Genomic DNA, 127,374 nt, shown 5'->3' with positions numbered 1-127,374 from the left:
TCATAGTAATTATATTCTTTTACATAGAGAGTAGTATTATAGTAGCTATATTTCTTCACGTAGGGGCAATTTTAAAGTAGTAGTAGGAGGGGGTCCGCTCAGATATAGCGTCAATTAGAGAGGAAGTGGGCAAATTAAAGGATAGATACAAAAAACATGAGACACTAGAAAAAGAAGTAAAACAGATTAAAAGTGAGTCAAGGGAAATTAAAAAAGAAAATACCCAACTGAAGGATAAGCTAAATGACTTGGAGAATCGTTCAAGAAGAGCAAATATTAGGATCATAGGCTTCCTTGAAGGAGATGAAGCTGGAGATATTTCCAGCAAAGTTCAGGATTGGTTGATAGATGTATGTGACAAGGAGAAGCTTTCCCCTTTCTATAAGATAGAGAGGGCACATAGGGTACCTTTCAAAAAACCTCCTCCAGGTGCATCCCCAAGAGCCATATTATTCCCTGACTTTTCTAGAGAGACGCAAAAAATAAGAGCAAGCTTTAAGGAAGTAAAGAGGCGATTAAGAGAAGCGGATCTCCCATATTCTATTCTCTTTCCATCCAGGCTTAGGATTATTTACAAGGAGAGAACTTATTTTTTTGACAATTCAGAAGAAGCCTCGGCCTGGCTGGAGAGGAAGGGAATTAAATAGGGGGACCCACAAATGATTTTTAGGGCGAAATATGTAATGTAATGTAAAATATAATTGAGCTGGAGAGGAGAAAAGGCCGAGGGGGAAGGCGTTGAGAGAATAAGAGGCCTACGTATGGAGAGAAGGGTAGGCCAGAGTCGAGGGGGGGGGGGGACCTCCACTGTGGATTCAAAAACTTTAAGTGATAAAGTTAAAAGATGTGCCATTTTTAACTTGATAAATAGACATCTTCCAGCTATCATCTGTCTGTTAGAAACCCATTTAACAAAAGAAACTCTAAGTAGAGTTAAGAGACGATGGGTCGGAGAAGAGTATCACTCTTGTGGGAGTTTATACTCCAGAGGAGTTTCAGTTTTGATACATAGAGCGATAAACTACTCCGCAATTAGCCATAAAGTAGATCAGGAAGGCCGATTTGTGTTCCTGTTTGGCAAACTAGACAGGGATTTGGTAGTGTTAGCATTTATATATAACCCGCCACCCTTTTCTTCAGCAATTATTGGGCAATTACTGTCTTTTCTAAAAAACAAAGATCACTGTCCTATTCTAGTAATGGGAGATTTTAATAGTACTATGGAGCCAGGGATGGACAGAATGAGTCTGGAAGGCAAGAAGTATGGGAATACTTGTAGGACAACATTGGCTGAACTTAGTAAGGAAATGGAGTGGTTAGATGTATGGAGAGTGAAATATGGAAATAGAAGGGTGTACTCTTGTATGAGTCTAACATATAAACCCCTGTCTAGGATAGACTTATGTTTTTCTAATTTAGCTATGCTACCCAGAATCCTAAAAATGACCTATGAACCGATAGTTCTGTCTGATCATGCACCGGTGGTAGTCACTATAGGAGTCAGAGAAAAGATTAAAAGACCATTTAGGCTTAATCCACACTGGTTGGCTATCCTTGAACCAACATTGAATATGAAAAAAGAAATTGAGTCTTATTGGCTAGCGAATAAGAACACAGCTAGTCCTCTGGTAGTTTGGGATTCCCTGAAGAGTCACATTAGAGGAGTATTGTACAAAGCTATACAAAATGCCAAATCTAAGTATTTCAAACGTGAAGATTATCTTAAGGAGAAATTAGCAGAGACGGAACGTTGCCTAAGTAGGAATCCGACTGAGGAAATAAGGACACTAGCAGTGGAGGCCCAAAAAGAGTATAAAGAGTTCCTGGAGACAAAAAACCAACATAAGACATTTTTCCAGGGGTACCGTTCTTTTGCGGAAGGCGGTAGTATAGGGAAAAACTTAGCTCATAAGATTCAGAACCAACAAAAGAATAGCTATATTGCAGCAATTAGAGGTAAGGATGGACAGGTTAAAAAGGAACAAGCACAGATGGAACAACAATTTGCAACCTTCTATGAGGAACTATATAGATCTTCAATGAAGGGGTCGGATTCAGATCTGTGGGAATATCTTTCAAAGATCCACTTCCCTAAACTTAAAATAGATCAGATAGAGTAACTTGAAAGTCCCATCCTGATAGAAGAGTTAAAAGAGACGATACTTGCCTGCAATAAAAATACTTCCCCAGGCCCGGATGGCCTACCATTTGCCTTTTATAGGGAGAATCTAGAGGCAATCCTTCCTTATATGAATGAAACAATTAATGAAATCTTTATGTTAGGCAAAGTATCTGACTCTATGGCAGAGGCCAATATTAGCCTCATCCTTAAAAAGGACAAGGACCCAATGGATATGGGTTCATATAGGCCCATCTCTCTTTTAAATGCCGATATTAAAATTTTGGCAAAATTACTAGTTAACCGCTTGCAAAGAGTAATATTAGATATAATACATACAGACCAAAATGGTTTTTTACCAGGAAGGAAAGCAAGTGACTATGCAGCGTTTGTACGCAGCAATAGATATGGGTGAAGGAGGGCTCCGCTCCATCCTGTCATTGGATGCTGTTAAGGCGTTCGACAGGGTAGAGTGGAGTTTCCTCTGGGGAACATTGAGGAGATTTGGCTTTGGTCCACGGTTTATACATTTTGTACAATGCCTATATAGTGCTCCTAAGGCAAGGGTCATAGTCAATAACCGGGTATCTACACAGTTTGATCTCTTTAGAGGGACTAGGCAGGGCTGTCCGCTGTCTCCATTGCTCTTCGCACTATTTATCGACCCAAGAATTGAGGGATGTGGGTGTGGAGGTATAGGAGACAAACTTTGCCTATACGCAGACGATATGATCCTTTATTTACGGGAAACACCGAGGTCAGTGCGTGGGGTGATGGAGACAGTGGAGAGATTCGGCCATTGGTCAGGATTAAGCATTAATTGGTGTAAATCTCAGCTTCTGCCTCTAGAAACGGCAACTGACTGGGACTTGGGGGGGGGTAATATAGACATTTGTAAAACTCAATTTAAATACTTAGGGATCTTGGTATCGGCCAGAACTGAAGATTATATTAATCTAAATCTAACCCCATTAATTACCAGGATAAGACATAAGACGAGAAATTGGTGCAAGCTACCGTTGACTCGATCAGACAGGATCGGATTGGTGAAAATGGTTCTACTACCGCAATTATTGTTTGTTTTGTTAGCTTGCCCTATGTGGATTCCTGATTCATTTTTTAAACTAATAGAGGCAATAATGAACGATCTTATATGGGGTCGAAAAAAGTAAGGATGAAAATCTCACACATGTATAAAAAGACTGGAGAAGGAGGGTTGGGACTACCATTTTTTTTTGGCTACTTTGTTACCTCACAAGTTAGTAGATTAATAATGTGGAAGCGTAATATAGTTTTAAGCACATTAGTAGGATATATACGAATATGAATACAATTTTTGCGTGTTTGGAAGGGGGAGTTTTTTTGGGAAATAGATTCAAGTGGATGGTAGTGTGTGAAGCTATCCACATGGCATGGTGGAAGTTGAAACAATTATTGCACATAGGAGGGATGTTATATGATACCCCACTTTGGGATAATCTTTGCCTCCCAGAGCTTCTGTCCATCCCTGACGTCCCCTTTTGGCGGGGCCGTGGTATAGAGTATGTGTCACAAGTTCTAGAGGAAGGTAAAATGTTAAGTTTTGATGCAATGAAAAGTACACATGGATTAAGAGCGGGAGATTTTTTAAGATATCTGCAACTTTCACATGTGATTAAAATTAGTAAAAAGAAGAATAATTTTTCAATAAGTTCACATGAATGTATCGAGTTTCTACACAACTGCACAAACACAGTTAAAGTAATAGCAAAAGTGTATAAGTTTGTGTTGGCCGGTCACGTGGCCAACTGGAAACACGGGTCACGAATGAAATGGGAAAATGAGGTTGGGACAATTTCGGATCACACATGGTTACGGGGATATAAAAATATAAAAAATTGTTCCTTTAATTGGAACCATTTACTTTTGAAACCATTTACTTTTACTCTCAATATTTGGGTTGACGGAGGATCAATGTCTGGACCCAAAATATGACATCCTGCTTATTAAGATTATGCATCTAGCTTGCGTCTGTATTTCCCGAAAATGGGGAGACAGAACTGCACCCTCGATGCACGAATGGCAAAATCTAGTGAAAAGCGTATGAAGATTTGAAAGGATCAGGACGGTAGGAACTAAGAGTTTACAAAAATGGGTTAAAACCTGGGGACTATGGCAACAAACAGAGTAAGAATTGGCGGGAATATGGCAATATTATTTATTTAATATTAGATGAGGAACTGATTATTGTACAGTATATGTAATTATTATAACAGACATTATTAACATGTCTCTAAAAAATTTTTACTGTCTTAAGTGAAATTTGATGGTTGTGAAACTGTTTCACCAAAGAATTATTTTAATGTAAATTTGAAGATACAAAATAAAGAGATTTTGGTTAAAAAAAATACATGGGGTATTATTAGTTTTGTTCCTGTACATAGGGCGTGGTATTACAGAAGTAACATTCTTGTACATAGGCTGTATTATTAGAGTAGTTATATAATTATTATGACAATTATTTGTACATAGAAGAGAATATTATACCGTAGTAGTTATATTCATGTTCACTGGAGCGGCACTTTAGTACTCACATTCTTGCACACTGCTGCATTACTATGGAAATTCTATTTTTCTTTATAGGGAGCAGTGTTATGTTAGATGTTTTTTGTACATAGTAGGCAACAATTGTGTTTATATCAGTAATGAAGGGAGTTGCTCTTTAAGGTCTGTGACAGTAGACCGCGTGTTGTTACTTTATCCTCCCTCCCACACAAATGCTTATAATTAGGGAATCCCCCAGGTTGTCGTATTCCACCCTCTATATCATTAGAATTGTATGTGTGGAAACATATGACAAAACATACCCTTGCTCTGCTTTTCTGTCTGCTCTCGTTCTACACTCCGGGTTAATTACCGACTAGTTTCCCTCCTGGAGACAACGTCTAATTGTTGTGTATCATTTGAATATATGGAAGGTGTATTTGTAGTTGGTGCTTCTTATCACAGAGAAATACTGTAACCCCTTAAAGGATCATGTTTTGAAATACTGTAGCTATAAAATTGTAAAAATATAGTTTTTTTCAAGGGGAGTCAACTTACAGCATCATATAATATTACAAATTCTAAGAATTTTATAGAAATTCAAATTTTATAAGAAATCTCATCTCATATGAGCAAAGGTTGGGAATAACATTTAACTTTGAGAGCATGAATACTCTATTTTGGCAATAGGGTCTGATTTCATTCTTTTATTGGGATGGACTGTGAGTGTGATGACTCTACATATGTGTTTATGGTTTCATAGACCATTAGATACCTTTTACTAGAATTATATAGTGGGGGGAAAAGCTGCTCTACATAAATTCCATTCCAGCCTCAGTTGACGTTTAGAGACGTTATCTGAAAATTGTTATTTGTTCTCCCCTTTATCAGGTTTTGGCTGCCGCACCTTCTCCATGGAGCTAACTGGTACTAAGCACATCTGATTCCAGTTAAACATTAATTTCACAGAAACTATGTGAGCGTCCAATGGACTGAATGCAACATTGTGTGTACAATGTAACAACAACTTTCACCTACAGTGACGCCTCCTGTATAGTTTAAAGCCATACAGTAATTTACACGTATGATCTATCACTAGAATCGGTTCTATTGTGATCAAACTAATTAATAAGCAACCATTTGAGGCCAATCACCAGGTAGCTGAGAGATCCTACATGTCCCACTAACACTTGCGCACACGGGAAATACAATGTTTGATAGGATAGGCCCAGGGCCGATTCTAGCTTTTTTGCTGCCTAATGAGAAAATTTAAATGCTCCTTCCCCAACATCATAGGTAAGAACTCCAAGTAGCCTTGTACTAACGCTCAGTGACCAAGAAGTTCAACCGTGCAGCAAAGGATAGGATGGGTCCTATTGTGGTGGGGCCACCCAGCTCCCTATTGAGCTTCTCCACCCACCCAAAAATGGGCCACAATCTAATCATGAGCATGAGGCCTAAAGAGGGGAGTCCTTACACACTTCCATTTCCTCATTAACCCTGTAGCCGGCACAAAGCCACATGAAAGGAATATTCTCCTCATATTTCTACCATGTGGCTTTCTGTAAGGCCTGTGTGCCAACACCCCACGCGCTCTGCAATCTACCGCCTGAGGTGTGATTTTTAGCCCTCCTCATGACAGCACCTAAACCTACAGAGTGCACTGGACTCAATATAATAATGGGTTCAGTACAGTACTAAGTACACATTAACACTGTATAACACTATACAATCTACAATATAAGTCTGAATACGATCTAATACTGGGTAGAATGTAGCGCTTAACTCAATATAATACTTGTGTAGTACAATACTAGATACATTGGGGCACATTTACTTACCCGGCCCATTCGCGATCCAGCGGCGCGTTCTCTGCACAGGATTCGGGTCCGGCTGGGATTTAAGATGGTAGTTCCTCCGCCGTCCACCAGGTGGCGCTGCAGCGCCGAAAATAATCTTAACGCCCCGGAATGCACCATCCCATAGAAGGTGAAGGTGAGCGCTCCCCAAGCGACACATTTTCGTTTTTTAAATGCGGCGGTTTTTCCGAATACGTCGGGTTTTCGTTCGGCCACGCCCCCCCCGATTTCTGTCGCGCGCATGCCGGCCCCGATGCGCCACAATCCGATCGCGTGCGCCAAAAACCCGGGGCAATTCATGTACAAGCGGCGCAAATCGGAAATATTCGGGTAACACGTCGGGAAAACGCGAATCGGGCCCTTAGTAAATGACCCCCATTGTAATAATATATTTTGCACCAGATGCAATATAGCACTGAATGCAATATAATACAGACTATAGTATAACACTCTCACTTGTTTTAGCATATATTATCATGGAAAGAGCTGAAATGCATCTAATTATAACGGGAAACATATTTATGACAGCTTGCTATAGGGTTTAGTTTTTTTTGCAACAGTAGAGTCCCCAGATAATCAGGAATTAAAGACGGCAAGGATCCCACACAAGATATTTATATCCGAGAATTCATCTTTTACAAACCACATATGATATATGGATGATGGTTATATAACTAGAGCAGATCTGCTAAAAATGTATTTCTGAATATTCCTTGCAGGCAATGGCATATACAGTAGTTCTCTTTACAACTCGTGGATTTTTTATTTTAATATAATGGGTAGACTTTTATTTCTGTACATTAGATGCTTTGAGTATACACACATATATATTGTCCAAGTCTAGTGTTCTGCCTGGGTGACAATTTTTTGTTGTTTTGTCATTCTATTTGTAAATCAGGAATCTTAGAATGAGTAAAACTATTGATTTTGTACAAACAAAATTAATATATAAGATTGCAAAGTGTCTGTGGCTATTAGCTATGTAAAATATTACTGCAGTCTTTTCCAGACCACGAAATAACCCTAATGTGACAGAGGAGTCTATTCTAAACAGCATCTCATACTCTCATTCTTTAGGAGGTACAATCTCACTTAGTATTCTTAAGGGGCCACAATCACTTCTGAACTAACCTTGTATATTACATGGCTTACTGACAACATTATTATGAGGTAGTCTTGGACTTTGTGTTGCCATCAGCAGCGGAGGAATATCCGGCTGCACACACTGTTCACATCTCCTCTGTATCTTTATGCAGTGGGTTTGGTGATTTATTATTTTGGGCCGTGGATATTATTTTTTGCCGCCCCCACACCATCTGATCTTGCAATCCTTCCAGTACAGATAATTATTTATTTACTTGCTTTATATTTTTTTCAACACAATATTTTTACTAAATGGAAATTTCATTGAGGCAAACAAATGTATATGTAATGTAGGTCTCTGAGCTTTCCATATAAATTGACCACAATTGAGCTGGAACAGTCTGGAGGGTTAGGTTGTGTTTACTCAATTTTTCAAGACTATTTTAATGCATAAACAATCATATTAAGGCCCCATGCACATGAACGTATGCCTGACGCGCCGTTCCAAGGATGGAAGGGGTCGGCAGCCTGCCAAACTTGACACTCCTTAATTATGCAATGTGCAGGATCTTTATGGGAATATAATGTATAGCAATTGTCAGGATCAGCGGTACTGGACCCACTGTACCACTGTGAGTTTTGACATAAACCAATACCTAGGACTTAAGTCTAATGGCACCCGGTGTTCACCAGAGCCCGCCGCAAAAGAGGTTGGACTTGCTGCTGTGGCATACCACCAGGTCACTCCAAAGGTGTGACTTTGCTTGCGTGGTGGCCAAGGCAAGGTACAGACGGAAATGTGGACAGGCTGGAGGTTAGGACAGGAGGCACAGGATCGGAGTCATGAACGAAGCAGAAGGTCAAGGCTGGCAGCAGAGGAGTGTAGTCAAGAACGGAATCAGAGTCACAACGGGAAATCCCTATAAATGCGCAGGGAGACAGGAGACAAGCTTTCTTTAAGGCACAAGGCACGACGATCTGGCAGGAAACACAGGAAAGGGATGGCAATTTATCAGGGCAGGGGGTCGGCCAGCACCAATCATCAGCTCATTGGGCCTTTATATCTCACAGAGCCAGCACACGCACTAGGAGGTGGGGAAGCGCGCACCAGAGTACGGGAACCGCTGCTGGAGCGAGGGAAGATAAGTGAGACTGCAGAGAGGATCCAGGGACGCAGGTAGGCACACGGGTGCACCTGTGATCAGGGACATGGGTCGCAGGAGCACCCGTGACAGTACCCCCCCCCCTTCGGCCTTCCCCTCTTCTTGGACTGAAGAAACCTCTGTAGAAGACCATGGTCCAGGATGTTGTCCTCGGGCTCCCAAGATCTCTTCTCTGGCCCGAACCCCTTCCAGTCAACAAGAAAGAGCTCTTCCCTTTGACGACTTCATATCCTGGACCTCTTTTACCTAATAGATATAAGTGGAATGCGCCACAGGAGATAGTACTTGCCAGTAGAAGTGATTCAGGATGACAGGTTTCAGAAGGAAGATGTGGAAGGAGTTTGGGGTACGTATGGTGGGAGGAAGACGAAGCTTATAGGCAACGGGGTTGATGTGTTTCAGCACGTCAAATGGACCCAGGGAACGAGGAACGAATTTGTAGCAGGAAATCTTCAGCTGGATATACCTGGAGGACAGCCACACTTTATCTCCTGGAGAGAAGATCGGAGGAAGCCTGTGTTTTTTGTCGGTCTGAGTCTTGGTCGGAGCAGACACCTGAAGTAGGGAAAGACAAGTCTGCTCCCAGATGAAATTCAGATCCTGAACCAACTCCTCCACGGCAGGAACATCAGAAGGCACAGAAAGAGGAAGAGGTGGGCGTGGGTGTTGTCTATAGACAATGAAGAATACACCAAAAAACCTCACACCTTTCAGTATGATTTCTATTTAAATCAGTATGATCTCTTTTAAGATCCACAATCTTCAGGGTACTGTTAACATAAATCTCACCAAGGGGTAGCAATTCTCTGTAGCCTTCTTTAACTGCTAGACAAATCAAATATACGGGTGCACCCACGGCCCAGGACATGGGTTGCAGGAGCATCCGTGACAGTACCCCCCCCCCCCACCCCCCTTCGGCCTACCCTTCTTGTAGAAGACCACGTTCCGGGATATTGTCCTCAGGCTCCCAAGACCTCTCCTCCGCCCCGAACCCCTTTCAGTCGACAAGAAAGAACCGCTTCTATCTGACCAACTTCATATCCAGAACCTCTTTTACCTCACGGATATTGGTAGAATCTGCCGCAGTAGATGGTACTTGCCGGGAGAAGCAAATCAGAATGGCAGGTTTCAGAAGGGAGACGTGGAAGGAGTTCAGGTTGCGCAAGGTGGGAGCAAGATGAAGTTTATAGGCCACGGAGTTGATGTGTTTCAGCATCTCAAATGTACACAGTTTGTAGCTGGGAGTCTTCAGCCAGACATACCTGGAGGACAGCCACATGAGTCTTGGTCTGAGCAGACCCATGAAGATCCTGAATCAACTCTTCCATGGCAGAAACATCAGATGGAACAGAAAGAGGAAGAGGTGGGCGTGGGTGTTGTCCATAGACAATGGGTGGTCCAGGATGGACCAGTTGTCCTATTGGGCGAAGACAAAATGGTAGAGATAGCAGCCCAGAGTCTTATTAACTCTCTCCACTTGTCCATTAGACTGCGGATGGTATGTGTCAGAACTCGCAAATTGTTCTGATGGGATCAGGTTTTAGGCTTCTTGCTGAAAAACCACACCCAGTGCTGCTTGTGATTGACAGCTCCATTTCTGATCTTGGGAAAGCTGGGTGTGTCTTTTTACTCATTTTGTCTGCAACTGCAGTTTGAGTGATGGACGGCTGAGCCAGTCAGTGCTGGAGGTAGTGTCCATTACTGCTTTATATTCTGCCCAGCCCTTCATCGGCTGCTGGTTATTTTGTCCAATCTGTGCATCTAGTGCTCTTGCTTTTGTTGTTCTTGCTATGCGGTGTATTGACTTCTGCTTTACCTACTGACCATTCTATTTGCTATACGATTCTGTACCATTGCCGCCATCCTGGTTTTGACCCGGTTTGTTTGACTCAGCTGTCTGCCTGTATCTGTTTTCTGTCCCTCAGTATCTCCTAGTATGACCCCACCTGCCTGTCTCAGTCTTGTGTTGATTTCTGTGTACCAGTGTGTAAAAGACAACACTTGTAGGGTTGCGCAGGGACCGTCAGTTTGGTTCCTGATAGTGGGTGCACCCTTACCAGGGCGGTTTATCTGCTTTTGGCAAGGCCTTAGCCCATAGGGACGTCTAAGGTTCAGTTCACCACCACTTACCTAGTCTGACAGCTAGCGCCATGCCTGATTGTGGTTACACGGTTGCTGGGCAGGTACTGACAGTATGCAGAGGAGAAATCTAACTTTACTTGAAGTTGTTTGCACAGGGAACACCAGAACTGGGAAACAAACTGGACCCCTTGGTTGGAGACACCCAGATGAGGGTATTACCAGAAGATGGCAGAAGATCCTTAACAAAGTCCATGGCTATGTGAGTCCATGGGCAACTGGGTATCAGCAATGGCAGAAGAAGACCTGCTGGCTTGAGACGTGACGACTTGTTATGGGCACAGGAAGTGCATCATGACCAGATATGGCCACCAGCAGAAGAGCTGTATTGTACATAGGTCTTGCTAGGAGGTAGCTGCTATAGAACCACAGGAGCGGCAACACCAGGGGTTCAGGTGGAACAATATGTTGAGGAGCTGGTTCTTCTCCAATGACATTTGAGGCACGAGAGATGGTATCAGCCTTGACATTCTTCTCTGCTGGGCAGAAATGTATCAGGAAGTTTAAGAGGATTAGAGAATTAGAGGAACCAAACAAGCCTGCCATGGATTCATACGCTGAGCAGTGTGGAGATATAGGAGATTTTTGTGATCTGTGTAGATACTGACTGGATAACGAGCTCCTTCCAGAATATAACACCACTTTTCCAATGCAAGCTTTATGGCCAGAAGTTCCTGATCGCTTATGGAGTAATACCTCTCTGTGTCTGAAAAGGTTTTTGAGAAAAAGCTGCAACTAAGAGTTTGGCCTTTAGGCCTATCAACCTCTAACAGAAACAGTTTCTCAGTATCTGGCTGGGTGAGTATGAGAGCAGAGGCAAAGGCATCCTTCAGCTTGGAGAAAGCTTCTTCAGCCACCAGAGCTTGGGGTGTTCTTCTTGGTCAGCACCAGAATGAGGGACACGCGGGAGGACAAATGCGGTATGAACTGCCAGTAGTAATTATCAAAGCCCAGGAATCTCTGGATAGCACAAAGTCCTACTGGGCGTACCTTGTAGTACTGTAGGTCCATGTCAGAGATGATGACACTTCTCGAGCTTGACATTTATGGACGATTGGCCTTTAGGCGCCTGAGAACTTGTCGTACTTTGCCCTGATGGGATTCAAGGTCTGTAGAGAACACCAGGATATTGTACAAGTTGACCACGACACAGATATAAAGTAAGTCTCTAAAATATCATTAACAAAATCTTGAAACACGGCAGGTGCAAATACTTGAAGTTTCCATCACGAGTATTGAAGGCGGTCTACCATTCATCGCCTTCACAGATGCGGATGAGATTATATGCCCCTCGTAGGTCTGATTTAGTGAAAACCTTGGCACAACGGAGAGTTCCTTGATCAGTGGTAGTGTGTAGTGGTTCTTCACCATAGCTTAATTAAGACCACGATACTCTATGCATGGGCCGAGAGAGCCATCCTTCTTGACCATAAAGAAAAATCCAGCAGTGGCAGGGGAGGAGGACTTGGGTACGAACCCCTTCTGTAGATTCTCCCTCACATTTCAGGCACAGACAGTGGATACACCTGCTGCTTCTGCGCTTGCTTCTCCGAGAAGACATCTGCAAAGTCCATGTATGAATCAGGGAGACCCACCAGAGGTTTGGTAGAGAATGGAGAAGCCGTGGTGGATACGGAATGAGGTGCCACCAAACAGCAGCACTGACATTCCGATCCCCAGCGCAGAACCTGCACAGGAGAATGACGTTGCAACCACGGGAGACCCAGAAGGACAGAAGACGTGGACCGGGGTAGCAAATAGAACGAAAGTCTCTCTTTGTGCAATCCTCTAATTTGCAGGCACAGGGGCTCTGCGTGGTACCGTATTGCAAAGGATCTGCCCACTGATGAATTAAATAACCAGTGGCTTCTCTAGACGAACGAAAGTAAGGTGGTGCTGGGAGACAAGGGCAGCATCCACAAAGTTTCCTGCAGAGCGGGAATCCAAGAAGGCTGAAGCTTGAAACTAGCCACTTCTCCTAAAAACCCAGGTGAGTGTATTTCCCGAATGCTGTGGAAGGAGTGGACAAGTTCCAGAGAAGTGCTCCAGGCTGGTACAATAGAGGCAAAGGATCTCCTGACAACGTCTGGAGCATTCTTGGGAAAACAGGCATGCATTATCCACCTGCATGGCCTCCTCTGGAGCAGACAAAGAAGACGGCTGTGGTGGCCTTTGAAAAACAGGTGCTAGGCAGGGCAGTTGACGGGTCCTGATCTTCGCCTGTTCGAGACGCTGTTCCTTCAAGCGCTCTGAGAACCGGATGTCCATCTGAGTAGCCAGGGAGATGAGACCATGCAGACAAGACGGCAGCGCCCTGAGAACCGGATGTCCTTCCGAGTAGCCAGGGAGATGAGACCATGCAGAGAAGACGGCAAGTCTCATGCAGACAGGGTGTATTTAATTTGTCTAGAAAATCCTTTTTTAAATGTGGCGACCAAGTCCACTTCATTCCATGCAACCTCAGAAGCAAGTGTGTGGAATTTAACCTCGTAGTCACCAACAGACAAGTCCCCTTGGCACAAGTTCAGCAGGGCGGTTTCAGCAAATGATGCCTGGGCTGGTTCCTCAAAGATGGACCGGAATTCAGAGAGGGGTGGCCCATGCCTGGACTTTAGTGGAAAGGAGACTGATCATGAAAGCCACCTTAGACTGTTCTGCGGTGAACTGTGAAAGCATCAATTCAATGTGCAAGGAGCACTGCATGATGAAATCCTGTCACAATATGGCGTCTCTGTCATACTTGGATGGCATGGAGAATCACAGCCTGGGTTCTGCAGTAGGTAGGGTTGCTGCAGTATCAGGAGGTGACGCAGGAACCGGTATGGCTGCTGAGTAGGCAACGATTGCTGCAAGACGGTGGTGAGCTGTCCTAGTTGCTGGCCCTGCACGGCAATTTGCAGGGACTGCTGGGCTGCTATGGACGTGAGATCAGCCAGTTCAGGTAGCGGAGTGAGATCAGCCAGTTCAGGTAGCGGAACCTGGATGGGATCCATGGCCGGATCTTATTGTCAGGATCAGGGGTAGTGGACCCACTGTACCAATGCAAACGATGACGTAAGCCTACCCAGTTTCATCAGAGCCTGCCGCAAAGCAGGTTGGACTTGCTGTGGCGGGATACCACCAAGTCGCTTCGTAGGTGCGACTTTGATCGCGGTGGTGACCAAGGCGAGGTACAGAATCATAAGGCTGAGACGGAGTCGTGGACAGGCTGGAGGTCAGGATAGGCGGCACAGGATCGGAGTCAGGAACAAAGCAGAAGATCTGGCCTGATAGCATAGGAGTGTAGTTAAGAACTGACTATAAATGTGCAAGGAGACAGGAGACAAGCTTTATCTAAGGCACAAGGCGCGAAGGTCCGGCAGGCAACACAGGAAGAGGCTGGCAATTTATCAGGGTAGGCAGTTGGCCAGCGCCAATTATCGGACGCGCACGCCAAAGCAAGAGGACTGGCTCTGGAGCGAGGGAAGGTAAGTGAAGCTGCAGAGAGGATCCAGGGGCACAGGGAGGCACATAGGTGTGTCAGCGACCCATGACAGCAATCCTAATGGTGCAAAGAGTGCAACGTTTCAGTCTCATAAAGACCTTCCTTAGGCAAAGATTGCAGAAGGCACTCTGAATATGTAATGAACGGTCAAAGAAAGCTGTGAGTTCAGAGAGGTAGAGAATAGGTTAAGGGGTGCCCAGTGGACTTTATTTACACCACTGGTGTTATACATAAAATAATAAGAAGAATTGTCAGCTCTTATGGGGGACAAGGGAGGAATTCAAAGAGGTATACAGATGAGCAGATCATCCAGGTCGAATCATGGGTTCCCTAAATCACCCAAGGTACAGGTGGTGACCCTATTGATTTATTATTGATGTGTAATCAGCTGATTTGCTACTTAGGGCCCAGTGTGACAATTCCTATAGGCCTTACAACAGCTATGTTGTACAGATATAACAAATATGATTGATAAATATTCTGTAGAAATTCTAAGGATTTTATAGGAGGGAGTGATATTGAGCAGCTAAGGTTAGTTTTCTGCATTTAGCCACACAGTTGTGTCTGCCACCTTTTTCCTGACCGTGACTCCTGCAGCTGTATGTGATTGTCAGTAAGATTGTAACAGTTTCTTGTATCACGGCTTGTGCCATCTCCTTATTTCCTCTCCATTAGGGGCTGTTTGTTCTGGCAAGCAGCGTTCAGCCTGGGCAGTGGGTGTACGTGTTGACAGATCGCTCTCCATCCGCTCATCATTGCGCGCAGGACATCAGCATTGTTCAGTGTCTGCGCTCTCTCTTCCGCTATGAAGTATTTATATGAAATCATCTTAATAATGATTAGCTCTTCAACACCCAGTAAGGAATTATGCTCAGTTCCAGCCTTGGCTCATTCAATCTGTCTCCATGGTGATGCAGAACCCACAGAAAAAAATGAAAGCCTAATAACAAAAGCATCTGAGACTGTCCGGGATAACAGTGTCGTTACACCGTGCAATGCTTGTTGTGTATTGCTATATCCTAGCATTCATTTATGACAATACATTAGGGCACATTTATCAAAAGCAACCAACTTATGATGTTGCCCACCCACCTGCTAGATTTGTCAGGAGGCTCCAGCCCCTGATAAATTGTACTAGTATCTGACACATCTCATCAGAGATGAGATGATGAGATCCATATTACACTAATTTACATTCTCAGCTCTGCTACATCTCAGCCACAACATAATGTCAGATCTTCTGTGCCTCCCTCCACCTCCCATGGATATAGACCTTATCTGCCTGTAGCTTGTAGGTTTACTCTCCTCGTGCTGCTGCTTGCCGGCAGTAAGTCAGTGTGTGTGAGCTTATCTTGGAATGCAAGGGTGCAAGGGTGGGGGTCACTGCAGAGAGCAGCCCATGCAGCATCAGACAGGAGAGCAATGGGGGTCATTTACTAAGGGCCCGATTCGCGGTTTCCCGACGTGTTACCTGTATATTTCCGATTTGCGACGATTTCCCCTGAATTGCCCCGGGATTTTGGCATATGTGATCGGATTGTGGCACATCGGCGCTGGCATGCGACAGAAATGGGGGGCGTGGCTGAACGGAAACCCGACGGGTTTGGAAAAACCGCCGCATTTAAAAAAAAAAGGTGTCACGGAACTTGCACTTAGCTTCACTAGGAATAGGCCGGTGAACTTGAGTGCATTTCAGGGAACTTCAGCGCAGCAGCGCCAACCTGGTGGACGTCGGAGGAACTACCTTAGTGAATCCCAACCTGACCCGAATCCACCGCAGAGAACGCGCCGCTGGTTCGAGAATGGACCGTGTAAGTAAATCTGCCCCAATATGTCTTCCAGGCCCTTAAGTCAGAAGATTAACAGTCAAATCCTGGGGCAACTGAAATTGTGTATACCAGGACTGATAGAGACAGTTTGGAATTATATCTTTGAAATGCTGTAATTTTGTTAATAACAGTGAATTAGAGAATGTGTTATTTTGTTATCCTGAGTATATTTAGGAATCTTGTCTTCGTGGGAATACCTCTTTAAAGAGTTTTGTTTACATTATGTATGTAGCTTACTGAGGTATAGCAGGCGTGATTGGATGGGAGCTCAGAACTGTCTAGATGCAAATTTATAAGTATAGGCTCTGTCTGGAGTTCTGGCTCCTTTGACTCTAGTCTTAGTATTTGGATTTATTTGGAGACACTTCTCTGCCAAGTCTGATTGCCATGCTGCTTATGCAGCAGAGCTTATGCTTATGCAGCAGAGCTTATGCTTATGCAGCAGAGCTTATGCTTATGCAGCAGAGCCAATGTAGCTCCCTGGAAGGTCTTTACCATCCTAGCTGACCACTGGTCCAGGCTGAGGTACTATTTGTTCCTGCTATAAAAGGACTATTATCCTGCTACAGCCAGCCAACTAACAGCGCTGCTAGCCTACAGAGAAAGGAGTTTGTTACCCATCTTTTATCTGCTGCTGTTGGAGTTCTCCTAATAAAGGAACTGTGAGTTTTACAGGATCTCCACTTGCTGTGTGTGTCGCTATCATCACGCCTTCCTCTTATCATCTTCCAGGGACTAGTCACTTACACTAGGAGTGCCCCAATGTCCTCCCACTCTCTTTGCTTCCCGCTGCCGGCCCTGACCAGTGTGGATGAGGTGGGGCATGGGGTAAGGTCATGACTACAATGAAACCTGCAGCCAAGCCGCCAGCAAGCCAGCCACTCCATCCTTAGTAACCTGCAGTTTCCATAACTGTGGGCCATCGGTAGGGATGCTACATTTCTCTATTTCTATAGCCCTCACTAATAATAACCCCTCCCTTTTTTCAGCCCAATATGTTACCCCAATATATGATTCTCACTTATTATTAATCCCCTAATTATTATACCCCTACTAGCCCACTTTTTTTAGTGAAAAGAAAATCTAATACTCCAGTCCCCTCATTCCCCTGTAGCAGCTCTGAAACCAGCAAGTGTGATTACTTCATCACATGAGGCACACTGGCAGAGCTCCTGGCTGCAGGCGCAAAATGGTGCATGGGGAGCGGATGACCCCTTGATTCACCTCTATTCTCAACTTTTGCCTACCTGCACACAAAATGGACCATTCTTTATGGGCCGACTGTCACCCACTAATTGAAAGACAATAGTATAAGCCTGGACAGGGTTGTGGTATCCATGGTCTTATGCATGAGTCCATAAAAGTAAATGGGGACGTGTGGTAGCTGCTAGTACACGTCCTCATTTCACATTCATGTGCCTTACTTTGGGGCAGACTCCAAAATGCAGCACTGTTATAGGACCTAATGCTATGTGCACAGGGGCAGAACTTGGACTAAGGACTTTATTATTAGGCTGCATTCACACCTTGCATTTATAACATGTTAACATTGTGTTAAAATTGCATTCATGGGATGTTCATTTAAAATAATGTAATATAAATATGTGAACACAGCCTTATGGCATGGTCCTATTGACTTAGGATTCCACAGCCCTGTGCAAAAGCCAAATGCCTGGACTGCCAAATATAGCGCAGGTCCTATTACTGCATGTATTGTGGCTCGTGCAGTCTATCATTATTGTCATCGTTGGGTCAGCACAGGGGACTGTTGATTGGTTCCCACAAAAAGGCATGTGCGCATGTAGCCTTAGACTGTCTTCAAGCATGCTGTTTTTGACACATTTCTGCTTCATTTTTATCGCATTTTCGTTGTGCTTATGCTGAATAATGAAACGCATTGCAAGCGCATTGGGAAAATGCATGTATTTTGGTAAAAACACATATGCTCTGAGACATATGCGCGGTCACACATGGTGCTTGTGTTGTGGAAACACATGCGATCAGTAACCAGCACCCGAGTATCTTGCATTTAAAGGGAACCTGTCATCAGAATTTGGCTTAATAAACCACTACCTGTCAGCACCTGTCCAGCAATCGCGCAACCACAACCAGGCTTGGCGCTAGCTGTCAGACTAGGTAGGTGGTGGCGAACTCACCCTGCGACGTCCCTGCGGACTAAGGCCCTGCCTAAAGCAGATAAACCGCCCTGGTAAGGGCGAACCCACTATCAGGAACTTAACTGACGGTCCCTGAGTGACCCTACAAGATGATAGGGAAAACCTACTTTGTCTGCCAGCTGCTGGATGGTGGAGCGGACAGGTAACTGAGATACTGATATAGGCCAGTGATCACACTGGTAACAGAAACCAACACTAGACAGACAGAAAAGTGGGGTCACACTAGGAGATAAACGATACTGAGGGACAAACAACAAATACAGACAGACAAGCGAAGTCAAACAAACCGGGTCAAAACCAAGATGGCGGCAAAGGTACAGATTCGTATAGCAAATAGAATGTTCAGTAGGCAAAGCAGAAGTCAGTACACAGAATAGCAGAAACACAATAGCAAGAGCACTAGATACACAGAAAGATTGCAATAACCAGCACCAAATGAAGGGGCTGAGCAGAATATAAGGCAGTAATGGACACTACCTCCAGCACTGACTGGCTCAGCCGTCCATCACTCAAACCGCAGCTGCAGGCAAAACGAGTTCAGAGACACACCCAGCTTTCCCAGGATCAGAAATGCAGCTGTCAATCACAGGCAGCTCTGGGTGTGGCTTTCCAGCAAGAAGCCTGAAACCTGATCTCATCAGTACAATTTGCGAGTCCTGACACTACCAGTATGTTGTCAAGTAGTTGAACAGATTCCAGATGATGTTTCTTTTATGAACCAGCTTGGTGGTATCATCCAGAAAATCAACTTTGAAATTAGATGTATAAAGTCAAGGAGGCGGAGAGTTTAACACTGAAGTCAAAGCTCTTGCTGACTTTGAACATCTCCTCCCATGTGATTGACATGCACCGGACTTCAGGAGATCTGATCAATGAGGTCCCTGGACATGGGGCCATCAATAACACTGAAGGGGGCATTTTAAGGCAGGGAAGCTTGACTTCAGTGTCTAACTTTCTTGACTTTACTTCATAAACCAATACTTCATAAACCTTGACTTCATAAAACCAATTTACATGCCACTTCAAAGTTGATTAGAGGATGCCACCACTAGGCCATGAAAAAACATCATCTATAAGCTGCTCAGCTGCTTGACAACATACTGCTAGTGGTTTATTAGGCCAATTTCTGATGACAGGTTCCCTTTAAACAATGGAAGCACATATGCGATCAAGCCAAGGCCCGACACTGTGTGCTTGCATTGCATTTTTTATTCCCAATACAAGTACCACATGGAACCGCTCCCTCATTTAAAGCGACTATAATTAGATTAGATTTGGTCTTTTAGAGGCATCTGTGCCCCCCACTGTTTTGAAAGTTCAGCTCAGAAGTCACAAGTTGGAGCACTCTGCCCTGTATTTTATACTTTCTATAGTATATATTTTATACTACCGGCAGAGGAGTGTGTCAAGGCTTTGAAGTACATATTTGTACATTTTGGAGCAGTGTGATCCTGCAAAGAACGTGACTACAATGTTAAAGTACAACTACTCACAAGCTGTCAGGGCGTGACACAATGATTATAGGGTTTCAGTCGTGCACTGTGGGAAGCAACCTCTGCACATTCTAAAATTGTAGACAAGCCCGACTGATATACAGAGCGTATTCAGCCATTTATATCACAGTCACAAGATATGAATGACCAGCATCAATTAATAGAAATGCAGCGAATACAAACATTCCTGTTCATATCCTGAGGATATAGATCAAATTATGATTGTATTATGGCTACGCAATCCTCTGATAAACTGGGACTACTGTCTTTATAGTTTGTTGCAACCTTCTTACACAGGACAGTAGCTACTGTAATAATGGCTCTTATAATGTAACAACACCCATTACAATGTCACCTGTATGCAACAAATGACCACTGTAACAATTCACCCCACCATATATAACACATAACTGTAAACTGTTACAATGTCACCTGCAGTTAGCTCATGGCTGACAACCATCACAATGTGCCCTCCAAGAAGCACATGACTGACAACCATCACAACGTGCCCTCCAAGAAGCACATGACCAACAACCATCAGAATATCCCCTCCAAGAAGCACATGACCGACTACCATCACAATGTGCCCTCCAAGAAGCACATGACCGACAGCCATCACAATGTGCCCTCCCAGAAGCACATGACCGACAACCATCACAATATCCCCTCCAAGAAACACATGACTGACAACCATCACAATGTGCCCTCCAAGAAGCACATGACTGACAACCATCACAATGTGCCCTCCAAGAAGCACATGACCGACTACCATCACAATGTGCCCTCCAAGAAGCACATGACCGACAACCATCACAATGTGCCCTCCAAGAAGCACATGACCGACTACCATCACAATATCCCCTCCAAGAAGCACATGACTGACAACCATCACAATGTGCCCTCCAAGAAGCACATGACCGACTACCATCACAATGTGCCCTCCAAGAAGCACATGACTGACAGCCATCACAATGTGCCCTCCAAGAAGCACATGACCGACAACCATCACAATATCCCCTCCAAGAAGCACATGACTGACAACCATCACAATATTCCCTCCAAGAAGCACATGACTGACTACCATCACAATGTGCCCTCCAAGAAGCACATGACTGACAACCATCACAATGTGCCCTCCAAGAAGCACATGACTGACAACGGTTACAATATAATTTGTATACAGCGTGTAACAAAAAGGTCTCGTCCTTGCGCTTCGGGTCCCTAATTATAACTTTCTTTTCCAGGTGATCCAAGACTAGCGACAGACAGCACCGTGATCAACATCAAGAGGAGTGCAGGTGAGTATTTTTAGATGTTTTTTTTTTACTTTTTTGAATGGTTGATTTACTTTAAGTCTCCTCCCCTCAAAGATGGAGATTTATGTTGTTGCTTACAAAGTTGTCAAATATTGAATGCTCTACATTAAGTGTTTGAATTTGCTAACATTGGATGGCTCATAGAAAAATATTGCACATATCTGTTTTTGCATTTGATACCGGTATGTATTTAGCAAAAAATCCCATTTTCTGAATTTTTTGCACACATTTCGATTTTTGCCGACACCAAAATTGAAAAAGACCTAGGTCAAATCAATGTCATTTTTCTGGGTAATCGGAATTTGTAATAATTCAGCTCACCAGTGTTTCGAGGCAATTTCTGTCACTTTATGTGCTGTGGATCCCTCCTTGGAGTAAGCAGTGCAGCAAAATGGCAGATTGACCCAGCACCAAAATGGCAGTTAATTTTGTCTTTCGACTCTATTTGAAAATATCAATCACTCCGTAAACCATATACAAGACTGGTACGAGCTCAAGCCATGGGCGTGGTTGTGCTGTAAACACGCCGGTGATATGATGTTACCTGTTCCGGGGCTGAATATGATCAATTGATATTTACAAATGTCTGAAGGCAAAATTGTTGAATAACTGGAGCCTCTACTGAAGCAGGACATGTAGGATTTATCCGTGGTCGTTCTTCTAAGTGCCTTTCCTGCCTTCCCTCCAAGTATTGCAAAGGGTTTCAGCTTTTATCATTACCCGAAATGCTCATTAAACCACTATCACATGTTGACAGGTGAATTCACAGATTCCACATGGTGTTTGTAACTACACTTGAATAGTTTTTTAGCGTTGTACCATTTTCCCATACTCTCCTTTCCCATATCCCAAAATAACTTTTTTACAGGACCATGGCAGTAGTGGATTATAATATAGGCAGTTTGGCCCATGGCCACTCAAACCTCCCACCAAATTTTATACATCATATCACCAACATGAAATTCTTGTACATGTATTTCTTTCTGCTCTCAATACACATACACACAAGAGCCATTTGAGGACCTTGGCTCTGCAGTGATATCTGTCCAGAAGCTGTGAGTGGCGTGGGCCTCTCTGGCCGCTCTGGACCCCGGCACTTGTCTGGTAATGCTGGGTGCTGGTACCAGTCCTGCTGTGTAGCATCAGAAAGAGGGCGGTATACAGTGCATAGATCACTATAAGGTTATTTTATAGTGTGATGGCCAGGTTGAGGGTCATTTTACAGTAGATTACACTAGGGTGCACTATTTGTGTGTTACTTATCAGGGGGATTCTGTATAGCACTTTTACAGTATTTGAGGAGACAGAGTTAGGCTACATTCACACTGCCGTATGGGGGATGTATATATGGCCGACATATATATAGCCCATATATACGTCCCCCATAGATGGCAATGGGCGCACGGCACCCTACAGTAGCGGTACGGTGAAGCACACGTGCGGCAACGTACTGCTCCGTAACCCGTGAAAAGATAGTACATGTCCTATCTCTTTATGGCATATGGCGCCGTGCGCCATATATCCCTATGGAGAGGGGCGCGTGCTAAAGTATGGCGGGCAACAGCAGTGTGAATCCAGCCTTATACAGTAGGTAGCAGCAGGATCATACTATTAGGGAATCAGGATGAAAGGAAGGAAAAGTGAGGAATAGATCATCTCCATATGGTAAGCTCCATACATACAACATGTACCTGGAAGAAGAGACATATGATACTGTATGTGGCACATGTATGTGTGAAGGGGATGGGGATTATGTAGGGAGGTGGCCACTACTGAGTGTCCAGATGTAAACTTCTATTATAATGAGGATCGCTTGTCACACTGTGCTAACAGAGCAGATGATTCTGAATTCAATGTATTCTGCCATCTGCTGGATGAACTAACAAACTACACTGTCCATAATACATGTAGCTTTATCACTAACATTCAAGAACAAGAGTTGTTTGTAGCACAAGGCAGTAGGGTAAAAACGACAGGGGCGCCTGCCTTTTGGAGCAGGTGTGGGTATGCAGTAATTCATTATGAGGGGTAATGTATGCAGAGATTCATTGTAGGGGTTCTATTAAAATAATAATTACAATAATAGTCTTCATTAGTATAGCGTCATCAAATTCTGTAACTCTTTACAGATTTTGGGGCTGCGTATACAAATAAAATAAGACATTACAGAGTAATATGAAGCAAAAGGAGTGAGGGCCCTGCTCGCAAGAGCTTACAGGATGGGGCGGTGACACAAGAGATATATGAGCTTCTATAATGGTCCAACCATTTTTATAGCTGGTCACTGGTGTATTGCAGTAGGGCAGGGGTGATGTAACATGCACAACTATACAGCTGGGTATCACTAGCATAAAGATGATAATGGAAACCAAATCTGCTGATGGTTTGTCCAATGGGGCAGTATAGAAGGAAAAGAGAAGAGGACCTAGGAGTGAGCTCTGAGGAACCCCAACCGTGATGAAGAGGAGAAGAGAAAGATCCAGAAAAGGAGACACTGAAAGTGTGGTCAGAGAGATAGGAAGAAAACCACAAGAGTGCAGTGTCCTTTAGACCAATGGAGCGAAGCATCCTGAGGAGGAGCTGGTGGTCCACAGTATCGAACGCTGCCGATAGATCCAGAAGAATAAGGAGAGAATAGTCACCTTTGGATTTATCAGTGAGGAGATCAGCAGTTTCAGTGGAATACAGCAGAAACCAGATTGTAGGGGGTCAAGGAGGGAGTTAGCTGAGAGATAGCGGTTAGTTGAGAATAGACCAGGCATTCCAGGAGTTTGGAGATAGAAGGGAGGTTAGAAACTGGTCTGTAGTTAGTAGCACTGGATGGGTCCAGTGAAGGTTTCTTTAGTAAAGGGGTGACACTAGCATGCTTGAAACAAGAGGGGACGACACCAGAAGAGATAGAGAGGTTGAAGATCTTAATGAGATGAGGAGTGACCACTGGGGAGAGGGACTGTACAAGATGTTGATGAGATGGGATGAGGTCACTGGTTTTCTAGATCCCTGCTTGCTGTCATTTTATAGCTTCTATGTTTACTTACAGTATACTGAGCTGTGCATAGTTCCCAACGTCCCGGATTTGGCAGGACGTCCCGGTCTTTCACCTCTGTCCCGCCGTCACAGGCAGCTGGGATATTGTCCTGGATATTCCCTCCAGGTCCCGGCTAGTATATACTTTCAAAGGCAGAACTTGCAGTTCTGAATTACTTTTACAGGCATCGGGCAGGGAATCCTTTTGAGAGATGTATCATATTAGTGGCAGAGCAGGGACCACGTCATCAGGGAGATATCACCATCTGTCCTGTCACGGGCACCCCCGCGATCCATACCACGGATCGCGGGTGCACCTGTGCCTCCGTTGCGGGCACCCCCGCGATCCATGTCGCGGATCGCGGGTGCACCCGTGCCTCTCTCCGCTGCCCCGGTCCCGCTCCTGTGCACTCACCTCTCCTGGCTCCCGCTCCCGTCCGGACTAGGTCTCGCGCGCGGCCCCGCTCCCTAGGGCGCGCGTGGCACTGTCTCAAGATTTAAAGGGCCAGCGCACAGGTGATTGGTACTGGTCATTTCCTGTCTTGTATTTAACCCTTTGTTTCCCATCATTCCCTGCCGGATCTTTGTGCCTCTTAGCCTTAGAGAAAGCTTCCAAGCGAGTATTCCTGTGTTCCTGCGTATTCCTGTGTGTTCCCGTTCCTGAGTCCTGTGTTGCCGTGTTACCTGAGTTCCTCCCTGTTGCTGTGTGCCTGTGTTCCCGTTCCCACCTGCCTGGACCTCCTGTTGCTGACCCCGGACTTGAACCTGACGTTGCATCTCTGCCGCCTGCCCTGACCCTGTGCCTGGACCTGACTACGAGATTGTCATCCGCTAAGGTACCTCGACCTCGGCTGCCACCGTGGGCTAGTCACACCTGGGAACGACCTAGTGGTATCCTGCCGCAGCAAGTCCAACCCGCTTTGCGCGGGGTGGTCCAGAGGATCCACTGATCCTAACAGTAAGATCCGGCCATGGATCCCGCCGAGGCTCCTTCTCCCAGTCAGCCTGATCTCGCCACCATCGTGATCCACCAGTCCCGGCAGATTGCAGCACAGCGGAATCAGCTAGAGCAAGTCACCACCATTCTACAACAACTACTTGCTACCCAACATCAGCAACAGTCTCCTGAAGCGGCCGCTGCGACCCCTGCTACCCCGGCTTTTCTTCCTGCTGCTGAACCCAGGCTACGCCTCTCTCTGCCCGGCAAGTATGATGGAGATCCAAAGATGTGCAGGGGCTTCCTAACCCAGTGCTCCTTGCACATAGAACTCATGCCGTCGCAATTTGCCACAGAGCGGTCCAAGGTGGCATTTGTCCTCAGCCTTCTTTCCGGGAAAGCCCTGGCCTGGGCTACTCCGCTTTGGGACAGAGATGACCCGGTTGTGTCTAGCCTCACTGTGTTTCTGTCAGAGTTCCGGTCAGTCTTCGAGGAACCTGCACGAGCCTACTCTGCGGAGTCTGCATTGTTGAACTTGCGTCAGGGCAACTCATCGGTGAGAGAGTACGCAGTTCAATTCCGCACCCTGGCTTCTGAACTTGCTTGGAACGATGCAGCCCTCATCGCTACATTTAAGAAAGGGCTTTCTGCGCAGGTCAAGGACGCACTGGCAGCTCGGGATCTTTCATCTACCCTGAGTGACCTCATCACCTTGGCCACTCGAATTGATGTTCGGTTTAAGGAGCGAGCTGAGGAACTGCGCTCTGAGTATCCCCAAGGCCGTGTTAGATGCATTCCTCGCCTGGCGCCAGTCTTCCAAAGGCCGCTCCAGGTCCCGCCTGAATCCTCTGCTGAGGAACCCATGCAGGTTGACCGAACCCGGCTCACTCTACAAGAGCGTTCAAGACGCCGACAGGAGAACCTCTGTCTGTACTGTGCCAGCCCAGAGCACTTCATCGGTTCCTGTCCTGTCCGTCCTCAACGTCCGGGAAACGCCAGCACCTAGGTTTCTTGGGAGAAGCGTCCCTAGGTGTAAGTACAGCTTCTCCACGTCTGACTCTTCCCGTGCTCCTCAGCGTTGGCACCGGTACCCAGATCCAGGTTACTGCCTTCCTGGACTCGGGCTCTACAGCGAACTTCGTGGATGCAGCCTTGGTCCCTCAGCATCACTTCCCGGTGGTTCGTCTCGAGAAGCCATTGTCTATTGCCTCGGTTAATGGTCAGATTCTCTCCGTGCCCATCTGGTTTCGCACGGAGCCCCTGCTTCTGCAAGTTGGTGCCCTACATCAAGAGAGACTTTCTTTTTTTGTGCTGCCCAGAGCACATCTGCTCTACTGCTGGGTCTCCCCTGGTTGCAGCTTCATGCCCCTGTGCTGGACTGGACCTCCGGGCAAATCCTCCGTTGGGGACCGAACTGTGCTTCACGTTGTATGCAGATTCCCCGTCCGCTACCTGTGAGGACTTCGACTCTGGCTCCCAAGTCTCTGGAGGGTCTGCCAGCTTGTTATTGGGACTTTTCGGATGTTTTCTCCAAGAAGCAGGCGGAGATTCTACCACCACATCGTCCCTATGATTGCCCTGTGGATCTTCTTCCTGGCTACTCTCCTCCAGAGGTTTCTTGGGACCAAGAAGAAGAGGGGGAGGCCGAAGGGGGGGGGGGTACTGTCACGGGCACCCCCGCGATCCATACCACGGATCGCGGGTGCACCCGTGCCTCCGTTGCAGGCACCCCCGCGATCCATATCGCGGATCGCGGGTGCACCCGTGCCTCTCTCCGCTGCGCGCGGCACTGTCTCAAGATTTAAAGGGCCAGCGCACAGGTGATTGGTACTGGTCATTTCCTGTCTTGTATTTAACCCTTTGTTTCCCATCATTCCCTGCCGGATCTTTGTGCCTCTTAGCCTTAGAGAAAGCTTCCAAGCGAGTATTCCTGTGTTCCTGCGTATTCCTGCGTTCCAGTGTATTCCTGTGTGTTCCCGTTCCTGAGTCCTGTGTTGCCGTGTTACCTGAGTTCCTCCCTGTTGCTGTGTGCCTGTGTTCCTGTTCCCACCTGCCTGGACCCTGTGCCTGGACCTGACTACGAGATTGTCATCCGCTAAGGTACCTCGACCTCGGCTGCCACCGTGGGCTAGTCACACCTGGGAACGACCTAGTGGTATCCTGCCGCAGCAAGTCCAACCCGCTTTGCGGCGGGCTCTGGTGAATACCAGGTGCCGCTAGGCTCCGGTTCCGGGTGTTGGCTAGTTACATCTCCCGCGGTGGTCCAGAGGATCCACTGATCCTAACATGTCCATATACAGGGGCAGATTTATTAAGCTGTCTAAAAGTCAGAATATTGTTAGTTGCCCATAGCAACCAATTACAGCTCAGTTTTCAATTTACCAGTGCTCATGAATATTTTAAAGGGGAGCTGTGATTGGTTGCCATGGGCAGCTATGAATATTTTTACTTTTAGACAGCTTGATAAATCTGCCCCATAGTGTCTACATCTCCAAGGCTTGGATTCTGAAATCTCTGTAAAAATACGGAAAACCGATATTCGATTTGTAAGCCACGTGACATCAAAATAAATTTTCCAGATATATCAAAGATTATGAAAATGTAAAGCAGAGACATGGGAAATGTTATTCAGCAACTAATTTAACTGGTAAATCTATCTGCCTGAAAACGAGATAATTAAAAATTTTGAAAATGGAAAATTTTTCAAAAATTCCAGCTTTTTTCATTTTTTTACACATAAACTCTAAACTCAGCCAAAATTTTTAACTAAAATGAAGTACAACATGTGACGATAAAACTATCTTAAAATCACTTTGATAAGTAAAAGTATTCAAAAGTTATAACCATATAAAAGGAATGTAAAGAATACAAAAAATGGGGCTGAACCCTAAGCTACAAACTGGCTACGTCCTGAAGGGGCTGTAGAAGGACAGCAAGCAGAGATCCAGAAAAGAAATTGATACAGAAATATTGGAAATTTGTATACCTTTTCATCACTCAAATATTTATTTTCTGAAATGGGAATACTCCTTTGATCTAATATATAAAGCTGAGTGTATGTGTGTGTGTATATATATATGTATGTCCGCTAATGGAATCTGCACCATTGTGTTTACACCAAATTTTGCCTGCTGCGGATGCTGTGGCAGTTAGAAGCTGAGCCGTAATTAGTTGCTGTTCTGCCACAGGTCATTAATATGAGCTCTGAGCTGTGATTGGTTACTATAGGCAATGAGTATAATACAGCTTATATGTGAGGTAATATGATAACCACCTATACAGGAGCCATTGTCTGCTGTGGCAATAAGCAACTAACATAGCTCAGCTTCTATTTTGCCTCAGGTCATTAATATGAGCTCTGAGATTTGATTGGTTATTATAGGCAATAAGTATAATACAGCCTATGTGTGAGGTAAGATGGATAGGGATAGAGACAGTCAGGTACAGAGAGACAGACGGTGAGAGTAAATGACAGAGAGACAGATGGGGAGAGTGAGTGACAGAGACTCAGTCAGTGAGAGTGACTGGATAGGGGTATTGATAATAGTATACAGAGGTAAATATTTAATTTATCATTGGTCTAGGACTAGGGGGATCTCCTTATCCTCCACGTATAAACATGATAAACATTCAAGAATGATTCAGAATGTAATATTGAAACATTGGGATATACTTCAATGTGATCCCAAATACGGAAAAATATTCAGAAATAAACCGCGTTTTGTCTATAGAAGAGGAAAATCATTAGCGAATTACTTAATCAGAGCAGACGTAGAAAAGAACCCTAATAAATTTAAAAAACAATCGTTCCTTAAAGCACAACAGAAAGGCACATTTGCATGTTTATCATGCCAAAACTGTAATTCCATTATAAAGGGTGATAAATTGCATCATCCTACCCAAGGTACACCTATTCCAGGCTGGTACTCTTGCAATAGTAAAAACGTCATATATATGTTGAAATGCCCATGTGGTAAAATATATATAGGGCAGACATCCAGAAACATTAGAATCAGGCTAAACGAACATAGGAGTGCCATAAGAACACATTTAAGAACAGGTGCTAAAGAGGATAAGAGTAGCAATAAAAAATATGGAGAAACGACAGTAGCAAGACATTTTCTAGAAAGAGGCCATCAAGTGTCAGATCTCAGGTGGATGATTATCGAAGAGGTGGAAGGCAGTGACAGTGAGCAAATTAAAATACAATTGCTTCGAAGAGAGGTCTATTGGATCAATCATTTGGAATCTTTAAGTCCTAAAGGTCTAAATGAGGATTGTAATTATAATGTATTTTTGTAATAACTTATGAAAGGGTAGTGCAATACAATAATATAGAAAAGACGATGTTTACATATTGAAAAGACGATGTTCACATATCCCATATTATGTCATCATTTAGACCGTAGATTAAATATTTAATAATCAGTCATAAATATATATATACATTTAGCTATTTCATGCATTTATAAAGTTTATATTATATACAACATAGTAACTTCCGGCCAACAGGGTTGAAATACCTTGGAGACGTGTATCGTATACGTCTGAGGAAGGGAGCGTGTCCCTCGAAACGTCACAACAGGTGGACGATATTCTGTCCAACAGTCAGAGATATGTCAGCCTCAGCCCTGCGGCCTCCGAACAAGTGAGTGTTGTGGAAGAATTTCCTGAACGCCAAATGAGGTGAACTTTTCTATTTACTATATGGTAGCACTCTCACAAGGTTATGTATTTGCTAGCCGAAAAAACTTTGTTGCATATAAGAAGATACATGAAAATGAATTGATGTAAATATGTGTACAGGCGGTCCCCTACTTAAGAACACTCGACTTACATACGACCCCTAGTTACAAACGGACCTCTGGATATTGGTAATTTATTGCACTTTAGTCCTAGGCTACAATAAACAGCTGTAACAGTTATCACAGGCGTCTGTAATGAAGATTTATTGTTAATCCTGGTTCTTATGACAACCCAACATTTTTAAAATCCTAATGTCACAGAGACCAAAAAAGTTCTGGCTGGGATTACAATGATAAAATATACAGTTCCGACTTGCATACAAATTCAACTTAAGAACAAACCTACAGACCCTATCTTGTATGTAACCCGGGGACTGCCTGTACATATTTAAAAGAAGTAAAAACTTGATAAAACACAAAAAACGGTTTCTAATGGTCGATTTATAGGACACTGTTCATTGATGAGTCAGTGAGAGTGAGACAGGCAGGTAGAGTGAGTGAGTGACAGAGAGACAGCCAGCGAGTGTGAGACAAATGGGGAGAGTGAGTGAGAGAGAGACAGACAGGGAGAGTGAGTGGCAGAGACAGACTGCGAGTGAGAGACAGACAGGGAGAGAAACTGAGAGACAGAGAGTCAGACAGGTAGAGTGCATGAGTAACAGAGAGACAGCCAGTGAGTGTGAGTGAGAGACAGACGGGGAGAGTAACTGAGAGACAGAAGGGGAGAGTAAGTGACATAGATAAACATGAGACATGAGGGACAGACAGGTAGTGTGAGTGACAGACACGGAGAGTAACTGAGAGACAGACAGGGAGAGATAGATGCATAGATAGATATATCATATTTTTTTTAAACAATTCTATTTTGTAATAGGTAAGTGCAGTTATTTGCTATCCCGGGCAACACCGGGATCTACAGCTAGTAAAACAATAAATGCAACCCTGAGGCTGCGTTCACATGTTGCGTTTTGTTTGCGTTAACGCATGCATTTTGTAAACACAATGTAAACGCTATGTGATCAGCCAAATTTCCTCTTCTCAGCTGTTCTTATGCATTTGAAAACCCATGCGTTACTGTCATGTGTGAACGCACTCTTATGTTTTTGCTCCCATTTTTTATGAGCTAAACTCAAACATCTAAAGCAAAAGGGTGCATTCTGAAGGTGCAGTCACACGTACTGCTAGCGGGGAAGCAGGGGTGGCATACTATTAGAAAGGGGACATTGGAAGGGGAAACTGTTACAGGAAAGTGGACTTTGGCTGGGGGGCAGCTACATGAAAGGGGACACTGGCAGGGGCTGCTACAGTAAAGGGGACATTGGAAGTAAGAGGGTAGCTACAGAAAAGGGGGCATTCTACATTAAAGAGGATTATAGAAATAGGTTGAGGGTTGCTGCAGGAGAGGGGACAAATAAGGAGGGCATGTTGCATTAAAGAGGGTAATGTAAGCGGGGCTCATGCTGCTGTAGGAGGATAAATGTAAAAAGAGGGGGCATGTTGTAGGAACGGGGTGATATAAGCAGGGAGAGTTCTGCTTCAGGAAATTAGACGATATAAGCTGGGCACAAAGGGAGTAACGGTGGGGCATGCAAATATAGATTTTTGGCTATGAAACAATGAAACCCTGTCCAAACCCTCAACACTCCCCAAAGCCCCCGCACCCCCTCACCACCACCACCTGGAGAAAATTTGTGCTCACAGCCGGTCCTTGACCAATAAAAAGGTTTGGGACCACAGATATAGGATGTCCTTGTAGAAATTATTGCAAAGGTTCTTTGATTAAGTAGAACAGACACAAATTACTATTCAGAAGAATATAGTTTGTTATCATTTTAATGAAAAATTTTATTTAAATATAACAGCTGAATAACTTGGCATCGCTGAGAGTGTTCACAGCGCGATCAAATAACAGCACAAATCATAAAAATAACAACCATTCAGCGGCTTTGGTTTTATATCTGTTCTGTACAGTTTCATCATAAAAATTCACAAAGTGACAAAGAACATAAATAATAAAGCAGAATAAAAGTCATGTGATTGCAGGTTTACTGCCGCAGCTGAGTACGAACAGTAGGATCCCGATCTGTGAGCAAATACTGCACTGACTGGTAATATAGGGAGATTTAAAGGGAAACAACTAATGCTCCCCAAGTAATAGACAGGTCATAAAGGTCATCTTACTAATTAAAACACAGGAACTGTTCATTTCCAGGGATGCAGCGCTGCAAGGCTTTGTGTTATTAAAGGTTAATGGTTCTGTTCAATTTCTGTCTACAGCTTGACTCGTCTGCACAAAGTGGTAAAACTAGGTACTGCAATTAACGGGCCAGGTCTATTAATGTGGCTGCACCATTTCTCTGTATCTTGCACTAGAAAGAACATAGACATGTATTTATAAAGTGTCTCCACCAGTTTTGTGTCGCGGCTTCTCTGTGCCTGACAAGACAGCGAAAATATCCACTTAAAGGAGTGTGTTAGTGCTTAGTCAGAGTTTGAGATACAATTATTATAGCGACTCGACAGGATTGTGTCGTGCGCTGCGTGTTAAAGGTGCACCAAAAAAAAGATGGTGAACACATACAGAGCAGTGCAGGGTGCGCCAGATAATTAAAGACTGTGTGCGCCAGTATTCAATAATCTGCTGCACCCTGCACATTTGTTAAGCAGACTACACTTTGATAAATTTTAGTCAGTGGCCCATATTAACAAAAACGGTGCAAACTGGACAAGGTGAATTATGGTGCCCGTTCTTCAAGAATCTGGCGCAGCCTGCACTGCTCCGACAGAGTTCACCAACTTTTTTTTGGTGCACCTTTAACATAGAGGGGCACATTTACTAAGAGCAATGCAAACTTCACTAAATGCAGTTTGCCAGTGTATAGTGTATTCAGGATTTCTGGCACACGTTCTTCATGAATCTGACGCCCCCTGCACTGCTCTGATAGAGTGCACCACTTTTTTTTGGTGCACCTTTAAAATAGGGCGTGCAATACATTTTTGTCAGACTTTGCATGTTAAATCTGGCACACAATCCAACTGAGCAGTAGAACGCCCCCTAATTTATGTTGCATGAAGACTAGTGCAGCTGCAACACAAAAGGGGCGCATGCAACACAAGTGTGGCGCAGACACTTCTTCAATACCTGTGCAAGAAGTTTGCACTAGAAATAGTGAGCAAAGTCCGATAGAAAGCTGGCGCAAGGCCCATAGTAAATGTGCCCCAAAATTCTGTCGGACACTGTATGATGCACGATCCAATTCTGCACCAGAACGCCCCTTTTTGTGCAGAATTTTGTGGAGCGTCAGGCATAGTGCAGCCACAACACATGTATCGCGGACACTTTATACATACACGTGCAAGCATTTTGCACTGAAAAGAACGTGCAACGTCTGACAGAAAACTGGCACTGGGGATTGAATAAATTTGAGCAAATGTCTCCAGCATTTAGCAACATTGAAAGGAAGAAGCCCTTATAAAACAGAAGAAAGACCCTACAGAAATGTAACATAAAAGTATAATGAGAGATCCATTCCCTTTAAACTGGTACCTGCTGGGCTTATTTTATGCAGGCACTGCAGAAATCCAGGGGTTATATGTGCATTCCACATATAAAAATGTCCGCACAATGTACTGATCGGGAATCCTGCCCCACTATGGATATGGCATGAGTTGCCCACTGTCAATGCTTTCCAAAACGTCAATTCATTCAAGACTTTCTGTTGTCATAGAAACCAACGTCTAGTTCACAAATCATACAATGTTAATGTAATTTTATATCATCTCCAAGTACAACGTTCTGCTGAACCATCCATCTTAGCCTTATGATGTGTGATGCTATCTAAGTCATGTATCTAAGCAGATCATTTATAATAAGACCTGGAAAGTCATGTATCTATGTGTGTGATAATGTGTGCTGGATTATGTATTATATGATTTACTGCTGAGTCATATGTGTAAGCTGATGATATGCATGATATTTTCTGTTAAGCCTGTTATCTTATTATGTGTGACACTGTCTGCTGTATCTAGGCTTTTAATGTGTGATAGTGTCAGCTAATCCATATATCTAACCCAATTATGTGTGACACTGTCTGCTGCATCTAGGATTGTAATGTGTGATAGTGTCTGCTAATTCATGTATCTAACCTTATCATGTGTGACACTGTCTGCTGCTACCAAGCTGATTACGTGTCATACTCTGGACACATAAATAGGATAATAATATCTAATTGGCCAATGAGCCATGTATTGTATGTAATCTGATAATTAGTGAGACTCTCTGGAAATCCATGTATCTATGCGGTTCATTTCTGCTGAGCTGTGTATCTAAGCTGATCATGTATGATACTGTGTGCTGAGCTATATTTGTAAGGTGATGTGGCACGATATTGTCCATTCAACCTGATATCTAAGCTTTTTAAAGGGGTTTTCCCATGAACACAAGTTAGGCCCGAAGCACAGGATAGGATCTAACTTGCCGATCACGAAAACGAGGGGTCCGATGGGGTCCCACGACCCCTCGTCGCGCCGTCAGAGTAATGGAACAGACTGCCGCGCATGACTGTTCTGCTCGGTAATCTCTATGGAGCTGATGGAAATTGCCGAGCGTGGTGCTTAGCGATCTCTATCAGCTCCATAGAGATTAGTGTAGCAGAATGGTCATGCACGGCTGTCTGCTCTATTACTCTGACGGTGTGACAAGGGGTCGGACGGAGGTACGTGGAACCCCATTGGACCCCTTGTTTGTGATCTGTGGGGGTCTCATCACTGAGACACCCACTGATCAGCAAGTTAGGCCCTATCCTGCGGATAGGGCCTAACTTGTGTTTGTGGGAAAACCCCTTTAAGTGTGATACTGTATGCTGCTTCCAAGTTGATTATGTGTCATACTGTAAGCGCCATATGAATCTAGGCCTTTGATGTGTGATGTTGTCTGCTTAGTCATGTATCTAAACCTTTTTGTGTAATACGTTCTAAGTAACCCACAGAGCACTACATTCCCTATTATAAATTAGTATGTTTAGAAGAAAAGGGAATTATGATAGAAAATAATAGTCACTGTATTGTCCAATGAATGTACTTGCAACCAATGGTTTACATCCTTTAGAATGTATACGTGAAGTTGATGTAAGTGCACACCCTGAAAAGGATTGATATGTTAACTGTGTCTCTTCAGCTTTAAGACTCTACACATTTGGAGAGACATAGGTACAGAGCACTGCAGTAAATGGCTAAAAAAGTACAATAGCATTGAGAACAAACCCCAACATGACTTTCCATGACCTGCATGGTACCAGGTATTGTCCTCTGGCAGATACACATATCATTATAATCATTATCATAATAACATTCTTTATAACCAATTTGTAAAACTGAGCTTGGGCAAATTTATGAAAGGGTTATTTACATAATATGCTAGCAAAGCTGCATCCCCTGGGTCCTTACAGCTTTTCCCCCTTTAAACACCTGGAAACAAGATTACTTTAGGACTCCACAAAGAGATTAGACTAATGCGGCAAGCTTTTCCTCAGCACTTCCAGAACAGCACCCTCTATCTTAGAGGTGCCATGTACTTAAGAACAATGCAAAAGAAAGAAGACAGTGTCCAGTTCCATGACTATTCTCAACTGTATTTGCTGGTGCCCCCCAGCTGAGCAGTGTTTATGATGTCCAAAATCAGAACATAAATGTCAAATGTAATTTTGAATAAAGTTCAAAGAAAAACTTTATAAAATCTCAAATTTTGGGAACTGATGGTATAATAAAAATGTTAGGGCATCAATACGTACACAACGTGGAATATGGCATTGATGAGACAAGTAACCTGGAGAATGTCCTGTGTCTCCTGGTCTGATGAGATGTTTACTGAGAGTATTCAGCTGACAAATAATATGGACGGATGGTAATTCTGAGTGTTTCATAACTCTTGGCAGCGGAGTCCTGTAAACATTCTGTTCTGCGTAATAATGGAGATGGTTAGTGTTACACCAGAGAGCCTGCCTGGCTCTGAGCGGGCACCATTACTGGCACAGCCCCCATCCGCACAAGATTGGATGAGGTGACCCCAGACGGGATGTTTATCTCTTTTCTGGGGGGCTGTGGATCCACCTCATTTGTTTTCTGCAGGGTGCCACGGTTTGTTGGCACTGCTGTGCTATAATAGTTCCCATTGGAAGGTGCCATGTAGGTAGGCAGTGATTGGCTGGACATGCTGGGTGTAGGCGTAGTAACTCTGCCATTGACATAAGGTGGTCTATAGCCTAAGTTGCTCCCCGTGGCTGTGTTCACAGACGTGGTATCAGATGGTGATTTGGGTGGGTATGGCTTGTGATCCCGATGACTGCTCATTGAAGACAAGGTGCCATTTTTATATGCAAGGCCGGAATCATTGCCCTTAGGCCATGGAAGAGTTTTTGGAGCTGGGGCATCTTCCCTGCAAGTAAAAAATGTATTAGTTTCATTAGACAGTAAATTCATATTTGATTTGTTTTGGTAGTACTATAGTATCACAGTCTATTGTATAAGTAATCTAATTATTTCACAGGTTTACTAAAAAAATACATTTTTATTGTGCCCCAAAATTCCTAGAGGTGGTTGCCAAACAACCTTCCCATAATCCAGAACAAGCAGCTCTGCCAAGCTCTGTTGAGGCTCATCCTGCGGTCATACTGGTGTGTTACTAGGTAGAATTGCTCTTCAGGACACTAGCAAAGCTGGGGGGCAATGCTTTCAGACAGTACAGCCTAATGCTATTGAAGAAAATAAAGGGATATATTTTATGATCTGAAATACCCTTTAGTATACTAAACAAACATCTGACCAGAAAAGCGTGTTACTCTTACTTGATGTCATTCTCGGTTTCGTCTTGTGAGGCTTTCTTTCCACGCCGGTACAGGTAGAACAGTACAGCCGCCAAAATTGCCAGACAGCAGAGTCCAGCAATTGACCCCACAACTGCACCCACAATTATTGCCGTCCTTGAAACTGCAGGATATAAGTAAAGATGAGTGTAATTACCTGAAATACCACAACTCTACAGGTAATTAATACTTTCCTTCAGCCAAACGCACCTGACTTCACCTCCACAGTGATGTTACAATCAGACACCCCTGCTATGTTTCGGGATGTGCACTGATACACTCCAGTGTTGTCTGCTGTCAGATTGGTCAAGGTTAAGGTCCCCTTCACAGCATCTGAAAATACAAGTGTACATATAAAATCTATCTGCAACATTATAAGAAAGATCACAGCAGCATAAAACATTTCAGCAGTGGTGTATAAGATAGTAGCCTCCAAAACAGGAGTGGACTATGCCACTGTTGATCCACAATACTGACCACTGTCCGTCTCACTGCAGCACTGATTTACATCAATTTATATGATTCCCCTGATGAAAGTTTCACTGTTTGTGGCAATGGAAACGCGTCAGGAACGCTATCAGAACTGGACCCATAGGGATAACTAGGGTTTTCCTAATATCAGGGACAACCTGGGACCGTCCTTGTTAGGATGGGAGCTATGTGCGGGGTATGAGGGTGAGCTGAGTTCAGGGCATACTAGGGGCAGTGCTTCCACCTTTCTCTTGACCTGGAAGTTCCTTGAGTCTGTCGACAACAACCCTCTTTATCGTAACTCGCAGGATGGGTGAGATCGGAACATTTTTTCATAGTGACACGACCTAAGATTACGTTCATACAATTGATGCTGTTTGTGTTTGCATATACTCTGTATAAGGACTCTGAAAATCACCATGTTTTATGGAGAGACTGACAATGGAGTGGTGGTCAGTTTGATGTGTTTATGTACATGGTGGTCTTTTGCTTTCCTTTTTATTTTGATTAAATTATTGATTAAAAGTTATGTTTCCTTTTTATTTTGATTAATTATTGATTAAAAGTTATGTTTTACCGTAAATGCCCTCACCTATGTATAAGTGTATTGAATTGGGTTGGTGACTCTAATTAGCTGTCTATAAGTGCCATTGGCAATATATGATTTCAGGCTATTAATCTATTTAGCCTCCAAAACAAGAGCTATGCAGAACTTCCAACCCCAACTCATCATCATGCCCAACCAACAGAGGCACAGAGTCACCAGAACTTATACTACTCCTATACTGTGGATTGGGCCTGAAGGCATAGGTCATCAGTATGTGACCAGTATGTGCAGCATACTGCATTGAGTGGCAGGGGTGTCCGAGTCCCTGTGGTATCATTGTCTCCTCTCTGCTCTGGTAACTCTATCCCCCTCCCTCCTCCCCCTAATTTTTAAAAATTAGTGGAAGCAGTATTGTAATTTAAAAGCTGATTTGCAAATAGTCAAAATGGCTATGCGAACCTGTCATTAGGTCATTAGGACCTGTCACCCGAATATTGGCTCTAGGAGCTGCTTACTGAAGTAAGCAGCTCCCTAGCACTACCCCAGGAAGCCTGAAGCCTGGCAGTCACCACCGGCATATAGTGTGGGAGGGGCCGTGCGGGAAGAAGCAGAGTGGAGTGCCTCGGACCGCCCCTTCATGAATACGCCAGACTGCTGTAAGCTTGGTCCAGCTTTTGGGCGGCTATGTAATGCAGTGTTTGCTAGTGTTCGTGAGCTCACACACAGTCTCTCACACTACCTACCAGCAAAGAGCAGCACAAGGAGAGAAAATCTACAAGCTATGGGCAGGATAAGATCTTTATATCAGAGGAAGGAGACACAGCAGTGCTGACTGTGTGTGTGATATAGCTGAGATGTAGCAGTGCTGGAGTGTCACTGTGTCATATCCATCACATGGATCTCATGGATATCTCATCTCTGATCTGTCTCATCTTTCTTTTTCTCTGTATCAGATACTAGTGAATATTCAGAAGCTAAATGAAGGTGTAGATATACCAGTACCCTGATAATGTAATCCAGATTTCAGCTCACAGCATATCACAGCACAGAGGAATCATGAAGTGCCTGCTTAGAGAGTCCCTGCTCACACGCAGGAATATTACACTGACCATCACTAGGTGATAGGGTCTTAACCAACAATAACACTGAGTACATTTGTAAAGTAAGTGGGTAAAAATTATGTTTATTGTGTAAGCATCACTTGGGAAATCTACCATCAAAATCATGCGTGAGAAACCAAGGACTGTGGTTATCTTCTTACATTTTTTTATCTATGGGCCTCCTTCCTTCTAAAATAAACTTTTAAAATCATGGTAATGAGCCTGAAGGGTTCAAGGCCCCTCCGTGCTTCAGATTACAGGCTGTTACAGTGTGCAGGGAGCACCCCCCCCCCCCCACAGTGGGCTGAAATTTCCTGTGCTGTATTGAGATTACATCAGGCAGAGGGAGGGTGATATTACTGAGGGAAAAGAGGGGGCGGGGGATATAGGCTGAGTAGCTACAGCACAGTGAGGCTTTGGTAAAATCCTCTGGAGCCTTTGAGGCTCATTAGCATAATTGTAAAAGTTGATTTTAGAAGGAAGTAGGCCATGGATAACACCTTGATTTACCCCAGTCACGGTGCCTGGATTTATGAGTAAGTGTCACTGTGTTATCATGCTTGACTTTGATGGTAGATTTCCTTTAATAATATAACCTACTTAACCAACAGTTTCATAGGCAGAGGAAAATTTATCTAGCATAACTACACTGCTTTGTGGGCTGTACATTAGCATCTCTCTATCTACGATGTGTGCGGTTTCTCAAGCCATGGACTGTCTATTTCTGTTTGTTTTGGCTAGTTTTTGTCTGTCTATTTTCCGTCTGCTTCTTTGGTAATTTATCAATACCATGTGTTAAATGTAATCTTTTTTCAAACTGTTGCAAAAATGTGGCACAAATGTCTTAAGTCACTTCTTTCCATTTATGTCCAAGTATGTTTTGTTTGCGCCAAAAAATGACACAAATTTGATACAATTTGAAATGATAAATGTAATTTGCGACATTAAGCACATCTGGAATACAGGCTTTATGTGTTTTTACTGAAGAAAAACAAATGTCCAGCGAACATTTCAAAAAGTCCCCAAAAAGGCGCAAAAATTGCAATGCGCTAAAAAAAAGTCTAAAAAAAAAGACAGAAAAAGCAGCAAGAAAAATAAAGATAAATGACCTCTATTGTCTTTTATGTGACAGCTAAAAAGATGGTGCATTGCAGAAATCTCATTTTGTATGGTTTTATGGGCTATATTGTAGGCATTGAGATCTGACAAAGTAAAATGTTGGATTTTTATTTTCTGTGGTGTGTACCCAGAGGGCATTACCAAATTGTTATAAGCAATGTAGTGTATATGCAGGGCCGGCTCCAGGTTTTAGTGGGCCCCTGGGCGACAGAGCCCTAGTGGGCCCCTTTATGGGCCGACCTCCAGTAGTCACACTGCCCCCCCCCCCATCCCCGTGTACACATTCCTCCCCTCCCCCTGTATACACACTGCCCCCCTTCCTGTATACACACTGACCCCCTCCTGTATACACACTGCCCCCCCTCCTGTATACACACTGCCCCCCCTCCTATATACACACTGTCCCCTCCTGTATACACACTGCCCCCTCCTGTATACACACTGTCCCCTCCTGTATACAAACTGCCCCCCCTCCTGTATACACACTGCCCCCCCCTCCTGTATACACACTGCCCCCCTCCTCCTCCTCCTGTATACACACTGCCCCTCCTCCTCCTGTATACACACTGACCCCCTCCTCCTCCTGTATACACACTGACCCCCTCTTGTATACACACTGCCCCCCCCCTCCTGTATACACACTGCCCCCCCTCCTGTATACACACTGCCCCCCCTCCTGTATACACACTGCCCCCCCTCCTATATACACACTGTCCCCTCCTGTATACACACTGCCCCCTCCTGTATACACACTGTCCCCTCCTGTATACAAACTGCCCCCCCTCCTGTATACACACTGCCCCCCCCTCCTGTATACACACTGCCCCCCTCCTCCTCCTCCTGTATACACACTGCCCCTCCTCCTCCTGTATACACACTGACCCCCTCCTCCTCCTGTATACACACTGACCCCCTCTTGTATACACACTGCCCCCCCCTCCTGTATACACACTGCCCCCCCTCCTGTATACACACTGCCCCCCCTCCTGTATACACACTGCCCCCCCTCCTGTATACACACTGCCCCCCCTCCTGTATACACACTGACCCCCCTCCCCCTGTATACACACTGCCCCCTCCTCCTCCTGTATACACACTGACCCCCTCTTGTATACACACTGCCCCCCCCTCCTGTATACACACTGCCCCCCCTCCTGTATACACACTGACCCCCTCCTGTATATACACTGTCCCCCTCCTGTATACACACTGCCCCTCCTCCTCCTGTATACACACTGCCCCCTCCTGTATACACACTGCCCCCCTCCTCTTGTATACACACTGCCCCCCTCCTGTATACACACTGCCCCCCCTCCTCCTGTATACACACTGCCCCCCCCTCCTGTATACACACTGCCCCCCCCTCCTGTATACACACTGACCCCCCTCCTCCTGTATACACACTGCCCCCCCTCATGTATACACACTGCCCCCCCTCCTGTATACACACTGCCCCCCTCCTGTATACACACTGCCCCCCTCCTCCTGTATACACACTGCCCCCCCTCCTGTATACACACTGCCCCCCTCCTGTATACACACTGCCCCCCCTCCTGTATACACACTGCCCCCCCCTCCTGTATACACACTGCCCCCCTCCTGTATACACACTGCCCCCCTCCTCCTGTATACACACTGCCCCCCCTCCTGTATACACACTGACCCCCCTCCTCCTGTATACACAATGCCCCCCCTCCTCCTGTATACACACTGCCTCCCCTCCTGTATACACACTGACCCCCTCCTGTATACACACTGCCCCCCTCCTGTATACACACTGCCCCCCTCCTCCTGTATACACACTGCCCCCCCTCCTCCTGTATACACACTGCCCCCCCTCCTCCTGTATACACACTGCCTCCCCTCCTGTATACACACTGCCCCCCTCCTGTATACACACTGACCCCCTCCTGTATACACACTGCCCCCCTCCTGTATACACACTGCCCCCCTCCTGTATACACACTGCCCCCCTCCTGTATACACACTGACCCCCTCCTGTATACACACTGACCCCCTCCCTGGCCCCTGTCATGTCTCCCCCTCACCTGATGCAGCTCTCTCCGTGTTGTTACTGCTTTCCCCGGCAGGTCATGTGACCACGACGTCATCAAAGGTCCTTCAGCCTTCAGCCTGTGGGAAAGCAGTGAGTGCAAATGCTCTCATCGCGATCTGTGTCTGGAGGACACAGATCGCAATGAGAGAGGAAAGGAATCTCCCGGGCAGCGGGGCAGATGTCCTGCTGACCCGGGGAGATCCGTGGGCCCCTCCAGTACCCCGGGGCCCCGGCACTTGCCCGGGTTAGCCGGGTGCTGGCGCCGGGCCTGTGTATATGTAATGCAATTGTCATGACAAATATTATGTTATTTTAGACTTAGGGTGTAATATTGACCCCTAGTGGCTGTTTACTATTACCACAGGCTGATTGAGATCTAGATGGATGGGTGTTTCCAGAAAGTGAGTTATCCCCATCAATAAAAAACAATTGTTAGATATAGGGGTAGGTCAGTCTTAGGTTTGGTTTGGTGTCAGTGAGAATGAGGTGATGTGAGAGGAGCAGTTGAAGAGAGGTCCTGTGAGGAGGTAGTGAAGGGAAGAATTTTAGGAGAATTTAGGAGTGAGATCAAAAAAGTTCTTTTTTTTACCATTAATGTACATTCTGCACCCCATGTTGACAGGAAAAAAACTGAAATGTAGATATTTTTGCGAATTTATTAAACAAGTAAAACTGAAATATCACATGGTCATACGTATTCAGACCCTTTGCTCAGTATTGAGTAGATGCACCTTTTGAGCTAGTACAGCCATGAGTCTTCTTGGGAATTATACAGCAAGTTTTTCACATCTGGATTTTGGGATCATCTGTCATTCTTCCTTGCAGATTCTCTCCAGTTCCTTCAGGTTGGCTGTTCAACATTGGTGGAAGCCAAGTCTCCAAGTCTTCCAAGTCTCTCCAGAGATGGTTTAGGTCAGTGCTCTTGCTGTGCCAGTCAAGAGTGGTCACACGGTTGTTCTAAAACCACTGCTTTGTTATTTTAGCTGTGTACTGAGGGTCATTGTCTTGTCCGAAGGGGAACATTTGGTGCAGTCTCAGGTCCAGAGCAATCTGGAAGAGGTTTTCATCCAGGAGATCTCTGTACTTGGCCGAATTCATCTTTCTTTCATCTTTTCATTCCAGTCACAGCCAGGTTGAGGAAGAGTTGTGGTCACAAACTTCTTCCATTTATTGATTACCAAGGCCACTGTGCTCTTGTGCCCTTGAGTTCTGCAGAAATTCTTTTGTAACCTTGATCAGATCTGTGCCTTGCCAGAATTCTATCTCTGAGCTCCTTGGGCAGTTTCTCAGACCTCATGATTCTCACGTGCTCTGACATGCACTTTGAGGTCTTATATAGACAGGTGTGTGCCTTTTCTAATCAAGCCTGATCAGTTTAATTAAACACAGCTGGACTCCAATGAAAGAGTAGAACCATCTCAAGGAAGATCAGAAGGAAATAAACAGCATGAGTTAAATATGAATCATAGTAAAGGGTCTGCCTCAGCACTAAGGGAGTTATAAAGGAGAGAGACCCCATCCAGCCACCGTGATATAACAACAACATCACAGCAGGTCACTTAATAATAATAATAATAATAATCTTTAGTTATATAGCACCATCATATATATTTAAAACAAATATTATATATTTTATCATATTTAATAGTTTGCATAAATTTCCCATACTTACCATGAACAGGAGGAAAGTAAACCACATTTACCGCTGCCTTCTTTATCCAGGAGTACATAGGCACAGGATGTCCAGATGAAGATTTGCAGCTGAGGGTAACATTGGCACCAATGTAGGGATCTCCATGTAATTGGCATGCGGGTTTAGAAGGAGGCACTGTAAATAAAAAAATAAATGAAATTAATTTCTCACAATTGTAATTGATGTTTATATTATTTGAAGGCGGTAAAACCTTCTACTTACAACCTAACACAGATTGCATTACTGATCCATATCCACCAGATGGCATGATTGCTAAAATAGCACAGAGCTTCTCCACTCCTATTTAGCTCCATTATTTGTTTTATGGCTTTTTCTGCCAATGACCCTCACCTCCTTATCCACGTATACTGTACTTGTCTCTGCAGCATGCTCTTCTTTCTGGTCTGATCTGTTATCAATCCCAAACTGCTTCAACAACGCATCACATGAGACAGTCCTATCTGTGACTGCTCAGAAAACGATTCTTTTGCAATTATAAAATAAGCTCAGCAGACAGTACACATAGTCAGGCAGGCTGAGCTGTGATGCCCTTAACTTTAACTGTTGTCTAATCAATGTCCGTAATTATGAAAATGCTATGATTTTGGATTTTAAAATGGCAATTCTTTCTATATATTTATGATTCTTTCTTTTTTTCTTTTTTTTTTTATATATATAAACGCAAAGCTTTTCAGCTGAAATTTACCACTAAAATGAAGTGCAACATGTGGGGAAAAAATCTCATAATTGATTTGATGAGTAAGGTTTCAAAAGTTATAACACTTACTTACTAAGCAACACATGTCAGAATACATCCCCCTATAAAAATGTCTGGACCTTTATACAATCTCTTATACCCCTTAGTGTCACCACATCAACCTCATAGAAGGTAAGCCCTTGCGAGCAAGACCCTCACTCCTATTGTCTTACATGACTGTTTGTATGTTCCCTAGAATCTGTAAAGCACTACAGAATTTGATGACGCTATATCAATAAAGATTATTTTAACAATATAACATGATAACAATATATTGAGGTTAAAAGAAGAATATACTGAGGCTATTTTCCGGCCTAGAAATGGGAACTTTACATTTCATAGAATATTTGAAAATTATCCCAGCTCTTGTTGGTCCCAGACTGCACAAGATAAGAATTAGATTAGTTCACTCATCCCTATTGTTATGCTTGTAAACTATCACTATGTGATTATTAAGTATCTCTTCGTGCTCTTCCAGAGGGAAATGGCATATATGACAAGGCTCCCTTTTTTCTTAGTTTTTTGACTCCTCCTTCGTTCTCTTTGTGAGAGGTGTTTTATTATGGAGTGGGGATGAATTAATTGAATCAGGAATGTTTCTATGGGTCTTTGGAAACGCCAAGGTTTAATATTTAGTAATTAAGTGTTTGTAACTATGAAGGACAATAAAGATTTCACCATCAAATAAAGAAAATAAGAAAGATATTGAAACCCACTGAATGTTCTAAATTTGGAGTGAAAGTCAAGAATAACTGTATTTGCAAAAGTTCTAAATGCATTACCAGTGGCATGCATTTATGGAATCCCCTGCACGCAGATTTATGGAATCGGTCCTCGTGTTTGAACACAGTTCAGTGTAAAGCAGTCCTGCACTGCTTTACACTGCACAACAAACAGAAATGTGAAGCAATGATTCCCTGCCTGCAAATGCCTTTGCCGCTGTGCGCCATGAGACAGGGAGTCCTTGCATCATATTCTGCATCCATGGAATCTGACCAGCACATGAGTATGATTCCATGGACTGAACACATTTACTCTGCTGCAGGCTTAAGACTATGCACCATCTTACTGTAAGACACTTTTGATAAATATGCCCCTTAGTTTTAAGAGACTGTTAACTTCACCTTGTTGGCTTTGTTAGTGCTGAGTGTAATTAATAGGTGGTGGTTAGTAACTTCTTATGCAGTCATATCCCCAGGCCTGATGCAGGGCTTCCAAATTGTGGTCATTATAGACTTAATTTCCCATATTTATTATGCCATTTTCTGGTGGAGACTATAGCAATAATCTCTGTCAAAGCAGACCTTGTCCAAACAGATCCAGCTTGGAGGAGAAGTGTTCCCGATCTACCAGTGTTCCCGATTTTTTTAGGCACACTGCGGGCAGGCGTGGCTTGGAATATTACAAATGGTAGAAAAAGCTGCATATAAAACATTCTCCCCACATCCTACATAGACACTGGGGGGGAATTTATTAAGACTGGTGCATTCTTCCCACCAGCATTCGGCACAATGGATTTACTAAGAGGTTGTATTAAATATGCCACAGCTATTTTGCACCAGGATGAAATCAAAGCAGGCCAGACCTTACATCATCTGTAAACTGTGCTTGTAGTTCGATGCAGGTTAAAGTAAATTTGGCAGGCCAGGGCATCCCCTCCATGGCCCACATTGTGCCACAATCTACCACACTGTGACTTGTAATATTACAGTAGTATTATTAGGGACTGACTGGGGCTATGAAATTATGGGGCATTGGCTGGTTACTATTATAAGGGCAATAGCTGTGGCCGTATCGGATACACTGATCATGAATAGTAAAGTGACAGAGGCACTAGAAGTAATGTAACTGGATACTTATATTGATAATATAACTGTGGCTACTTTCATGTATTGGCAATGACTACAGTGGATTGTAGTTAATTCAGTATATCATAACTTCCAAGCTCAGACCCCTCTACTTATTTTGGCCCCTATTAAGTGCGGTTTGATGTACAATAATCCTGTTCAACAAAATGTTAGTTTTGGGTGGGGTTACATTTTTCCTCCTACATAATAAGCTCTATTAATAACACCAGTTACTGTTGTGTGCCCTCCACCTTCCCCCATGTATTTATTCATTGTCTAATGATAATGATATCTGCAGATCGTCCCACCCTCCACACAATCGCTTGCATCCTGAGCCACCAGCATTTCACATAGCATGTTATTAATATCAGAACATTCCAGCAGACTATCCCAATCCATCACAACATCCTGCACTCACCCAGGATGGACACATCAATCACCCCGATGTTACCGCTTCCCACAGACTGATCGTTGCGCACATTTACATAGCAGCGATATTGTCCAGAGTCGGAGGCCTGAGTCTTATTAATTACTATAGAGATGTTTTTCGCTGGCATCTTATGCACAAAATTTAACCGGCCCGTAAAAGCTTCTGCAATGTCAACTTCTCCATCCATGTACTTTAGGATCTGCAAATGTAAAATTACAACACAGAGAAGATTATAAATAGGAAACTTCCCACTTAGTAAAGTCCATATTCTATTCTATAGAGCAGTGTCAGTTCAATATTCCTATGCAGTACCTTGGGGGAAGGCCAGTATTAAACACATGGGCAGTAGTTATACTTATGTACAAATAAATAGTATTATAGTAGTTATATTCTTGTGCATAGGGACAGTAGTATAGTAGTTATATTCTTGTACATAGGGGGCAGTATTATAGTAGTTATATTCCTGTACATAGGGGGCAGTATTATAGTAGTTATATTCTTGTACATAGAGGGCAGTGTTATAGTAGTTATATTCCTGTACATAGGGGGAAGTATTATAGTAGTTATATTCTTGTACACAGGGGGCAGTATTATAGTAGTTATATTCTTTTACACAGGGGTCAGTATTATAACAGTTATATTATTGTACATAGGGGGCAGTATTATAGTATTTATATTCTTGTACATAGGGAGCAGTATTATAGTAGTTATATTGTTGTACATAGGGGGCAGTATTATAGTAGTTATATTCTTGTACATAGTGGGCAGTATTATAGTAGTTATATTCTTGTACATAGTGGGCAGTATTATAGTAGTTATATTCTTATATATAGGAACAGTATTACATTAGTTATATTTCTTTACATAGGGGCAGTATTATAGTAGTTTTTGTACAATAGAGACAGAATTGTATTAGTTACATTATTTTACATACCGGCCATACTATATTATACATATTATAGTATTTAGATTCTTGTAAATAGAAAGTTATACAATTGTACAAAAGGGACAGTATTATTGTATGTAGTGGTACATGGGGGGGATTGTTTTCTAGCACTTGTTTATACATGATATACCTGTGTCTGCTCCTCCTGAGCACGCTGTATATACCAGGTGATATATGGTTTTTCTTCTGAGCTGCTTGAATACCAGACAGGGAGTGTGACACTGTGACTTTCTATCACTGTCAATGACTTCTGCTCCACGTGAACTTCTAGCAGTGCCATGGAGAAATCTGTGGGCACAGAGAGAAGACCTTCCATATTACCAATCAGTACAAATATTTTACATTCATTTCAAAAGTAAAAAAAAGAAATCTGTTTTATATATTTTGACTATAAATCCTTTCCCACTTGTATAATGAAGTGGTGCAGTATTTCAAACATATAAAGTAATTGTATTAATATTATACCCCAATTTTTTAGTAAACAAATAGTAACTTCTCTCCTTGTGTTTCATCATTTCATCCTAAAGCCCCTGCTTCTTGAATGTCATCAACATAAAGCAACTCTGGCACTGTAACATATACAGATCAGTTATGAATACATAGCTCTATACAGTAACAAACACTAAGGTGGAGGTGCTGGAAATTGTGAACTTGTAGTGTTGGTACAGAGTTGTACAGAGAATTTGGGCAATATTTATCATGCATTTAGTGTACAATGTAATTATAAGACACAAAAGACTGTTCCTTTCAAAAGCCACTACTTTTACACTTGTTATAGTAACTACTATGAATATTGTAGCTGTACATGAAAAAATAGTTTGTACACATAAAAGGTCTGCAACACTTGAGGGGCACAATACATTTCTCTGAATCATACATCCTAGACTTCTACAGTCACTAAAATCTCACAGAATACCTTGCAATCTAGCTTCTGCATATGATGCATTGAGGCCCCCACATCACCTATATTCCACACATTCCACTCATAGTGAAACCTGCAGGTGGTATAAAAGGTGTCAGTCACGATAATAACTGTATAACTGGTCAGCTCTGAGCATTTCTTACTATGTAACTAATGTAGCTAGAAATCAATAATTAACCTTAAATAGAGTGATCTACTCCTGGAATGAAAAATGGAACCATTCTTGTGCCGGAGAAGAAAACTCTATAACAGTTTTTAAATAATACAGCAGGGTAGTAGCAGAAGTTATTAACTTGTGGAGCAATCAGAATCGTTTCTTTAGTTTATAGAGCTCTATAAAGATGGTGCAAGAGATTATCCTCAGCAAACTGTTGTACTCTTTACAAACAATGATTGTGGATCCATAGTGTAACAGCAAAGACAATAAGAACCATCCAAATAAACAGAAGTGGTGACATTACTGAGAATACTTTTTATCCTTTCATCAAACAGGAGAAGTGACATCACTGGCAATACAGTTATCCAGTAGTGGTGACATAGGTTATCCTTGTACTAATAAATATCATGCAACAACCATATCAATTCTTGATTTTGTTTATATCATTATTTGATGGACATGTAATTCACAAGTTCATTCAAATATTAAAATGTGTATAGTCACTGATTCAATCTCATTACTTATCCAACTCGTGGCAGCGGAGAGTTCAGTGATGCCACCACCAGCGAGTTGCACACTCTCCCCAGAATCACTGAACTCTCCACTGCCACGAGCTGGATAAGTAATGAGATTGAATCAGTGACTGTACAGATTTGCATATGTGAATGAACTTGTGACTTACATGTGCATCATACTAAAGAAATAATATAGATGAAATCAAGAAGTGATACAGGTGTTTGCTGGGAGTTAAGAGGAACCTCTTCTATAATACACCTGATTGAATCCAACTGTGTGCATATTAAACCACTAACTTAACTTAATGGACATAAGTTATGCTTACACTAGAGATCAACAGTGACATTACTAAGTGTGAGGCGTATCCATCCATTTGAGATCAGCAGTGATGTTATTGAAGATTCAGCTTAAAGTGGTTTTCCCACAAACAAAAGTTAGGCCCTATCCACGGGATAGGTGAACGGTGAGTGCGGCGATTAGAGATCATTAGAGATCACCAGTGACATCACTGAGAATACAGCCTATTCAACCATTAGAGATCAGCGGTGACATCACTGAGAATAGAGCCTATCCATCCATTAGAAATCAGCGGTGACATCACTGGGAATGGAATACAGCCTATCCATCCATTAGAGATCAGCAGTGACATCACTGAGAATAGAGCCTATTCATCCATTAGAGATCAGCAGTGACATTACTGAGAATAGAGCCTATCCATCCATTAGAGATCAGCAGTGACATTACTGAGAATAGAGCCTATCCATCCATTAGAGATCAGCAGCGGCATCACAGGGAATGCAATACAGCCTATCCATCCATTAGAGATAAGCGGTGACATCACTGAGAATATAGTCTATCCAACCGTTAGAGATCAGCGGTGACATCACTGAGAGTACAGCCTATCCAACCATCAGAGATCAGCGGTGACATCACTGAGAATACAGCCTATCCATCCATTAGAGATCAGCGGTGACATTACTGAGAATACAGCCTATCCATCCATTAGAGATCAGCAGCGGCATCACAGGGAATGCAATACAGCCTATCCATCCATTAGAGATCACCAGTGACATCACTGAGAATACAGCCTATCCATCCATTAGAGATCAGCAGCGGCATCACAGGGAATGCAATACAGCCTATCCATCCATTAGAGATAAGCGGTGACATCACTGAGAATACAGCCTATCCATCCATTAGAGATCACCAGTGACATCACTGAGAATACAGCCTATCTATCCATAAGAGATCAGCGGTGACATTACTGAGAATACAGCCTATCCATCCATAAGAGATCAGCGATGACATCACTGAGAATACAGCCTATCCATCCATAAGAGATCAGCCGTGACATCACTGAGAATACAGCCGATCCATCCATAAGAGATCAGCGGTGACATCACTGAGAATACAGCCTATCCATCCATTAGAGATCACCAGTGACATCACTGAGAATACAGCCTATCCATCCATAAGAGATCAGCGGTGACATCACTGAGAATACAGCCTATCCATCCATAAGAGATCAGCGGTGACATCACTGAGAATACAGCCTATCCATCCATAAGAGATCAGCGGTGACATCACTGAGAATACAGCCTATCTATCCATAAGAGATCAGCGGTGACATCACTGAGAATACAGCCTATCCATCCATAAGAGATCAGCCGTGACATCACTGAGAATACAGCCTATCTATCCATAAGAGATCAGCGGTGACATCACTGAGAATACAGCCTATCTATCCATAAGAGATCAGCGGTGACATCACTGAGAATACAGCCTATCCATCCATAAGAGATCAGCAGTGACATCACTGAGAATACAGCCGATCCATCCATAAGAGATCAGCCGTGACATCACTGAGAATACAGCCTATCCATCCATAAGAGATCAGCAGTGACATCACTGAGAATACAGCCTATCCATCCATAAGAGATCAGCGGTGACATCTCTGAGAATACAGCCTATCTATCCATAAGAGATCAGCGGTGACATCACTGAGAATACAGCCTATCCATCCATAAGAGATCAGCAGTGACATCACTGAGAATACAGCCGATCCATCCATAAGAGATCAGCCGTGACATCACTGAGAATACAGCCTATCCATCCATAAGAGATCAGCGGTGACATCACTGAGAATACAGCCTATCTATCCATAAGAGATCAGCGGTGACATCACTGAGAATACAGCCTATCCATCCATAAGAGATCAGCCGTGACATCACTGAGAATACAGCCTATCCATCCATAAGAGATCAGCGGTGACATCACTGAGAATACAGCCTATCTATCCATAAGAGATCAGCGGTGACATCACTGAGAATACAGCCTATCCATCCATAAGAGATCAGCCGTGACATCACTGAGAATACAGCCGATCCATCCATAAGAGATCAGCCGTGACATCACTGAGAATACAGCCTATCCAAGAGATCAGAGGCAACATGTTCTATAATTAAAGGATGGGAATTACAAGAGAGTCTCAAGAGTTGAATCCTTTGAAGAATATACCACAATATGAATGTCTCATGAAATATCTACTAGGGGACACATGATACATCTTCCTCTAATGTGGCCCATAGCAAATAAGAGAAAATGATTATTCTTATTAAATCTTTTCACATCTGTAATTTTGGATTATGACAGTAAGAGAAAAGACAGGGCCGTGAGTAGTGTGCACAGCCGCCAGCACTAAGACGCTCCGCTCCAAAAGTCCCATCAAGATGATTAAGCAGCCACTGAGGAAAGGAGCTTATTCTGCCTGGACGCACAGAAGAGGCTACAGCGCACAATTTATGGTATTTAACCTTCACTGCGTGAGGGGACTTTTCCTGCCCTGACCAACACTGACAAAACAATACGCAAGTGCGTCCAGCACCAACGTATGTGAATGGGAAAAGTATACAGAAAAATAATGGCTATTATTATTCATGTCTCTATTCCTGAGAATAAAAAACAACTCATAAGAAGACATTATCTGGCTAAAAGTATACAGAACCCCTAGCACTAAATATTGAGTTTAACTATTTCAGTTACTCCATTATGAACAGGTCTGTAAAATCCACCATACAACATGATGTCACCATATAATGCATTCAGCAATTTCAAGTCGCTATAGGAAGGGATGAATCATATTTTGTACCTTAGTTCACTCCATGGTTTTCAAGTAGAGGTTTTTTAATTGTATTTAGTGTACTTCAATTACATTTTTGCATTTTTATTGAAAATATTTTTATACACATCATTCTAGCTGTCTGTTCACATTTCAGTAAAAATACATGTGTTTTGTACCATTTGATTTGCATGTGAAAATTGTTAATGTGATTCAATATTTTTATAATATAAATAAATATTAAATATGTCTTATATATGCATAGGTGCAGCATGGGCAGGTGTATTGTGATGGGAATATATTACTCAGGAACACAGTGTTGTTTTCCATAGTACCCTATACCTTAAGTAAATGTGGTATATTTAGGGAAAGACTTGAGAGTTGATGCAAGGAGAGAAAGAGCAGATTGTGAGGACCTGGGACGTAGGACCTGTGAGCTCCTAGATGCCACTTCTACATGTATCTTTCAGTACTGTAGTCATTGACCAACCTTCTGGTGTGAGCAAAAGATTAGTAAATTATTATTATAATTTATTATTCCCTGTACCAAGCCCTGAATTTCCTGCTAACAGCCCTGGCTGTATATACCTGAGCACTAAGATATTTGCACATTACCAGAAACAGCTATGCCCTTTACTTTATATAACCAGGGTGGAGGAGTAGTAAATGACATACAGTATAGGCCTGCTCAAGGTTAACCACAGTAATATTGGTATCATAAACCCATTACCTAATAACAAACCAATACAGGTATATACATTACAATGATGCTCGATGAAGGACAAATACCAATAGATTGACTATTATAGTTTTACTTTAAAAAAATTCTGATTGATCTGCATCACATAAAAGTTTGTGGAGTGACAGTCACAAGACCAGTATGACTTTTGTTAGAGATTTTTATCTAGGACTCAAAACAGTCCTTACTTCAGTTGTACAGGTGACTTTCAAATTAACTCTTTCATGGCTGCCCTGATACTGGGAGGAGAGAACAAAAACCAAGACACATCAGTCTCTTAGTGTATGTCAAAAAATCTTCTCCCAGTTTATTAGTCTCAGCTGCATAAGTCAAAGACAGAAACATCATCATCATCATCAAAGGGGCGTGAACAGAAGATAGAATAAATACTGTAATGCTATTGGCCATAATAAATTTTACCAAGACATTCTCCCTAATGGTTAATGAACCATAAACTATTTTTTTCAGACATTTTTATCTACAGAATGTACAGAGAATGGCTCCAGAACCAAAACATGATAAGAAGGAGAACATACCGAAGGTCAATTATCTCTCACATGTGCCAAGGAAAAAGTTTTACAGGCAGGTTACACAAAAATTGCTGAAACATGACATTAGCTGGACAGTGGTCAGCGAAGATGTCTGCTGTATCTAAAATGGCTGACAGTACACAACAGTGCAATCTCCTTAACACTTTCAATAGGTATCTATGAAGGCAACCTATGTGCCACATAGTGATGGCTGGCTTCAAACTAAGCACTCAGTAGAAGGCCAATTGCATATATTCTTTATTAAAGCATCACCGATTGCCGATCCACATCTATTTTTTAACGTTTCGGTCTATGTTAGACCTTCTTCAGAGACCGGATTGCTGGTGGGTACAGACGGAGATGAGAAAGTCAACGCAATTGGGATAGATAAGCGTCTCATGTATTGCGGCACACTGACCGCATAGCTTTTCAATCCCCACACCACCAGCACTTCTATTTTCCTGCCATTTTTAGCACAATTTCGGGCAAACAATAACTTCTAAAACCATTCATGAATGTTCTTTGGCATTTTTGACGCATCTTTGGTACTCTTACAGGGTGCAAAATACATTAAGGCCATGCATCACAATATCACATCACAGTGCAAATCACCACTAAAATCGGGCACCAAAAAACAACACCTAGTCCCAAAAATAACAAAAATAAATGCCCCACTTTGCTTTTGCTATTTACAGTGCCTTGCAAAAAATATTCGCCCCATTGTACTTTTCTACCTTTTACCACATTTCAGGTTTTTTGGTGAAGAATCAATAGTGGAACACAATTTTGAAGTGGAATGAGATTTATTGGATATTTTCAACTATTGTAAAAAATAAAAAACTGAAAAGTTGGGCGTGCAATATTATTTGGCCCCCTTAAGTTAATACTTAGGCCCCACCTTTTGCTGTGATTACAGCTGAAAGACGCTTGGGGTATGTCTATTTCGGTTTTGCACATCAAGAGACTGAATTTCCTGCCCATTCTTCCTTGGAAAACAGCTCAAGCTTGTTTGGATTCAGGTCTAATACCTGGATACGTTTATTTGTGAACCTTTCCATTGTAGATTTTGCTTTATGTTTGGGATCATTGTCTTGTTGGAATATTAGTCTCCGTCCCAGTCTCCGGTCTTTTGCAGACTCCAACAGGTTTTCTTCCAGAATGGTCCTGTATTTGGCTCCATCTATCTTCCCATCAATTTTCACTGTCTTTCGTGTCACTGCTGAAGTAAAGCAAACCATAATGCTGCCACCACCATGTTTGACAGTGGGGATGGCGTGTTCAGGGTGATAAGCTTTGTTGCCTTTACGCCAAACATATTGTTTGGCATTGCGGCCAAAAAGTTTGATTTTGGTTTCATCTGACTAGAGCACCTTCTTGTATGAGGACCGAATAATATTGCACGTCCCACTTTTCAGTTTATTATTTTTTACAAAAGTTTAAAATATCCAATAAATTTTGTTCCACTTCATAATTGCATCCCACTTGTTGATTCTTCACCAAAAAATTACAATTTTATATCTTTATGTTTGAAGCCCGAAATGTGGCAAAAGGTAGAAAAGTTCAAGGGGACGAATACTTTCACAAGCCATTGTACTTGGAAGTTATAGCCACCACAGGCTGAATGAAGCAAATAAAGCTAAATGAATGAAGCTAAATGAATCACGTGTCAAAAAAAAACAAACTGTCACATACATAGGATTGTAAACTCTTGCGAGCAGGGCTCCTGTTGTTTCATAGGGCCATGTTATTTCTCTGTTATGTTATGTTATTTTGTTTGTAAAAGTACCCCATGATTTGTAAAGAACTGAGGGATATGTAAATAAACATTCATACTACTCTCCATGCGCTATCAACAGAACGGCATCATATCCTTAATTAGCAAAATCATGATCTTGGAATATGTAAGATAATAGTCTAGAAGGAAATGTAGCAGGAAGCAGAAACTTCGCCCTCAGGAAAACCATTCAACTGGACATCCTGTTATGTTCTTTAAAATATTAACATCAAGGGGACCATTTTTGGGGATCAGTAACCTGTGGGAATCGTTAACCTGGATTCAGTGAAATATCAGAAATATAGAGGACATGAGTAACCTCAGAATCAGAAACTGGCAGGTGTAACCTTGGTTTATCGCTGATAATAGTCTCTCTCTCCTTTACAGAATCTGGTTAACTATAGCACTTACCAGAACCCATTGATACTCACCATATCACAGAAACTTATCACAGTCCCCCATCTGCTTTCACTACTGTCCTAACCTTGCTACTAACCATTATAATCACAACATCAAAAGTGCTCTGGATGAGGTGGCACCTCCGTCAGTCCAATCAAACACATGCCCCAAAACTGTTTCCTTCTTCAACTCCATCTCGCCAAGCAGGTCTATTAAGATCACTAATATTGTATCCTCTCTCTAACAATCCTAAAAGGCTCTTCAAAACTCTTTACTCAGACCATGGGGCTGAAGATCTGGTCATCTAATTTTAAAGATAAAATTGACTGCAATCGCCAGGAAATATTTTTCCAATATACTAACTCCATTAATCCCCTTTCCTCCATTACTTCACCCTGTTTGCTCTCTTCCTTTGAGCCAGTTACAGAGGAAGAAATATCCAGGCTCTTTTACTCTGCTCGCCTCACTACCTGGGACCCATCCCCTTACATCTCGTAGACTTCCTCTCCCAGTGGTCACTTCACACCTCACTAAAATTTTCAGTCTCTCTCTCTCTCTCATCTAGTATCTCCCACTCTTCTTTCAAGCATGCTGTTGTTACCCCATTACTAAAGAAAGCTACACTGGACGCTGGTGTTAACTATCGTCCGGTCTCTTATCTCCCTTTTATCTAACGTAACTACAGCCATAGCAGCCTGTCATCCTACCTGACATACTAAAGAGTGGAGGACGTGCACCAATTTATACATATTATGCTGCACATTGTACAGCATAATATATATATATAACATATATGTGATGTATATATGCTCTATATGTGTCTATTAATGTGTGATTGTGACTTGCATGTGTGAGTATACAAATATAGCAGAAGCCAGCTATGGGGCCCTGCTTCTCCTAGTTACGCCACTGCTTTCATCTCAAAACACCTGGAACGGTCTTTCTAAAGGCTCCAATGATCTCCTCACTGCTGAATCCAAAGGTGACTATTCTCTCTTCATCATTCTGGATCTATAGGCAGCATTTGATACTGTGGACCACCAGCTCTTCCTCAGGATGCTTCGCTCCATTGGCCTGAAGGACACTGCACTCTCTTGGTTTTTTTCTTATCTTTCTAACCGCACTTTTAGTGTCTCCTTTTCTGGATCACTCTCTTCTCATCTTCCTTTTGCCGTTGGGGTATCTCCTGCTCTGTCCTAAGTCCTCTTCTCTTTTACCTCTATACTGCCACCATTGTACAAACTCAGCAGATTTGGTTTTCAGTATCAACTTTATGCTTATAATACTCAACCATAGGTGTAACTACTGGGAGAGGGGGCAGGGGAAGCAGAGGCTTTGAAGGGCTCACTGAGGAGCTTTCATTTCTATCTTTGTCCCTAGGAGGAACACAGATAGAGCTGTATCCAGGGACTAGCTTCCCAGCTCCAGACACAAATGTATTGCTATAGACCTTCCAGGACCGGTGAAGAAGTCACCACAATTCCTGGTTGTGCAGCACTGCTACTACTGCTACTACAATAAAGCACAGACCTGCTACACAGCACTTCTATCCTGTACAAATGGACACACCCATGTACTACTACTCCCATCCTGTATTTATATATATGGGAACAGCACTGTACTAGTACTACCATCCTCTCTACATATGGATACAACACTGCACTACTACTCCCATCCTCTATTTATATAGGTACAACACTGTACCACTACCCACTCCTGTATATATGGGCACAGCATTCCATTACTACTACTACCCTGCATTTATATGGTCACAGCATTGTACTACTACTCCCATCCTGTATATATATATATATGGGCACAGAACTGCAACACTACTGGTACCCTGAATTCATATGGGCACAGAACTGTACTACTACTTCCATCCTCTATATATTTGGATATAACACTGTACTATTACGCACAGATCAGTACTACTACTACTATCCTGTATATATGGGCACAGCACAGTACTACTACTCCTATCCTGTATATACTGTTTAGGCAGAGTACAGTACTACTACTCCTATTCTGTATATATATGGGCACAGCACAGTACTACTACTCCTATCCTGTATACATGGGCTGGGCACAGTACTTTCAACAAATATATCTTGTAATAAACTTAAAGGGAACCTGTCAGCTGGATTTGGGACACTAAACCACACACAGGTCCTTATGGACTAGTGGTTTAGTCTTCCAAAACGCCCTGTATGATTACTGTTTGTAAACACATTACAAAAAATTCCTTGGTCCAAGGATCTCAGCGCCTTTGTGATACTGCTAGTGACCCCAGAGTAGTACACTCTTGCTTCACTGAACAAGCGCTGTTTATACACAGCATGTACTATGAAGATGGAGTGTATCAGCTTTAGTGAGGCATTGAGAGAGGAGGCGCGAGAGCTCCGGAAGCTTGTCCTCTGTGCCTCATCGGACTGGATAAGTATAAACGCCCCATAAGGATCTGTGGGCAGTTTAGTGTCCCAAATCCACCTGACAAATTCCAATATACTGCAGGTAGAAGTCAGAGCAGCACTGGTCATACAGAAGAGACAGGAAATGTGAGTAGAGATGCCTCTTATAAGTCACTACTTTGTTATATACTATGATTATCAATAAGGAGGCCTGAGGAGAACCGGTATCTACCACTATACACTAGTGACTACCTCTCTTCTGTCTCTATCATCATGTCCTCTCTCTTCTTGAAACTTATTCTTTCCAAAACAGAACTTCTTGTCTTACCACCATCTACTAACCATCCCAACCCTGATCTCTCCATTTCTATCTGTGATGTCCCCATAACCTAGGGGAAACAGGCTTGGGGTTGTGCTGGACTGGAACCTCTCATTTGCACCTTATATTCAATCACTTGCATGCTCTTACCACTTGCACCTTAAAACATTTCTAGAATCCGACCATTTCTTACAATGGAAACCTTTAAAAAGCTAATTGTCGCTGTGACAACCTGTTGGTTTTGATTTGTCAGTGATCTTAGATTATTCTCTTCCCATAATCGAACCTCTCACACATGTCTCCAAGACTCCTCCCAAGCTGGAAAGTCCTACTCCGCTCTATCAGACTAATACTCAACCTCCAAAGCTTTAAACATGCTCTTAAAACCCAGGCAGGTCTTAGAAATTCCCTCACTGCATGCACATTTAACTCATGGCAAGTAAAGGATAAACCCTACGAACGGTGCCAGTACCGGGTATCTTGGGTGATACCGATGGGGGATGTCCAGGTAAGTGTTCTGTGGAAATGAACCCACAATGTTCACTATGAACAAGAACATTGCGCTTTGGGTCCACTCATCACTAGTATCTAGGTCTCCATCAGCACAGAGAGGACTGTGAAGTAGAGATATAGGGGTTCATTTATCAGGACCTCTTCATCTGAAGACTTGCATAGGACGTGGTTGGCGGCAGAGTGGGTACGCCTCATGTCCTCTCTGCAGCTAGCTAGCTTTCACAAGGTTTTTCATCCTTAACAGTTTTCTGCACCTTTCACCAAGAAGCTCCAGAGCCCAAAACCTCTGCTATGAATAATAGCTGTTGCAGGATTCTGTTTGGATACTACAGCCATTGCTGATAGCAGAGCAGAGCAGTTGTGAGCAGAAAGAAGAGCGTTTCACGGGCTAAAATACACAACCTGAACACTTGCAGAGCTGTAGACCTGGATTAAAAGTTCTCTTTTCTTTTCAGGTATGGTTACACAGCTATCCAGCGCTGCTACTTATATGTATTTTACATAAATATTTACAATGAATGGGCCAGACCTGAATCAAGGTTCCTGGACTCTCAAACAATTATAATAATGCCATGCTTTTCATGGTACATTATGGATAACCTATATTGACTGCAGTGGGCAGCAGCACTGGGCACTGGGCCAGCACTTTCATCTATCCATTACCTTGCCATTACCATTAATGCATTAGCCTGGAGGTAGAGGACTCGTGGTTTTCCTTATAGTGTTTTGCATCAAATGGATGCTTCAGCTACAAGGTATAAAAGAGAAGGCAATTCCTGTACTATGAGTGATAATCAGGGAATCAGCTTATTGTTACAAAGAAATAACTACTACACATAAAAAAGAAGATGTGGTAGATACACAGGATGTTGTTTGGGGGGGGGGAGTCTAACGGAGGAGATGTCACATCATTTAACATCATTCAGAATTAGTTATGTTAAAGGAAAATGCATACCATGGTATGAACAGTGCTTCCAGGTGATCGCAGAAGAGTCAACATTCAAGATTTATTAAATAAGATTGTAGCACATTTCACAGGAACTGACTGATCACCTTTCATCAAGTCATATGACCTATAACAGCGATGGCGAACCTATGGCACGCGTGCCAGAGAGGGCACGCAGAGCCCTCACTGCTGGCACGCGCCCCATCCTCCTAACCACTGCCAGGTGCGGACAACCACTGTCCACACCTGGTTGTCATGGCTGCTAGCAGTATCGGAGCTGCGCTCCGATACTGCTAACGGCCATGACAGATCAGGGTGCTGACACTTCCTGCTCTGTCACTCCAATCACAGCAGCGCACAGGACGGTAAGCGTCCCAGCGCTGGCAGCAAAATGATGTCATTACGCTGCCAGCGCTGGGCACCTTACTCCGTGTGCGCTGCAGTGATCAGCCGGAGGAACGCCGAGTCTGAGGTGAGTTTTTTTTTTTTTTTTAACTCAGCGCATCCACGGGGCATAGATCAGCAGGAGGCTGATTTCCTGCCTGCTCCCGCCCCTCCCCTCCGCTAAGCAACCGGCCCTAAAACTCACTGCACCGCTACCACAAGCCCCCGCGCCCGAACCCCAGCCGCTATCGCAACCCCCCCCCCCCCCGCCCAAACTCCGCCCACTACTGCAATTTGCCTGCCCGAACTCCGGCCGCTCTCACTACCCCCCCCCCCCCCAACTCCGGTCACTGCCCCGCATCACCCTCTCCCCTGGAACTCATGCCTCATAACCCCACTGCCCCGAACTCCGGATGCTGCATTACACCCCCCCCCAGCCCTAACTCTGGCCGCCCACCCTCTGCCCATCTACCCTACTGACCCCCCAGGAACAACAGACACCTGAACTTCTGCCCGCCAGCATGGACGCCACCTTGGACAACCAAAGAGTAAGTAACATGTATTTCTATGTATGTATTTATGTATATGCATATTATATTATATATTTATATGTGCATTTATATATTTATACCTGTGTGAGGGCTTATTTTTTGCGTAACATATTTTACTTCTCATTTATTATTCCATGTCGTGTACTGGGACGCTGTAGATTTTAATACTTTCGCTGTGCGCTCCAAATCATTTGTCTCCTTTATTCTTTGGTTCGGTCCTATCACAGTGATACCAGATTTGTAGGTTTTATTGTGTTTTAATACTTTTTCAATAAATAAAACAGTGTACGAAAAAGAAAATAGTTTCGCCATCTTGTGACGCTAATAACTTTAGTGCACGGAGCTGGGGAGGTGTGGTTTTTTTGCTTTATGAGCCGTTGTTTTCATTGCTACCATTTTGAGGACTGTGTAACCTTTTGATAACTTTTTATTACTCTTTTATGTGATGTAAAATGGTGTAAAAGTGGCGTTTCAGTGTGTATAGGACTGCTGGAATCCGAGCTCAGGCAGTCCTGTGTAAATTGATTCTAAACTAAACCGTCAGTTTTCTGGTTAAATTGCCGTACTGGCACTTTGCCATAAGTAATTAGGTTTTGGGTTGCAGTTTGGGCACTCGGTCTCTAAAAGGTTCGCCATCACTGACCTATAATATTTGCGTAAAATATAGTAAACTTAACAAATCTAATGCACTGAACGAAACTGAGAACAAAGAATCTAATACATGTTGGATGCATACTGATAGTTTGTTACAATGTATAAGTGCTAGTAAAATGAAGCAAATTTGAGTAAGGGCTATTTACCTCAAGGAGGATTACGTATATTGAATACAACTTTGAGTTGTGGGAATATTATGTCTGTACAGGTTTCCATATACAGAATGTTAACAAGAAACTGTCCCAATTCATCACAGTAAGCAGAGATCCTAAATATGAATATATGGGGTTATTGAGGTTATAAAAGTAAGAATAAAGATGGTGACTGGGGAAATCATATATTATCTTCTAGGTTTGTAACCAAGACAAGGGTTACTGACTGGGATTATTTACTGTAAGAACAGTAAGACAGTGGGATCCAAGTACAAAAGGGATCTGGAAATCACTTAATCCTTCTGCCTAAAACCCCCTGCCCCCCGAACATTCCTAGTAATGAGCCCGTATTCTGGTAGGATCCCACAGACTACTGTGTAGTGGAAGGGAGTCTTTGCAACATAGAGAAATGTGATGCAAGGAGTCCCTGTTTGACAGCCGAACAGAAGCTCCAACACCGCAACAGATCTACACGGCACACAGGTCCATTTCCATGAACTGAGCATGTTTGTGTGCAGCTGGCCTAACATGGAGCAGTAGGCACCCACTTCATAGCATTTTTCTTCCCTCTTCTGGATAAACATTGTAGGAATTGGGAACAGGGGTTTTCTAATACAAAAGTAAATTAGAAATGTACAGAACAATCCATTCTGCAATGATTGCACATATGAAGATTGAACATCCCTCTCATCTGTAAACTGGGACGTGAGCGCTCTGATTCCCGCTATTCTGATAAAATAGCTCTAAATGTTATTATTTGACATTGTTCCTTAATGCTGGACATTTCCTCCAGAGTTCTGCTTATCTTCTCAGGAAGCTGTGCTCCAGCTGATAGATTTGAGAAAACAGCTGCCTATCTACGCCAGAACAATGCAAGCACTACCTAAATAAACAGCGGTTACGCCATTATTCACACGTGTATGTTTATATCTGGGGCCTCTTTCACCTTGGACTTACCGTAACGACATTGTGAACAATACAGTATTGCAAAATTTTAGATCCAGAGGCATAATTCTTGAAGAAGGAAATGGGGTAAAGAAATTTTCAACAAGACCTGAATTCACCACCCTTCAAAAATATGATTCGCCACTGTCGTGGAGGTGTACAGATAGGGAGAATTTTAGAAGCAGGTACCAAAATATGTCTAACCTATGTGATTGTGTTATTCATAAGTTTTTTACCTTTGCTACATGAAGACTTAAATCCAATATTAGAAAATTATGAAAGGCATCAATTGTTTGGGGGATGATGATAACAATGGTCAGAAGATAAACTATAGCAAACCCTCATGCACCCAGCATATGTGATCCTTGGTCATGGAGTATTATTTTGCATTTCAAACTCACAAACCCATTTCACAGAACAATTTACCCATCCAAGTGAATGGGTCAGTGAAAACACTGGGGCCCACATGTGCTGATCCTCAACACAGACAAGAATCAGCTATGTTCTTGTCCAAGAGGGCTACTTTTTAGCCCTCTGGTGTAAGAGTATGGCTGATTCCTGAAGTGTCCTTCGAATAGAGGGCTAAGATGTAACCCACTGTATGCAAATAAAGTGGGTTACATCATTCTTTTCCTTCCCCATCCATGAAAGCGGGAGTGAACAGTGGCAGCAGTGACGTAACTGTACTTACATGGACAGTTACATCACTGGGGACCTACCTAATTGTACACCCAGTAGAGGCCAGAGATGGATGCAATACTGCATCTTTCCCCCAAAGCCTATAATGGCTTCCGCTGAGTGTATTATTCAATCAGTTGGACAGAGCAGGATGGAAAGACGCAACTAGCTTTGTGTTTCCATCCAGTCTTTCCCACAGTATGCGACTGAAAAACGTATGCCTCTATCTGCCAGTATATGTCTATTGATACGCTCAATGCTGACACCATTCTCACGGATGCCTCTCTGAGGTCCTGCTTTTCTCACATTTCTACTGTAGAGTCTGTGGGAAAATTCCAGCAAAAGATCCCAGGAAGTGGATCATAGAACATTTTACACCACAAGCTCCCAACCATGTCAGCTTAGAGATCAGCTCTGCACTTCCTGGACCCATGTCTTTATGTCTCTTACTGTAACTACAGCTGATGTATTGGCCATTAGCTCATTATACTATATAATGTCTTACACAATCTTGGCTTGAAGTCCAGGATCCACCGGGATAGTGAGTTCCCCTAAGGCAGTGATGGCGAACCTTTTAGAGGCCGAGTGCCCAAACTACAACATAGACCCGCTTATTTATCACACAGTGCCAACACAGAAATTTAATTTGTGATGTATACTCCCTTCTCTGTCACAGTTTTCATTGATACCAGCACCTGAGGACACCAATAAAGCAGAAAATAGTCCCAGGTAGAGCTGTCACTTTAAAATAGCTCTGTGCACAGCAAGTCCTGGGCTGTCTGGGACTGCAGGAAGATACCGGGAGTCATCTCTGGTGATGGCCTGAGTGCCCACAGAAAGGGCTCCGAGTGCCACCTCTGGCACCAGTGCCATAGGTTAGCCATCACTGCCCTAAGGGCTTCTTCACACATTGTTTTTTTTCTCAACACAGCATCCTTGATTTTCACTGATGGCATTCTGAACCAGTCTTTTGTATGTGCTTTTTCACATTTCTTTTTTTTTCCACAAATCCATGGAAAGCATTTTAGAGCCTCTCCCATGTTTTTATTACAATATAAGTCTATTGATCTAAAAAAAACCACTGATGACATTCTTGTTCAGTCATATTTTTCACTGATATTTTGCCTTTTAATTAATGTAAACCATCAGTATTTTTGCTGATATGATATAAACTGATGCAAGAATGCCATACAGATACTGACCAAAAACTGATTGAATAGAAGCAGTCAGTATGCTGTCCTTAGAGAATCACAGAGAGCATGCAAAGAAAAAAACTGTGTGAATAAGCCCTAAGAAATGCAAAAAAGACAAACACAAAGTAGTAGTAGTTTTTATTTTTTTTTATGTGTTGACTAGTGTTGGGGTGGTCCCAAACTGACCCCTGTATTGATTAGGGGTACCAATATGATAGACTGGACAGCTGTCAGACAAATTAATCACGAACTCAGTGTTCATGAAATAACAAACTAATAACAACACCTCTGGACATCATGGTCTAGCGCTAAAAGGGCACAGCCCACCCATATACTAGAAAGATATATAAAACCTAAATATATTTGTATATTTGTATCTTAAGAAAACATATCCAAAGGTGATATGTCTAAGATTATGCATATACAAACTGTTTTACACATTGTTAAAGAATACATATGAACTACATACAAAGAGTACATTTCTGAACTATATAGTTGACATGATGATACAAAATGGCTGATGTAATTATAACTATTATTAGAAAAAAGATAGAATGTAGAGGGACATCTGCAACACTAAAATGATCACAATAGTCAGAAATAGTCAGATTTAGTCAGAATATTAAAAGTGATTTTACAGTTGAGATTCTGTTAAAATGGAATGTCCTTATTCAGTGACAACAGTAGAACATCTTGAGAACTGAGAAAATTTTAAATATCTGTTAAAATAATCTATTGGTATAATAATAAAGTTTTCTTTTTATGTATATAAAATGTTGAAATGAGTATAACAGCTATCCAGGGCACTCCTTGCCTCTAACCCCTGACTGTGCTGACCCCCCTGGGTTGGGAAAAGGAGTGGAGTCTCAGAGTAGAAGTAAAGTTTTGTGCTTTATTTCAGGTCCCTGGGGTCCATCAAGGACGTTCCTCAGATGTTTCCTGCCCTTCCTCAGCATTGTCTTGAGTTTTTCCTGCTTCTTCTTACAAGATCTGATAAGACAGAGTGGCTGGGTGAAGAAAAGCAAATTGTCTCCTCTAGGGGCAGCTCTGCGGGGTCTCCTTCTCTACAATCACCTTCAGATTAGTTTGGACTTTCATGTGAGTTATATTTTTAGAAGTTTCCATTCATATGAGGACAAGTCAATCTTTGATAGGATTGTTCATGCCCATACAGTTTGAATTCTATCCTCAAAAGAAAAAGCGCTGGCAACAATTAAAACACCCATTAAAACTTAACAGTTTTTATAAAATAATAATAATTAAACCAGGCCAGGCATCCTTAAATTTACAAACTGTACAAATAAATGTAAACCTAGAGCCGCTTACATGATAACTTGCGGTAAAATCCACCACAATAAATGGTCATTATACTTAGTGGGTGCCTCAAGAGAAGGTATTATATGACATGTGAGCGATAAGATAGGGGAATTATACACTCTGAGGGCCATAGAAGATGGCAATATACAGTGTGGGGGGGTTAAATATGGGGTTATTAAACAGCATTAGGCCAAAATAGATAGGAGGTGGCAGTATAGAGTAAGGGGTTCATGTATGGGGTTATTATACAGTGCGATGGCAAGATAGATGGAATTATACAGTGTAGGGGACCACAAGAAAGGTTTACACAATGTAGAAGTCACAACAGAGGGGAGACATTGTAAGGGCCCATTTATGAAAGCATTTGACAGTATGGAGACAACAAGAGAGGCGATATTGTATGGCCAATAGTAGAATTATGCAATGCAGGGGTCACAAGAGGTAAGGCATTATTTCGTTTGGAGGCCAAAAAAGAGGGCTGTGCTCTGTGTAGGGGCACTAGGCAGTAGGGTTATGTTATGCTTATGCATTTGTCTGCAAATCTATTTCACAGAAGGATTAGTCACATCAAGTTTTTCCACATGTACTACTAAAAAGAACTAGTTGATATAGTGATATTTTAACTAAGTGCATAAAAGTAAATTCATGCAAGTTTAGAGTGTTTAGAGTTTAGCTGACTAATACCTAACAGGACGATGAACTGAAACACCAAGTAAATTAACATGTTGCAGAATTTATTTGTACAGTGATTAATCTTCATACAAAACCAGAAAACCCCTTCCACCAGTGTGGGCAGAGGATAGGAGTCTCCCAGGAGGAGGATACAGAGCTGTAAATACTCAAAGTCCAGAGATTATCTCCTGCAAATATAAAGAAGTATCCACTGAACACACAGGAGAGAGCTAAAGGTCAATGTAACATGACGATAGGAAACTGTGGGCTCTACCCCATCGGGCAACACTCTATGGGCCGCTGAACTTTGATGGTAACACAGGCCTAACAATAACATAAAATGGTTAAGAAAGACTGGAGGAGAATGACCCCCATATGTAATATTTACAATTCTGTCTCCTACATTTTTCACAAAAGCAGATCTACCCACAGTCCTATGTAACTGAGATTATACAGTTATTACGACCATCTTACATGGGTCAACAAACATTCAAAGAAGCAATAGTTAGCGAACATTGCACATCCCTTCTCTGCATTTTAACATACTGAATATCGGTACAGTGTGAGTATGAAGGAATCATCCATCCTTATACAGATTACAGATTATTTTTCTGCAGCATACAGTAGGAAATGTCATCCCACGCAACTTTCCTCATAACTGGTGCATTCCAATCTTGTCCGTGGCACCCATAATTGCCATGTCCTTGCGCCCTACAACATTGCAAATAATGTAAGTAACTTTACTGTAAATTTGAGTTACAACTAAAATGCAGTTGTGCAAAAATCACATGGTTATTGGGTGCTGTGAGTGGGGCTATACCTGTGTGTGGTGGACACTGTCTGGTCATACCCCATTCATTATGCCTCAGGACCGCATTTTACAAATTCATTACAAGTTACTACCTGTTTTCTGAAATGCTGATCTGACAATTATAAGCCATAAGCTGAAAACAATGGGACAAAATCCGCTATATCCTGTATTATGTGTAACCTGAACCACAGGTAATGATTACAGATGCTGAAATCACTGGAGCAATAATCTCTTCTATAGCATCTGCTGTCCGTGTATATCCTGTATAGGGATTTCTGCCAATAACCGATAACACTGTGCTCTGATTTCTCTGTATGGGAAGAACAGATGTATGTGTATAAAAACATTTACTGAATCTTCTCTTCCAAACCTATACAGAAATGTATTTCCCTAAAAAGGAAAACATGACAACCACTGTCTATAGGTTTAAGGTGCGCCCCCCATCATTCTCTATATCGTGCCAGCATGCAAGTAACTACCAGGGTAGCAGGCATAACAGATAGAAGGAGGCCCACTGCAGCGGGGGAAGGGGGCAAATATTAACTCAAACATGGGAGGCAGTTAGTTATGATGGAGGTGGCAAGCAACATTATTTTTAAATTGTCTAAGTTATATTAGGGTGGGTCACACGTTCCACTTGTATTGCATTCCATAAACAATGCAAAACACGTTACCAATCACAGGCATTTCAGTGGAAAAGCAAATGCGATCATGCCCCTCCACGTTCCGTTAGCACTGCATTTACAAAAACGTAATACAAGTGGAACATGTGACAGTGCGCTTACAGGGTTGTGTGTATCAATTCACCCTTCGCATTATTCTTAAGCTATGATATCATAGTGTAAATTATTACTGTGGTGTAGCTGTTAGTACTGTAACAACCATTCCAGCGGCGTTACTGTGTATATAATCCTTGTGCTGTGACATCACTGTGTGTATTATCTCTGACCTATAATATTACTGAGCAGATTACATTTTACTGTGACAGCATTGTATGTATTATCCATATACTTTACATTACTCTGTGCATTATTTCAGTGATTGTGATATCACTGTGTTTATTATCTAATTATTGTGACTTCACTGTGCTAATTAGCCCTTTACCGACATCACTGCAAATTTGTGTGTATTCTCTGAACTATGACATCAAAGTGTGTGTAGTCTTTACGTTGATTCCCATGTCTGCATTATCCCTGTACTGTGACATCACTGTATTTATTGTTCCTTTACTGTGACATCACTACACTTTATTGATTATCTCTGTACTGTGACATTTCTATTAGCATTATCTTAGGGCTCATGCTCATGGCTTTCTGGTGTCAATTATTTTTTACTTTGCGGCTGTTCCATTAAAGTGTAGAGCATGTCGCAGTCAGAACCATTTTTCTCGGATCTCTCATGGTCTATAGTTCATGGTGATCCAAAACTCTTAAGTATCATATTTAAGTAAGGATCATCAGCAACAATGTCAAATCAGTAGCCAATATCAATGAAAGCTTCTGCCATAGATCCCAAGTTCTAACGATGTATGTCAGTATTTACAATGCCAAATTTAAGACTTTTAGATAATTCAAACAATCCCATCCCCCACAAAAAAAGACATAGCAAATTTTCAGACTAAAGATTTTTTTCAGACTAAGGGTCCCGCAGCCGCATTTTGGTCAGGTTTCCCGACATTTCGGGGATCACGCAAGGGATTGTGTTGCACGCGATCGGATTTTGCCGCATCGGCGCCGGCTTTCATGTGAAAGAAATCGGGGGGCTGGGCCGTCGGACGTTCCGACGAATTCGGACTAAGCGCGGGATTTAACATTTAAAATAGTGTCGCATCCAGTGCACTTACATACGCCGGGAGGAACTCCGGCAGACCTCCGGGGAATCGACACAAGCAGGAAACCGGGCGCACTATCTTCTTGAATCACTGCAGATGTGCATTCCGGGGGACGTTTCGGATTAGGGATGGCGCAGGACCGGGTAAGTAAATGTGCCCCATTGTGTTTAGCATCTATGAGTATAACAGGAATAGATCCTTGTGTGTAATATTGCTTGCAGTGATCATCCAGATAACACCACCATATCTATATTATTTCAGAGCACACATTGGCATTGTAAATACCAGGTCAGTTCATGTGATTGAAGCTTTGCCAGCTCTACTGCATTGTGTCACAGGATAACATGAATTCATTTTTTTCCACTCATTGTCAGAGTTTTCCTATTGAGGTTTTTTTTTGGTCTTCATGTCAGCAGACTCTTTGGCACGTATCATGTTTTGGTGTTCTGCAGAGAAATACCTACTGCTTCGCCACGTCGGACATTCCAAGTGGCGGACATTCTCACATGGGGAGAACACTGCCAATTCCTGCACAGCTCCCTAATTGGATCATCTAATAAGTGAAGACCACATTATCTCACAGATAACAATGCCACATTGTACGGGTCCTTCATAACGGTACCCTGCAATTCTTCACTCCCCTCCTCTAAATATAATGTTTCTTATGAGTTCCTTCTTCTGTGAGTAATGCTGAGTGACATCGCTTTACATAATGACTTGGATTAATGAGTCGTTTCTGATGCGGCTGCCTAACAGCAATGGTTAGGAAAAAGCTTAGCTACGGCCAAGGGACCAACAATTATATGAAGGTTAATTAGAGGCCAGATTACTGCATGTTCCCATATCTGAGACATGAACTGCTCCAGTCCATTTTTAGTTAGATCTGTTCATGGGAAAGTTGGGTGACAAGAAGTGTCCCACCACTACAGCTTTGAAAGTCATATAAATATTCCTTGTTATACAATGGGAGACGTATCACTACATACACTCTGCTTTGTCATTCAGGATATTGGGAAAACTGAGAGATAACCCCAAGATGAAACAGTTATAGCAGAAATGGTTTTCCCTTAGCTATATATGGAAGCAGCTGCCGTCTTGAGAGATCACATTATCTTGGAATTAGCAGTAAGATTATTGGTGACCTGATTTCAGATGGTCACTGACTTGTATTGACTTTTTCTTAGCTACAACATATGGCCTTATGGGTTGCAAGAGGATTGTGAGAAGCTGGAGGCTGGATGCCAGACACATCTATCATGGCAACCGAGATCAGATACAGTGTAGATGGCTACAAAACAGGAGCAAATATTGCAAGTAATACACTCGTAGTAAAAACAGTGTAGTCCCTAGCAAGTAGAGCTATCCTAAATGTTATGGACATTTCCTTATTTTCTCCTATGTAGTATTTTCTATAATTAGCCCCCAAAAAAATGCAATCAAAATAAAGTGATGTTCCCCATAGCAACCACTCAAGTTACGGAATTGTGTTTCTAGTACAGGTTAGAAGTTTAAAGGAAATCTACGACATGGATGCAGAGCTTCTAAACCAAGTACACTTACATGCTGGTGTGTGCCTACTGAAACAGGATCTGTTCTCCTTTTGCTTCTTATAGCTTAGTATTTATGAAAAATGTCTTTAGAAATTATGCAAATGAGCCCCAGGGCCACATGGCTAAGTCACAAAAGCCTCTACCCGACAATTACAGCGCCTGCAGCATTTGAAAATATATATTTTTTTAAATCACTTTTGTATACAGGTCATACCTCCCAATTTTCTATGGAAGGAAAAACAAATGTTGTGTGACAAATTTTTATTGTAAGTAATTCCTTAATAGAATAACTATAGAGGTCACAGTTACAATAACAGTTACAATACTTTTGGGGGGTTGTTGTGATGTATTGTATTTTTATCTTTCTTTAGAGGACCCCTCTCAAAGTGGTCCGGCGTATTCATGAGGGGGCGGGATTAGGGGCGGTGACTGCCGAGTGTATGGAGTGGAAGTCCGGGGAAGAGGCAGCACCCTCATGAAAAGGCCGGACAGCGCTCAAAGCAGTGTTACACTGCTGTGACTGTTGTAAGCAGCTCCTAGTGCCATTTTTAACGGTGACAGGTCCTCTTTAATAAAAAAAAGTATTTGATCAAAAAATAGTTACAATACTTTGATCTCCTCTGATGTGATGAAATTTAAGTATCATAAATCCTCCAGCCTTTTCTGTGCGCTAAGATTTTTATGACACAAGCTGTCAGATGTGTTTTTGAGCCTGTGTTTTTAAAGCTGTGTGATTTGAAAGCTGCAGTTTTCTGCACACAGATGTGTGCTGTAATTCTGCTGCATTTATAGACTATTTGCAGGGACCTGTCTCATACATACTTGTAAAAATGGAATTGTCAGTGTGAGATGACGAATATTTTTGAATATTTCTAAATTTCTTAGTAACCTTCATTGGTGTGGAGCGTTTCTGAATGCCAGTACAAGGTCCACCTGCAGCCCATGTATTGTGTAAATCGTTAACCACAGAAGTCAGTCCATGATTTACTTGGGTCCTTATACAATCTGACCAGGTTCAGTATCTCCGCTCTGTGGCCTTCCAGGTGCTCTGAAACAAGTCCCAGAATTCCTACAAGCTACTGTGTGGAACAGGGAGACAGTTGTCTGGCAACTACCAAGCCATATTAGTTTGAATGGGGTTGTGTTTCTGTCACCTGGTGACCCAGAGGCCAATTCCCTCCTTTTGTCATTTCATCAATCACAAGAAATTATTTGAAACAATGTTTTTTTAATGCATATATTAAAGAAAATCTACTGTCGAAATCAAGCATGATAAAAACCAGGGGCACTTACTCATAGATCCAGGCACCGTGATTGTGGTTGTTTTATTTTTACTGGCAGGAACTAAGAGACTGTAACAACCTGTGAAGCTGCAGCATGGATGGGCCCTGATAACAACTCCCAGGAGTCCTTCAGGCTCATTAGCATAATTATAAAAGTTGATTTTAGAAGGAAGGAAGTCAAGTATAAGAAATAAAAGAAGAGTACCACAGTCACAGTGCCTGGATCTATAAGTAACGGTCCCTGGTTTATTCATACTTGATTTTGATGGTAGATCTTTTGACTTTAAAGGAAACCTACCACTTGAAGTGGCAGGTTTCAGATGGAAATACCGGGCACCAGCTCAGGGTGAGCTGGTGCCGGAGCTTATTTTTGTTAGTGTTTTAAACCGCGGTATCGCGGTTTAAAACACTTTTTAAACTTTATAGCCGGCGGTACGCGCTCGGTGCTTACCATGCGCGTGACCGTGCGTGCGGCTACATAGGAAGTGAAGGAGAGCCGCGCGCATGGTAAGAGCCGAGCGCGTACCTCCCTGCGCCGGCTATAAAGTTTTAAAAGTGTTTTAAACCGCGATACCGCGGTTTAAAACACTAACAAAAATAAGCTCCGGCACCAGCTCACCCTGAGCTGGTGCCCGGTATTTCCATCTGAAACCTGCCACTTCAAGTGGTAGGTTTCCTTTAAGGAAATGTATTTACTATAGCTAGTTCAAGGGTCATTGGGGTTTAAGGATAGATGACATGGTTCCACCAGGTTTTGCACTAGGCACAATATAATATATTGTATATGTTTTCCAAAGAATATTCCATAAAAAAAAGTTAGAAAAAAACGAAATACAATAATACATAAGATAAAGTCTGAAACATGAACCAGATACTGCATGAGCATGGGGTTATTCAGGTGTTCTTCTAAAAATGCTTTTGATAAGATATCAGAGAGTAATGTTTATCTCTAGGAAGTTGCATATGAACCTAATAATACGAACATTTTTTCCAGTGGTCTGCAAACTTTTCAATAGTTTCTTCAACTTCTGACACCTTCATGTTTTGTTTTGCAGGTAAGTACAATGAGCACAAAGTGTGATGAACACAAATCTCTTAAAGTAGCCTTAGGGACAACAAAACGTGTGAACTTGAAATTGAAGGAGGCAGACAAATGGTTATTATTCCAGAGATCATCAGTAAAAGTTGTTAAAAGGCTCCAAGAGCAAACTGTGACTTTTCACACAAGCGCAGTGATTATTATATCTGTCTGTCCAGCAAGGACACACTCATATTGTGGTGAAATTTGCCCAGACAATACTTTTATACATGAGTTGCTCATCTGAACCCTTTCTTCAGTTACTAAACCATTTCTATTAATTTAAGTCAAGCTTTACCCCATCAATGCTGCTCAAGGCACCCCACGACTTGGAAAATCATTGTTATGGCAACTTACATACATATTGTTTGATTATTATTTTATTATTTTATCTTCTTATGATAAGAAGACTTTTAAAGGCTATAAAAGAGAAAATTCATTTTATCTGGTATCTTAGAGAACGTGTTACAGTTTTTTAGAGGCATGAATTTTTTGAGTTTTCACACTGAAATGAAAACGCCCCTTAGGGTTTAAAATTTGCATTGGAAAAAAGGTATGGGTTTTTTTCATGCCACTACATTAAAATTGTTATTGTATATTCAGGTTTATATCACATTATCACCTCTGGAGACAGGTGACGTCAAGAGGGTCCATTTACAATTATGTTGCATGTGCCACGCTTCTTCCTGCTTGCCTGTCACATAATGGAAGGATATTTGTCGTATTTAAGGGCCAAACCTATCAATGTACACAAAGTAAATGTTAAAATATACATAGAAAGCTTACAATGTATATCCACAGAAAAACCACTAAGGCCGAGTGTTGGTCAGTGATTCAGTATTTTGCATACAGCTGAGAATAACTTGGGCTCTATTCTTCTCCTCCTCATTTCAGTATGTCAGATTAATTTACTATACGACTGTCATCGCCTGCCCGGTCTGTACCTCTAGCCTTGGCACATGGCTTGAGAGGTCGCTAACAGTGAGTACAAGTGATATAACAAGGACATTCTTCGGTAGAAAGGCTCCCAAACACATAGAAGTCTACCCAAGAGATTTGGTTTGGGCAAACAAATGATCATGCATGTTGAGTTTTATCTTCCTCGACCATGAAAAGCATTCACACACTGCATTTACGTTTTAACCTAAACACTTGCGAATAGAACAAGCACCACATGTATTTGCATTGTTTACTGAGGAAGAGACTTCTCCCGTCTGCATTTCTAAAGCGTCATTAACAGCTATTTGATAACACTTCCCCCATTCTCATTTATGCTTAATTTGGCTGGCCCTTCATTTTCAATGAGTAGAGGAGAATGAGCCTTGTCGTTGCTCTTTAAATGGGGTTAAAGGGGTTGTCCACTGTAAGCAAGTATTTGATAGGCTTTGTGTATTGAAATGTTATACAATTTCCCTATATACTCTCTGGTCATGTGATGTCACACAGGTGCACAGCTCGTTATATCACAGATTAATCAGAGCTGTGAGTCATGAACCTGTGTGACATCACATGACCATGGGCGGTTTTTATCCACAGGAAGTAAACAATGAAGCTTCCTGATGAATGACAGCAAGCAGAGATCCAATTAATAGTGATGAAGTGATACAGAAAGCATATTGGAAAATAGTATAAGCTTAAATTACAAATATTATAAATTGTATTCTGAAAGTGGACAATCCCTTTAAAAATTATTAGAAATAAAAATTCCCATACTTTTATACCTATGACATCATCTGTTGGAGAAAGTCAAGGAGCTTACCTATTAATATAAAAATTGTTTGGACAACTTTTCTCTTAGGTAAATAAGCTGTTATTGTGAAAAACTGGAATCCGCTCATTCTCTGATGAGGCATGCCTTAACCCCTTAAGGACGCAGCCTGTTTGCAGGTTAAGGCTCGCAACTTTTTTTTGAAATTTGACCAGTGTCTCTTCCTGTGGTAATAACTTTTGAACACTGTTACTTATCAAAGCGATTCTGAGATTGTTTTTTCCCCACATGTTGTACTTCATTTTAGTGGTAAATTTTGGCTGATAAGTTTTGCGTTTATTTACAAAAAAAAGAAAAAACTGATGAATTTTTAGAAAAATTTGCCATTTTCGAAATTCAAAATCACCGCGTTTTCAGGCAGATAAATTTACCACCTAAATAACTTGCAGAATAACATTTCCCATTTGTCTACTTTACATTTTCATAATTTTTGAAATGTTTGGATAATTTATTTTGACGTCACGCGGCCTACAAATCGAATAGCGATTTTCCGTATTTTCGGAATTGACTATTTTGGGGATAAATACTGTTTGAAATCAAATTTTACATATTTAGCAACAAAACCCCCTATATAACCAACCCATTTTCAAATCTGCACCCCTCAAGCTATCAGAAACAGCATTTACAAAGATTGTTAACCCCTTGAGATCTTCATAGTAATTGAATCAAAATGGCGGTGAAATTTAGAATGGTCAAATTTTGTCGGTTATACGTTCATTTAGCCCTAAAATTTACACATTTCCAAAAGATAAAAAGAGAAAACTCACCATAAAATTTGTTCCACAATTTCTCCTGAGTGCAGCGACCCCCCCACACGTGGACATTACTTGTGTTATGGGGGCACAGCGAGGCACAGAAGGGAAGGAGCACCCTGCAGCTGCCAGGATTTTAGTTTTCTGGTTGCCCCCTTTTGAAGGCTATAAAATTTTCACTTTTCCGTTATTGGGGTCATGTGATGGCATTTTTTTTGCGGGACGAGATGCTTTTTCCAGTGTTACCATTTTGGGGCTGGTATCACCTATTGTTGAAAATTTTGGAACTTTTTTTGAGGTCATGAGTAGAAAAGCATCAATTCTGTACTGGATTTTTTACTTTTTTTTTTTTCGTGTTCACCGTATAGCCTAATAATCATGTTATCTTTATTCTATGGGTCAATACGATTACGGGGATACCAGACATGAATATTTTTTCTTATGTTTTACTAAATTTGCCAAATAAAACCCTAATGTGGGGAAAAATCTATAATTTTTGCATCGCCGTCTTCCAAGTGGCATAACATTGTTACGTTTTTGGCTACAGAGCTGGTTGATGGCTTGTTTTTTGCGGGACATGTTGTTCTTTACAACAATATCATTCTGGAGTACATATGTTTTGTTGATCACTTTTTATTGCATTTTTAGTGGGATATAATAGGTAAAAATCATAATTTTTGGCGGGTTTTTGGCGTTTTTTTTTTACGGCGTTCATCATATGGGTTCAATAGTTATTCAGTTTTATTCTATGGATTGTTACGGACGCGGTGATACTATATATGTGGGGTTTGTGTTATGATTTAGACTTTTTTGAGCGTTATATGTCTCTTTATATGTTTTGGGGCTTATGGGCATTTTTAGTGATTTATAAAGTAATTTTTTATTGAAAAACATTATTTTGTACATTTTTTACATGATCCACCATGGGATATGAACAAGCAATCATCTGATTGCTTGTTCTTGATAATACTCTGCAATACTAATGTATTGCAGGGTATTATCAGTGCCAGCCTATGCAGATGCATAGGCTGACACTTTGCCTTTAAGATGACGTCACAGACGCCATCTTAAAGGTAAACCCTCCAGGCTTTTCTGGGGTCCCGATCGGACCCCAGAGGAGCCAAAACAGCGATCGGCCCCCCCGAAAACGGTGCGGGGGGGGGCGATCGTGGGGTAAAGACCCCCAGAAGGCAGGTTAAATGCCGCGGTCGCGTTGACCGCGGCATTTAACGGGTTAAACACCCGCGATCGGAGTCCACTCCGACCGCGGGTGTTAGCCGGGGATGTCAGCGGTAAATTACCGCTGAAATCCCGCGGCTAGCGATGCCGGTTCGGCTGCTATACAGCGCTGAACCGGCATCGGCTCTGCGCAGTAGCTGTACTGCGCTGAGCGCTAATCGCGGGACTCAGCGCAGTACAGCTACGGCGCAGAGCGCTAAGGTGTTAAAGGACATCTACTACCAGGATGAAATAATGTATGCAAATGAGCCTGACGGGCTCAAGGCTTCATTAAAGGGAACCCATCACCACTATTTTCACAAATACAGGTGGTGGCAGGTTCCTATAGAGCCCTAGTAACTATCTGACACCCTGCTATTAGCTAAAAATTATTCCCCTGAGATTCCCATATATTCAACTTTATAGTTTTATCTGGTAACTAAGCATGGCTACAGTGAGTCCATGTGGGCGTGGCCTCCTCGGGCTGAGTCCACCAGCTTCTCTCCATCCCTATTGCTATATGCTGCTATAATGTCATGTGACCAGGGTGACATCATCGCAGGTCCTACAGCTTTTGTAGCATTAGGAACTGTACACTAAGCATATATGTCATGAAATCACAGCATATTTTATCACATGAGATCACAGCAGCCTGCATGGAGAGGAGTAGAAGTCCATGGAAGCTGCTGTGATGGTTTTATGTGGTCAGATATGTACATGGGGTATAGTTTTTATATTAAGTAGCTTAAGGACCTTTGATGATGTCACCCTGGTCACATGACATTAGGCCACGCCCCCCTGGACTCGCTCCAAAGCTGCAAAGATACCAGGCTAGATTATAACTATGATTTTATGGGGATCTGTGGGAAACTATTTTTAGCTAATAGCAGGGTGTCAGTTAGTTACTAGAGCTCTATAGGAACCTGCCACTACCTGTATTTGTGAAAATACTGGTGACGGGTTCCCTTTAACACCTATGCACATTGGCTGAGTGAGTAGCACTTCTGCCTTGCAGCGCTGGAGTCCTGGGTTCTAGTCAGGTCAACATCTATAAAGAGTTTGCATGTTATCTCCGTGTTTGCGTGGGTTTCCTCCGGGTACTCCAGTTTCCTCCCACACTCCAAAACACACTGGTAGGTTGTTTAGATTGTAAGCCTGATGGGGACAGGGACCAATATGACATGCTTTGTGCAGCGCTGCGTAATCTGTGTGCGCTATATAAATAAAGAATTAATATGGAGCCTGGAGCCCCTTTCATCCTGGTGGTAGATGCTCTTTAACCTTATCGATCATGTAATAATAATATACGTAATCATAATAATTCTGTATTCATATGGTGCCTACAGATTACGGAGCGCTGCACAGTTTGTCGGTAATGTACTCATGAGGAAGGCTAAAAGTGAACAGCCATCTTTGCACATGTGTCATATTATACAACACTAGACTAGTGCACACTAACACTAACCAGCCTTTGACCCTAAATACTGAGGAGCGCCTGGCAGGACATGGTCCACTGATTGCAAAACAAACTCCACGAATCCATAACCTGTAAATGTATTCAGGGGCACAGCTAGGGGAGACAACCAGGCATGTGATGAAGTGTGATTGCTTAGTGGAAGACAACAGGTCAATTTAATGTATTTAGATGCACAGTCTAAACCTTTGTCACATATTAAGAAGCCCACATCGATCTCGGACATAAGTAGTCATCAAGTAATATGTAGTCATCTACAAGGTCAGTGTGATTATCAGTGGTGTTATCTAAGCCTATTATGTGTAAATCTACAGAGCTACTGTATCTAAGCCTTCTGTGTGATGCTGCCTCAGTGAGACATAAAGTGCTAGACTTTTCTATTTTCAGTGTATTGTAAAGGATGTAAGGGCAGGCCCGCAGATAAACTCCCCGCACTTGTATTTCATGTCTATATTTAGGTACAATGGACTCCTACAATGCTTTCCTTACAATATATTGTTGGTTGTGGAAACATCTAAGAAAAGGAGATGAAAAAACAAGAAACAAAGGACGTAAAGGGCAGACTCTTACCAGTGCACATAAGCAAAAATGCCTCCACAAAAAAAGTATATCACATCTATAAGCAAACGTCATTTACCCATGAGTCAACTGCTGCCTGACCCCTGACTTTACACCATGTTTAGAGAGTGTATATGAAGCATTATATCATGCTACGATATTTTTCTATATAATTTTTAAATACTATGTAATATTCTATATTATACCACATGCCAGTTCTTTGAAGATTCAACTAAGGACAGGAATTTTTTCAGTCTGCAAAATCGATTGGACATCACTGTCATGTAGGCAGGGTTTTCACGCTTCACGACTAGACACATTTCCCCGTGGTGTGGTAATAGAATCTGCATCCAATAAATAATGGATGGATGTAATCCAATCCATCCTGAAAATAGAAAGTTTTCTGTGTAGTCACACGTGAGGCAAAGGCAGCAATCTTCATTGTTATTATCCCGTGTAGCCATCCAGGTTTTTACAGGTAAAATTGAAGGATGACATGATACATAACTGGACTTTGTCGTTGTGCTTTTGCGCTTGTCTTGCAAAACAGCATAACAACACTGATCACAAAGCAACACTTTGATTTTCAAGATTTAAAATGGCCATTAAAATCCACAGCTTATAAACAAATATTAATATTATTATATGAGTAACAGCTGATATCAGTCACATATAAGGATGTAAATGTTTCTGGAGGTTCCCAGAACAGGATATTGTGGCTTTATCTGCAGCTTGCATTTGCAACTATTTCTTTGAAGAAAACCTATCACCTAATGTATAGTAGTATAGCCCTTTTTAGGGCTAATTCTTTCACGGCCGATAACTTTTATAAATTTTAATTCCCCCAATATTCAAATTTCCTAAAAAGGCTACTGGGGCATGGAGTAGCCGGAGATGACGAGTGTGCGCAGCTACCAGAAGATGTATTTGTAGGCGGAACGCAAGAGGCTACTGGGATGTGGAGTAGCCGCGTCGTGTAGCCTCAGCTCTGGCTACTCCACACCCCAGTAGCCTCTTTAGAAAATTTGAATATTGAGGGAATTAAAATTTATAAAAATTATCGGCAACGAAAGAATTAGCCCTAAAAAGGGCTATACTACTATACATCAGAGGAACCTGCCACTGGATCTACCTTAATAGGTAGATTTGCGGTGGTATATTTCCTTTAACTTCCCATATCTTCAGTTCTGCATTTCAGAACGCCACAAAAAATTATCTGAAAGGAGATTCTTATCTTTAATTTGACAACAAAAGCATGGTTTTAGGTACAATAGAATTGAAGAAAGAAGCCAAATCTGGTGACAAACTCCCTTTAAGAATACTGAAATCTGCCTCTCCTTTGTCTGGAATGGATAACTGGGACAATAGAATTGTATTTAACATAACAACATATGGAATAAAATTCATGTGCCTCTTTAAATTTTCAATATTTTCAAGACCTCCGCTTGCTGTATGTGTTCATATTGTCGGAGAAGCTAGTCTTCATATGCACAACAGATATTATGCCATTAGTGTGAATGTAACCTATATTAAATTCCAGGCTAATATATTTTGCCTGTACTGATACATTGAGGTAAACAATGAGGACAGAAGAAAGACTTTGTGCTGCTGATGTGCTTTACTTGCTAAAAATTGTCTCTGTGCTAGCAAGTAGAGATCTCAGAACTGCACAACGATACATATATCAGAAAGTTCTTAACTTTTCTTCAAGCTCTTTAAGGAGCAGACTACTTTGCTTCTGTAAGTCTCATAACAACTCCCCTTTAAAATATAGTTTACCCACACACTGGACATTACTATAAATGGCTGGACGCTGGCTCTAAGTACAGTAAATCATAAAAGGTCCCCTGATGACAGATGGCATCAAATATTTATCTAAAATAGGGAATATAGGATCTTAAGTTCTAAAGTGCGTGTACAGGAGCAGTGTCTGATGGGAAAGTCACCCAAACCAATTCTCACGACCCCCGGGCCAAAAGTAGCAACATCCTCCAGGGATCACGTATCTGGATTAGTGACATTAGTACAGAGCAGTTTGGCCGTGTAACAGGGGACTTGTCCCAAACTTACACTTGTTTATGTCCCTTACTGTGTAAACCAAGCATGATGACAGCAAAGATTCACAGCCAAAACTGTCATAGTATTACTTGTGATCATCATAGGGTTTATGTTACATCACACGCTTTCATTCAAAACCCTGATAACCTCCACTATCTATTGAAACCTGTTAATTTGCTCATCCAGAGCTTCCTGCTAGAAAACAATTCAGTGTATAACAACTGCAGGATTACTTGGAAGCTGAGTAAAACTATTTAAACCAACTGACCCTTCAAAACTACAGACAGTGTTAGAGCTCTGTAACCATATGTTTGTGTGTGTTGTTAGTAGCAGCAGGACTGTGAAAATTATGTGCTGTGAGATCTCTACATTAAAGGAAACCTACCATGAGGAATACCTTCAGAAGTAGATCTGATGGTAGATTCTTCCTGTCTGACTCTGCCCTGATCTGTAATTTAATAATCCTGGAACCTAACCTAATTTTTTAAAACTTTATTTTAGTAATATGTAAATTAACTGCAGAGGCTACTGGGTCATGAACTAGCCTTAGCTCCCAGCACTCGGCCAGGCTAGTACACGCCCCAGTAGCCTCTGCAGTTAATTTACAAAATTAGGTTAGGTTCCAGGATTATTAAATTACAGATTAGGGAAAAGGCAGGAGGAGGAATCTATCATCAGATCTACTTCTTATAGTAGATTTCTGATGGTAGGTTTCCTTTAAACTGCTCCACAGCCTATCCCTTCTGCTGTATGTTAACCCTAATTCTTAATATATATTTTTAGATACACAGAGCAGTTAATGGAAGAGCTGTGATGTTTGCTGATAATGTGAATACCACTATATGTGTTTATGAAACCCAAGTGCATTGATTAGAACTGGTATGTTTTATAGGAAACCTACCACTTAAAAGTGGTAGTTTTACATACAGTACATATACATATCACCTTGAGCTGGTGCCGGAACATATTTTTATTACTAGAATAAAGCCCCTATCGCCGATTTATATTAGCTTATATTACTAGGGCACTAGAGCTCTCCGGCACACGCGCGCCTGCGCAACTTAGCACGGGGAAACAGGCCGCGCTAAGTTGCGCAGGCGCGCGTGTGCTGGAGAGCTCGGTGACGTCACTGGCTCTCCAGCACTTAAGAATCCGGCGCACGCACGGCCGTGCGCATGGTGCGCCGTGCCCTAGTGTGGTGCGCCGAGATATAAGTTAATATAACTTATAAATCGGCGATAGGGGCTTTATTCTAGTAACAAAAATATGCTCCGGCACCAGCTCACCCTGAGCTGGTGCCATGTATATTTATGTAAAACTACCACTTTTAAGTGGTAGGTTTCCTTTAATGTCTACAATTATAAATAATCCTTTTTGTCGGCTCTATCTTATCAGCATAATGAGCCATTGCCCTGTTATCACGTTACAGAATATACTGATACACTAAAACTACGACAAGTCCAACCTGGCTTAGGTTTGAGTAAAAACCTGTGAACACTCCGTTTTTTAAAAGGTGCACGGACACAAGTCAGGAGCACCACATGCTGGGCCCACTCTGCCGGCTGCAGCACCACTTCTCACCCACATGCGTAGAGGTGGCGTAGTCACCAGAATAACCGCAATTTCTTGCAGTGAACAAGAAATTGCGATTATTTCATTGCTTCTACCACAGAAAACTGTGCGTCGAAGGACAGAAAATTTTCCCCCGTATTCTATTCTCTAATGGAGATTATGGTAGTTATGGTCAGGCCTGTATATGAGTAGTGTCATATCAGACTAATCAAACAATCCTACAGTCGGGTGAATTACTGAGCGAGCTCTGATGACAAACCTGCATCATTGCATGAAAAACTCTGAACTCTTTGTGCAGGATACAGGAACCAATCCATATCATTATAAAAAGGGAATAGGAGATGTCACAAAACATATATCTAGATATTTTTTTTTTTAGAACTTTGGCAATTCAATCGCTGTCCTGAAAAGAGATGCGTTTTTAGACCTAAGTGCTTGCAGTTGGGAACAAGCAACACGTGTTTTGCATTGTTGACTGGCATTGTAATCTTAAAGGGAATCCGTCACCATGATTTCCCTACCCAAATTAACTGCTATGTTACATAGGGTTATGTCTACACATGCCACCCGTACCTTTGTTGCTATTTCCCATCTGCTTTTTCTATGCTAAAAGTTGACTTTAAAAATACAGTGGAAACCAGAAGATTACATACACAGTATAAAAAGACACATATTCTTGTTTTTCTCACTATTTGATATGAAATCAGGATAAACCTTTCCCATTTTAGGTCACTTAGGTCACCCAAAGTATTTATATTTGCAAAATGGCCGATTAATAATGCGGACGCCAATTTTGTGGGCGGGCACGAGTCGTTCCTGTCCCATGCCTGCATACTTTTTAAAAACCAGTAATAGTTTTTACGCAAGACTATGCCAGGTTGGACCTCCTATGGCTGCTACCCCTGTAGTTACGCCCCTGTATGTGTGTTTTTATGTAGGGTATGTAAACTTCTGGTTACCACTGTATGTAAGCAAGGCAACTCCTGACCCTAATAACAATAACAACGCCCCCTGCTGTACTTCCACCACCCACCCAGCATCCTCTCATCATTCCTCCTTCAGCTATGTCACTCCTGGGTCCGGTGACATGAAGGGTTAAAGTCCTGAGGTATATTTTTCTAAAGTGGATGGCATGTGTAGGAATAACCCTGCATAACACAGCAGTTAGTTTGGGTAGGTAAATAGAATGACTGATTTCTTTAAGCAAGCAGGCAAACAGAGTTCTAAAAATTACATTAAAAACTGCAACCGGTTGTTTTATTTAAACACCTTTGGTTAACATATTTTACCTAAAGAAAGATATAAATAATAAAGAATGTGTGCACCATTTTTTCCAATGCAGTCTTTGACATGATTCCAATCATCTGAATGCATCCTAAATAATTTTCTTCAACCCCATTCACTTTGATGTGTGTCTCAAAGCTACCTAAATGTACAATGATACTGTAATACAGTCTCTGGGAATGGATATATTACACAAAAAGAGCCAGTGGGCCCTGAGACTAAACGTTTCCCAGCTGTCTCTGCCTATTTGCCTCACTTACCTTAGGTGGAAAGGGACAACTAGTTGACATTCTCTTTTGTACCAAAGTGCAAAACACAGAGATGAAAACAGAACCAACAGGTCAACAACCAAGATGACAAACACAGTACAAAATCACAAGGCAAAAGGATAGTCTAAATACAAGCAAAGGGTCAAAGATCAGAATACAGAGTACACAAATAACAGAATGGCAAAAGCTTTCCAAAAACTAAGGCTATAGCAAGAACCAAACTGAGGGCACGCAGACCTCTTGTGTGATGTCAGTGTCTAGGCCCCACTGAAATCCAAACTCTGAAATCCAAAATACACAACTACAAGGGATTAATGTGAGTGGAGGGAGAGTCTGTCCGTAACAGTGGGTTAACTATTAAAAAAAACAGAGCAGGATACTGCTGGGTTTGTTGCAAATCAATTAGGTATAGCGTAAACCAGTGTCCACTCTGGCAATGTTAGAGTGAAACACAATGACACAGTTTGTGCTTCCTCAGCCATACTTTATGTTCAGAGGATGACATTGGCATAGAAGTTACAGATACATATGCAGTGCCTGTATTTCTGCATAACTGAGCACACTTAGGCAACATTCACACCATCAAGAAGCCTTCTTCTGTGCATGCAATGGAGCACTAGAAGGTATCCCACTGTATGCACATACAGTGTGATATGTTGTCCAATTCCACATCCACCCCTGAAAGAGAGGAAAGGCGTGAACATCGAGAGTTACAACACTGGGGTCCTCCCAGAGCGTACGCTCAGCAGAGCCCAAGCATGCATGCAATACAGTTGCATCCATCCTCTAAAGGCTGTTATGACCTCCACTCAGTCGCGTGCATGGGGCCCCCTTTCCACTTAAAAAATATACATATTAGTATACTCACACATGCAGGTTACAATCAAATATAAATACACTCATGTGCACACACAGCATATACACACACATACAGTGCCATATGCAACATACTCACATACAGTGTATACAGACACCTTATACACATCACAGATACTGCATATATACATCACAGTATCTGTAATATACATATTATGCTGGACAATGTGCACTATAATATAAATATAAGGGTGTACATCCTCCATTCTTTATTGTGTCCGGTCGGATGACGAGGCCCCCTGACACTGCGGGCCCCATAGCGGCTGCCATGGCTGCTACCACTGTAGTTACACCCCTGCATCCAATGAGCATATACGTTGCTCAGCAGGAGGAAGCAGGATGGAAAATTGTAGCTTGCTGAGTTTTTCGATCCTGTGTTTCCTGCAGCATCCAACATCTTCCAGTACATTACTATGGATTCTTTCAGCATATACACAGGGAGCTTTTCCGCCACAAAGGTTATGACTCTGCTACATTGCCTTTAGGTGCTCAGAGGTCTAGGACCTAGGATGTTACAGTTCTCTAATTCTTTAACATATTGCCCTACTCCATCATCATTAACAAATTCTGCCAATTTATACTTGTGAGCAGTTAATGGGAAGGAGTGAGCACTTATTAAAGAGGGCCTAAGATTAGGGGTCATTAACTCCCCTCCACAACATGCAGGGTTTCTGTAAACACTAAGCCGCTCAATACTCGGACACTGACGTTGGTGACTCAAGTCTTTAATCAAATTCCCTCTCTGGATTTATCTCCTTAGTTCTGATTAAAAGCTGAGAGGTCAGTGATTTCTCATACAGCAGAGCACGTCTCATACCACATAGCTACGGCTGTTCTCATACCACTGTGAATATAAGTACTTGTATCAGAAGGTACAGTTTAATAGAGGCGCACTGTGATTATTAACGCTATGGTAAATTAATGTGGAGTCACTGTAAGGACCAGGTGCACTCCTCTTCATGTCTAACATGCTGGGAGTCAGAGATGCCAATATATTTTTGACTCCAGCGTGTGCAGCAATAGAATAGGTGGGTTTTTTTCCACAAACAATGTGATGAAGATACAACAGAGTTGTCAAATATAATAGGAAACTGTACCATACGTTGTAAGGGGAGTAGAAGTGAAGGTAAAAAGTGAGAATTGAGCCTTTCTAGTTAGATTGACTCTTAATTTTTGGTAGTTGGCAAGTAATGACATGGCGGCTGTGGTAGGTTTGGAATGTCCTTCGAGTTGGGGGAACAAGTAGGAGGCATGGTGGTAATATATTTTCCTTCTTTGGTTTGGCGGTTTTAGGCTCCTGCTGGGTGGTGGCCTTGGTAATGCTTTGGAAATAGTTGAATTTGCCATCTCCAGTGGAGTTGGTGCCCTTGAAACTGTGGATGCCTATGAGGGTAAAATCTATAGTGGTGGAAGGACCTCCTACTCCTTTTAGATGTTAATGCTTATATATATGCTTATAAGTAATACAGATGGTCCCCTACTTAAGGACACCCGACCTACAGACGACCCCTAGTTACAGACTGACCCTTCTTCCCTCTGTGACCTCTGGTGAAGCTCTCTGAATGCTTTACCAGTCCCAGACTGCAATGATCAGCTGTAAGGTGTCTGTAATGAAACTTTATTGATAATCCTTGGTCCCATTACAGCAAAAAATTTTGAAACTCCTATTGCACTGGGGCAAAAAAAAAATTGTCTGGAACTACAATTATAAAATATACAGTTTCAACTTACATACAAATTCAACTTAACCCATCTTGTATGTAACCTGGGGACCGACTGTATATGTTAATTGTACAACTTTTACTATGGCCTTGTTAATAAATTGACTGCTGCGGCCACAATTGATCCAAACTTATGTCTCTGCATGTTTATTTGGAGAGAGATTTTGGTAAAGTGGTCATTACGGGTCCACATGTAACAATGCCGGTGTCATGAACAAACATTTGGTCACACATAAGAGCTGGTAGGAAGAAGGTCGGTACACCCCAATTCATAGACATACCTCAAGAAGGGTTTGACTAGCAAGCGAGAGGAACATCTGAGGAACAGCTAATAGTAGCCATTCAGATTGTGCTTTTTCTTTAGTGCATGAAACGTGAAGTTAGGTAAAACAGCAGTACCTGCTGCATGGGTTTGCATGGGTGATAGAGAAAGCATATTAGTAAGTGCTTTAATGACGTTGGGGGCATCACAAACCCTGCTGTGTGAGGTCAAGTACCATGCCATATATGATTCAAAGATTACTACAAAGTGTAAGGAATTAGCCCACAGGTGGGCTAGGATTCCTTATAAAAGCACAATTTATATGTAAAGACCCCATTGGGACCAGATAAAACTAAAACCACGCACTGCTAGGACATTGCCGAGTTTTGACCCAAACAGGGGGCATCAGTCCAACCCAGTGTAAAAGTCCAGGATATAGTTGCTACTTGTGTTTGAATCTTGTTGCCTTTAGTGAGACTCTTGAACCAAGTACAAGTTGCCTTTAAAAGGGTGTTCCCAATTCAACAAATAAATGTTATTGTTTGAATAATGAAAAGTCCTACAATTTTCCAATATACTTTCTGTATGAATTCCTCTTGGTTTTCTAGATCTCTGCTTGCTGTCCTCCTATAGAAAGCTTAATTGTTTAGTTCCAGTGGACAGAAATCTGACCACGGTCACACAGGTGCACAGCCCATTATATCACACAGCTCTGATAACTGTCTATGACACTAACGAACCGCGCACCTCTGTGACCATGGTCAGATTCCAGCGTACTAGAAGTAAGCAATAAAGCTTTATATAAAATGACAGCAAGCAGAGATCTAGACAACCATGATGAATTGATACATAAAGAAAATTTTATTATTTTTCATCATACAAACATTAATTAGCAAAAATGGGACATCCCCTTTAAGAGGTTATGTGGAAAAAAATGTTTGCAAGTAATAACTTACTACCAAGTACACCCTTTTCTCATATAATGAAATATCCTATATATTATATATAAACTCATGACCCTTAGGCTGAACATGAACATGCTTGGTCTGTTAAAACAGTTGTTACACTGTAGCACTGGAGTTCCGGGGGCTAGATAGGGAGTCCTTGTCTTATATTATTATACTATGATGCAAGGACTCCCATCCACTGCACTGTGCTCAGTCCATAGGATCTGACTAGCTGACAGGTCCGTTCCCACGCACCAAGCATGCTGTCTGTGGACCTAAATATCATAGTCAGCAAAATAGTAACATTTGTTATTTCACTGACGATTTTCATAGCCCAACAACCTGATCTTGTTCATTACAGGTACATTACACTAAGCCCACTGTCAAGGTATGATAGGTACAATACTGAGCATATTGTCACTAGGATAAGGAATATAAGAGTAGGCATTGAAAACATGGTGACCACCACTGCACATTCTAGTGCCACCAGCAATGAACACATTGTCACCTCTTGGTCACATTTACATAGAGACGAGCATTTAATGAAAATCTATTGCTTCAAATACCTAGAATAACCTTGTGTGCCCGGGCTATAAACATCAGTAAGGTAATTTATGAGCCACCACCAAAATGTAAAGTCACAGTTACAGATTTAATAAGGAACTATTCATTGTGATTTACAATGAATTCACACGCAGCATATCCCTGGGTGGAGCTCTAGGCTGTGCTATGTTAGGTTATCTGACATATATAATTCATTTAGCTACCAAAATGTAATAAATTTAATCAGGTAGTGAAATGGTTATACCCATGGCCAAGGCCACCATCAGAGCTGTGCTGGCAGTGTCACTAATGTGAGGGTCTTATCACGATACTAAGAAAGTGGGACCTGGCAGCCTAGTAGTCTTTTGAATTAATTCAGGGAGGGTGGTTTACTCTCTACAATCGATGGGATGACTGAAAAATTATTAGTAAGGGGCACTGAATATGTCATTAGGGGTATTATATTATTATTCATTGGGGCACTACATAATTATTCATTGGGGGCATGGTAAATTTTATTCATAAGGAGGGCAGTGAATATATTTGTTCAGGGACTATAGTATAGTATACATGTTATTATTCATTACAGGGCACTTTACTCATAATAGTGAGGGGGCAGGCAGGATTTACTAGAGACCCCTTCCACTTTGGAAGAAGGGGCGTCTAACCAGACTAACCTTTTAGATGGTTACAAAGCTCTCAGCAGGTGCGGTGACTTCTGAATGTGAGCCAAAAAAGAGGTATAATCAGTTATTATTAATGTTAAAGTGCCTGTATGGAACCACCATATTCCTAATGGCAGCCTTGCCTATGGCTAAAGTTTTATGTAAATTAATTCAAAGTTTCTTTTTTCAGTAACTAGGAACATTGGTTATTTAGATGATCATGTCCAAATGACACAGGGCTTGTTGCATCAGTGCTCTTTTACAAATCTACATGGTTTTAAGACTCAGGATACACTCCATAGGTATGTATCTGCCCGCTGGGCTGCCCAATGTAAAATTGACCTCAGGTCCTGCCTGGCGTAAATTTGGGCTGTAAAGCAGCGATTGTTCAGCTTGAACAGTCTTTAGGCGCTGGATGGGAACTCTGCGGTGCATTTGTGTGGGTCACCCACTCTGCCACCCACCATGCCTTCCCAGCTGCTCCACGCCCCTTGGTGTGAATTTGGCGTAAAGGGGGTAATAATTGCAATGCTTTGCGGTTCACAAGGCACTGCGATTATTTCAGGGCTTGTATGCCAGAAAACTGGCGTACAAGCCCTGATAAATCTTCCTCATTATAATTTCTATTTATAAACAGTATACAGACACTACAGAAGAACAAATTGTTATATATTTCACCTTACATATAGCATCACTTTCCATATACAGGACATTTCTCAATATATGGTCTTATACTCTCGCTATACACATGTACACTATCCATATACATAATTTGGATTGGTGTCCAAACAGGGAGTCCCCCTGGCCAATAGTAACCATGTGTAGTTGCTGGGGGCATCAATTTGCCAAATGGGTTGTTCAGCTGCCAAACCGGGAATATGTCCTGGTCAGGCGGCTGAACTCAAACACCATACCCGACCATCGGGTCGGTTCATCTTTATTTAGGGATGGGATGCAGTCGGTTTTCCCCAAACAGTTGTCAAGAAAACAGTAGGGAGAAGTAAAATTGTAGAGTGTATTGGCATTCTCAGGACACCAATACATTTTGGAGTTATGGCAGAGCAGGGGGCAATAGATTTCCTACACTGCCCTTCAGAGAGAAGCCCTAGACCTCATACATTCTAAATCCATCACTGCCCATATACACAGGACATTACTCTCTTAACTGTGGAGTTACTATACACAGGATATTTCACTCTATACAATTGGCATACAGTTGCTATACAAACTACACACAGGATGTATCTATCTATACAGTAGAATACAGTCACTTTACATTATAGTAGACGTTGCTAAACTATATATACACTTTAGCCTACAATCATTATACCAAGGACATTTCTTTTTCTATACAGTAAATACATATATACATATGTACAAGAAATCGTTATAAACAGTATTTTGTACATGATGTTATACAGTCACAATATACAGGACATCTCTCCACTGTAAAGTGGCATATAATCTCTATGCACAGTGCATCTCTATCTATGTACAGTGACATATAAAAAAAATTATAGAAATTCTGATATAGATGACAAACAGTCCCTTTACACAAAACAGGGCATATTTCTATGCACTCAGTGGTAATAGTGCCTATAGACAGGGCATTATATACTCTATATACACAGTGATTGTACAGAGGTTCTCTCTATACACAGAGGCTGTAAGCCCTATATGCAGATCCTTATCAATGCCATGATTCCTAGAAGCCTCTGCCCTGGCTGAGCCTCTGTATCATGACACTTGATTATGATGGCTCTGGAGTCATCACTGGGGATTATACAAAGAAAGACCCAATAAACTGGAACTAGGAATAGATCCTGAAATCCTCTCAGGACAAGATCTTTCTGATCCCCTCTGATCCTAACACACTACTTCCATCCAGTATAAGAAAGATAGACAAATAACCAGACACATACAAATATACTGGTCATATATTCTAGTAATACATGATTAAATTATGACAAGATGTATGTCTGTACATATAGCTGTGTCTACCTGATGAGGGTATATTTATAACAGCCATAGAGCCACAGGTTGCAGATCTTAAATAATCATCTTACACCCATACATATAGTGGAGGGTTCATATGTGGTGATGTCCCGACAAGTCAGTGGTTCTGGGATTCTGCAGATGATTGAGGTGACTCACCCATGAGCAGGTGCAGGGCCCCCAGGACCCTGAGCCAGTGCCTCCATGACCCCCATATAATCCTCATGATGCTGGGAGATTCCTGCTGCTCTCCGCTCCTCAGACTTGATTTGCTCTTGTCCTCCTGCAGCTACAGCTGTAATGTAATAGAATCCGAAGTGGGACAGGGGGCGGAGGAGTAAGGGGACACCTGCAGCCCAGTGACACTAAGTCACACCCAGAGCCTGTCACCAGCAGCCGCCACACGCTGCACTCTGCAGGAAGGGACACCTCAGGAGTGCAGGGAGGATGTGCCCACAATGGAGGAGACTGGACCAGCCCCGCACTGTACACAGCACTGTGCAAAGAGAGACTGTGCCACCCCTGAACTATACTCAGCACTGTGCAAAGAGAGACTGTGCCATCCCTGAACTATACTCAGCACTGTGCAAAGAGAGACTGTGCCATCCCTGAACTATACTCAGCACTGTGCAAAGAGAGACTGTGCCATCCCTGAACTATACTCAGCACTGTGCAAAGAGAGACTGTGCCATCCCTGAACTATACTCAGCACTGTGCAAAGAGAGACTGTGCCATCCCTGAACTATACTCAGCACTGTGCAAAGAGAGACTGTGCAACCCCTGAACCATACTCAGCACGGTGCAAAGAGAGACTGTGCAACCCCTGAACTATACTCAGCACTGTGCAAAGAGAGACTGTGCCATCCCTGAACTATACTCAGCACTGTGCAAAGAGAGACTGTGTCATCCCTGAACTATACTCAGCACTGTGCAAAGAGAGACTGTGCCACCCCTCAACTATACTCAGCACTGTGCAGTGAGAGACTGTGCCATCCCTGAACTATACTCAGCACTGTGCAAAGAGAGACTGTGTCATCCCTGAACTATACTCAGCACTGTGCAAAGAGAGACTGTGCCACCCCTCAACTATACTCAGCACTGTGCAGAGAGAGACTGTGCCATCCCTGAACTATACTCAGCACTGTGCAAAGAGAGACTGTGCCATCCCTGAACTGTACTCAGCACTGTGCAAAGAGAGACATTGCAACCCCTGAACTATACTCAGCACTGTGCAAAGAGAGACTGTGCCATCCCTGAACTATACTCAGCACTGTGCAAAGAGAGACTGTGCCATCCCTGAACTATACTCAGCACTGTGCAAAGAGAGACTGTGCCACCCCTGAGATATACTCAGCACTGTGCAAAGAGAGACATTGCAACCCCTGAACTATACTCAGCACTGTGCAAAGAGAGACTGTGCCACCCCTGAACTATACTCAGCACTGTGCAAAGAGAGACTGTGCAACCCCTGAACTATACTCAGCACTGTGCAAAGAGAGACTGTGTCATCCCTGAACTATACTCAGCACTGTGCAAAGAGAGACTGTGCCATCCCTGAACTATACTCAGCACTGTGCAAAGAGAGACTGTGCAACCCCTGAACTATACTCAGCACTGTGCAAAGAGAGACTGTGCCATCCCTGAACTATACTCAGCACTGTGCAAAGAGAGACTGTGCAACCCCTGAACCATACTCAGCACTGTGCAAAGAGAGACTGTGCCATCCCTGAACTATACTCAGCACTGTGCAAAGAGAGACTGTGCCATCCCTGAACTATACTCAGCACTGTGCAAAGAGAGACTGTGCCATCCCTGAACTATACTCAGCACTGTGCAAAGAGAGACTGTGCCATCCCTGAACTATACTCAGCACTGTGCAAAGAGAGACTGTGCCATCCCTGAACTATACTCAGCACTGTGCAAAGAGAGACTGTGCCATCCCTGAACTATACTCAGCACTGTGCAAAGAGAGACTGTGCCATCCCTGAACTATACTCAGCACTGTGCAAAGAGACACTGTGCCATCCCTGAACTATACTCAGCACTGTGCAAAGAGAGACTGTGCAACCCCTGAACTATACTCAGCACTGTGCAAAGAGAGACATTGCAACCCCTGAACTATACGCAGCACTGTGAAAAGAGAGACTGTGCAACCCCTGAACTATACTCAGCACTGTGCAAAGAGAAACTGTGTCATCCATGAACTATACTCAGCACTGTGCAAAGAGAGACTGTGCCATCCCTGAACTATACTCAGCACTGTGCAAAGAGAGACTGTGCCATCCCTGAACTATACTCAGCACTGTGCAAAGAGAGACTGTGCAACCCCTGAACTATACTCAGCACTGTGCAAAGAGAGACTGTGCAACCCCTGAACTATACTCAGCACTGTGCAAAGAGACTGTACAACCCCTGAACTATACTTAGCACTGTGCAAAGAGAGTCTGTGCAACCCCTGAACTATACTCAGCACTGTGCAAAGAGAGTCTGTGCAACCCCTGAACTATACTCAGCACTGTGCAAAGAGAGACTGTTCAACCCCTCAACTATACTCAGCACTCTGCAGAGAGAGACTGTGCCATCCCTGAACTATACTCAGCACTGTGCAAAGAGAGACTGTGCCATCCCTGAACTATACTCAGCACTGTGCAAAGAGAGACTGTGCAACCCCTGAACTATACTCAGCACTGTGCAAAGAGAGACTGTGCCATCCCTGAACTATACTCAGCACTGTGCAAAGAGAGACTGTGCCATCCCTGAACTATACTCAGCACTGTGCAAAGAGAGACTGTGCCATCCCTGAACTATACTCAGCACTGTGCAAAGAGAGACTGTGCCATCCCTGAACTATACTCAGCACTGTGCAAAGAGAGACTGTGCCATCCCTGAACTATACTCAGCACTGTGCAAAGAGAGACTGTGCCATCCCTGAACTATACTCAGCACTGTGCAAAGAGAGACTGTGCCATCCCTGAACTATACTCAGCACTGTGCAAAGAGACACTGTGCCATCCCTGAACTATACTCAGCACTGTGCAAAGAGAGACTGTGCAACCCCTGAACTATACTCAGCACTGTGCAAAGAGAGACATTGCAACCCCTGAACTATACGCAGCACTGTGAAAAGAGAGACTGTGCAACCCCTGAACTATACTCAGCACTGTGCAAAGAGAAACTGTGTCATCCATGAACTATACTCAGCACTGTGCAAAGAGAGACTGTGCCATCCCTGAACTATACTCAGCACTGTGCAAAGAGAGACTGTGCCATCCCTGAACTATACTCAGCACTGTGCAAAGAGAGACTGTGCAACCCCTGAACTATACTCAGCACTGTGCAAAGAGAGACTGTGCAACCCCTGAACTATACTCAGCACTGTGCAAAGAGACTGTACAACCCCTGAACTATACTTAGCACTGTGCAAAGAGAGTCTGTGCAACCCCTGAACTATACTCAGCACTGTGCAAAGAGAGTCTGTGCAACCCCTGAACTATACTCAGCACTGTGCAAAGAGAGACTGTTCAACCCCTCAACTATACTCAGCACTCTGCAGAGAGAGACTGTGCCATCCCTGAACTATACTCAGCACTGTGCAAAGAGAGACTGTGCCATCCCTGAACTATACTCAGCACTGTGCAAAGAGAGACTGTGCAACCCCTGAACTATACTCAGCACTGTGCAAAGAGAGACTGTGCCATCCCTGAACTATACTCAGCACTGTGCAAAGAGAGACTGTGCAACCCCTGAACTATACTCAGCACTGTGCAAAGAGAGACTGTGCCATCCCTGAACTATACTCAGCACTGTGCAATGAGAGACTGTGCAACCCCTGAACTATACTCAGCACTATGCAAAGAGAGACTGTGTCATCCCTGAACCATACTCAGCACTGTGCAAAGAGAGACTGTGCCATCCCTGAACTATACTCAGCACTGTGCAAAGAGAGACTGTGTCATCCCTGAACTATACTCAGCGCTGTGCAAAGAGAGACTGTGCCACCCCTCAACTATATTCAGCACTGTGCAAAGAGAGACTGTGCAACCCCTGAACTATACTCAGCACTGTGCAAAGAGAGACTGTGCAACCCCTGAGCTATATTCAGCACTGTGCAAAGAGAGACTGTGCCATCCCTGAACTATACTCAGCACTGTGCAATGAGAGACTGTGCCATCCCTGAACTATACTCAGCACTGTGCAAAGAGAGACTGTGCCATCCCTGAACTATACTCAGCACTGTGCAAAGAGAGACTGTGCAAACCCTGAACTATACTCAGCACTGTGCAAAGAGAGACTGTGCCATCCCTGAACTGTACTCAGCAGTTTGCAAAGAGAGACTGTGCCATTCCTGAAATATACTCAGTGCTGTGCAAAGAGAGATTGTGCCACCCCTGAACTATACTCAGCGCTGTGCAAAGAGAGACTGTGCCATCCCTGAACTATACTCAGCACTGTGCAAAGAGACTGTGCCATCCCTAAACTATACTCAGAACTGTGCAAAGAGAGACTGTGCCACCCCTGAACTATACTCAGCACTGTGCAAAGAGACTGTGCCGCCCCTGAAATATACTGTGCCACCCCTGAGAAATAAGAGACTGTGCAACCCCTGAACTATACTCAGCACTGTGCAAAGAGAGATTGTGCCACCCCTGAACTATACTCAGCACTGTGCAAAGAGACTGTGCCATCCCTAAACTATACTCAGAACTGTGCAAAGAGAGACTGTGCCACCCCTGAACTATACTCAGCACTGTGCAAAGAGACTGTGCCGCCCCTGAAATATACTCAGCGTTGTGCAAAGAGAGACTGTGCTGCCCCTGAACTATACTCAGCACTGTGCAGAGAGACTGTGCAACCCCTGAACTATACTGAGCACTGTGCAGAGACCGTGCCACCCCTGAACTATACTCAGTACTGTGCAAAGAGAGACTGTGCCATCCCTGAACTATACTCAGTGTTGTGCAAAGAGAGACTGTGCCATCCCTGAACTATGCTCAGCACTGTGCAAAGAGTGACTGTGCAACCCCTGAACTATACTCAGCACTGTGCAGAGAGACTGTGTCACCCCTGAACTATACTCCGTGCTGTGCAAAGAGAGACTGTGCCATCCCAGAACTATACTCAGCACTGTGCAAAGAGAGACTGTGCCATCACTGAACTCAGCATTGTGCAAAGTGAGACTGTGCCACCCTTGAACTATACTCAGCACTATGAAAAATGAGACTGTGCAACCCCTGAACAATACTTAGCATTATGCAAAATGAGACTGTACCCGCAAGCTGGAGTCCATCTAGACTGAGTATACAGTACTCCATTATAAAGTACTCCAGGAATATTGGGAGCACTGGGAGAAAAGGGCTGTAGTGTCCTTAGCCCTGGTTGTTACTACCTGCCCAGGCTACAATAGAATCAACTCTAGCTGTCACCATCTGCTTTGGCTGCAACATAATGGGGCACATTTACTAAGAGTCCGAACGGCGCGCTTTCGTCGGGTCTCACAATTATTTCCATTTTGCGCCAAATTGCCTAGGGTTTTCGGCGCACGCAATCGGATTCTGCATCGGCGCCGGCTTGCATGCGACAGAAATTTGCGCGTGGCCGTCGGACAACTCGACAGCTCTGGACAAACCGCAGAATTTAAAAAACGGAATTGTGTCGCAAGATCAAGGACTCACATGCACCAGGAAGAAGCAGGTAAACTCCGGCGGACCTCGGCACAGAAGCGACGGATGCAGGACCTCGGGCACACGGTCTTAGTGAATCGCGGCAGACCAGAATCCTCGTTGGATAACGCACCACGGGATCGCGACAGGACCAGGTAAGTAAATCTGCCCCAATGTGTCATAATTCCGCTGGCTGCTAAATCTTTAGCATGAATTTTCACTACATGCCCTTTAAGCAATATTATCATTATTGTCTGTTATTACCTATCCTGACTGTAATATAATCAGCACTGCCTGTCACCAACTATCCTGAATGTAATATAATCAGCATTGTCTGTCACTACTGATCCTGAATGCAATATACTCAGCACTGGTTGTTACTATCTGTCTTGGCTGCAATATTCCCATCACTGGTTGTCAATACCTATCCTGGCTGCAGTATACTCAGCACTGGCTGTCACTATCCTGACTGTAATATAACCAGCCCTGGCTGTCACTACCTAATCCTGACTGCAATACACTCAGCCCTGATTTCCACTACCTGACCTCATTGTATATACTACATACACTACCTATACTGGCTGCATAAAATTCGGCACTGGATCTGCCTTAACTGTAATATAACAACACAGTACACACACTGTAATCACTATCTGCACTAGAAGCAATTTACTCTGGCTGTCACTACGTGCCCTGACAGTAATGTACTCAGCACTGGCTGTCACTATGTACCACTGGCTGTCACTATGTGTCCTGACAGTAATACACTCAGCACTGGCTGCTACTACATGCCCTGACAGTGATATACTCAGCACTGGCTGTCACTACGTGCCCTGACAGTAATATACTCAGCACTGGCTATCACTATGTGCCCTGACAGTAATATACTCAGCACTGGCTATCACTATGTGCCGTGACAGTAATATACGCAGCACTGGCTGTCACTACACGACCTGACAGTGATATACTCAGCACTGGCTGTCACTACCTGCCCTGACAGTGATATACTCAGCACTGGCTGTCACTACACGCCCTGACAGTGATATACTCAGCACTGGCTTGTCACTATGTGCCCTGACAGTAATATACTCATCACTGGCTATCACTATGTGCCGTGACAGTAATCTACTCAGTACTGGCTATGCCCTGACAGTGATATACTCAGCACTGGCTGTCACTATGTGCCGTGACAGTAATATACTCAGCACTGGCTGTCACTACGTGCCCTGACAGTAATATACTCAGCACTGGCTATCACTATGTGCCCTGACAGTAATCTACTCAGCACTGGCTATCACTATGTGCCGTGACAGTAATATACGCAGCACTGGCTGTCACTACACGACCTGACAGTGATATACTCAGCACTGGCTGTCACTACGTGCCCTGACAGTAATATACTCAGCACTGGCTATCACTATGTGCCCTGACAGTAATATACTCAGCACTGGCTATCACTATGTGCCTTGGCAGTAATATACGCAGCACTGGCTGTCACTACACGACCTGACAGTGATATACGCAGCACTGGCTGTCACTACCTGCCCTGACAGTAATATACTCAGCACTGGCTGTCACTATGTGCCCTGACCGTAATATAATCAGCACTGGCTATCACTATGTGCCCTGACAGTAATCTACTCAGCACTGGCTATCACTATGTGCCATGACAGTAATATACGCAGCACTGGCTATCACTATGTGCCGTGGCAGTAATATAGGCAGCACTGGCTGTCACTACACGACCTGACAGTGATATACGCAGGGCTGGCTGTCACTACACGCCCTGACAGTTATATACTCAGCACTGGCTGTCACTACCTGCCCTGACAGTAATATACTCAGCACTAGCTGTCACTATGTGCCCTGACAGTAATATACTCAGCACTGGCTGCTACTACATGCCCTGACAGTAATATACTCAGCACTGGCTATCACTATGTGCCCTGACAGTAATATACTCAGCACTAGCTGTCACTATGTGCCCTGACAGTAATATACACAGCACTGGCTGTCACTATGTGCCCTGACAGTAATATACTCAGCACTGGCTATCACTATGTGCCGTGACAGTAATCTACTCAGCACTGGCTATCACTATGTGCCGTGACAGTAATATACTCAGCACTGGCTATCACTATGTGCCGTGACAGTAATATACGCAGCACTGGCTATCACTATGTGCCGTGACAGTAATCTATTCAGCACTGGCTATCACTATGTGCCGTGGCAGTAATATACGCAGCACTGGCTGTCACTACCTGCCCTCACAGTGATATACTCAGCACTGGCTGTCACTACCTGCCCTGACAGTAATATAATCAGCACTGGCTGTCACTACCTGCCCTGACAGTAATATACTCAGCACTGGCTATCACTATGTGCACTGACAGTAATATACTCAGCACTAGCTGTCACTATGTGCCCTGACAGTGATATACTCAGCACTGGCTGTCACTATGTGCCCTGACAGTAATATAATCAGCACTGGCTATCACTATGTGCCCTGACAGTAATATACTCAGCACTGGCTATCACTGTGTGCCGTGACAGTAATCTACTCAGCACTGACTATCACTATGTGCCGTGGCAGTAATATACGCAGCACTGGCTATCACTATGTGCCGTGACAGTAATCTACTCAGCACTGGCTATCACTATGTGCCGTGACAGTAATATACGCAGCACTGACTATCACTATGTGCCGTGGCAGTAATATACGCAGCACTGGCTATCACTATGTGCCGTGACAGTAATCTACTCAGCACTGGCTATCACTATGTGCCGTGACAGTAATATACGCAGCACTGGCTATCACTATGTGCCGTGACAGTAATCTACTCAGCACTGACTATCACTATGTGCCGTGGCAGTAATATACGCAGCACTGGCTATCACTATGTGCCGTGACAGTAATCTACTCAGCACTGGCTATCACTATGTGCCGTGACAGTAACATACGCAGCACTGGCTATCACTATGTGCCGTGATAGTAATCTACTCAGCACTGGCTATCACTATGTGCCATGGCAGTAATATACGCAGCACTGGCTGTCACTACACGACCTGACAGTGATATACGCAGCACTGGCTGTCACTACCTGCCCTGACAGTAATATACTCAGCACTGGCTATCACTATGTGCCGTGACAGTAATCTACTCAGCACTGGCTATCACTATGTGCCATGACAGTAATATACGCAGCACTGGCTATCACTATGTGCCGTGACAGTAATATACTCAGCACTGGCTATCACTATGTGCCGTGACAGTAATCTACTCAGCACTGGCTATCACTATGTGCCGTGACAGTAATATACTCAGCACTGGCTATCACTATGTGCCGTGACAGTAATCTACTCAGCACTGGCTATCACTATGTGCCGTGACAGTAATATACTCAGCACTGGCTGTCACTACCTGCCCTGACAGTAATATAATCAGCACTGGCTATCACTATGTGCCCTGACAGTAATATACTCAGCACTGGCTGTCACTATGTGCCCTGACAGTAATATACTCAGCACTGGCTATCACTATGTGCCCTGACAGTAATCTACTCAGCACTGGCTATCACTATGTGCCCTGACAGTAATATAATCAGCACTGGCTATCACTATGTGCCCTACCAGTAATATACTCAGCACTGGCTATCACTATGTGCCGTGACAGTAATCTACTCAGCACTGACTATCACTATGTGCCGTGGCAGTAATATACGCAGCACTGGCTATCACTATGTGCCGTGACAGTAATCTACTCAGCACTGGCTATCACTATGTGCCGTGACAGTAATATACTCAGCACTGGCTATCACTATGTGCCGTGACAGTAATATACGCAGCACTGGCTATCACTATGTGCCGTGACAGTAATCTACTCAGCACTGACTATCACTATGTGCCGTGGCAGTAATATACGCAGCACTGGCTATCACTATGTGCCGTGACAGTAATCTACTCAGCACTGGCTATCACTATGTGCCGTGGCAGTAATATACGCAGCACTGGCTATCACTATGTGCCGTGACAGTAATCTACTCAGCACTGGCTATCACTATGTGCCGTGGCAGTAATATACGCAGCACTGGCTGTCACTATGTGCCGTGACAGTAATCTACTCAGCACTGGCTATCACTATGTGCCGTGACAGTAATCTACTCAGCATTGACTATCACTATGTGCCGTGGCAGTAATATACGCAGCACTGGCTATCACTATGTGCCGTGACCAGGGCCGGATTAAGGTTGGTGGGGGCCCCTGGGCGCAAAATCTGGTGGAGGCCCCCACTGAGTGTAGCGTACATACACATCCTCTTGCTTCCTTTCCACTATCCCAGCAGTAACACCGCTACATACAGCCGCCTCGCCCCTAGTAACACAGCTACATACAGCTGGCTCATCCCCAGTAACACAGCTATACACAGCCGCCTCACCCCCAGTAACACAGCTACATACAGCCGCCTCACCCCCAGTAACACAGCTACATACAGCCGCCTCGCCCCCAGTAACACAGCTACATACAGCCGCCTCATCCCCAGTAACACAGCTACATACAGCCGCCTCACCCCCCAGTAACACAGCTACATACAGCCGCCTCGCCCCCCAGTAACACAGCTACATACACCCGCCTCATCCCCAGTAACACAGCTACATACAGCCGCCTCGCCCCCAGTAACACAGCTACATACAGCCGCCCCATCCCCAGTAACACAGCTACATACAGCCGCCTCGCCCCCAGTAACAGCACTACATACACCTGCCTCATCCCCAGTAACACCACTACATACACCCGCCTCACCCCCAGTAACACAGCTACATACAGCCGCCTCATCCCCAGGAACACAGCTACATACAGCCGCCTCATCCCCAGGAACACAGCTACATACAGCCGCCTCATCCCCAGGAACACAGCTACATACAGCCGCCTCATCCCCAGGAACACAGCTACATACAGCCGCCTCATCCCCAGGAACACAGCTACATACAGCCGCCTCATCCCCAGGAACACAGCTACATACAGCCGCCTCATCCCCAGGAACACAGCTACATACAGCCGCCTCATCCCTAGGAACACAGCTACATACAGCCGCCTCATCCCCAGGAACACAGCTACATACAGCCGCCTCATCCCCAGGAACACAGCTACATACAGCCGCCTCATCCCCAGGAACACAGCTACATACAGCCGCCTCATCCCCAGGAACACAGCTACATACAGCCGCCTCATCCCCAGGAACACAGCTACATACAGCCGCCTCATCCCCAGTAACACAGCTACATACAGCCGCCTCATCCCCAGTAACACAGCTACAAACAGCCGCCTTCCCCCTAGTAACACAGCTACATACAGCCGCCTCATCCCCAGTAACACAGCTACATACACCCGCCTCATCCCCAGTAACACAGCTACATACACCCGCCTCATCCCCAGTAACACAGCTACATACTGGGGCCAGGTATACATCCCCCACACTGATATATACACACCTTTATATACTTATATACACACAGATAAAGTTCTACACGCATATACTTGCACCCATATATACACACACACATTTATGCACTCATATACATTTATACACTAATACAGAGTATATACAAACTCATAAAGTATATACACACATACAGCAAATACACACACATTCAGTATATACAGCATATACCCACATACCATATACCCAGCATAATATATATATAAATTTAAATGTACACACATATATGAGTGTATAAATACAGTATATGCAACACAGTAGATGCATATATGCCCATATACACAGTATATACACAGGAGATGCATATATACCCATATACACAGGAGATGCATATATACCCATATACACTGTATATACACAGGAGATGCATATATACCCATATACACAGTATATACACAGGAGATGCATATATACCCATATACACAGTATATACACAGGAGATGCATATATACCCATATACACAGTATATACACAGTAGATGCATATATACCCATATACACAGTATATACACAGTAGATGCATATATACCCATATAAACAGTATATACACAGTAGATGCATATATACCCATATACACAGTATATACACAGTAGATGCATATATACCCATATACACAGTATATACACAGTAGATGCATATATACCCATATACACAGTATATACACAGGAGATGCATATATACCCATATACACAGTATATACACAGGAGATGCATATATACCCATATACACAGTATATACACAGGAGATGCATATATACCCATATACACAGTATATACACAGTAGATGCATATATACCCATATACACAGTATGTACACAGTAATGCATATATACCCATATACACAGTGGGGCACATTTACTTACCCGGTCAAGTCGCGATCCAGCGGCGGGTTCTCCAACGCTGATTCGGGTTCTGCTGGGATTCACTAAGGTCCGTGCGCCGATATTCACCAGGTGTCGCTGCTGCGCCGAGGTCCGCCGAAGTTCACCTGCTTTTTTCTGGTGTATGTGAGTGCTTGATCTTGCGACACAAATGGCTTTTTAAATTCTGCGGTTTTTCCAAATCCTTCGGGTTGTCCGGTGGCCAGGCCCCCCGATTTCTGTCGCGCGAAAGTCGGCGCGATTGCGCCAAAAATCGATCGCGTGCGCCACAATCCCGTGAAATACAGCGCAAAGAGGAAATATTCGGGAAAAACCCGACGGATTCGCGGCTGCGGACCCTTAGTAAATGTGCCCCAGTATATGCACAGTATATACATATATACACAGTATATGTATGTATATACTGTACATACATATATATACACAGTATATACCCATATACACATAAATACACAGTATATACCAATATACAAACAATATATACACATAAATACACAGTATATACCAATATACAAACAATATATACAGAAAAAAATACACAGTATATACACAGTATATACACATATACACAGTATATACACAGTATATACACATATACACAGTATATACAAACTATATATTCACATATACACAGTATATACACTGTATATACACATATACACAGTATATACACATATACACAGTATATACACAGTATATACACAGTATATACACTGTATATACACTGTATATACATACAGATAAATATATATGTATATACTTACCTCTTAGGGTGACCGGCCGTGGCTTCAGGCGGGTGGGGGGTCTTTTGGTTGTTGTTCTGCTGGTAGGGGGTCGGCGGTGCTTGTTCAAGGGGGGGGGAGGCGGGGGGGGGGGGTGCCGCTTGTTCGGACGGGGAGGGGGGGCGACGGGTGCTTTTTCAAGTGGGGGGGGCGGAGGGGGGGTGACGATTGTTCAGGGGGGGGGCGCCGGGTGCTTTTCCAAGCGGGGAGCGGAGGAGGGGGGGGGTGTCGCTTGTTCGGCCGAGGTGGGGAGGGGCGGCGGGTGCTTGTTTGAGAAGGGGGCGCGGGCTTGCTTGTCCTGGCGCGGGGGTTAATGTCACGGCCATGAATGGCGGGGGATGGGCGGGCCGGCAGGCGGTCTCCTGTGCCGGGGATCGCTTGTTCGGCCGGGGATGGTGGGAGGGGGGGCAGTGGCTGCCTGTTCGAGCGGGAGCGGGGGGCGGGGCAATTGAGCGGGTTTCTTGTTTAGGCGGGCCGGCGGGGGTAGGTTGCTCGGCCACACATGCCGAGGGGGGCGGCCTTGGAGGTGGAGGCGGTGTCACCTGTGCTGAGGGGGCGGCCTGGGAGGTGGAGGCGTCTCTGTCGTGAATGTAGATGTCATGGAGGCGTCTCTGAGTCTGGGAGCGGCGGGCATCTCAGACGGGTGGCGCAGGAGGTGCGATCTGGTGGGGGCCCCTAGGGGGGGCAAGATGGTGGGGGCCCCGGGGCTTGAGCCCCGGGAGCCCCGCCTATAATCCGGCCCTGGCCGTGACAGTAATCTACTCAGCACTGGCTTTCACTATGTGCCGTGGCAGTAATATACGCAGCACTGGCTGTCACTACCTGCCCTGACAGTGATATACTCAGCACTGGCTGTCACTACCTGCCCTGACAGTAATATAATCAGCACTGGCTGTCACTACCTGCCCTGACAGTAATATACTCAGCACTGGCTATCACTATGTGCCCTGACAGTAATATCCTCAGCACTAGCTGTCACTATGTGCCCTGACAGTGATATACTCAGCACTGGCTGTCACTATGTGCCCTGACAGTAATATAATCAGCACTGGCTATCACTATGTGCCCTGACAGTAATATACTCAGCACTGGCTATCACTATGTGCCGTGACAGTAATCTACTCAGCACTGGCTATCACTATGTGCCGTGACAGTAATATACGCAGCACTGGCTATCACTATGTGCCGTGACAGTAATCTACTCAGCACTGACTATCACTATGTGCCGTGGCAGTAATATACGCAGCACTGGCTATCACTATGTGCCGTGACAGTAATCTACTCAGCACTGGCTATCACTATGTGCCGTGACAGTAATCTACTCAGCACTGACTATCACTATGTGCCGTGGCAGTAATATACGCAGCACTGGCTATCACTATGTGCCGTGACAGTAATCTACTCAGCACTGGCTATCACTATGTGCCGTGACAGTAACATACGCAGCACTGGCTATCACTATGTGCCGTGACAGTAATCTACTCAGCACTGGCTATCACTATGTGCCGTGGCAGTAATATACGCAGCACTGGCTGTCACTACACGACCTGACAGTGATATACGCAGCACTGGCTGTCACTACACGCCCTGACAGTGATATACTCAGCACTGGTTGTCTCTACCTGCCCTGACAGTAATATACTCAGCACTAGCTGTCACTATGTGCCCTGACAGTAATATACTCAGCAATGTTCGTCACTACCTGCCCTCTCTGCAATATACTCAGCACTGTAATCACTACATGCCCTGATAGTTGTATACTCAACAGTGGTCATCTGCCCTGTCTGCTAAATATTCAGCACTGCCTGTCCTGACTGCAAAATACTCAGACCTGGGTGTCACTACCTGTCCTGTCTGCAATATACTCAGCACTGGGGTCTCTATTAGCATAGCTCCCAACCGTCCCGATTTTGACGGGACTTTCCCGTTTTTCGTACCCCTGCCCCGCGTCACGGGCAGCTATGATATTGTCACGGATTCTCCCCCCAGGTCCCGCTGTGTCCCGCTGCTGTGTCCGCAGAGTAAATACTTTGAAAGTCTGAACTCACAGTACAGAATGGCTTCTACAGACATCGGGAGGGAATCCTTTTCAGAGAAGTGTCGGGCTTAGCGCAGAGCAGGGACCACGTCATCAGCTTCAGATCTGTCCATATATGGTCACTGCATCTCCTAGGGTTCCCCAGAGCAGACATCGGGCAGGGAATCCTTTTCAGAGAAGTGTCGGCTTAGTGGAGAGAGCAGGGACCACGTCATCAGCTCAGATCTCTATCTGTCCATATATGGTCTCCAGGTCTTCCCCAGACACAAGCTCTTTATATAATTAAATTAAATAAAGTTTTGGCCAGGCTGAGATTCGAACCTGGGACCCTCTGCACCATAGACAGGAGCCTAACTAACTGAGCTATAAGCCCAGTGATAGAGAGCTGAGGATTTCTGGTAAGTAAGACATGTTATCTGCCATTTACACTGTGACACAGACTAATGCACTGATATATAGAGAGAGGGATCTTCTCAGAGGTTATTATTGTAATTATCAGACTATTATTATTTATTATTATTATTATTATTATTATAAATTTTATTATTATGGAGATGATTATTAATAATGGTAAAAATAATAATAATCATCTCAATAATAATAATAATAATAATAATAGTCTCAATAATTACAATAATCTGAGAAGATCCCTCCCTATATACCAAGGCAGTATATAGTTCTTAGTTACCAAAATTCTCCACATGTTAATCACTGAGGTTATAGCTCAGTTGGTTGAGGCGCTGTGTTATTATTGTACATGGACACTGCAGGTTCTGGGTTCAAATCCTGATGAGGATAATATTTTTTTTTTTTTTTTTTTTAAATTATGATTTTTATTATTTTTAATATGGCTAAAATTTGGGGCGTGGCCAGGGAGTGATTGGGGGTGTGGCTTAGGGGGTTCGCCGCGGCACGCTACGCGTGCCGCCATTTTGTCCCTCTTTCCTTTTCCCAAATGTTGGGAGGTATGCTATTAGTCCTGGCGGCAGTACAGCTCACACTAGTAGTGTCCTCACAGTAAGTTGTCTGTGCTGGGCAGCAGGTGTCTGTGAGAGCTTTCCTGCTGTCGGGAGTGGACATTCAGTAGCAGGAAGCTCAGGAGCCTCTGATAACCAGTATGTGACTTCCCGTGCCTCATAGATGTCCTCCTGTTACAGGGACAATGACACCCAGAGCTCAGGGATCCATTAATAATCCTGTACAGCTGCGCTGCTTTCATGGTAGATATTTTTAGAAATGATTCCCCCCGAATTGTAGACAAACTGCAGACATTCCTTAATTATCCAGAATTAACCCCTTACATTGCAGTGCTCATAAATCGAAGAATCTATGTATCCATGGATCCATGTATACAAGCATCTGTTTTCACTGACACAATTTTGAGAACTGTGCAGGCTTTTCCGACAGCGGGATACCTCTGTATGTATATTCCTAATTTCGTTTATTTTGATATGCATTTTAGGGAAAGGAGGTTGATTAGAATTTTTTAGGTACCCTAGGGTGCTTGAACCTTAGGGAGTAGACACCCACCGTAAATGGAGAGGGCTCAACTCCAGATTTCTTTCCACACATATAACAGTACAGAAAGTTTATGGAGGAGTTAAACACTGTTCAATAACAATACAGTTGTATGCATGGAGCCTAATTTTGTAACACATCCGTGATTTTACTCACAATCCTTACAGTTGGGGCATTTATCATGTCTTGTATACCAGTTACTGGCGTACAAGGCTCAAAAATTGAAAAGTCACAATTGATGGTGCAAGGCCTCCCGGCCCTGGTCATTCCACTTTGAAAAGGGCTGAATTTTCTTTAGCAAGGACGCTGGTGTAGGTTATAGTTGAAATCTACTCCATGCAGGACATGGCATTGTTTTTATTGAGGCACACAATGCATTCAGGCTGCATTCACATGTAGCGTTTACATTGTATTTTGAAACACAATACAATAGCTAAGGAAAGGAGATTTGCCTTATTACATTACTGTTAATATCTGCATTCACAAAATGCAAACGTTAGCACAATGTCAACGCAGAATCGGCCTGATGGTATCTGCTTTTCCATGCGATGCATGCCATTGGGTGTATTGGGGCCAATGCCTGCATACGGGCGTTTGTAAACGCAATGCAATCACCACGTGTGTGCGCACCCTCAGGCAGGAGCAGTAACTGACTGAGCATGTGCATTTGCTTCATCTTCAGGCTGTGTTCAAACACTGTGTTTAAAAAGTGCTTAGGTCTAAACACATTTGGGTTTGGGAGTAAGGCTGGTGCCACACGCACTGCATTTGTCTGTGTTTGAAAACGCAAACGCAGACAAAGCTGCGCCCACGGGCTATGGAAACGCCTGCGATCGGGAACAAGCCGTCGGTGTTTTGCGTTAATTTAATGCAAAACACTCGTTCTCGATCGGAGGCGTTTCCATAGAAACGCCCGGTGGGCGTGGCTTTTTCTGCGTTTGCGTTTTCAAACGCAGACAAAGCGGTGCGTGTGGCACCATCCTTACTAGAATTGCATTTTTAAATAACAAACCCAACATGTGAGCGTGCACTCAGTCAGTGTTGTCTTCTGCTGTGGGCAGTGGAGGGACGAGAAGTTGAAACAAATGTGGGCAGAAACCTCGACCACTCCACAGCATAGCTTCCAACGTCCCCAGATTCTGTGGGGCAGTCCCGTTTTTTTGGTGCTGTAGGACAGAGGCCAAAGGACACAAGGCCACAATATAAGAGGAGATGGAGGAGAACAGGAGACCACAAAAGTAAAGGGAGTATAAAATGATTTGGGTATTATATGTTGTTGAGTTGCATTAGGGTGTATTATATGGGTTCTTGAAGGGGGCGTTGGCCATAGGAAGGGAGCATTATACTATGTGAGGGCTATTAAGGTGGTTTCTTTAGCCCAAAAGTTGGGAGGTATGCCTTAAGTCAACAGCCACTCCTGGTCTCATCCCTACAGAAACACCTCTAGTGCAGACTCCCTGAGTCATAAAATATGCCCCCCCCCCCTGACCCCAGGGAATTTAAAATGTACTCTACTGGTCCCAGGGGCAAAAAGGTTGGGGATCACTACATTAAAAGATCTTAAAATGTAAAAAGCATGCAAGCTAAGGCAGAAAACACATTCTGACCTAGTTATTCTCCCACAGCTGTAGGGCTTACTGCAAAGTACTGTATTTGTGTGCAATCTCTATCCTACAGAGCTAAATTACCCACAATTTCCCCTGCCCACTCCCCTTATTACGGTACATTATGGTTTGGCAAAAACTGCATCTTAAACTGTGAAAATTTGGAGTTGACACATACAGTTTCCGAACACTTTTCCGAAAAATTGCCAAGTCACTATGGGGATGACTGTGTACTATGAATGATCTGTGGCATTGGCAAAGGCAAATCTAGCAAAAAAAGATGAAAATTACTCTTAGTGGTAATTGGATTTCCTGTAGACCTGACAGGAGGGATTCTCCGCCTCTTCCAGGAACAGGAAACAATGTGAAGCCAATAAAAGAGGGTCCCCTTCCCTCTGGACATCAGTTGGTATGTGAGGACTTTTATTTATAAGACCCCATTTACAAAGTCCAAGAAAAATGTATATTTTTTTAATTATATATTATTTTTTATTTTTTTTCAATCCAATTACCAGTAAGAGTAGTTTTCAACTTTCCCTGGCACCTTCACAACAGCACTGACAGGAGGAATTACAGAGAAATACAACTAGGATGGGACAACTGTAGAGAGAACCTTCCTGCTAAAGTTTAGAGATGCATCAGGACCTACATCTTGTTTGTAATGCTGTAAAAACTTGAAGGGGTTGTCCACTTTCAGCAAATAATTCATATGGTTTGTGTAGGGAAAAGTTGCACAATTTTCCAATATACTTTCTGTATCAATTACTTGCTGTTTTCAAGATCTCTGCTTGCTACAGAACACTTCTATATTTACCTCCAATGGATAGAAATCTGTCCATGGTCACTTGATGTCAGACTGGTGCATGAGCTGTTATCATTGCTTGTATTAGTAGAGGGAGATTGGCAATAAGATCTTCTCTGCGGGTAAGTTTAAGAAGATGATCGTTTAGTTGAGCTATAAAGAAATACCGGGCTGTGTATGTTGCCGCTATTAGCGTGGTGGTTTCCCATGTTCTCCTAAGCAGTGACTTTTTTGTACCTCTGATCTTTTAGATGAACCTCATCTTCAAATGGTAGGGATGCTTTCCTGGAAATCCCAGCTATGGGGTATCAATCTTTGCTATTTTATTCCAGTGTTCTGCATCCTGGTCTGCAAAAGAATATTTCCTTTTGAAGTCATTTGTTACTGCTGGGCTCTTTTCTGGATCTTTACACTCCTTGGCAATGAGACCTGCTACGTTTTCATGTAGTGGGAACACATTTGATTTTTTGGGCTACACTCATGCCCATATGGTTTGAGTATGATACAAATGTTAATTTTCAAAAAGTCTACTGCATCAGGTTTTATAATGGCAATTTGCATATACTCCAGAATGTTATAAAGGGTGATCAGCTTAACAGCAATAGGAGCAGCTAACATTGTTTCAGTGATTGCTCCATTAACAAAGGTGTGGGTGCTGATGAGGACAGGGCTGGATCTGTCATGATTAACTGCTTAATTAAGTGTTAACGAGCAGTTGGACAGGTGTACCTAATAAAGTGGCCGGTGAGTGTATATATGCTCGTTAACACTTAATTACTAATCAGCCAATCACATGGCGGCAACTCAGTGCATTTAGGCATGTAGACATGGTCAAGACAATCTCCTGCAGTTCAAACCGAGCATCAGTATGGGGAAGAAAGGTGATTTGAGTGCCTTTGAACGTGGCATGGTTGTTGGTGCCAGAAAGGCTGGTCTGAGTATTTCAGAAACTGCTGATCTACTGGGATTTTCATGCACAACCATCTCTAGGGTTTACATAGAATGGTCCGAAAAAGAAAAAACATCGAACTTTGAGGCAGATGGGCTACAGCAGCAGAAGACCACACCGGGTGCCACTCCTTTCAGCTAAGAACAGGAAACTGAGTCTACAATTTGCACAAGCTCATCGAAATTGGACAGTAGAAGATTGGAAAAACATTGCCTGGTCTGATGAGTCTCGATTTCTGCTGCGACATTCGGATGGTAGGGTCAGAATTTGGCGTCAACTACATGAAAGCATGGATCCATCCTGCCTTGTATCAATGGTTCAGGCTGGTGGTGGTGGTGTCATGGTGTGGGGAATATTCTTGGCACTCTTTGGGCCCCTTGGTACCAATTGAGCATCGTTGCAACGCCACAGCCTACCTGAGTATTGTTGCTGACCATGTCCAACCCTTTATGACCATAATGTACCCAACATCTGATGGCTACTTTCAGCAGGATAATGCGCCATGTCATAAAGCTGGAATCATCTCAAACTGGTTTCTTGAACATGACAATGAGTTCACTGTACTCAAATGGCCTCCACAGATCTCAATCCAATAGAGCATCTTTGGGATGTGGTGGAACGAAGAATGGAGGCAGTTCTGAAGGCAAAAGGGGGTCCAACCTGTTACTAGCATGGTGTACCTAATAAAGTGGCCGGTGTGTGTATATATATATTTGTGTCATTCTCAAAACTTATGGCCATGACTGTAATCCTTGAAACATATGGGTCAGTCGGACCTTCCAGGTTCATAGTTAATCAAACCCTCCTTAAGATTTCACTGATGTCTTCAAAGGAAGTCAAAGTTTGGTCCACGTGGGATTCTTCCTCATTGGACTCTCTCTCCCTCCTCTTCTGGGCCCCATTCTTCAGCCTTAAATTTACCATGATGCTCTATCCTGGATGGCGTGGAAGGTATATCTGTTGCTTTTGATTTGTTAATAGCATAAACTACTTTACTATGAATCACTGACTTTAAACTTGTTGTGAATGAAGGTGATTCGTCCGCCACTATCTGCTGAATACACTTTGTGCAAAAAGCTTTATTTTCTAAGTCAGAAGTTAGAGGGTCGTATATAAGGGCAACTGAAATTGTGTACACCAGGACTGATAGAGACAGGTTGGATTTATTAACAAAAATACATTTCACAGATATAACAGTGAATTAGAGGATGTGTTTTTATTAAACTGAGTACATGATGCTTCGTGCTTCGTGACAAAGCATCAGTGCGAAACGCGCGTCGGGGTGTTCCTGTTGGCCCTCCCCCTGCCTGCCTCTGTGCCGCTTATACAATGCCTTTGGGTAAGTGTGGCATGTTTTTTTTACTTTGTTTCCTAACTTGGTGTACTGGCACCGGATGGTACCTCCGGTTGAATACACAGTTATTGTGACACATAGGTCCACTGCCTTTTACCATAGTCCTATTTTCGGACACTATACATTTTTGGATACATAATTTTTTGGCACAACTTTTGGGGCATACACAGGGTAGGGGGGCCATAGGTTCTTTGTGTCTGTCCCACTTCCATCTGGGCCACTGTGCTGTTCCCCCTATATTTCTGACTTTCAGGAATCCCTTCTGAAAGTGTTCTACTTATTTTGTATGTGGTATTTTTGAATAAAGTGAATTTGTTTTCTATATTTGCAAGCTCTCTTGTTTTTTGGTTTGAGTCACATTATTAGTGTCCACGCTATTGCTGCAAGATCCAGACTTCCTAAGGTTAAAAGGAATCAAACTTAGATCACCATTGGATGCTAAGACGATGTAAGTTGGGTTCACTTGAATTTCAGGAAGTCCTGGTCTTGCAGCTGCATGATGTCCCATCTGAATGAGGCCTTTATAGAAAATTGTGACCAATCTCTCATAAACGTCCTCCACCACAAAAACAGGAAATATATAATAGTTGTTGGGAAGAAATTCTTTGTCTGGAGAGCAAAAAACTCCTTGGGATTTGTTCTGTCTCCACTTAGAGGCTCCTTATCTCAATCAGCATTTACTTCCTCCACAACCGGCTTCCTTCCCCATCACAATCAGTCTGCTCCTCCTAAAAAGTCAAATTCTCTCTAAGGAAGTGCAGAATTCACAGTAGAAAACACATACAACAATATCACGAGCATGACAAGCACAGGCTATAGCCAGTGTGCAGGCTGGCCAGGCCCATTTGGCGTGGAGATTGAACAACGGAGGAATGCTGGGAATTGCGACTATTTAAAAAAAAAAAACCTGGCACACAAGCCCTGATAAATGTGCCCCAATGTTTCTATCAATTTATATAGGAAATACAAGCAATCTGGGTACATTGGGGGAGATGTATTAATCAGTCAGCACCAGAAAATTCAACATTGTGATGCAGCAAACTGAACCAAATAAAAGGAGTTGCAAAGTACAACTGTTCTTACACTGCACAGGATTAATCATCCAGCATCAGACACAGGGATTAATCTGGTGCAGCAGAGACCTGTCTAGTTCTACTCTTACCTATCTACTCTACTCTTTAAGTTTCTTAAATATACTCACTGTTATCAACAAAAATACAGGATTTCACTATCAGTCCTGGTGTACTCACAATTTCAGTTGCCCCAGACCCTCCATCTTGGATCTCTGTGTGACACCGTGTAGCTGAGATTTCTAACTCTCTGCTTGCTAGCCCCGCCCCCTGCAGCCCCGGACGGAGCTCACAGACACCTGTACCCTGATAATCAAACCACTTTGTCACCCCACAGAACTGGATGGATCATGTAGTGTCTGCTTAGCGAGTCCCCGACCACACCCTGGAATTTTGCACTGGGCAGCCTAGGGAGTGACAGGAACTAAAACAGCAATAAAAATGAATAAAATTGTAAAGTGAAGGGTTAAAACATCTTTATTGTGTCAACATCACTAGAGGATTGAGATTTTAGAATTTTCTTTTGTGGGAAAAACCCCTTTAATACATCTCCCCCATTATGTTCAATACATTGCAAGTAAGGGTGCATTCAGAGAGGGAAAGATAAAGCATGCTCTATCATTTGTGTGTGTACGGTACACTACGCTGCCCCCCATGAAAGATGAGGGCCCTAGAAGCTCATTATACCGGTTGAAGTTTGTCTTCAAGGGATTCATTTTTTCAGTTTTATTTAAATAAATTTTATTATCAAAAAGCCTGAAAATATACTTTGTATTTTGATTCCTTGAAGGTTCTCTACCGAAAGCTGTAAATGTCTAACGGGGGTAATTCCTTTCTGCGCGTTTCCTTACCATGGGTCTTACAAAATCTAAACCTTAGTGAAGATTTTTCACAAAGGTCCAAGATTCAAACACAATAACCCAATTTCATCAGCTTAAGTACTGCATCATTATACTTGGGTGCGCAGTCATGCATGAAGAGAGCGAGGGGCCTGGAAGGAAGAAGTTGAGGCTCTTGCATCAGAAGTTGCCCTAAGGAAGATTTAAAGGACGTCTCCTTGAAATACATTCATGATCCGTATAAGGGACACATCATTCGAGTCTTAGTGTTCATTGAGGATAACCCTACTTTAAATAACCAGAGCAAGGTCCAAGATTTCAGGGAATGTATTGTGTGACAAAAAACCCCAAGAAATATTTGGAAACTGCCAGCAGGACAAATGCAATGTACTTACCAACAGAAATAATGGGAGCAAGATGAATACTTAGGATAAAACCACATGTGGCAGAAATACTCCATACATCTCCTCCTGTGTTGTGGTCCCTGAGATAAGCCATCACACTAGATAAAACTCAGATCTTTTTGTTCAATAAAATAAAAATGATGCTTTGTGGTAAAATCATGAGATGCGCTTTACTCTATCGAATATTCTACATGAGGCCATTAACCTAGTTCTGTTACACTTGTACTGAAATCTGCTATGCAGCAGGTGATACAGAGCAGGAGGTGAGAGGATGGCAGCGACATGGAACATATCTCTTAGTCACATGGCTGTGATGGCACCACGGTAGTACCCAACACGAATGACGACATCAGAAGCCTGCCATGCCACCCCCACTCCATGAGATCCAATGGTCTGGATAGAAGAAAACTGGTGCCATCTTGGTGCAGTTTGTCTCACTAATGTGCACTCTGCACCACATTGTTTAAGTGTTTCACACACTTAACCCCTTCTCGCCAAGGCATTTTTTAATTTCATTTTTCACCTTTAAAAATCTATCTTTTTATTTTTCCAAGTAAAGAGCTCTGTGACTGCTTGTTTTCTGCGTAACAAATTGCACTTCATAGTATGTAATATTCCATGCTGTGTACTGGGAAGCAGGAAAAATATCCAAATGCTGTGAAATTGGTGAAAAAACTTAATTTGTGCAGCTTTCTTATGGGATTGGATTTTACAGATATCACTGTGCACCCCAAATGACATATCTATTTTTTTGGTGGGTACAATCACCAGGATACCAAATTTGTATAGGTTTTATAATGTTTACATATAAAAGAATTTAACCCCTGAGCCAAGGCCGGTTCAGCTTAAGATCTGAGCCAACCCAGCATCGGGAAAAAATGGGGTGCCGGCTGTAACTGATAGCCAGCACCCCAGCGTATATTACAGGATTGCACATTGTAATCAATGGGTTAAAATAAGACCTGGCATGTCATGGTGACCGATTCCCCACCCCTGTTGAAGTCACAGGGAGCAACCCTCTTCACCAAGATGGCAGCGCCCATGATCCACCATCTTTTTGAAGCCACCAAACACCCAGGATTGGTGCTAGCACCAATCACGGGTGTTACCAGCAAGTGTTTGCTGCAATATGCAGCAAAGACTTACCGGCTATGGAGAGGACTCAGCCCGTGCACCCACATCCGACGTGCGACGCCAATGCGCCGCAATCCAATCGTGTGCGCCAAACTCCCAGGGCAATTCAGCGCAAATTTGAAAAATTCGTCTAACCCGCCGTAAAAATGCGATTTGGGCCCTTAGTAAATGACCCCCAATTTTAAGCACCAACATTCCCCTTTAGAGACAGATTTTCTAAAGTGTCAGACAAAAGGCAACTACACCCCATTGTGGCACAAACCCATAGTAAATAAATGTGCAAGTTTCAATTACACTTTTTTACATGCAAACAAACTAAAAACTGCCACAGACACAATATATCTGAACCAATGTGTCAGACCTATAATACAAGGGTCACCCCTAGTAGGGTATGGCAATAAATAACTAGTGGTAGCAATTGTGAACCATTTCAGTACTGTCATTAAGCTACTGGTTTATATAATGTAACCTTACATGCAACCATTATCAGGACAATACTAGACTAATAAAGGCAGTCCCTGAGTTACATACAAGATAGGTTCTGTAGGATTGTTCTTAATTTGAATTTGTATGCAAGCCAGAATTCTTTAGGTCTCAGGTGTGACAATTACATTTTAAAAATGTTGGGTTGTCATAAGAACCAGGATTAACAATAAAGCTTCATTACAGATATCTTTATCTGATTATTGTAGCCAAAGGCTAAAAGTACAGTAAATTAGCAAAGGTCAGTTTGTAACTAGGGTTAGTCTGTAAATCGGGTGTTAAGTAGGAGACCGCCTGTACATAGATTTTTAAAAAAAATTGTTATGGCAAAGTGGCTACCTGTAATATATAATTGACTTACCATCACTAACAGGAAAAAACACAACACTTGTGCTTTGATGCAGGAGCGAGTCTGCCACCTAGTGGTGGTATGGGGAGTTGCTGCTCAAACTGTAAAATAAATGAATTGGGTGGGGAACTAACGGGGTACACATTGGTGCACCTTTAACATGGGGTGTGCAAAATACTTCTGTTGGACTCTGCGTGTTCAAGGTGGCGCACAGTCCAACTGGGCACCAGAAGCCCCTTTATGTGTAGAAATTTGTGTTGCAACGGGTATAGAGCAGTTGCGACACAAATGAGTGCGACACACGTAGCTTGGACACTTAAATACATGTGAAAGCAGTTTGTTCAAAAAAGCATGTGCTATAAAGACAAAGGAGTGAAGAAGTCACCTCCAACACAAGTTAATTTTGTCCAAACCAAAATAGTAAAGCTTTTAATGGATCGGGTCACTTGTCCTATTCAGAACAGTTTTTTCACTGACCACTCTGTAGTTTATAAGGATCCCTGAAAACAGAGGACAGACTAATGTAATTTGGCTTTGGAAAATCAGAAGCAAACCTCAGGCTGCACACTCCAGCAACCCGATTACAACCAAATCCCCAGCCCCCGACCACAGCACAAATTTGAAGCGTTACCTCAGGTTTCATGCCCTTATTGTGCAGTGGATGGCCATCATATTAGGAAAAGTCTGAGTTTTTTTTTTTTTTTTTTTGGTGGATTGCATTTCTCAGGGTACTACCATATGGCGCAGCATTTGTCCTGTTTAGTTTTCCCAGTGATGCATTTCCTTCACACAAGTTTGGTAGATCTGAGCCAATTGCAGCTGTTTAAGCTTTAGTTAAAGTGTCAAAATGAACAGGTGAAATCCCATTCAACTGCATGTAAACTGCAACTTAAGAGATGTGAAACCTGCATGTGGGGGAGTTCGGCTGTGGACCACATTAGCTGCATTGCTGATGCCACAACATTTAGCTGCACCATTATGCTTAACATAGGTCATTAGTAGAAGTCAGCCCTGGAAAACCCCTTTACGTATAAATCAAAAGTTCTCCATGTTACTATAGAGAGCGCTGTCTTAGTCACACAGAAGATTAGGAGTACATATAACAAATTGTTCACTCTTTATTTCCAATGACATTTTATACATTAGCTCTTACAGTGAAGGTTCGGTTACATAGCAACCCATGAGGCCAATGACAGTAACTGTTGCGGCCCACCAATGGGCACGCAACATACTGAAACGTAATGTAACATTGTTGTCCATCAGAACTTCCTTGGTTTAATATTAAGACAGGTTTAAAAGCATCGGCCCAGCACTTAAGCTCTGACAGAACACATGAGGATATACAATGTATATACTGCTGTCATGGATATAAGAAAAAAACAAAAAAGGAAGAGATTTAAATATTGAAACTATTAGCAGCTACGTCAAACACTGAAATACTTGGGACATTTGCAAAAAAGTGTCCTCTGACAAAAAATTTAATATACGAAAGTTAAAAGTACAGGACTAGCAAGTTTGGAAACACACAGCTGTACCGAGGAACAGATTGGGGTACGTGGCTGAATTAAGGAGTCCATAAACAGGTTTTACCATGTAAAACTTCTCTGGAAATCTGTATAACTATATCTTTGAATTTGTTTTATTAGCAGCAGGACAAGATCTCTGCATTGAGCTGTACTATTGCCATCCTCTCCAATTTTAATGACTGCACTAATATTTAACAAGATGCCATAGATGGGGAACTATGGTTACACAGGTCTCCTGGGTATTGCATGGTGAAATTGCTGATGGACTCCCTTTTGGTATTAGAAATAACTCTTCAGGATTTGTACACCAAAACACTGGGCAAATGGAAACAAGAATTATAGTTTTCCTTGATGATTAGTCAGAACTTCTTGCATGGCACCTGCAGTTTTGTAGAAATTATACAGAGAACAAGGCTTTCTCTGTAGCAGGATACTGGCTGAAAGGACAAGGCTCAATCTTTTTTTTGTGTTGTCTTTAAGACAGCCCTAACCAGTTGTCTTAAATCCTGTCCAGCGAGCTGAGGGGATAGGAGATATGGCTAAACTACCTGGAAAGAGAGGGGAGATCAAGAGAAAATAGGATAATAAAAGAGAAGTAGTGCAGGGATACAGATATATCTATAATTCATATATGCATGTGCTGTGGTTTAGTGTTCTCTGAAGTCTGCATTTCCTTTTTTTTTAATACCATGAAGTCTCCAAACATATAATCCACAAAACTGGTGAAATAATGCATATTTGGCCCAAGAAATTCTAATACCAGACCATTCACATAAATGACCTTGCACATCCCAGAGCAGGAAGAGAAAGCAACAAAAATGTTGGTTCCTTTGCCATATATACCAAATTATGTGACCATGCAAAGCTGCAGCTGGTAGAAGGCGCAGCCCTGCAGATCTATGTAACCATACCTTTGTATGTGGTTAGTAGCTGCAGGACCTTAAAATATATCCAGGTGTCCAGCTTTTGCAAGGACTCAGGGCAGATCTTTTCGCTTGAATACCTTTTTGCTCTCTACTATTAGTAAGAATTCTAGGACGACATTGGTTGGATACCTTCAGAGACTAGGAAATTTCTAATATAAAATGAGTAAATAAATTAAATTAATGGGTCTATCTTTAGCCTCTTATTCATCTCATCAGTAATGTACTGGATACTCAAAGCGATTATACTGCCTCTTATACAGGTTATGAGGTGGGGAAGACCGAGATCTCCAGTGTAATCTGCACTTACTACATAAACAGTCAAGTCAATTTGTAAAGTATTAAACTCTAGGGCAGTGGTGGCGAACCTATGGCACAGGTGCCAGAGGTGGCACTCAGAGCCCTTTCTGTGGGCAATCGCAAGCAACTTAAAAGATACTGATCTCAAAGTTATTTTAAAGCGACATTTCATTGGCTGTTTGAACAGCAGGAAAAGTGGGAAGGTGCTGACAGAACTGCATTGTCTTGGGAGGTCATCCTGCTGGACCCACCATTCTCCTGGAGAGAAGCTACAATGATGGCCTGAATTTATTTGCCCTCCTTCCAACTGTATTGGTGGCCTTAGGAGAGCCAACACGAATACGAAGAACAATAATAGCAATAAGTTAATGCTTGAAATGCCAGGTTGGCACATCAGGGTAAATAAGTGGATTTTGGTTGTAGTTTGGGCACTTGGTCTCTAAAAGGTTCGCCATCACTGCTCTAGGGCTACACTCACCATTCTGATGTTTGCACAAAGACAACTCCAACCTGTCCCAAGCAGAGCTTCTATAAGGCAAATGACTTCACATTGTTTTATTTAAATATACTTTTCTTAATGGAAAGCAAACCAAGAAAAAAAGGGGAATGCTGGGTAATATTAGCAAAAAATGAATACAGCCAAGGGTAAAATAGCTTTTGTAGATGACGACAAAAGGAGGAAAGTTGCCAAAATCCATCAGAAAAGTGACCCAAAGTAATTTAGCAAAGCAGTTGGAGTTCCTCCCGACCACAGATGTATTTAGGCTTAAATGTTTGCAATCAGGAACAACTGTTCGGGCAAAACTTGCATTTTGAGGAGTTTTAAAGTATTTTAGGGTAGGGGGTGAGAGAAAAGTCACAATTATATTACAACAAATTCCTAAGGGACTAAAACACTGATGTAACTAACAAGAGGAAGGCAAACTGCATTTATGGTTACAGATTTATTTTGGAAATACTGCATATGAATGCTGGAGAATTAAGATATGTATAGTAGGTTTATTCAGCAAGATCTAGTGTAATATGGTGCAAATGATTTGCATAGAAATGTATTTCAATGCAGTGGATTCATATTGTACCATAGCGGATCACTGTGCATTGTTATGACCAGTTCACTCATCAGCTATTGTGAGACGAAAGCAAAATGTGCAGATTACACAGAACCAGTGCAAACCTTTCCACAAATCCTTTCCTCAGTGCAGTCTCCACACTTGGCCAGCCGAGGTGTTAACTGGCCACAAAGTGCACTGCACCTTTACTTTGCAAGTTGGTACTGGATTGCTATTGCAATTCCAAAATCTATACATTTTTACTTTGCACTACTTGTAGGATAAAACAAATGTCATTTGAATGCCATGAATTTATTGTAGTCACTATTTCCTCATAGATGTGAGGCTTGTTTTTTGTATGATGCTGTAGTTGCTGTTACCACTTTGGAATACATATGACTTTTTATTCGCTTATTTGGGAGGCAGGATAAACACCAATACTGGCAATGTTTATTTTTATGACATTTACTGTGTGGGTTAAATTATTGTTGCAATTACTATAGAATACATTGCAATACATTGTGCTGGTTAGTATAACACTAAAAGGCAGATGTGTCCAAAAAACAGCTCTCAGAGCCTCCCATCAGCATGCCTTGATTGCTTTTCCATGGGGGTAGAGTGGGAATAGTGCGACAGTGATCCCCCACAACGTTGTAATGGGCCACTTCACATCAGCAATCCTGTTTTCGTTTACTAGTTTCCAATTTTTTATGTTAACGGATCAGTTTTCCCCCTATTGATTTCATCGGGCTTCCAATGCTCCAATTTTAAATAACCAGAGTTTCAATACAACCTCTAGTGCCCAAAGCAGAGGGGGCATAAAAAACAACAAACAAAAAAAAACACAGATCCGCTAAAAATGGAAACTGCAAAAAGGACCTCAACGCAGATGTGAACAGGCCCCAAAACACCCAAGTGTGTCAAGTAATCTTTTCACCAAATATGGCAGGGGCTTGACTCCTCACTAAGTAAGCATCATTACCGCATCAGAGACACTAATGCAGGGCCTATTACTAGCTCAAACAGCAATCAGTAATATATAAAGTGCATGTTGCCTTGGGGCCAAGTTAAGGTTTGAACATTGCGACAGCTGTTTTTATGTAGTTAAATTACAATTGTAAACTGCAAAACTGTTAAAGGAAATCTACCAATTGATTTGATGCATTATGAAGAAAACATACCCTGAGAATGCTGTAGCTACACTGATGCAGGATCATATCTTGGTTAATCGCTGAGCTGAGTGGTTTTGCTGATAAAACAATTATAACATTCAGGGGACCTTGGGAAAGCTTGGCAAGGCTGGCTGCCTAGACAAAAACATTACAAAGAGCTTGTAATTGCAAATGGAGGTTAGTCAAGACATGACTAATCAACCTAAGCTGGATGACTCATACAGCAGCTGGGGGATGGTGAAGCAAATGATTATTCTGCCTTCAGTCACAACCCAGGGATTACATCATCCTCTCCTGCAGTGAATAAATCACCTGCTAGGACAGTGGTGGCGAACCTATGGCACAGGTGCCAGAGGTGGCACTCAGAGCCCTCTCTGTGGGCACCCAGGTCCACAGCATAGAGTTCATAAGACAGGACCCATGGCCTCCTCCTGCAATCCCAGGCCACACAGGCATTGTGCACTCAGTACTATTTTACAGCAACACAACATTGGCTGCCTGGGACTGCAGAAGAAGTTAGACGATGTGGACCGTGCTGAATTATAATTTGAGCTCCTGCCATGGGCCCTGCATCCTTTCTGTACAGGGGACCTTGGAGGGATGCTACAATCATCTAAAATTCTTCTGTATTGATGTCCTAAGGACACCAACTCGATTGAAAGCTTTGACAAGGATGTAAGCAATAAGTTATTGCTTAAATTCCCATGTTGGCACTGAAATAAGTGGGATTTTGTTGTCCTTTGGGCACTCGCTCTCTAAAAGGTTTGCCATCACTATGCTAGGAGAAGCGCTGAACCAGCCATAGAAGCGACAAAGCTGCATTATCATAATGTTATATCTGTTTTATCAGCAAAACCACTCAGCACAGGGATTACCCAAGATATGATCCTGCATCATTATAGCTACAGCATTCTCAAGGTATGTTTGCTTTGTAATGTATCAAATCAAATGACAGGTTTCCTTCAAAAGATGTTCATCTGAAGAAAGGCACTGAGGACTTCCTTTATCTAGTAGTGCTTCGTTATTTCTTGTCCAAGTAGGCAGAATTCTTACAATTGTAGAGGGCGAATTAGAAGTAGAAAACACTTATATGGCGACGCTAAGGTACAAGTATTTGGCTTCTGGTATAATTGTAAAGCGACAAGAATAGGACCCACATTTTCAGAAAAGCTTTTTTTTCTCCAAATTCTCCTCGAGAAAACTTGCAATGGCAAAAAAATAAAAAAAATTAATTTAATACTTTAATGAATAAAATAAAAGATATGGAAGATATGGCAAGACAGCTAAGAGTGGATACAGTACGAAACAGTCTTTGCAGGCAACACTGGCTGGAAATAGTAAAAACACTTAATGGGTATAAAAAAAGTGATCGTCTAAAATTATATACAACATCGTCTACCTGGGCTACGATGGCCTCCTGTTTGTCGGTTTCTTGTGAGGTTTAACGTCTTCATTCATTACTTCTCTAAATTTGTTGTCAACACACAAATAGATATGTAAAAATGAAAAGTGAACAAAAAAATTACAGTATTTCCTTTGAAAAATGAAAGTATAAGCTATGTCCAATGTGGAATGTACATACAGCAATACATATCAGGGCTCTACAATAAAATTCTTTTATAAAAACATCATTTGAACCCCCAAACATACAGTCCCCATTTTCCAAGGACAAAGGTCTTCAGAGTGGGGATGATTATTCCGAATATCAGACAGTCGTAACCCCTCCCTCCCAATAGACAAAACTCATTCACAGTTCAACAGCAAAACCCTGGTGAGAAAGGGGTAGGTGTCTGTAGAAGCCCAAGTCCTTATAAAGGACAAGATTCATTTGTTGAACTTTAATGGGTAACCAATGGCTTTTTCCAGGCACTCTACTAAAGACCCAGCAGAAAGAAAATCTCTCTCTACCTCAACAAACTTGATGTAGATGGTTTTTGGGGATACCCCAGGCTCCACCTTACAGTTCTGTGCTAAAAATCCATTGATACTTGCCCACTCTTTGCTTTGGTTCTTGATGGTGGACTGGAAATGAAAGAACAAGCACTGCTGTAACGTTATGCTTTCGGCAATACCTAGATAACAATAGTTGATTTTAGGAGTTACTGGATCAGATTTCGAGGCATGTCCCGCCGGAGACTCACAGTTACCATCATTAACTAAATCAACTACTGCATTGTCAGGTTTGCTCCTTAGTTCCTCGTATCCAATGGCATAAAGACCTGGACATTTGGGAATCCCACCAGGTAGGAGGTACTGAACTATGTCTCCACCGATAGGCTTTGAGTGAGCTATAGGAATCCAGTCGGTCTCCATATGCAGTTCAAGACACCGAGCTTCGCTGATGGTAATTTCCAGAAACTTATAATACACATTTTTCCAATTCATTTTCTGTACTCTGGTCATAACCACCCGCCCCTCCGGCTTCTCAGGATTGAAGTACTCACGCAGTCGCTTTCCAAGTGGAACCTGTGAACTGATTTCTGCATAATGATATCGAATATCCTCTTTCCACCGAGTGTTGTATCCAATGCCAAATATTGCCAGTTTGTTTGAGAGGTGCAACCTTGAGAAATCTGTCCAGCTTTGAAAAAGCTCCCATTTAAGCTGGACGGACTCTAAGATGTGCATGATGGTCTGCAGTATTTCTCTTTTTCTGCAAGTAAAACAGGTTTGATTAAAGGTGGTTATCCTCAACTGTGCAGCAAATAAACAGTAAAGTTGGCACCTTTATAAAGTGAACTAAAAAATAGGGTACATATATCAATGTACATAAATCACTTTCAAGTCATTCAGTGCACCAGAAAAAATGGTACATATTATACATTACATCAATCCTTACAGTACTCGACCCCTTTTCATTTTTGTGTTTTTTCTTTCTTACTCCCCTCATTCCATATTTTTTTAAATTTCTCCCCTTGATATAGAGACGTATGAGGGTTTATCATCTGTGGGACACATTGGTGCCATTTAACCCCTTAACGACCAGGCACTTCTGTTTTTGTGTTTCCATTTTTTATTCCCCACCTTCAAAAAATGTGTAACATTTGTTTTTCCTACGTACAGACCTGTGTAAAGGTTTAATATTTGCGTAATAAATTGCAATTCATAGTGATGGTATTTAATATTGCATGCCTCCTCTTTGGATCGACATGATTATGGGGATACTATATAGGTTTTATTATGTTTTAATACCTTTAGAAAAAATTTAAAACCATCTGTACAAAAAAAAAAAAAAAAAAAATCTTCATTTTGCCTTCTGGTGCTTACAACTTTCCAATACGTCGGTGTATACAACTGTGTGACATGTCATTTTTTGCTAGAGGAGATGACGTTTTCATTGCTACATATTTGAGGACTGTAATGCCTTTCGATCACTGTTTATTACAGGTTTTAATATGTTGCAAAATGGCAAAATGGGGGGGAATTGGTTCTCTGTACTCGGCAGAAATTACATAACAAATTTTAGGATGGATTTTCTCTTTTTATATTTTGGACATGTGTAAATTTTTTGGCTAAATGAGCGTATAACCGACAAAATTTGACCATTCTAAATTTCATCTTCATTTTGATTCAATTACTAGGAAGGTCTCAAGGGGTTAACAGTCTTCCTAAAAGCTCTGATAGTTTGAGGGGTGCAGATTTGAAAAGGTGTTGATTATGTAGGGTGGTTTTAATGCTTAATATGTAAAATTGCATTCAAAACTGTATTAATCCGCAAAATAGTCAATTCTGAAAATCCGGAAAACTGATTTTTGATTTGTAAGCCGCACGACAGCAAAATAAATTATCCACACCTTTCGAAATTATGAAAATGTAAAGCAGACATATGGGAAATGTTATTCAGCAATTTATTTAGGTGGTAAATCTATCTGCCTGAAATGAATCATTGTTTCTTTTTTTGTAAATTAACGCAAAACTTATCAGCCAAAATTTACCACTAAAATGAAGTACAACATATGTGGAAAAAAACAATCTCAGAATCACTTTGATAAGTAACAGTGTTCAAAAGTTGTAACCATATAAAGCGACGCAAGTCAGGATCCAAAAAATGGGACTGAGCCTTAAGCTCTAAAATGGCTACGTCCTTAAGGGGTTAGAAATGTTCATTTTGAGTTCATTTATAAAAAAAAAAACAAAAAAACACCTTTTTTTCAACTTTTAGCATGCAAAAAAAAAAAAAAGGTTATGGCCCTTAAAGGGGTTGTATGGCTGCAGACATTGCCCCCCACTTTCTAGATAACCTATAAACACCGTCTACACTAATTCAATGTTATTAACGATTCTTGGGGGTTTTACAGATACCGTATATACTCGTGTATAAGCCGAGTTTTTCAGCACAAAAAATGTGCTGAAAAACCTAATCTCGGCTTATACACGAGTTAATAAAAAAAAAAACATGAGTTAATAAAAAAAAAAAAAAATTAATACTCACCATCCGGCTCCCGGTCCTCGGCGGCGGCTCCTGGTCCTCGGCGGCAGCTCCCGATCCTCTGCGGCGGCTTCTCTCTTCGATTTTCAAGTGCCGGCAGTCGCGTCTATGCGACTTGCCGGCGGGCGCACAATATGATGTAGCGGTGTCGCCGCTGATGACGTCATCAGCGGCGACACCGCCGCATCGCACTGTGCGCCCGCTGGCAAGTCGCATGGACGCGACTGCCGGCACGTGAAGATCGAAGAGAGAAGCCGCCGCAGAGGATCGGGAGCTGCCGCCGAGGACCGGGAGCCGCCGCCCAGGACCAGGAGCCGCCGCCGAGAACCGGGAGCCGCCACTTCAAATCAAAGGTGAGTATCGTCGGAGGGTGAGTATTAAGTTTATTTTTTTATTATACTGAGGGCAGGCTGTATACTTTTTGGGGCAGGCTGTATACTTTTTGGGGGCAGGCTGTATACTTCATGGGGGCAGGCTGTATACTTCATGGGGGCAGGCTGTATACTTCATGGGGGCAGGCTGTATACTTCATGGGGGCAGGCTGTATACTTCATGGGGGCAGGCTGTATACTTCATGGGAGCAGGCTGTATACTTCATGGGGGCAGGCTGTATACTTCATGGGAGCAGGCTGTATACTTCATGGGAGCAGGCTGTATACTTCATGGGAGCAGGCTGTATACTTCATGGGAGCAGGCTGTATACTTCATGGGAGCAGGCTGTATACTTCATGGGAGCAGGCTGTATACTTCATGGGAGCAGGCTGTATACTTCATGGGAGCAGGCTGTATACTTCATGGGGGCAGGCTGTATACTTCATGGGGGCAGGCTGTATACTTCATGGGGGCAGGCTGATTGTATACTTCATGGGGGCAGGCTGATTGTATACTACTTGGGACAGGCTGTATACTACAGGGGGCTAGCTGGCTGTATACTACACCCTCGGCTTATACTCGAGTCAATAGGTTTTCCCATTTTTTTTGTGGTAAAATTAGGGGTCTCGGCTTATACTCGGGTCGGCTTATACTCGAGTATATACGGTAATTAAATTGCAAGTTAGAATGTCAGCAGTGTTTTCTACTTACCCATCTACAGGGAAACGACAGGTACACATTCTGCAGCGCTGGCCACGCATGCGTGGTCCGCACTCAGCGATACGCGGCCACTTACAAGCGCCAGCCTACTGTGTGCGCGCACATGTGCCACACACAACGTAATGCTGGTAGATGGCTGCATTACATATCCTATATGGAGCCACATTGATCCAGGGGAACTTGCAGAGAATGCATGGCAGTCGTGCACTCTCCACAATACTAGCGCACAGCACAAGCAGCCAATGGCTGCTGTGCATTCTGTGCACGAGCACACTCTGCTCCGTGGAAGTGGAGTATCATGGGACTTGAAGTCCCCATGCGGAGTGCTGCGGCCATCTTGATTCATCGATCCTGGCATTCCCGGAATAAAAAGGTAAACCATTGTAAAAATAATGA

The 127,374-nt window shown here is 42.9% G+C and overlaps 2 protein-coding genes across 5 annotated transcripts in view; both read right to left on the bottom strand.

The window, feature by feature from the left end:
* Positions 1–31,711: 31,711 nt before the first annotated feature.
* Positions 31,712–91,573, bottom strand: ESAM (endothelial cell adhesion molecule). The gene is made up of 7 exons (XM_072156621.1): positions 91,285–91,573; positions 47,851–48,008; positions 46,763–46,973; positions 43,720–43,875; positions 36,965–37,087; positions 36,737–36,878; positions 31,712–36,327 (listed from the first exon to the last, which is right to left on the bottom strand). Exons 1-7 carry the CDS (start codon positions 91,349–91,351, stop codon positions 35,877–35,879), a joined length of 1,308 nt encoding a protein of 435 aa, XP_072012722.1. The 5' UTR covers positions 91,352–91,573; the 3' UTR covers positions 31,712–35,876.
* A 31,103-nt stretch (positions 91,574–122,676) lies between these two features.
* The window catches only part of MSANTD2 (Myb/SANT DNA binding domain containing 2), a 15,108-nt gene continuing 10,410 nt past the window's right edge, over positions 122,677–127,374 (bottom strand). For all 4 annotated transcript variants that reach the window (XM_072156617.1, XM_072156618.1, XM_072156619.1 and 1 more), the window contains one exon: positions 122,677–124,110. In XM_072156617.1, coding sequence (XP_072012718.1) covers positions 123,282–124,110 — 829 coding nt within the window. In that variant the 3' untranslated portion in view covers positions 122,677–123,281. The remainder of the gene's footprint in view (positions 124,111–127,374) is intronic.

The sequence above is a fragment of the Engystomops pustulosus genome, chromosome 6 (genome assembly GCF_040894005.1).
Source record: "Engystomops pustulosus chromosome 6, aEngPut4.maternal, whole genome shotgun sequence".
Lineage (NCBI taxonomy): Eukaryota > Metazoa > Chordata > Amphibia > Anura > Leptodactylidae > Engystomops > Engystomops pustulosus.
This window is presented reverse-complemented; position numbering and strand designations above follow the sequence as displayed.

Bases quoted from the DNA above. Each gene is read 5' to 3' on its own strand.
- ESAM (XM_072156621.1), bottom strand. From the start codon at position 91,351: ATGAGGATTATATGGGGGTCATGGAGGCACTGGCTCAGGGTCCTGGGG. The intron at 46,974-47,850 runs GTATATCATGTA...TTACATTTGCAG, and splicing joins CTCAGGAGGAGCAGACACAG to ATCCTAAAGTACATGGATGG. The intron at 36,879-36,964 runs GTGCGTTTGGCT...TATATCCTGCAG, and splicing joins CACTGTGGAGGTGAAGTCAG to TTTCAAGGACGGCAATAATT.